Source organism: Triticum urartu, chromosome 3A, assembly GCF_056163025.1.
Source record: "Triticum urartu cultivar PI428250 chromosome 3A, HENAU_Tu73, whole genome shotgun sequence".
NCBI classification, from domain to species: domain Eukaryota; kingdom Viridiplantae; phylum Streptophyta; class Magnoliopsida; order Poales; family Poaceae; genus Triticum; species Triticum urartu.
The window spans coordinates 25,663,822-25,785,106 of NC_141875.1; the positions used below are offsets into that span (position 1 = coordinate 25,663,822).

Consider the following 121,285-nt stretch of genomic DNA (forward strand, 5'->3'; position numbering starts at 1 on the left):
TCATTCTCACAGCTAGTTCTGACTCTTTTCTTCAACATATCATCTCTTCTCTCAATCGTGAGTTCTCCATGACTGATCTTGGTCCTCTTCATCATTTTCTAGGTATTACTGTTTCTCGCGCAAAATCTTCACTTTCTTTCTCAACGATCATACATTTTAGACTTGCTTTCTCGTTCTGGTATGTCTGATTGTCAACCCTCTCGTACTCCGGCCGACATTGGTGCTAAACTGTCGGCTGATGGTGATCCTCTTTCTGATCCCACTTTATATCGTAGCATCACTGGCGCTCTTCAATATGCCACTCTCACTCGTCCTGACATATCTTCAGCAAGCCTGTCTCTTTATGCATGACCCTCGTGCTCCTCATCTGGCTCATGTCTGACGCATTCTCCGCTATTTAAAAGGCACTCTTGATCACGGTCTTCTTCTTAATTCTTCTTGTCCTACAAGCTTGACAGTTTATTCTGATGCGGACTAGGCAGGTTGTCCAGATACTCGATGATCTACATCCGGATGTTGTGTTTATTTGGGTGATAATCTTGTTTCTTGGTGTTTTAAAAGGCAGGTAACAGTTTACAGGTCTTCTGCTGAGGCTGAGTATCGGGCGGTTGCTCATGCTGTGGCCGAGGCGGTATGGCTACGGCAACTTCTCGTTGAACTTCATCGTCCACTTTCGTGTGCTACCATTGTTTACTGTGATAATATCTCTGCAATCTACATGGCTTCCAATCCAGTTCAACATCGTCGCACCAAGCACATTGAGATTGATATTCACTTTGTTCGCGAAAAGGTGGCTCTTGGTGAGGTTCGCGTTCTTCATGTTCCTACAAGTGCCCAATTTGCTGATATTTTTACCAAAGGACTTCCGACTGCATCGTTCACGGACACACGCTCCAGTCTCAACATCGTTTAACCTGACGTTGAGACTGTGGGGGGATATTAGAGTATAAGGCTATTCGTATTGTAATCTATCTCTATTAGTCTAGTCTTGGAGCCCAAGCTTTGTAATCTATATAAACAGCCCTTGAGGCCCCAATCAATACAACAATTATTCTCCAATATCTCAAACTATCACATTCCACTCACCTGCCACTGTGAATCTCAATCTTCTGACGCGAGCATCACATAAAGCATGGCGTTCGCTTGAATAAGCAGCAGTTGAGCACCCACTAAATAAAACCAACAAAACATGGGTCGTTTAGTCCCCGTTTTAGGTGCCTTCTTCCACACAACACAACACCGCAACCACCAGCCACCCACGGATCGGTCGATCTGAGACACCATGGCCACCAGCCAGCCAAGGACTGATCCAATCCCCATTGCCACGAGCACTCCTCTCCGTCATGGCAACATGCTTCGCAATTCTGCACCATGCAACGACCCCGGCGGCCGCAACCGTGGCGACCTGCGCGCCCAAGGCGTACCAGGAAGAACGTCAATACGTCGGGTACCCACTCTGGCCCGGACATGGAAAATTATATCACTCTCACCCAGTTGAAGAAAATATGGAAGTATGCACCTACCCAGGAGTTCACGGCATGTGAGACTGAGACCGTTCACTTTCCTTGGATTAGTTGCACATATCTGAAAAGTCCTCTCGGGAGTGAGCATTTTCCGAGGGAATTGGTAGCTTGATCTGCAGCCACTCATAATTTTGTGCCAGGTCTTCCCTTGCCCCGTCAATTGGTGTAGTCAGGGAATTCGTTGGCAGTGGACGTACACAGGACCACTGCCAAGGACTCCATTGCCCCATATACGTACTACCGTTCAACGTTCATTCTTAGCCACAGTATCCTCTCTTACTTGTATCTCCCTACCATCCATGCTCATCTATTCACTTTGCCCTTTTGCTTGTTGTTGCAACATAATTTATGTCTTATTCTCCGATGCCTCCAGGCTGCTGGTTCTTAGTCTTCGTCTGGGTTTGGTGGCTGCCACTGATGCTTGCTGGGGCTGAGTAGCAGCAAAGGGATGGCTGCTTGGGCTCAGCCAAGAGGTGCGGCAACATGACAATCTCCGACCCATTCTGGCGCAGGGATACCGAGATGGAACCAGCTTGTGGTTTCTCAGATTTCGAGGTCACTTGCTATAACAACACTCCAGTTCTGCGAAGCTTTATGACCTCTGGCTACGGCTTTGCAATGATGAGTATAAATTACGAGCAACGCAGCATGCATGTCGTTGATGTGGGAAAGCTGGAATTGTTGTCCAACAACTGCCTACCGATCTGGAACACATCCGCCAAACTCGGCGTCCATTTCAGGATCGCCTCCGACAACCTGAACCTCATCTTGTACAGGTGCACACAGGCCGCAGCGGCCGCTGTGATACATCGGGACAGAGAGCTGGTGCAGACGAGGATGAGGTGTGGGAACAAAAGCGAGGTGTTTGTTCGTGCAGGAGGCCGTTACAACGAGATGAGCAGCTACGACAGCTACGAGGGTTGTGACGCTGCTGTGATGCCGGTGCTGGGCTCGTCGGGCAAGGCAAACGCGGGCGACTACGAGCAGCTCATCGTCAATGGCTTCCTCCTGACATGGAAGAGCCCTCTTTCTACACCTGCACATGCACGTAAGTTCACCCGTCAAATTACCTTTTAATTAAGTTTGTAGCTAATCTAGGACGAGTAGTGCCTAGTTTGCTTGCATTTCCCTAATTGAACCAAGCAATCAAACATGTTACTCAATTATCATGGTTGAGCTTTTTTACGGTACCTTGGTGCTCCAAAAACATATATATAGGAGTACGAAATGGATCTGACCATCTATACACAAGGGCAACTTAGTCATTTCTGGATCTTACGGCCCTGGCCGCCATCCCCAGCCTGGTGGCTATACGTCCCCACTCCCCAGCCGTCGCCATGGCCGGTGTGGCATCTCCTATCAAGTCGTTGTCCACCAACACGATTGCCTCTTGTCTTAGTGACGTTTTCCATGGCACATAGCCCGCGGCCGCTTGCTCGTGATCTAACGACATTATCTAACGTTCCCATGACCCTACGCTCTGTTTACCCGTCAACTTGCCGTTGTACCGAAGGACGCCGCCTCACTACCGGAAAACGGGCATACGCCGACGGCCAAAGCTATGCCTACGGCTGCCGTCGGCCTAGTTTGAGATATGCCGACAACCCAGTCCTGGCCGTCGGCTTAAACTGGCCGTCGGGTTACATGGACCGATGCCGACGGCCGCCGTCAGCACAGAACGGCCGTCGACCTAGCCGCAGACATGCCGACAGCAGCCGTCGGCATAGATAGGCTGTCGGTATAACTGTGGGCCCGGCGACCCCGCCTGTGACTAGTGGCTAACGCCGTCAAACCTATGCCGACGGTCTGGACGGGCGACCGTCGGCATATCTCCGCATGCCACGTCACCGATCCGCGACGAAGGTATGCCGACGGCAGCCGTCGGCATATCTGCCACGTCACCGATCCGCGGCACAGCGCCCATCAGAACTCTGCCGGCATAGCTATTTTTTTTACATACTTTTTTTCCATATGTTTTAATGCTTTTTTTACATATGTTTTTTGCATATGTTTTTATGCTTTTTAAAAAATATGTGTTCATGCTTTTTTATGTATTATATGAATATGTATGTAGTTTGTAATTTTTACCATAGATTATGAATATATATATATATAATATGGATTTTTTTCGAGCACATTAATAATATGCTGTCATGTTCTTTTGAATATAGGTCCTTAAATTTTATTAAAATAAAAAACAGCTATGCAATAGAAGTTGAGTGGCGGTTGCAAACGCCCGGCACCCGTCTCCGGAGTGTGACCCCCTCACGTCCGCGGTGTGCCCCCCTCACGGACGGCGTTGCTGCCAGCATTTGGAGGGCGGAAACAGCCGCATCGGGTCTATACGGAGGGGACGTTGCTCTCAAGTGTTTCTATGGGATGACCTAGCACAACCGGGTGGTGTTGTGGCATGTTCGAAGAGGCGGCACGCATCTCCGAGGCGTGGCCCCCCTAAAGGACGGCGCCGCCGCCGGCACCTGGAGGGGGAAAACGGACGCATCGGGTCTACACGGAGGGGATGTAGCTGTCGGTTTGGCCCGGATGTTGCTCCCAGGTGTCCCTCTGAGCTGACCTTACACAACCGGGTGGAGAGGTCCACTGTTCAAAGCCCGTCCGTGAAAAGTCAAAGGGCTAGATCTCGTGGTCAACCGCTCCAGGGTTAGGCGGGACGGGGGCCCTGAGGGGGTAGCAATGCCACCAGAGCGTCGCACTGGCCCCTCATACATGCGGGGTGGTGTGGTGGCATGTCCGAAGAGGCGGCACACGTCTCCGGGGTTTGGCCCCCCTCACGGACGGCGCCACCGCCGGCACCTGGAGTGGCGAAACGGACGCGTTGGGTCTACACGGAGGGGATCTTGCTGTGGGTCTGGCCCGGTTGTTGCTCCAAAGTGTTCCTATGGGCTGACCTAACACAACCGGGCGGGGAGGTCCGCTGGTCAAAGCCCGTCCGTGCAAAGTCAAAGGGCTAGATCTCGTGGTCAAACGCTACAAGGTTAGGCGGGACGGGGGCCCTGGGGGGGGGGGGTAGCAATGCCACCGGAGCATCGCACCGGGCCCTCATACATGCGGGGTGGTGTGGTGGCATGTCCGAAGAGGCGGCACGCATCTCCGGGGCGTGGCCCCCCCTCACGGACGGCGATGACACGGTAGTAGACGTTCTGCGGTAACGATGCGCCGTGAATATTATTAAAGACTCGGAGCGCGATAAAATCATGAGTTTTTTTGCACGACGTGGGCACATGTGCTATAGGAACGATGGTATTTTTTCATAATTTTTGGTGATGGAGAAGTATCCAAAAAATTCCCTCTACGCGGATTGCCCTTCACGCGTCTACGGTTGTGGCCGGCAGCCTACGGGGGCTAGCATGCCGCCAAATCTTGCGTAGGCGGCCTCTCACAAGTCTGGAAGTGTTGTGGCGGTTGCAAACGCCCGGCACGCGTGTCCGGGGTGTGCCCCCCCTCACGGACGGCGCCGCCGCCGGCACCTGAAAGGGGAAACGGACGCGTCGGGTCTACACGGAGGGGATCTTGCTGTGGGTCTGGCCTGGTTGTTGCTCCAAAGTGTTCCTATGGGCTGACCTAACACAACCGGGCGGGGAGGTCCGCTGGTCAAAGCCCGTCCGTGCAAAGTCAAATGGCTAGATTCCGTGGTCAAACGCTACAGGGTTAGGCGAGACGGGGGCCCTGGGGGGTAGCAATGCCACCGGAGCGTCGCACCGGGCCCTCATACATGCGGGGTGGTGTGGTGGCATGTCCGAAGAGGCGGCACGCGTCTCCGGGGCGTGGCCTCCCCCTCACGGACGGCGAGTCGGCGGCCATGCGCTCCCAGACCCGCGACCAGGCCACGGCCTCGGCGGATGAAGCTACTCGAGTTCGGCGCCTCCCCTCCCCTCTGTGTGGTTCCAGGAGAGGAGAGGGTCGAGCGGTTAAAAAAACATTAAAATCCATATGAAATAATAATACATAAAAAACATTAAAAATAAAAAATATAACTATAAAAAACATTAAAAAATCTATATGAAATAAAAAACATAAAGAAGGAAAAATATGAACTACTAAAAATATTTAAAAAATGAAAAATATGAACTACTAAAAACATTAAAAAAAATGAAAATATAACTATGCCGACACGTGTCACGGGGATCGGTGACGTGGCATCTATGCCGACGGCAGCCGTCGGCATAGTTTGCCTTATCCCCTCGCGTCGACCCTCATCCACTCAATCTCTCCCACTCCCCGCGACCCCGCCCCCTGCTGCTGTCGCCGCACTCGCCCCCTGCCGCCGCCACACTCGCCCCCTGCCTCGCCCGTGCCCCCTGCCGCCCCACCCGCATCGCCGCCGCCCCATCCCACCGCACCCGCGTCGCCTGCCGCCGCTCCTCCCTCGCTCCAGCCGGCGCCGGCCTCGCTCCAGCCGCCCCCGCTCCAGCCGCCCCCGCCCCTCCCTCCTCGACCCCGGCCCTCCCTGCGCGGACGCCGCCCCGGCCGGCCCACGGCCTAGCCTGGCCGGCCCCCTGCTGGTTCGACCGGCCGGCCCCTCCGGCGACCGCCCCCTGCCGCTCCGGTGGTCGTCCCATGCCCCGACCGGCCGCCCCCTGCTCCGGTGGTCGCCCCCTCATCCGTAGGTAAGATTTTTTTTACCTTTTTTGTGTAGTAATGTTGTAGATGAATGCATATATATGTATAGTAATAGATGATTAGATAGATGGATGTTAGATAGACGAATGAAATGAAAGAGAGTATAAATGTGAAAAAAATTAAGTGCACAATGTGAGATAGATAGATGAGATGAATGGATATTTGTGTAGTTTTACTATGTTTTTAGATACATACTCAATATTATAGATATATGTATTGTGAAGATGAGATGAGAGGGAAGAGTAATTTTTTTGTGAAGATAGATAGACGAAAGTTAAAATTTGGATATGATGAGTGGTTACTTCATCAAGTTGGTCTTGCTAAAACAAGTTTGTGATATGATGTGATGTGTGATGATGCTTTATATGTGATGTGATGACCTAATTTTTTTCATTTGGTGGAATTTAGAGGATTTCTGGTGTTGCCTCCAGTGGAGTGATCATTGACGTTGGAGCTCTTGGTCTTTGATTGTCCCTTCGCTAATCGACTACATCATCTACATCCGAGGGTGAGCTACAAATCCACCACCTCATACGTTCTTTTAATCATGTCACTAGATTAAATTTTCACATCAAGTCGCGTAACCTAGGTCTCCCGTCCGAAAGGGTTGCATTGATAAATATGCATTCAATTGCATATTTATCATCGCAGCTCTTTCGGATTGTCCAGCGCTTTCCACGGACAGCCCGAGGATGTGTAGATTGGGTACGTTGTTCATGCTCTACCCCGTTCCGAGACAGGACCTCAAACTTCCATACAACATAGACGTGATGCACACCGAAAAGAATGTCGCGGAGTCCCTTTTTCACACGATCCTCAACATTCCTGATAAGACAAAGGATAATGTTAATGCTAGAGTTGATCAACAGAATATTTGTGATAGACCATGTCTACACATGCAGCCTCCCACAGGCAGTCAAAAATCTTGGTTCAAGCCAGATGCTGACTTCGTACTTAAAAAGGATCATAAGATGGAGGCATTCAAGTGGCTGAAACACATCGTGAAGTTCACTGATGGTTATGCGTCGAATATAAGTAAGGGGGTCAATCTTTCAACGGGCAGAGTGACCGGACTCAAGAGTCATGACTATCATGTATGGATTGAGCGGATTACGCTGGTGATGGTTTGGGGCTATGTTCCCGAGCGTGTCTGGCGTGTGCTTGCGGAGTTAAGCCATTTCTTCCACACGCTTTGTGCTAAAGAAGTATGTCCTGAGAAGATAAAAGAAATGCATAAGAAGGCGCCGGAGTTGATATGCAAGCTAGAGAAGATCTTACCGCCAGGCTTCTTTACTCCGATGACACATCTCATTTTGCACCTCCCGAACGAGGTATTGTTGGGGGGCCCTGTGCAGAATCGTTGGCAGTACGGCCCTGAGAGACAGAACAAGCATCTGAGACAGAAATGTGGAAACAAAGCTAAGATTGAAGCTTCCATAGCTGAGGCAGTTATCCTAGAGGAGGTGGCAGACCTCAGGACAGCCTACTATCCGGACCATGTTCCCACGTTGCACAATAAGGTGTCTCGATACAATACAGAAGAATCCAAGTATAAACCCAAGTTGCCTCTATTCATCGGGCAAGGTGGTAGGGCTGGATGCTTGAAACCTTATCTCATGCCACGAGATGAGTGGGAGGATGTCATGTTCTATATCTTGCACAACATCAAGGAAGTTGAGGATGAGTGGATGAGGTAATACCTTTGCACCATTCTTTTAGTCAATTCGTTATGTTCACTTTGCCTAGTTCTTATACCGCTGTTCTTATTGTAGTCGATTCGTTGAAGAAGAATGGACGGGAATGCTGCCTCCTACTGAAGCGGAGGCACTTGCTCTTCTCCGAAGGGGTGCTGATGGAAGGAAAAATTTCGTTGCGTGGTTCATGGAGAAAGTAATTTTTCACACTTCCCTATTACCTATTTCAATTAAACTCATGCACCCTATAATTTCAATTAAACTCATGCACCCTATAATTTCAATTAAACTTGTAGGGAAATGATCCGACCGAATCAATGGATGAAGAATTGAGATGGGTTTCCATGGGTTTTGACCCTGTCGTCATGACATGCCAAAAGTATGATGTGAATGGGTATCGCTTCCATACAGAGGAGCACCAGAACAGTCGGCCTGATCCCAAAACCATAAATACTGGAGTCTTCACTGAAGGAGATAATAAAGTAGATTACTACGGAAGGGTAGGAAAAATATACGAGCTTACATTCAAACGTGGCCGCGAACACCTAAGTCTCACTGTGTTCAAATGCCGATGGTTCGACCCCAAAAAGGGTCTGAGACATACGCCTTCTATTGGTTTAGTTGAAGTTAAACCATCAACCGTCTATGCCGGAGCTGATCTCTTTATCGCCGCTACCCAGGCCACACAAGTATATTATCTGCATTACCCATACCAAAAAGAGTACCTAAAGGGTTGGGAAGTTGTGTTCAAGGTGCCGCCGCATGGTAAGCTATCGGACCCGAACGATGATGATTACTACAACATAAACCCCATGACATACGAGGGAGTGTTCTATCAAGAGGAACATGATGACGTGGTCTGAAAAAACGAGGATGATAACTTGGGTTATGTTGACCTGGACCTAAACGACGACGATGCATAGATTGATGGTGAGGCAGTTGTGAATCAAAGAGACATAATTATGCTTGAAAAGTTAAAATGAAGACGCTGACGATGAGGAAGAGCCTCCACCTCCGTCAGACAACGAAGAAGATATGTGTGATAGTGATGATGAGACCGGTCCACGAATAGATTATATTAGTGATGATTCATATGGGTTCTAGAAAATGTAAGTTCTTTTAATGATCATTACAATAGTATGCTTAATGTGCACTTCTGGTATTAATGTTTTTCCTGTATGCTTGTTTAATTGATATCCTTACTAATTGTTTATTCTCTTCTCAATGCAGGTTTGCTAATCATGGGCAAGTCCAGCGGCGCCAGTTTCCTCAGTAAATTCAAAGGACTTACTCGGAGTGGACGAGCCCACAAGGTTCCCTCCCGACTACGCGAGGATGACACCTCACAGGGAGGTGGAGGGGTCGGGGGAGGAGACCCTAGAGGAGGAGGCGGTGGGGGGAGAGCCCCTAGAGGAGGAGGAGGTGGGTGGAGAGGCAGCCGGGGCAAAAAACTCCGGGCCGTGTCCGAAATAGGAGGGTCTTCTTCGATGCCCTCCTATACAGAGGCACCTTCTGAGTCTGAGGAGGAGGAGTATGTTCCTGATGGCGAGGAGGAGGAGGGTGAGGAGGAGGGCGAGGAGGGTGGAGGGGATGTTGATCCCGAGTTGTGGGGTGACTTGCCACCGGGTGCTCCGCAGGGGTGGCTGCGTGGTAATGCCGGACTACCTACACCACCTTCTATCGAGGAGCACAAGTGGCTCATTGAACCTGTGGGGACAGAGTAAGTGCCTCTCAATCATATTTTCAACACATGACAACATTTTCTTATTGTACGCATGGCAATCATTTGATTCTTTTGCAGAAACTGGATCCTTCGCGGAAAGGGCCGTAAACCGAACGGTCTTATCACTGTCCTGTTGAAGGAGTTTTGGCCTGGCCTATTCTGCCCGCGGCCAGACAGGGACCCACAGCTGCGGGTTTTGGCCACAAGCTGGGCCCACTACGAGGCTTGCAGCAACGCGGAGTACGAGACGGCCGCTAAGGCCGTGATCACCAAATTTTGGGTAAGTTCTCTTCTGAATCACTTGTCTTCAGTTTCGTTCATAGTTTATCATTGAATCACTCAACTCATGCCTTGTTTGCTTCTGGTTTATGCATGATTGCAGCAACTCTATAGAGTTCTTGACGAGCACAAGCCCAGAGCCGACGTGGTCTTGCTTGCGGCTGCGAAGAAGAAAGCTCGTCAGTTGCAGTACGAGGTGCGCTGGGTTGCCGTCTCGCAGTACTACCACATCTACCTGCAACAAAAGATGACCAAAACTCAAGCGCAGAGGCAACGACTTACCTTGAACAGGGAGCAGTTCATGATGGTAACTATTACTAACTTATCATTGTTTCAAGCAGTCAACTATATGTTTCGTGCTCACATGTCATGATTCCAAAATTTGCATAGGTTGTTCCTCGTTGGTGCTATGGAAGGCATGACGGATGGGCAAGTTTGGTGGATAGGTGGCTCGGCGACGATGCAGAGTTTGCTACCAAGAGCATCAAGGCCCGGGCTAACCGTGGAAAAGACGGGACACACGGCCAAGGAAACAGGAACAACTGGGGCTTCAAGGCCATGAAGGTATATCTATATGCATGATGCACTTTTGTTCTTCTTTACCATCATGTTCTTATGTATGGCTAACTTCTGTTTGACGTTACAGGAGGACAAGTTGAAGAGGGCGCTCTCAGACATTGAGTCGTGGAAGCTGGCCCGCGAGCGGAGTCATCCCAAGGAGGGCGAGAGCCAGTACTACGGCAAGACCGAGGAGCACCTGGAGTCTTACACTCAGCACTATCAGCAGTTGCATCCGGATGTTCCTGTTCCTGAGGTCGCCCAGTCTCAGATCGACGACACGGCGGTGGTGGCCATCCAGGCGAAGTCACATGGCAGGTATCCGTGTTTCGATGGCTTGATAACTCCTTCGATCTCGTACACATGGCTTCGGTCTACCAACCCGAGCCAGTTAGAGAGTACGAGGCGTTCACAGACTCCCTTAGCCCGCCAGCATGCTGTAAGTACTTCCCCTTTATCTTTTTCTCTCTAGCATTCTCAGTTCATTTTCAGCATTGCTCACTTAGAAACAACCTAAATTATGTAGGCATATAAGGCCTTTGTCGAGCATAGGAATGTCGAGGTGCGAGAGTACTTGCAACGAGTGAAGGCAAATGATGATTACAACCGTCAGATGATGGCGGTTAGTTTTGCCCTCTTAAAACCAAGCTAAATTTTTGCACTTTCATTCCTTCTGACCTTCTAGTTTGCTTGTTTAACTAACATCCAGGCTATGTTGGCGTCTTGGAGTAACCGCACGGATCCACCACAAATGGGACCCCCACCACCACCTGCGGGAGAACCCCCACACGTGCCCATGTTCGATGAATGGGTGGCACTAGGCAGTGATGGTCCGGTTAGTACATTTTCCTAACTACTGGCAAACTAGTTCTCGTTCATTCAACACTATCATATCATATTTACCGTTAGAATCTTTTCTGAAACATGTAGGGGACCGGTGGCTCGACTACTGCTCCGTCGACCCCAGTCACTCCGATCTGGCAGAGTGATGGTGGTCGCGGTGGCGGTTTTGGCGGAGGTGGTCTTGGTGGTGGTGGTTTTGGCGGAGGTGGTCTTGGTGGTGGTTTTGGCGGAGGTGGTCTTGCTTGATGTCGATGATGATTCCGTGCATGTGGCCGTCGTGCCATGCCTTTCATGTTGCTACTTTTATGATGTTTCATGTCTTGCACTACTTTTATGTTCATGAACTTCCGCCGGTGATGATCTTTAGATGATGATGATGAACTTGACTATGTTTAGATGATGATGATGAACTTGAGTATGTTTAGATGATGAACTGTCATATTTCTGCATAATTCCATATTATTCTGTTTTGAAATGCTGTCAAATGAATTGAAAAAGAGAAAACAGGGAAAATAAAAAAAATAAAAAAACTATGCCTACGGCAAAGCCGTCGGCATATATAAGCCGAGGAGTTACCAGGGCTTGCCACGTGGCAGATCTATGCCTACGGCTTTGTCGTAGGCATAGCCCTGATAACGAGGGTTGTTTGACGGTTTTGCCCCTATGACCAAGGTTACTCCATGACCTTTTGAGTAGGTACGCCCACAAACTAATTCTGGAGTGGCCAGTTGACCGGTCTAAATGGACAGCTTATATTAATTTTTGGGGTACTGTAAAAGGGCTCTCAAGGTTTGAGTTACTGTCATGCCACGGTACTTGAAATACCAATTCTTAGAAGTAAAATGTTGAGAGTGAAATATACGACATGAATTAACATACCATGGTGTTGATGTCTGCAGATCAGACTCAGCCCATGGGTCCATCTTTAGTCCATATAGTTGGCAATCACATCGCATCGCACCATCTCATTAGTCAAGACTTGTCCCTTGGGATCTGCTGAACTATTTATTTTGTTTTGAAAAATCATCATCCACGCAATTCCAACGTTAGCCTGTATCCCACCTCCATCTATTTGTCTTTTGATGAAAATTCATCAGAGCGCAATTGATCGCCAGATCTGTCTCCAACCGTTTCGATGTCCCCAACTAGCCTGTTGTTGTTGTTGTTGTTGTTGTTGTTGTTGTTGTTGTTGTTGTTCCAAATTTGCTTCTAAACTCATAATCCTGTTAAACTTGAAAAATAGACAACACCCCGCTGGTTGAGAACCTCATGTACATCTAATGCACCCAAAACGAGCAGTGCCCCACTAGGTTCAAAAAGTATATGGGATTATAACAGTGACAACGCTCGATGCCTCCAGTTTCTTGCTCTAAACATAACAGTGTATTTTATGATGGAAATACGTTCACGATAAGACTGTGGAACACTGCACCAACTAGATATGGATCAAGACATTTGGATGTTGATTCTTTCAAGCGGATATGGAGACATAAATGCGTATAGAGAACCAGTCAAACTCGTTGCCTGACAAATCAGTCAAAGTAGTTGGCTAACACCATCCATAATATCTTCTGCCTTATCTTCATGCTTCAATATTGTTCGTTGCAATTTGAGCCATACGTCCACCAGCCACCCACTTCCACGGATCGACTGATCCAACGGCACGATGGATCGCCCGTTGCTACATGCCCTCCTCTCCGTCCTAGCAACAACGTGCTTCGTGCTGCTGCACCACACAACAACGCCAGCGTCTGAAAGGCATGCACCCACTTGATCTGCAGCCACACATAATTTTGTTCTAGGTCTTCCCTTTGCCCCGTCAATTGGGATACTCGAGTAGTTTTCATGTTAAACGGAAGATGACTGCAAAAGGACTCCATTGCCCCATTCATATATCATTCACTCTTAGCCGCATTATTTCTCTCTCGTATCTCCCCACAGCCCATGCATGATCATCGATCCAGTTTGCAACCCTTCTCTTTGTTGTTGACACAAATTTCAATGCTCATCGTTCGATGGCTAAGGCCTGCTGGTTCTTGGTCTTTGTGGGGGTGTGGTGGCTGCCACTGATACTGCTCGTGGTGGCCGAGGACCAGCAGGGTGGAGACTGCTCGGACGAGAAGTGCGGCAACGTCAGCATCTCCAGTCCGTTCTGGCTCACCGACAGACAGACTGGAAGATCATGCAGTGCTTTTCCCTACCAGGACTTCGATGTCGCTTGTACTAACAACAATTATCCATCTCTACGGAGCTCCCTACCTTTGAACATGGGCTTCAAAATCCTCAACATCTCTTACGAGCAACGCAGCTTGTATGCAGTCGATCTGGGCAAGCTGAACGTGTTGCAAGCCACCGACAAGTGCCATGCGGTGTTCTATAACACCTCAGTCAAATTGAACCAGCCGTTCAGGATCACCCCCGTCAACCTGAACCTCATCCTGTACAACTGCACCGAGGAGGACGGAGCAGCGGCCGCGGCACGTTGGAACATAGAGCTGGTGAAGATGAACGTGAGCTGCATGAACAAGTGGGAGGTGCTTGTCCGCACGGGAGTACATCATGACGCGACCGGGAACTATGCTAGCTACGCTCTGGAGGGCTGTGCCGCCGTCGTGGTGCCGGTGTCGGGCTCGTCGGCGAGGGCTAATGCGAGCGTCTATGAGCAGCTCTTCAACGATGGGTTCCTGTTGGCATGGGATCCCCCGCTTCATCCCTCTATACTTCCACGTAAGTTCACTTGCTAAATCATCTTTTAATTAGTTCGTAGGTGAGCTAGGGCGCCCAGTGCCTAATTTGCTTGGATTTCCCTTATCTAGCAAGGAATCAATTAAATTGTAATATGCTTGTTTTTGTTAGATATTTTACGGATCACCCCTTCTCTTTGCTTTGAAGTGGTTAACTATGCTCAACCACGATTAATTACTGGAACTCATGATTTGCATTACTTTAACAACTTATTATGTCAAGAAAGCTGAAATGCCGATTCTTAAAAGTGAAATGCTGAGAGAGAAATTTCGTACCATGACACTGCTGCGTGCAGAGCACACAATCCTTGGGCCGTCCGTATCGCTACTGTCTGTAGAGCTGCAGAGCAGACTTAGTCCTTGGGTCCATCTTTAGTCCACGGTTGGCCGTCACATCGCATAACACCATCTCATTAGTCAAGGCTTGTCCCATGGGTTCTCCAGACCTAATTATTTTCTTTTGAAAAATCATCCCTCAGCCAGTCAATTCCTTCGGACTCTGGCTGTCCCCCACCTCCATCTATTTGTCATTGCATATATATTGACCACCCAATTCATCACCAGATCTCCAACCTTTCCAGATGTACCCAACCAGCTTGTTGTTGCTCCTGTGGGTATGTTTCGCTTGCATCGCAGACATTAGACCAGGCGTGCAGGCACAAGCAGCCTGCCAACCGGAGCGATGCGGCAACCTGACCGTCTCTTCCCCATTTGGCATCGCCTTGGGATCGGAGGAGAACAGGTGCGCCCAACTTGGGTTCCAGGTCCACTGCTTCGACGGTGTCCCATACCTTGGGTACTACGAGGCTGGGTTCCGGCTCCAGATCCTCGACATCTTCTACAACAACGGTTCCCTGCTCGTCTTCGACGTTCACAAGCTCGGTGACTTCAATCTCTCCGGGGAGAAAGGCTGCCATGTCCCCAAGGCCAACGTGGCCACCAAAATCGGGCCTCCGTTCTCGATAAGCCCCCGGAACCAGAAACTCGTCTTCTACAATTGCACCCGGGCGCCGGCGGCCCAAGCGGGGCTGGTGGACACGGTGTGCCGGAACAACACGTTTGTCCGCACGGGAGGGCGCTATAATGCGTCGGGCGTGATAGACGGCAGCTACGCTTTGGAGGGATGCAACGCTACCGCCGTGCCGGTGCTGGGGGCATCTGGAGAGGCGAACCCCAGCGACTACGAGGAGCTCATCAGTGATGGCTTCCTCCTGACATGGCAGCCGCCAAATTACCACAGTGGTAAGCTTACTCGTCCTTGTCTGTCGTCAAATACATTTTAGTGAAGCAACTAGGCGCCAGGCACTAGAAAAGTGCCCAGGATTAGACGCTTGGACGCAACAGTTCAGCCCACTTAGATGATCGAAATCGCCTGCCTTTGGCGTCTGAGTCCCATATTTCAAACAACCTGGAGCATAGTTGAAGATTTGATTAGAAATGAGAATACGTTTAAGATGACTAGCTAGTGAGATATGGATTCCTAAAAAAAAACAAGTGAGAGATGCCAGACCTGTCACCGTCAGGCATTGTTAGTGGCAAAATGGCACCGTCGACCTATGCAGTGGTCCTTCCAATCTGCCACTACACACAAGAAAATATTTGACCAATCAAGATTTTGAAGTCATCAGAAAGTAAAGACAACGATACTTTGACAGTGGATGAGTGCAGGAATAGTTAGGCCAAGTGAGACCTTCTTGCCTCTCATCTAGTTTGCCCACTGTTATGTAATACTCCGCTACTGCCATGTGCAAGAGCAAGAAGATGGATCCATTCCACTTCTCTGCAGCTGCCATGTTCTACTCAGCCAGGCTTCTGCTTACCCTCCTCTCTGGCACCGCCACTAGCACCCAAAACAGCACGACAGCATCGAGTATCTATAGTGGTAGTGGGTATGGAGAAGTAAATGCGTCGACAGAACCAGTCAAGCTTGTTGGCTAAAACCACTTATACTATGTTCAAATCAGACTTGTTCTCCCTTATCATCGCCCTTCAAAATTATATCTTCAGTCGACAGAACCAGTCAAACTTGTTGGCTAGCACCACTTGTACTATGTTCAAATCAGAGTTGTTCTCCCTTATCATCGCCCTTCAATCAATATTACATCTTCAAATCAGACTGTTGGCATGTATTCAACCTCACTGTTTTCCCTTCTTTGGTCCTTCGTTCAGCATCTCACCTCCATTTATTTATCTTGGTATCATCCACGCAATTTCTCCCTCTTCATATCCCCTCCTCCTACCATGAGTTATGCCAGTTCAGGATTGGTTCACATCTACGCGAAAAACTTATCCTCCTCGCGCCATAGACCATTGTCTCACTGAAATCATTGACCAAAATTCTCCTCGTGTGTTCCCACGTGTCGGGCCATGCTGTTCTTCTTCCTCGTCATCGTCTCCGGAATGCTGGCACCGATGCTCGCGGCGACGGCAGACAGTGGATGCTCGCCGGAGCCATGCGGCAACTTGACCATCTCCTCCCCGTTTGGGATCGTCTCACGTCCTGAGGAGAACAGGTGCGCACACTTCAGTTTCCAGGTCCACTGCAGCACCGACGGCGTCCCGTACCTCGGGTACAACGACCGTGGGTATAGCCTCCAGATCCTCGTAATCTTCTACGGCAACCACTCCCTGCGTGTCTCTGATATCAACAAGCTCAGAGATCTCGATTGTTCAAGCCACAAAGGCTGCCATGTCCCGAGGGCCAACACAGTCACCAAGATCGGGCCTCCATTCTCCATGAGCACCCTCAACCGGAACCTCATCTTCTACAACTGCACCATGGCACCGGTACCGGCGACGGCGGGGCTGGTGGAGACGGCGTGCCGGAATAACACGTTTGTCCGTGTGGGAGGGCAGTACAATGAGACAAGCGGGGTTGACGGCAGCTACGCTTTGGACGGCTGCAGCACCACAGCCATGACGGTGATGAGCTTGTCGGGCGAGGCGCATGCAAGCAACTACGAGCGGCTCATCGGAGATGGCTTCCTCCTGACATGGGATCAGCCCCCTCTCCCGACATTTATTAGAGGTAAGCTCACTGATCCGTCGTGAAATACTTCTCTAGGCAGTTGCTCTCTATAAAGAAATATAAGAGCGTTTAGATCACTCTTACGGAGGGAGTACTAGCTAGGTGCCTAGGATCAATGCTTCGGCGCAGCAATTTTATTCACTAAGATGATCAAAATCGTCTGCCATAGGGTGCAAACCATCACTTTTAAACAAGCTGGAGCATAGTTGAAAACAAGCTGGACTGATAAAAGAATTTGTCAAAAAAAAAGTGTAGATGTGACACCTGCAACAGTCGGTCAATGCCGGTGGAAAATGACAACGATACTTTGACCAAAATGATCACTCAAGATTTTGTATAGTCATCCCAAAGTTCATAACTAAAGGATAACGATACTTTGGATTTTTTTTCAAAACTGTGATGATTTTTATAGCAAATTCGGAATCTATACGTCCTCACACAAGAAAATCAAAACTAGCACCCCGTCGGCCTCCAGTTGGCCGAAGAGGGGCTCTTCGGCCTGCGGTTGACCGAAGTGGGCTCTTCAGCCTCCCGTTGGCGGAAGAGTACCCCAACTGGACTGAAGAGTACTCTTTGGTCTACCGTTGGCCGAAGAGTGCTCTTTGGTCATCCGTAGGCCGAAGAGTACTCTTTAGAGCCCAAGGCCTAGCATAGACAAAAGAGCGCAGCCATGCAGCTTCGGCCTCCTGTTAATGCAAAAAGTTGGGGCCCGAGGACTCTTCGGCCTACGGTTGACCAAAGAGTGCTCTTCGGCCTACGGTAGACCAAAGAGTCCTTTTCAACTCAGTTGGGGCACTCTTCGGCCAACGGGAGGCTGAAGAGCCCACTTCGGTCAACCGCAGGCCGAAGAGCCCCTCTTCGGCCAACTGGAGGCCGACGGGGTGCTACTTTTGATTTTGGTGCGTGAGAACGTATAGATTCTGAATTTGCTATAAAAATCATCACAGTTTTGAAAAAAAATCCCGTGGACTGGTCACTAACTCCCTGGTCAATAACTAAGCCGCGTAAACAAGTCTTCCAACTCCGTGTTACCTTCCAGTCCCCTACTACTACTAGAGTGCAAGAGCAAGAAGATGGATCCATTTCACGTCCATGCTGATGCAACTGCCATGAATCGGCTCAGCCATGCTTCTGCTCGCCCTCAGCCTCCTTTCTAGCACGACCACTAGTGCCAAAAATCTGTCGTCCTGCAAGCCGGCCGTGTGCCCCTTCTGGCTCAACGGCACACACCCGCCAGAGTGCGGCTACAGCGCTTTTCAGGTCAGGTGCGTAGATGGCAGGGCGTACCTCCAGCCGTACCAGATCTTCGACATCTCCTACGAAGACAACTCATTCCGGGTCATCAAGCCCGACATCTCCTACGGCGGCATTTGTGACAGCGAGCTCAACATTAATGCCTCCTCCGACCTCGGCCTCACGCCCTTCCGCATTAGTGCGACCAACCAGGAGCTATTCTTCCTCAACAACTGCACCGAGCTCCGGTCACAGCCGCCACCACCTGCGTGGGCGCCTGTCAACTGCTCGGATGGATTCACCTTGCCGACGTCCAACTCGTTCACATGGCTTGCCGGAGCGTACAAGCCCAACGACCATTGGAGTCCGGTGCCAGGGGGCTGCAGGGTGTCCATGATGCCGGTGCTGGGGTACGAGGGCGCGTCCGGGGCGGACTACGGGCGGCTGATGCAGAGCGGGTTTCTTCTGGAGTACATGGTGGGTGACTGCAAGGCGTGCGAGGAGAGCGGAGGGCTTTGCCTGATTAATACCACCTACGATATCTTCGAGTGCCACCTGCAAAGGCCGCGTGTCTCCGTCCAACATTTGCGGTGAGCTTCACACGTATAATAGCGACAGTGAGTTTGAACATTTGCGGTTTAGTTCAGTTTTGGCAAGATTAGTAAGTTCTTTTTTTTATCTGAAAATAAGTAACTTCTGGTATAGAGGAGATTTACAGGAGAAGTGAACACATCATGCATCTATGCCTGCTAATTACTACACTTCGTATACTAAAATGTAGTAATAACTAGTGCGATCGGTCCAGTTCTGTACCCTAAGTACTCTTCCGTTTTGGTGCACTGTGGATCATGCTGGTACCGCGTTCATTGCAATGTCATTGAAACACATCTCATAATTCACAGTCTATGCAATCTCTTATATTGGCTATCAAATCTACACAGGCCTATAATTAAAGTATATTTTTTGTTAAACCTGTATTTGAGCGACATAGTTGCTAAGTCAAAAGAAAGCCCATGTTCTTTTCTTCACTATCTTGCAATGATTTTTTTTTTGTATACTTCATCAGCAGAATATTGGATATTCATATACGATGCTTATCTCTTTCTTTTGGAAAAGTAACCAATGTAGTACTATTAGGTGACATTGTTTCTCTAATTGTTACATTATATTCCAGGTCGCGAGAGGAGAGGGAAGAAGATTATGGTAATAGGTAGGTAATTTTTTTTTTGCATTTTTTCATATATAACAATTTGAATATAAGTAGTTCACTAATAGTGATTCTTTATGATAAAATAAGAACTTAAACATTTAGAAAAAATTATCATGTCTGTAATCACTGAAAATTGATTCTAAAAGAAAAAACTGAAGAGAAGGTTGTGACTATACTCAGGCACACTGCACCCCCCTATTTGTTGGTTTTTGATCCGTGCATGAACTTTACATTTTTTTTTGTTTCCCTCAAATGAAGCAGCACATTAATTTCAAAGTTTGCAGGTCAACAAAATACTAAAACTACAATGTGTGGAAAAAAACTTTTCGACTTTTTCTTACATCATATATACTACAAATAATATTTCTTAACCGAAAAATCTGATTTCGTATATTTTTTCCGGACCAATAGACTATGAAACTTTTTTCACACATTGTAGTTCCGAATTTTGTTGATCTGCAAAGTCTGAAGTCCATATGTTTTTTCATTTGAGAGAAACTTCCATGTAGTAAGTTAGTTGAGTAGCACACATCAAAGCAGTATTGAAAAGCTCAGATAAGGGGTGCAGTGCGGCTATGTTTAGAAAAAAAACAGTCTCCAATCTGAAACAATCAATCTAAGTTTGTGATTAATAACAAGACTGGTCAATTTTTGACAATTAGGGGCTGTTTGGTTTCTAGCCACATCTTGCCACACTTTGCCACACCCCACCTTAGGCAAATTTGATCAAGTTAGGTGGGTGTTTGGTTCGAGCCACACCTAAGGCAAGAAATTTTTTTATGAGAAGTGAACCCCACGTGTCATACGCATAAAAAGTGTCGCAAGATTCCCTTAGGCAAGCCAAAGTGTGGCTAACAATTTGAGCAACTCAAGTTAGGCAAGTGTGGCAAAAATAATGTTGCTACTTTTGCCACCATGTACTCTTGTGGAAGGAGAAATTTAAACTACTGACTGTCTGGAAATCATAGTATTATAACTTCTGTTTTACAAAAGGAAATAACATCTGCTTCCATCTCAGGTATGACATCAGCAACTGCAGCATTTCTCTTTGCATGTCTTTATGTGCTGATATGGCATAGAAAGGGGAAAAGACCATGGTTTCTCCTTTGCAAGAAGACTAGCAGCAACACTGAAAAGAATTACGAGGCAATGATAGTGTCATATGGATCCCTAGCTCCAACAAGATACACGTACTCAGAGGTATTGAAGATAACGTCTTCTCGCAACAATCAGCTTGGGAAAGGTGGTTATGGTGTGGTTTTCAAAGGAAGACTACATGATGGTCGTCTGGTGGCTGTGAAATTCTTGCATGACTGCAAAGGAAATGGGGACGAGTTTGTGAATGAGGTCATGAGCATTGGCAGGACCTCTCATGTTAATGTTGTTAGTTTATTTGGGTTTTGTTTGGAGGGATCAAAACGAGCTCTTATATATGAGTACATGCCCAACGGTTCCTTGGATCAGTACATTTATTCAGAGCACCCCAAAGAAATTTTAGGATGGGAGAGGCTTTATGCGATAGCAATCGGGATTGCTCGTGGCCTCGAATACTTGCACCATAGCTGTAATACACGTATTGTCCATTTCGATATCAAGCCCCAAAATATCCTTCTAGACAAAGATTTTAGCCCAAAGATTGCTGATTTTGGTCTAGCTAAATTGTGTCATACAAAAGAGAGCAATCTTTCAATGACTGGAGCTAGAGGAACAATTGGATTTATAGCCCCAGAAGTTCACTCTCGAACCTTCGGGGTGGTTTCAACAAAGTCGGATGTTTATAGTTACGGAATGATGCTGCTGGAGATGGTTGGAGGTAGGAGAAACGTAAAATCGATTGTTGCAAAATCCAGCGAAAAGTATTTTCCAGATTGGATTTACGATCACTTTGCACAAGATGATGGACTACAAGCATGTGAAGTGACAAGAGAAATTGAGGAGATTGCGAGAAAGATGACATTCATTGGCTTGTGGTGCATACAAGTGTTACCTATGTATCGCCCTACTATAACCAGAGTTCTAGAAATGTTTGAGAGAAGCTTAGATGATCTGGACATGCCGCCAAAGCAGAACTTCTGTGAACTACTGTAAGATATTTCTCTCATATTTTTGTTAGTTTGTTTCTTTGCAACAACCTGACCTGCATGTTTATCTCTCATTACAGTGAAAGTTCAGCTCACAATATGGATGTACAAAGTTCAAGTTCTACCAGATCTGAGGAGATCAGCCTTGTGAATTCAAAAATCCTACAACAATCGCCAACTCTTTGAGCAGATAGGCCTTGTGAATCAAGACTGTGAGAAGGTGGCTTGTACTAGAGTACATTCAGAAATTGAACAAGCGCAGTGAAATTCGGCATTGTAGTAGACCATATTCCATATATGCATGACCTAGAGTCAAGAGCATCCATGTACCAGCGTCCTAAGTTACCGACCACAGAAGGAATACAATTTATTGTGATGAGTTTTGTGTTCCAACTTCCAACTGCTAAAAGGCATCGGAGGCAGACAGCCACCAAGGCCTTCTTGCCTGTAACTACAGCCCCCAAAATTTCATAATCCGGATGCATACAATGTATATCCATCTAAGCATTGTAACATTATATGCCAATTCATAGCAAACAGATTAATCGTAAAAGCAGAACGCGTATACATACTTGGGAGCTGTTCGGGAAGCCTCCAGCTCCGCCAGATTCAAAGATCCGCAGAGTACCTATTTCCCCGCTCCGTAAATTTAAACTGCTGCTCCGGCTGCTCCGAGAGCGGAGTTACGGAGCGGGAGGGACTCCGAACAAGCCATTGGTCCTCTTCATAGATTGTATCCACTCAATCAAGCCGTGCTTCTCCGTAGTTTGTAGCCATGCTTTTCCTTGACTCGCGCAGAACCCTGCCGGCGACCACCGCCCAACTCCGCCCGCGTATTCCTCTCCCTCCGCTGGCGAGCCGAGGGTTTGCGCCGCTTCTCAGACAACATCGCCTCCGCTGCCCCTCATTCGCCGCTGTAGCCGCCGAGCGGGTCCGTAGCGGTTGGTTGGTGATCTCACCCGTGGTGGCGGACTGGCGGAGGTCCACGCCCCAGGGGACGCCGCGGCGAGAGGCCAGGCTCTTCTCTGCGTGGGCCACGACGGCAGCCGCACGCTGCAGCGTGCGCCGGCAAGGGAGCGAGCGCGGTGGGAGATGGTGCGGGGAATAGGGGCACACACCGGCAAGTCAGCGGCGGCGCAACGTCGATCCACGTCGGAGGTTTTGGGCTACAGCCCTTCTCGAAGATGGCAAGTAGTATTACGACTCAGGAAGCAACCAGGCCCAGTTTGTTCTCGCAAACCAATTCTGCCCTTACGGTCTTACTTTTTCCTTTTCCTCTTTTTTTTAGAAGATCGCTTTATGATTATGTTTCCATTCAAAAAGAATGGCTCCTCCAAGGCTTTGATCCGCAGATGCACACATTCATACTAGAAATGCTACATCGACAGAAAATTATTTAACATTTATGGGAGACCATGACGAGAGATAGAACGACGCGGGTCCACCTCAGGCGACAAGAGGCGATCGACTGGCGATCCCGGGCTACCACTAGGGTTAGGGTTTCTCATCGGAGGTGTTCGGGGTACGGTGGTGATCTGGGCGGCGACGGCGCCTCCCAAAGCACGGATCGACTAGGGTGAGATGGGGGGCTATAGCAGAGAAGGAAGGCGGGCCGCAAGTTGATGTATCACAGCAGAAGACGGCGACCCCGAGATCGACGGCGCAGGGTGCATCTAAGGAAGATGAGACGACGCGGCGATCGAAGGACACGGACTCGCTGGCGTGAGCAGAACGCCAGATGCGACGGCAAGCCTCTCGACCAGACTCGGCAGGATGGTGTTAACGAAGAAGGAAATGTAGGGTTTCCTCTTCCAAGGACTAGTGGAGGAGATCCCGGCCGTGAGGAGGTGGTCTCTGTTCAGAAAAGTGTGCTCGTCAAGACCCATGAACAAGATCGCCCTGGAATGCTATATGAGGAGGGCGTGTGGTTTACACCGAGACGCTCAATTTCGGGATATGGGAAACAATCTATTCCTGGTTCACTTTGAAGGGGAAGGAGACTGGAAGCATGCAAGAAATAACGGACCCTGGCAATCTGATTTTAATGTTCTGATTCTAAATGATTACGATGGTAAGACCAGGCCTTCAGGGATGATTTTCAATACGATAGAAGTCTGGGTCCCTGTAGAGGATTACCACTGGGTAAAAGGACGAAGGAGTTTGGGGAAGCTTTGGGTAATTGGTTGGGCCATGTGGTGAAGGTTGATGTGAAAGATGATAGCTTTGTAAGGGGGAAATATCTGAGATTTCAGGCCAAGATTTCTGTTATGAACCGCTGGTGTGGTGTTTCAGTTGGAACACATCGGAAGATGATGAAGAGGGTACATGGTTCAATTTTTACAATGAGAAGATACCGCATTTTTGCCTGAGATGTGGTAGACTGGTCCATGTCGATGATAAGTGTGACCCGCCATCAGGGGCGGAGCTACAGGGTGGACAGGGTGGGCCGCGGCCCACCCTGGGATTTTGGGCCAGCCTATATACCATAGGGTTACTAGGAGGATGGGCCAAGGAAAAAAGAGCCGAGCAACAGCCTACTGCATACACTGTGCATTCCGTGCCTCTCGACGGTCGACGCCAGCTGATTCCTCTGATCCCCTTTGCTCTACGTGCTTCGATCCGCCGCCAGCCGCCTGCCTCAGTGCCTCCCCGAGTCGTTGCCGCCGCCTCGCAGGCCCCTCCCGCCAGTCCCTGCCGGGCTGCCGGCTACCGGCTGCAACTCCACCGGAAGTGCGACACTACTGCACAACAGCGTCGGCATGGGCGTGCCCAGCCACCCCTGCCAGTGCAAGGAGAGTTCGTCGACAAGGGCGTCTACGTGAAGCTCACCGGCGCCCGGCAGGGTTGATTCGTGCAGCCAAAATCTCTTTGCTTTCGTGCTAAGCTCTGCATTATGAGATCCCCCCGTATTTGTTTGTGTTAGCCACATAGCCTGCTAACTGCCTATTAGGCTCTGTCGTTGTCACCAGTGGGCTATTTGGTGTAGAGCAATCCTTATATACTTTCTACAAATGTTACTGGAGTACCCTACTTGTTACCTTGGTCTTTGTCCGATTTAGTTGGTGCATCTTGTGTTTCTTTAGTATTGACGTGCATGTTGTCATTCTAATCAGCAAACAAATTCACATACATTGAGCTTTGATACGTCAATTTTGCATCATCCTTTTATATCGATATTTATTGCATTATGGGCTATTACATCACTGTATGTCACAATACTTATGACTATTCTCTCTTATTTTACAAGGTTTATATAAGGAGGGAGAATGCCGGCAGCTGGAATTTTGGGCTGGAAAAGGAGCAAATATTAGAGGTCTATTTTGCACAACTCCAAAAGTCCTGAAACTTCACGGCATATTTTAAAATAAATAATAAAAAATCCTCGCCAAAGATGAAGGCCAGGGGGCCCACACCCTGTCCACGAGGGTGGGGGCGCGCCCCCCTACCTCGTGGGCCCCCTGGTGGCTCTCCGATGACCGTCTTCTCCTATATGAAGTCTTTCGTCTAGAAAAAAAATAATAAGCAACCTTTCGGGACGAAACTCCGCCGCCACGAGGCGGAACCTTGGCGGAACCAATCTAGGGCTACGGCAGAGCTGTTCTGCCGGGGATACTTCCCTCCGGGAGGGGGAAATCATCGCCGTCGTCATCACCAACGCTCCTCTCATCGGGAGAGGGCAATCTCCATCAACATCTTCACCAGCACCATCTTATCTCAAAACCCTAGTTCATCTCTTGTATCCAATTCTTATCTCCAAGTCCGGGATTGGTACTAGTAGGTTGCTAGTAGTGTTGATTACTCCTTGTAGTTGATGCTAGTTGGTTTATTTGGTGGAGGATCATATGCTCAGATCCTTTATGCATATTATTACTCCTCTAATTATGAACATGAATATGCTTTGTGAGTAGTTACGTTTGTTCCTGAGGACACGGGAGCAGTCTCGCTATTAGTAGTCATGTGAATTTGGTATTCGTTCGATATTTTGATGAGATGTATGTTGTCTAGCCTCTAATGGTGTTATGTGAACGTCGACTACATAACACTTCACCATTATTTGGGCCTAGAGGAAGGCGTTGGGAAGTAATAAGTAGATGATGGGTTGCTAGAGTGACAGAAGCTTAAACCCTAGTTTATGCGTTGCTTCGTAAGGGGCTGATTTGGATCCATATGTTTCATGCTATGGTTAGGTTTACCTTACTACTTTTGTTGTAGTTGCGGATGCTTGCAATAGAGGTTAATCATAAGTGGGATGCTTGTTCAAGTAAGAACTGCAGCCAAGCACCGGTCCACCCACATATCAAATTATCAAAGTACCGAACGCGAATCATATGAACGTGATGAATACTAGCTTGACGATATTCCCATGTGTCCTCGGGAGCGATTTTCCTATTATAAGAGTTTGTCCAGGCTTGTCCTTTGCTACAAAAAGGATTAGGCCATCTTGCTGCACTTTATTTACTTTTGTTACTTGTTGCTGGTTACAATTTATCCTATCACAAAACTATCCGTTACCACTTATTTCAGTACTTGCAGAGAATACCTTGCTGAAAACTGCTTATCATTTCCTTCTGCTCCTCGTTGGGTTCGACACTTTTACTTATCGAAAGGACTACGATATCCCTATACTTGTGGGTCATCAAGCTTTCTCCAAGATGAATGAAGCTGGTATAATTGATACTTTCATGCCCATGCAATAGCATAGGCCAGAAACATAGTCTTTTTAACTTCTCAGGGTATTTACTATGTAGGCTTCTTTTATGCGAACCTAAGACTTAATTAAGAATTTTAGTATGTTTGTAAGGCTATATTGATCTATTTATGTGTGGTATTGGTAATTGCTTAGAACCTTCATATGTCATGTTTGTTGTCAAAAAAAAGTTTCTTGAGAAGGACCACCCTGATTTCAAATCCTAGCTCCGCCACTGCCTGTCGTCTGATAAGTCAGCTCAATGGGGTGAGTGGATGTGAGCTTCCCTGAGTAGGAATGCATCTTATAAAGGAGGGATGGGAAGTGGAGCTACCAACAGCAACAACAGTGTTGAAAACTCTCGCACTAGCGGGAGTGACCAAGGAAGTTTCATGCATGGTAAGGTTAGGGATCTCCCTACAAAACGAAACTTGGCCTCAGAGTTCTCTCGGTCAAATAAATCCCACACTAGTGAGGGTTACGGGAGGGAGAGGAGAGAAGTACATAGTCCTCCCAAGGATAGGAGAAGAGCTGATGAAGCCAGAGCGAAAGATCTATGGTATGAGCTAGACAGAAAGAGGGAGAATGACTTCCACCAAGAGTGCTTCAACAAGAATAATGATAGGTATGCAGAGAGGGACAAGGAAGCTAGGCATCGCGGAAAAGAGACTGTGAGTAACTTCGAGGCATCAATTGAGAGGGAAGGCAAGAGGAGGGGCGGGTATATTAGGAAACAAAGGAAGGAGGATGGGGTGTGCCGTCCAAAGGAACCACATGATTCTACTAGTCAGAAGTGGAGGAAGCGCATGCTAAAACAATTATGGGTGGCGAAAGGTGATTCATTGATGCGGAGTAGAGTGTTGATGGCAAAACCATCAGATTCACTGGTTTATATGGGGAGCCAAAGATGGAGTTACGGAGAAAATCGTGGTATGCTCCGCGGTACTTGAAAGCACAAGATAAGCTCCCGTGGTTGTGTGCGGGGGATTTTAATGAGGTTCTTACTCAGGAGGAGCAGTGCGGTGGCAACCCAAGATTCTAGAGATTGCCTATCCGACTACGGCTTGGCAGATTTGGGATATACAAGATATTCATTTACATGGCATAATAAGAGAGAGAATGATGAAAACATCCAAGTCAGGCTGGACAGGGTAACGTGCAATAGTAATTGTATGTCCATGTATCCAGCTACAAATGTTGAGAACCTCACTACTGTAGAATCTGATCATATGGCCATTTTGATTCGTGTTATGGTGACGGTTCCTGACGCATGGCCGAGTGTAGCGCGCCTCTTCCAGTTTGAGGCAACGTGGACTAGGCATGAAGGATACGATGTGATGGTAGACCAGGCATGGAGGGAAGCTGAGCTGGCCTTTGGTCCGCTCATGCATGCAGCAAGCTACACCACCCATCGCGCTCTATGCATGCATGGGGCCGCTTGCTACTTCTTGAGCTTGCGTTGGTTTTTCCCTTGAAGAGGAAAGGGTGATGCAGCAAAGTAGAGATAAGTATTTCCTCCAGTTAGAGAACCAAGGTATCAATCCAGTAAGAGAAGAACACACAAATCACCAATAACTGCACAAACAATCAAACACTTGCACCCAACGCGATAAAGGGGTTGTCAATACCTTCACGGTCACTTGCAAAGGTGAGATCTAATAGAGATAGATAAAAATAAACAAAACATAAAGTAAATATTTTTGGGTTTTTTGGTTTATAGATCTAAAAATAAAAGATTGCAGAATAGTAGATCGGAAACTTATATGATGGAAAATAGACCCCCGGGCCATAGGTTTCACTAGAGGTTTCTCTCATGATAGCAAATAATACGGTGGGTGAACAAATTATTGTCGAGCAATTGATAGAAAAGTGCAAAGTTATTATGATATCCAAGGCGATGATTATGTGATATAGGTATCATGTCTGTGTCAAGTAGACCGAATCATGCCTTCATCTACTACTATTACTCCACACATCGACTGACTGCTGCTTGCATCTATAGTATTAAGTTCACGAAGAACAGAGTAACGCCTTAAGTAAGATGACATGAAGTAGAGGAATAAACTCAAGCAATATGATTTAAACCCCATCTTTTTATCCTCGATGGCAACAATATAATACGTGCCTAGCTACCCCTACTTTGCCACTGGGTGAGGACACCGCAAGATTGAACCCAGAGCTAAGCACTCCTCTCATTGCAAGAAAGACCAATCTAGTTGGCCAAACCAAACCAATAGTTCGAAGAGAACTACAAAGATATCAAATCATGCATAAAATAATTCAGAGAAGATTCAAATAATATTCATAGATAAACTGATCATAAATCCACAATTCATCGAATCTCGACAAACACACCGCAAAAGAGGACTACATCAGATAGATCTCCAAGAACATCGAGGAGAACATGGTATTGAGAATCAAAGAGAGAGAAGAAGCCATCTAGCAACTAGCTATGGACCCATAGGTCTGTGGTAAAATACTCACGCTTTATCGGAAGGGCAATAGGATTGATGTAGATGCCCTCCGTGATCGAATCCCCCTCCGGCAGGATGCCGGAAAAGGCCCCAAGATGGGATCTCACGGGAACAGAAGGTTGCGGCGATGGAAAAGTGATTTTGTGGGTACTTCTGGTGGTTTGGTAATATATGTGAATATATAGGAGGAAGATCTAGGCCAGTGGGTCACCAAGGGGCCCAAAAGGTAGGGGGCACGCCTTCCACCTTTGTGGCCGTCTCGTGGCTCTTCTAACTTGCACTCCAAGTCTCCTGGGTGTCTTCTGGTCCAATAAAAATCATCGCGAATGTTTTATTCCATTTGGTATTCTTTTTCTGCGAAGCTCAAAAACTAGGAAAAACAAAAACTGGCACTGGGCTCTAGGTTAATAGGTTAGTCCTAAAATAATATAAAATAGCATATTAATGCATATAAAACATCGAAAACAGGTAATATAATAGCATGGAACAATTAAAAATTATAGATACATTGGAGACTTATCAAGCATCCCCAAGCTTAATTACTGCTCGTCCTCGAGTAGGTAAATGATAAAAACAGAATTTTTTGATGTGGAATGCTACCTAACATATTTATCCATGTAATTTTTTTCTTTATTATGGTATGAATGTTCAGATACATAAGATTCAAAACAAAAGTTTAATATTGACATAATACTTCAAGCATACTAACAAGGCAATTATGTTTTCTCAAAATAACATGGACAAAGAAAGTTTATCCCTACAAAATCATATAGTCTGACTATGCTTCATGTTCATCACACAAAATATTCAAATCATGCACAACCCTGATGACAAGCCAAGAAATTGTTTCATACTTTTGATGTTCTCAAACTTTTTCAACCTTCACGCAATACATGAGCGTGACCCATGAACATAGCACTACAGGTGGAATAGAATATGGTGGTTGTGGAGAAGACAAAAGAAGGAGATAGTCTCACATCAACTAGGCATATCAACGGGTTATGGAGATGCCCATCAATAGATATCAATGTGAGAGTGGGTATGCATCCAACTTGCTTGCTCATGAAAACCTAGGGCAATTTAAGGAAGCCCATCATTGAAATATACAAGCCAAATTTTATAATGAAAAATTCCCACTAGTATATGAAAGTGACTACATAGGAGACTCTATATCATGAAGATCATGGTGCTACTTTGAAGCACAAGTGTGGAAAAAGGATAATAACATTGCCCCTTCTCTCTTTTTCTCTTTTTTTTGTTTGGCTTTTTTGGCCTCTTTTTTTGCTCACATGGGACAATGCTCTAATAATGAAGATCATCACACTTTTATTTACTTACAACTCAAGAATTACAACTCGATACTTAGAACAAAATATGACTCTATATGAATGCCTCCGGCGGTGTACCGGGATGTGTAATGTTTCAAGAGAGACATGTATGAAAGAATTATGAAAGGTGGCTTTGCCACAAATACGATGTCAACTACATGATCATGCAAAACAATATGATAATGATGGTGCGTGTCATAATAAAATGGAACAGTGGAAAGTTGCATGGTAATATATCTCGGGATGACTATGGAAATGCCATAATAGATAGGTATGATGGCTGTTTTGAGGAATGTAATAGGTGGGTGTATAGCACCGGCGAAAGTTGCACGGTCTTGATGGAAGGGTGAGAGTGCGTATAATCTATAGACTCAACATTAGTCATAAAGAACTCACATACTTATTAAAAAATCTATTATTTATCGAAACAAAGTAATACGCGCAAACTCCTAGGGGGATAGATTGGTAGGAAAAGACCGTCGCTCGTCCCCGACCGCCACTCACTGTCGTGGGAACGATTCCGACAGTAAGAGAGGGGTAGGATAAAGGAGCATGATCTATCGAGATGCATATGGGTGACACGGTGGTTTTATCGAGTTCGGGCCTCTCGCGATGGAGATAACAACCCTACGTCTCGTGCTCCGGAGAGGCTTTGTTTTATCTTAGTATGTATATAGAGATTACAATGAGAGGAGAACGGATCCCCGTAGTCCTGAGACTAATGGTCAAAAGAGAGAGAGGTGGAAGCCCAGAGCCCCTTAGTCTAGCGGTGGGGGTGGCTTATATAGAGTGCGCCACCCCCTCACCTCCTATGTTACAAAGTGGGGGCGTTAATGCCATAACTCAGCCTACTACTAAGATGATGCTTCGCGTGCCTTGTCGACTGCTGGTCTGCGCATATCCGAGTGAGTTACACGGCCGAGTGGAATGAGTTCATCGAGTGGAGTGACGTGCTCCGTGTGGTTGATGCCGTCCGAGTGACTTTCAAGTTGCGGTACATCTGGACGGCGATCTGGCCCAGGGGCCCAGTACAAAGTGTACGGTGCCCATGGGTAGGGTCTTTAGGTCAGGCCTGTTACCCTATCCCCAATACATGTCCTCGTCATTAGCCCCCGAATCGGTCGAGGTTGAGCGGGTCAAGTCGAGGTGAATTCTTAGATGAGTCAAGTGCTACGGAGGCACTTATGAACTCCCTTTAGTCACCCGGCGGTCTTATCTCCGCATGTTACCTTGACGGATTCTGGACTGCATGGTGTCCGAGTGAAATGAGCTCAAACGGGTCCGCGGAGGAGCGTTAAACTCACCTTATAGCAATTTTTTTGGAGTGATTTGGAGCTGGTCCTGCATCGAGTAACTGATTACTCGGAATTTCTTCACGCGTGGAACATGTCTTTTTTGTTGTTTGGTCATCACTCGGACCGAGCGGACCATTCCGAGTGGATACCATTCCCGTGGGGACACGCTGAGTTTGGAGCTGGTCCTGCATCGAGTAACTGATTACTCGTAATTTCTTCATGCCTGGAACGTGTCTTTTTTGTTGTTTGGCCGTCACTCAGACCAGGCGGACCGTTCCGAGTGGATACCATTCCAGTGGGGGCACGCTGAGTGCACCCACTGGGTGTAGTCCCCGATACCGTCGTCGACTGCGGGTAGTCGGTGGGAGTCTTAGAGCCTATCTTTTTTGTTGTTGTTCATCACTCGGACTGGTCAGGCCGTACCGAGTGGAGATTACTCCAGTGGGGGCACGCTGAGTGCACCCACTGGGTGTAGTCCCCGAGACCGCCGTCGACTGCGGGCAGTCGGCGGGGGTCTGAGAGAAATAAAAATCTTCTTAGCTGGTACTGATCGAACTTGTTCTTCTCTGACTCTGAGTTCAAGTAATTCTGGATCTTGTTTTGCATCGAGCAAAATGTTTCTTTATGAGTTCTCTTCCAGTGGGGGCACGCTGAGTGCACCCACTGGGTGTAGTCCCCGAGCCTCTGTCGGACTAGATGAGTCGGGCAGAGGGTTCAAGTCTCCTGGTAAACCTCCATGTAGTCGACACGGTAAATATCTTTTAGTCTGAAATTGAGTCAATCAGATGCATCTTCAGGCGCTTGACATGGAAAGTAAGCTCAGCCTGGAGCTGAGTCAGTCGAACTGATCTTCGTGCACTCGGCATGGAATAAATTCAGCCTGGAACTCGGTCAAGCAGCTGAATCTTTTGTGCTCTCGGCATGGTGAATGAATTCGGCTTTGAAATTGCCGACTGTAGAAAAAAGCTGGACACTCCAGGGAGTAATCGTTCAAGTAATACTTCTTATAACCATTAGATTTTGCGTGAAAGGGGTGTTTGTCCGAGTAGACGTGCTTCCCAACTGATCGGGGTATGTTGACTGCAAGGAAAAACTCGGTGGCACTCGTATTTCTCCCGAAGGAGATAGACTAGTGGTCTGACATGGACGTGCCATGAAACCCGAGTGGCGAGGCTAGTGTGTGGGCTGACTATCCTGAGAGACGCCACTCATTATCCTGGGGGAACACTAGCACATTCCATCTCTGAGTCCAAGTTTGTGAGACTGAGGCCTTGGAGCCTAGGATAAGGGCCAAGTGTATCCGTAGAGGACCGCCATTTTCACCCTTTTGCAGTCCTTAAGATGACTTCAAGAAATGATTTGGGCGATCGTCCGAGTGGACAGTAGTACCCTTATAGATGTTCGGCAGAACGAGCATGTATGGTCAGAAAGATATTCCTGATGTGGTCAGTGGGTTGATCGAATGGGTGTAACCCCTGAGGGCAGCATGGCCAACGGCTATGCGTAGCCCCCGAGTGATGCTCGAAAGAGGTAAGCTTGCTACAGAGTGTGATATGAGGTCTGATCATATGAGTAACTTAGTCGTTCCCGTGCTGGGGGTGTAGAGGTAAAGACATGCCCAACTGATGGTGACGCGCGAGGTGGCTAAGGGGCGATGATGTGTACAATCGAGTGACGACGCGCGGGGCGGTCGAGTGGTGAAGACATGCACAACCGAGTGGCGACGCGCGGAGTGGCCGAGTCATGATGTGCGAGGTGGTCGAATGATGAAGACGTGCACAACTGAGTGGCAACGCGCGGGGCGGCCGAGTGGTGAAGATGTGCACAACCGAGTGGCGACGCGCGGGGCGGCCGAGTGGTGAAGATGTGCACAACCGAGTGGCGACGCGCGGGGCGGCCGAGTGAGGATGCGCGAGGTGTCCGAGTGAAGGACTACGTGTCCAGCCAAGTGGCGACACGCGGGGCGGCCGTGTGGCGAAGGCATGCACAACCGAGAGGCGATGCGCGGAGCGGCCAAGTGGTGAAGACGTGTACAACCGAGTGGCGACGTGCGGGACGGCCGAGTGAGGATGCGCGAGATGTCCAAGTGAAGGACCACGTGTCCAGCCAAGTGGTGACGCGCGGGGCGGCCGTGTGGCGAAGGCATGCACAACCGAGAGGCGACGCGCGGAGCGGCCAAGTGGTGAAGACGTGCACAACCAAGTGGCGACGTGCGGGACGGCTGAGTGAGGATGCATGAGGTGGCCGAGTGAAGGATTACGTGTCCAGTCAACGGGTGATGAGCGGGGCGGCCGTGTGGTGAAGGCATGCACAACCGAGAGGCGACGCGCGGAGCGACCAAGCGGTAAAGACGTGCACAACCGAGTGGCGATGTGCGGGACGGCCGAGTGAGGATGCACGAGGTGGCCGAGTGAAAGATTACGTGTCCAGCCAACGGGTGACGCGCGGGGCGGCCGTGTGGTGAAGGCATGCACAACCGAGAGGCGATGCGCGGAGCGACCAAGCGGTGAAGACGTGCGCAACCGAGTGGCGACGCGCGGGACGGCCGAGTGAAGATACGTGAGGTGGCCGAGTGAAGGACTACGTGTCCAGCCAAGTGGATGAAATTGTCTTCGAAGGAGTTAGCCAGATGCTTTCGAAGTTAATGTAGCGACGAGGTTGATGTAGTGTGGTTGCGACGCAACAAGACCGGCGTGACAACTGAGTCTGAGTAGGAATGAAGATGGCGCGCAGAGCGTCTGGGTAATTATAAAACTTGTCAAAGTGGTGGGTCGAATGCACTTGTTGAAGTGAAGGATCTAACTGGTGACGAAGCACTCGACCACTCAGGAGAGTGTCATTCCAAATGAGTTGCAGCCCCCGAGTGTGGCGTAGCTCCCAAGCGTACTACAGGCTTCAACAACGGACATGTCGAAATACGGGAAATATAGTGTTGAATGGATAATTTGTAATTCGAGTCGGACTAGGGTAAGGATGAGGAGAAATTTCCGAGTGATACTCAAAAGAGGCAAACTCGCAAAAAGAGTGACGTGTGAAGTTTAATTATAAAAGGGACTTATCTGTCTCATGCCTGACGAGGTCTATATTATCGATGAAGAGGATTCCACAGAGGGGTTGGCCGGATGTGTTTGAAGCCAACAGAGCGACAAGGTCAGTGTTGTGGTGCGCTAGGACCAGTATGGTGACCGAGTCCGAGCAGCGATGAAGTTGGCGCATAGGGCCGTCGAGTGATCGCGTAACTTGTGTAAAAAATGGCACAAGTCAACAAAATAATTTCTTGAGGAAATTTGATGTGTGCTGAAATGATTTGTGTGAATAACACCCATAGACACCCGCTGGGAGTGCAAAGGGCTTGCTGGTTAACCAGCAAGAGTCTAAAAGAGCGAAGGATTCGTTCGAACTTGTCGAAGCGAGAGATCCTACTGAACTCGTTGGAATACTGGCTAAAATAAAACGGAAGTGTAGTGTTTCGACTGAGTTGCAGCCCTGGAGGACCGATGCAAACTCGAAATGAAGAACGACACATGGTGTTCGTGAATGATGTGTGCGAAAAATGGAAGTTGGACTCGGGAGTCACATAACCAGTACTAAGAAAGTATGTGAAAATAAACAGCCGAGCGTAGAGGTACACTCGATGGCGTGGCCTCCGAGTGAACATGATGTGTGAATTACGGGATACTCAGGAAGACGGAAATAACAGAATGTAAAATGACTTAGCTGTCTGAAGGCGCGCGAGTGGCCGAGTGGTGATGAGGCAACCAACCGAGTGGCGAGCGCGGGGCGGCCGAGTGGTGACGAGGCGATGGTGACAGTCGACCTTCGTCTCGGTGTCCTTGCGGATAGGGATGGAGCGCACATTATACTTGTGATGCAGCTCCTTGAATTAGAGGTTTGTTCTTGTCTCAGTCGGATTTTGGCTACTTAGGCGAGTCCTTGGACTGCAGCTAAGCCTCCGAGTGGGAGGCTTGCTCTCCACTCGGTAGGATTTCAAACACTTAGGCGAGTAATAGACTGCAGCTAAGCCCCCGGGTGAGAGGTTTGCTCTCTACTCGGTAGGATTTTTTTCAAATTTAGGCGAGTACTGGACTGCAGCTAAGCCCCCGAGTGGGAGGATTGCTCTCCACTCGGTAGGATTTTTTTTCAAACTTAGGCGAGTACTGGACTGCAGCTAAGCCCCCGAGTGGGAGGTTTGCTCTCCACTCAGTAAGATTTTTTCAAACTTAGGCGAGTACTGGACTGCAGCTAAGCCCCCGAGTGGGAGATTTGCTCTCCACTCGATAGGATTTTTTCAAACTTAGGCGAGTACTGGACTGCAGCTAAGCCCCCGAGTGGGAGGTTTGCTCTGCACTCGGTAGGATTTTTTTTAAACTTAGGCGAGTACTGGACTGCAGCTAAGCTCCCGAGTGAGAGGTTTGCTCTCCACTCGGTAGGATTTCTTGAACTTAGACGAAACAGATTCGCAGCTAAGTCACCCACTGGGGGATTTTGGCGATGGCGACGCGCGGGGCGGCCGAGTGGTGATGAGGTGACCAACCGATCGCGACACGCGGGGCGGCCGAGTGGTTATGAGGTGACCAACCGATGGCGATGCGCGGGGCGGCCGAGTGGTTATGAGGTGACCAAGCGATGGTGACGCGCGGGGCGGCCGAGTGGTTATGAGGTGACCAACCGAGTGGCGACGCGCGGGGCGGCCGAGTGGTGATGAGGTTACCAACCGATGGTGACGCGCGGGGCGGCCGAGTGGTTATGAGGTGACCAACCGAGTGGCGACGCGCGGGACGGCCGAGTGGTGATGAGGTTACCAACCGAGTGGCGACGCGCGAGGCGGCCGAGTGGTTATGAGGTGACCAACCAATGGTGACGCGCGGGACGGCCGAGTGGTTATGAGGTGACCAACCGATGGCGACGCGCAGGGCGGCGAGTGGTGATGAGGTGACCAACCGGTGGCGACGCGCGGGGCGGCCGAGTGGTGATGAGGTGACCAGCCGATTGCGACGCGCGGGGCGGCCGAGTGGTTATGAGGTGACCAACCGATGGCGACGCGCGGGGCGGCCGAGTGGTTATAAGGTGACCGACCGATGGCGACGCGCGGGGCGGCCGAGTGGTGATGAGGTGACCAACCGATGGCGACGCGCGGGGCAGCCGAGTGGTTATGAGGTGATCAACCGATGGCGACGCGCGGGACGGCCGAGTGGTTATGAGGTGACCAACCGATGGCGACGCGCGGGGCGGCCGAGTGGTGATGAGGTGACCAACCGATGGCGACGCGCGGGGCGGCCGAGTGGTTATGAGGTGACCAACCGATGGCGACGCGCGGGGTGGACGAATGGTGATGAGGTGACCAACCGACGGCGACGCGCGGGGCGGCCGAGTGGTTATGAGGTGACAACCGATGGCGACGCGCGGGGCGGCTCAGTGAAGTAGACTTGTCCCGCGCCCGGTCCGAGCGATGTAGACGCGACCCGCGGAGTGACGATGCGCATGGGGTTCAAGTGATGTAGACGCGACCCGCGGAGTGGCGACGAGCGGGGCGTTCGAGTGATGTGGACGCGTCTCGCAGACTGGTGACGCGCAAGGCATTCGGGTGAAGTAGACGCGTATCGCGGAGTGACGACGCGCGAGGAGTTCGGATGAAGTAGACGCGTCCCGTAGAGCGACGACACGCAGGTGCCCAAGTGAGGTTGACGCGTCCCGCGGAGTGGCGTCACGCAGAGCGTTTGAGTTATCCAACGCTCGGCCGAGTGCATAGAGCAGGACCTGTACGTCATGCATGTCCGAGTGGTGTGTCTCAGCAAGTCCGAGTGAAAAATACGCAGGAGACCTGCAGATACTCAGTTCAACTGGTCCGTGAAACTCGGAGGTCATGGCAAAGTATTAATGTTAATTACGTGAGTTTTGAAAGTGTGGCAACAGTAAATGATATTAGCATGCAATGATGGCTGCATGCTTCGGTTTTGCATGCTACCAATCAAGTCCCCATTTAATGCTGGCTGTACTTACGACATGCATGGGCTGATGCGTTATATACACAGTTAATGGCATGGGAGCCTAACCGATCCAATGGCTGCAATTACGGCGTGTATCGGGTGCTGCGTTATGTACGCAGTTAAGGGCTCAGGAGCGTAACTGATCTCGTGTACATGCAGCCGCGAGGATGGAAGAAAATATTTTGTATGCAGTGATGCGTATGGATTGGTATTAATTAGAGGAGAGAGAGAATACGACCTGGTGCGGACGCCGGAGGAGAGCTCCGCTGCGGCGGAAACGGCCGGTCTGGCCGGAACCGAACGGCAGCCTAGAGGTGGCGATGAGAAGGATGAGCAGCTCCGCAGTCCAGTCGCGGGCCGGCGCATCCAAGGGCGAGGCCGGCGCGAGCGCTGGTGCTTGCGTTTCGCTGCTCGGGGAGCCGGAGTTGTGCACATGTCGGAGTCGTGCTTCGACGCGTGTGGAGCTGGGTCGAGTGCCGTCAGCTGGGCCTTGTTGCCTGAGGAGCCGGGTTGACCGGACCACCGGTCGACATGTTCAACCGGCCCGGGAACCAGGCCGAGCATTTAGCGGCTGCGCGTGTGTGGGCGCTCGGCGACGGCATCGTCGATGAGTACGCGAGATGATGACGGGCGACCGACGACGCTTCATCATCCGGGAGCCGAGTCACCAATCGGAACAAAGGGAGGCATCCTTTTGTATGAGCTCGTGTGCATACAGAAAAAGAACAAAATATAGTTAGATCATTGCAATGTTTGATTGTAAAGAGGATGAGTTGAGATGAGCAACTCTCTGATCCTTTTATTTGTACGAATGGCACGATAACCAGAGCTCTAGCGGCCAATTTCTCGGGTGCTGGTAGTTGATCCGTTGTTGAAGATTGAAGAAAAAACCATATGCACCATGGTTCGATAGACGCCATGCCCCACAGTGGGCGCCAACTGTCGTGGGAACGATTCCGACAGTAAGAGAGGGGTAGGATAAAGGAGCATGATCTATCGAGATGCATATGGGTGACACGGTGGTTTTATCGAGTTCGGGCCTCTCGCGATGGAGATAACAACCCTACGTCTCGTGCTCCGGAGAGGCTTTGTTTTATCTTAGTATGTATTCAGAGATTATAATGAGAGAAGAACGGATCCCCGTAGTCCTGAGACTAATGGTCAAAAGAGAGAGAGGTGGAAGCCCAGAGCCCTTTAGTCTAGCGGTGGGGGTGGCTTATATAGAGTGCGCCACCCCCTCACCTCCTATGTTACAAAGTGGGGGCGTTAATGCCATAACTCAGCCTACTACTAAGATGATGCTTCGCGTGCCTTGTCGACTGCTGGTCTGCGCATATCCGAGTGAGTTACACGGCCGAGTGAAATGAGTTCGTCGAGTGGAGTGACGTGCTCCGTGTGGTTGATGCCGTCCAAGTGACTTTCAAGTTGCGGTATATCTGGACGGCGATCTGGCCCAGGGGCCCAGTACAAAGTGTACGGTGCCCATGGGTAGGGTCTTTAGGTCAGGCATGTTACCCTATCCCTAATACATATCCTCGTCACTCACAAGAAAAACAATTAATAAATAAATCATACTTCAACTTCGTTACATAATGGTTTACCTAAGACGTGCGGCAACCTCACCATCTCTGACCCATTCTGGCTCTCTGACGAGGAGGTGGGAAGATCTTGTGGTTCCATGGATTTTGAGGTCGCTTGCCATAACAATAGTTTTCCAGGTCTACGGAGCTCTATACTCGGAAGCTTCGGCTTTGCAATCATCGATATCTCTTATGAGGAAAACAGTTTGCGCGTGGTTGATCGAGGCCTTCTGGAATTACTGCAAGCTTCCAACAGTTGCCAAGTAACGATATTGAACACCTCCGTCAAAGTGGCCCAACCGTTAAGCATCGACCATGTCGGCCTGAACCTCATCTTGTACAACTGCATGGCGGCTGCGGCGGCGCACCGGGACAGATACCTGGTGCAGACGAGCCTGAGATGTGGGAACGAGAGCAAGATGTTTGTCCGCACGGGAGTGCGTTACGACGCGACCGGGAACTATGGCGGCTACGCTTTGGAGGGCTGCAACGCTGTGGTCACGCCGGTGCTTGGCTCATCGTCGGGCCAGACGAACGCGTCCGACTACAAGCAGCTCATCAACGATGGCTTTCTCTTGACATGGGATCCGCTCCCTCTCGCAGAACCTGTACGTAAGTTCTCACGCCAAAATCAGTCATCTTCCTTCTCTCCTCATCGCCCCTTATTATTTGCTTTCAGGTGTTGAACTAATTATCCATGATTAATTACTGAACTCATGATTTGCATTACTTGAGGAACTTGTTATGTAAAGAAAGCTCAAATGCGGAATCCTGAAACAGAAATTTCATACCATGGCATTGCTGCATACAGAGCACACTATCCTTGGGTCCATGTCGCTGCTGTCTTTACAGCTGCAGAGCACACTCTGCCCACAGTTGGCGGTCACATCGCACCGCACCATCTCATTAGTCAAGACTTATCCAATGGGTTCTGTAGAACTAATTATTTTCTTTTGAAAAATCATCGCTCAGCCAGTCAATTCCTTCGGACTCTGGCTGTCCCCCACTTCCATCTATTTGTGATTTTTTACGCTACATCATACTGCCGAATTTAAGGGGTAGTATTAAGCAGATCCAATGGCTGAATTTAGATTGAGGGCAGCTTGGTAATTTCATATTAGGCTGCCCCGCGACCTCGCCGCCTCCTATTTCACGGTCGTCGCTAGCCCCCACTGCGTCTCCTCGGCTCTGCTCCCGCCCTGGCCCCAAGCTCGTGTTCATCGAGTTTGATGTTCAGGTCTACACACATGCAGCCGTTGCATCCACTCACGATTCAGCAGGAGGAGATGAGTATTCCCAGACGGACGGGCCTCTGTAGCCAGGTGGGGTGAGAACGCCGAGCTGGTCTACTTACACGTCGGCGCTGGCTCGACGTCGTCTTCGTCCACCCGCCTTGCTCGTGCGACGCGGCGCCACCCGACGGCATGGCAGAAATGTGACGGAAAACATCAAGTGCCCATCTTCGATCCTGCCCTCACGGAGCTCTGCTCGCCGCTACCGGCCAGCTTGTAATCACACTGTGAGTTGATGCAATAAAGAAAATCACAGGGACGATATGTGCTTGTGACCATCAACAAACGTCTCGCGTGCGTTTGTGTGTTCTTGTTGCATACGTGCGTGAGGTCATTGTGTATCCGGCCGGCGGCGAGTTTGCGAGCGAGGTTAGCTTTTCTACATCGATGTGACGGGGCACATTCTAGCTTGGAGAACGAATCTAAGGCCGTCAGCTTCCTTTGTCCATAAGCATTGAAGAAACCAAAATGCCCTTAATCAGTAAATATACTACCCAAAACCAGGTGTAGTATTGATTCATTTGGACCCTTCAAATCATAGAAATGAACGGCCCAAATTGACTTGATGTACTGTAAAGGGTCTAATCTATTTCTCATTGCATATATATCAACCACCCAATTCATCACCAAATCTCCAACGTTTCCAGATGTACCCAACCAGTGGCAGAGACAAGCCTAGGGCAACTAGGGCTATAGCCCTAGGCTTAGTACCAAGATCCCCGGTAATTTCTTTCTACAAAGTTCTCAAAATTTCAACAAATTGTCGTCCAAGCTTGCTCACCCCTAGACGTAACTGGCTGCTAGTTTCGCCATTGTACCCAACCAGCTTGTTGCTGCTCCTATCTGTATGTTTGGCTTGCATCGCAGACATTAGTTCAGGCGTGCAAGCACAAGCAGCCTGCCAGCCTGAGCGATGCGGCAACCTGACCGTCTCAACCCCATTTGGCATCGCCTTGGGATCGGAGGAGAACAGGTGCGCCTAACTTGGGTTCCAGGTCCACTGCGTCGACGGTGTCTCATACCTCGGGTACTAAGAGGCTGAGTTCGGGCTCCAGATCCTCGACATCTTCTACAGCAACGGTTCCTTGCTCGTCTGGGACATCCACAAGCTCAAGGACTTCAATCTCTTTGGCGAGACAGGGTGCCATGTCCCGAAGGCCAACACGGCCACCAAAATTGGGCATCCGTTCTCAGTAAGCAACTTGAATCAGAACCCCATCTTCTACAGCTGCACCAGGGCGCCGGCGGCCCGAGCGGGGCTGGTGGACACGTTGTGACGGAACAACACGTTTGTCCACGCGGGAGGGCGTTATAACGCGGGAGGGCGTGATAGACGGCACCTACACTTTGGAAGGATGCAGCGCCAATGCTGTGCCGGTGCTGGGGGCATCTGGAGAGGCGAACCCCAGCGACTACGAGGAGCTCATCAGCGATGGCTTCCTCCTGACATGGCAGCCGCCAAATTACCGTAGTGGTAAGCTCACTCACCCTCGTTAGTCGTCAAATACTTCTCGGGAGCAACTAGGCGACGGGCAGTAGATTAGTTCCAAGGACTGGATGCATCGACGCGACAATTTTGCCCACTGAGATGATCAACATCGCCTGCCGTTGGCGTAGAATCCCCAGTTTCAAACAAGCTGGAGCACAGTATAAGATTTAATTAGAAATGACAATACATTTAAAATGAGATATGGATTCGCCCAACGAAAAGGTGAGAGATGTGAGACTTGTGACCGTCTGTCATTGCTAGTGGCGATATGGCACCGTCTGTGCACCGTCCTGGATTGGGCGGGCACTACCTGCGTCTCTAGCATTAGCCAGTCCTGCCACGGAATTCGCGTGCCTCTGCACTGCAGTTCGCGTGCCTCTGCTAGTCTCAACCAAGCTGGAAACGATTAGTGATAAATGGATTCCTCCAAAGAAGAGAAGTGAGAGATGCCAGACCTGTCACCGTCTGTCATTGCTAGTGGCAAAATGGCACGATCCTTCCGATCTGTGAACTCCACACAAAGATATTTGACCAATGAAGATTTTCAAGTCATGAGAAAGTAAAAGACAATGATACTTTGACCGTGGACGGTTGCGGCAATTGTTAGGCCGCGTGGGACTAGTATTTTTTTGTCTCAAGTCTTCCCTTGCCCCGTCAATTGGGATACTCAGAGAATACGCATGTTAGACGTACTATGACTGGAAAGGACTCCACTACGCCAGTATATACTACTGTATATAGTATCACTCATTCTAAAGCACAGTATTCTCTCTTGTATCGTATTGTATCTCCCCACAAGCCCCCTTCTTTTTTTTGCTGCACCAAATTTCAAGCTTATTCTCTGATGGCTATGGCCTGCTGGCTCTTAGTTTTCGTCTGGGTTTGCTGGTTGCCATTCATGTTCGCCGGGGGTAAGGAGCAGCAAGGGAAAGGCTGCTCGGCGGAGAGGTGTGGAAACCTCACCATCTCCGACCCATTCTGGCTCACTGACCTGGAGACAAGAAGATCGTGTGGTTCCTTGGATTTCGAGCTCAATTGCAATAACAGTATCCCAGTTTTCCGGAGCTTTGGATCCACTGGGGATAAAGTGGCTTCGCAATCAAGGACATCTTGAACGAGGAACGCAGTTTGCGTGTCGTTGAACTGTACAAAGAGGAAGACTTTAACGTCTCCAACGGCTGCAATTTCCTGAGGTGGAACACCTCCCGCAAACTAGGACACCCGTTTAAAGTCAATCCCATCAACTTGAACCTCATCTTCTACAACTGCACGAAGACGGTGGCGTTTGTGGAGGTGAGATGCGTGAACACGAGCAACGCGTTTGTCCGCGCGGGAGTGCGCTACGACATATGACGGGGGGCTATGCCGGCTACGCTTTGGACGGCTGTGATGCTATTGTCGTGCCGGTTCCAGGCTCGTCAGGTGAAGGGAAAGCAAGTAACTACAAGCGTGTCATCAGCGCGATGGCTTCCTCCTGACATGGGATCCACCCCGTGCACGTAAGTTCTTCAGCCGCCAAATCATCTTTTCATGAAGCTCGTAGCTAAGCTACTAGGACGCACAGTGCTAATTAATTTGCTGGATTTGCCGCACAATTGAACAAACCAATCAACCGAGAATAAGGTTTTAGTTGATCGTGTGGTGGATGTTCGCCGTAGCCGGCCAGCCGTGGGGCAACTTGGCTACTAGCTGATACTCCATGGCATCTCCGCATCAGGGAATATATCTTCGCAGCATGGTGGCATGCATATTGGCCTTGCGATAATTAGTGTTGTCCTTCCAATCTTCCATGCATATTGGCCTTCTCGTTCTCTAGGACTGATATTTCTGTGGCTAGATGTGTTCATCGTCTACCCTCTGGCATCGGTTGCACCTGGCATCTCTAGCTTGCAGATCACCGGACATACTGTCGTTTGTTCAACAAGCTGCTACTCATCTAAGGTTCAGGCGCAAATGGAATGTGGCCTTTGCAGCTTGTGCCATCAGTCTTTGGCACGCGAGGAAGGATCGGATCTTTAACTCACGATCACGGACTGAATCTTACATAAGGTTCTATGCAGCAGATTTGCTCCGTCTCTGGTGCTGCAGAGCTACTAGGCAACAGGATAAAGAGGACCTCATGTTTTGGGGCAATCTTCTAGCCACACAGTCCCATAGCTCTGTTCTTGGTGTCCTTTTCTGCTTTTCTGTCTCTGCATCCCACACTTTAGAATGTTGAATGTGTACCAGGACGGAAATTCATTAATTTACCAGTCTGTGCTTTCTGTTCACCGGCCGATTCACGTCTGTACTGTGTACAGACTACAGACACTTACCAGTCAAGTACACCCAACTAACTCAACCATGGTCAACAAGTGCATGCACCAGCCAGCACTGATGGACCTGATCGAGACCGGGCACCGGCGATGGAATTATCGTGTGTGGACGATGGTTGCCAAGTCACAAAGCAGTCAAATGTTCCTGCACACACGACTCGCTCACTGACCCCCGCTCCTCATATACATGTGCAGTTCATGGACTTGTGGCAAAAAATTGTCGACCAAAGTTCTCCGCGATGTTCCCATGGCTTGGGCCTCCATGCCTCTTCCTATCCTTCCTCATCATCTCCACGATGCCGGCGCTGTTGCTCGCGGCAGCCTGCGAACCCGAGCGATGTGGTAACCTGAGCATCTCAGCCCCGTTCGGGGTCGTCTCAGGTTCTGAGGAGAACAGGTGCGCCCAGGCCCAGCTCGGGTTCCAGGTCCACTGCACCGACGGCGTCCCCTACCTTGGGTACTACGAGCCGGAGTACGGGCTTAAGATCCTCGACATCTTCTACAACAACGGTTCCTTGCTAGTCTCCGACGTCCACAAGATCGGAGGCTTCAATCTCTCCGACAAGAAAGGATGCTGTGTCCCGACGGCCAACACCGCCACCAAAGTCGGGCCTCCGTTCTCATTAAGTCCTCTGAATCAGAACCTCGTCTTCTACAACTGCACCAAGGTGCCGGCAGGCCAAGCAGGGCTGGTGGAGACGGTGTGCCGCAACAACACTTTTGTCCGTGCCGGAGGGCGATACAACTGGACCGGCGGGTACACTTTAGAGGGATGCAGCGCCACCGCTGTGCCAGTGCTAGGGGCGTCTCAAGAGGTGAACGCCAGAGACTACGAGGCACTCATCAGTGATGGCTTCCTCTTGACATGGCAGTCGCCGAGTGGCGGTAGTGATAAGCTCGCTCACCCTCATCATTCGTCAAATACTTCTCGGCAGCAACTAGGCGCTGGGTAGTAGATAAGTGCCCAGGATTGGACGCTTCCACGCGACAATTTTGTCCGTTTATATTAGATGATCGAAATCACTTGCCGTTGGCGTAGAGTTCCTAGTTCAAACAAGCTCGAGCATAGTTAAAGATTGATTAGAAATGGCAATATACATTTAAAATGACTAGTGAGATATAGATTCCTCTAACGAAAAGGTGAGAGATGCGAGACCCGTCACCGTCTGCCATTGCTAGTGGTAATATGGCACCATCTGTGCACCATCCTGGATTTGGCAGGAACTGGCATCGGGGACTGCCCCACCTGAGTCTCTAGCAGCAGTCAGTGCCGTACAGCAATGCGACCGTAGAGTACCCGGATAGCATTATGCGGTCGACATGTGCCAGTAATCCTCTAAATTAATCTGCATCATCATTCTAAGATCAAAATTCCAGAACATAGGAATAAAATATTGAAAAATGCAATATTTGTTTTCAATGATAAATCGTACCGATTATATGGAGCTTGGGGTGGGGTACTTGGTCAAGCTTTAGTCCACGGGCACCAATCACATCGCGTCCCACCCCCTGTGGCTGAGAGACTATTGCACCTCATTTTCGTTCCGCTGGACGATTTACTCTTTTGAAAACCCTCTGCTGATGAATAATCAGGCTGTTGATTTAAGCAAGAATTTTTCTCACTTAGATGATGGAAATCGTCTACTTCTAGCCTCAAGTCCCCAGTTTCAACCAAGCTGGAGCATACCTCAAAACTTGATTTGAATGAAATACATTTAAAATGATTAGTGACAAGTGGATTCCTCAAAAGAATAGAAGTGGGAGATGCCAGACCTGTCACCGTCTGTCATTGCTAGTGGAAAAATTGCATGGTCCTTCCGTCCCATTTTTGAAAAGAAGAGAAGTGAGAGATGCCATATTGGACCTCGGCCGTGCGGCATGCTTGCCGTCTCCTAAATGACTCAGCCGCTCTCACTCGGCGGTGCATGAATTTTTGTGAGTTTCGAAAAGTTCAACCATGAAATTTGGTTTGTACTTTATCTATAAAGCGGGGCTATGGCCTGTTTTGATAGAGCTACGGATGTGGAATGCAGTCATGTATATTGATCTTTCCTTGTGCCTATTTGGCTTTAGGGATTAGTGGATTGCACCTCTCGTGCGTTTGTTTTCGAGTGGAAGAACCTTTTATTTAGCAAGCAAGGAAGGGCCTATTGACTGAAGCCCTTCCATCATCACGTAGGAGAACGGAGCTACCTTTTTGAACACTGAAAAGCTTTGTTCTTTGACTTGTACCATGCGATGTACCAGTCGACGCACATTTCTTTTCCAGGGCAATCGATGCACTCGTCATGTTCAAAGCAGATCATGTATAGAAAAGAAAAGAACAAAAACATGTATGGCTCATAATTTTGCCTCGTCAATTAGTGTAGTAGGCTACTTGGCGACGACGACTGCTCATATGGACTCCACTCACTACCACTGAGAGCCCTGTATATAATTCATTCTTAGCCACGATACATATTCTCCCTTCTATCTCCCCATAGCCCATGATCAGTTCATCACCGGTTCAGATACCTCCTTTGTTTGTTGCTGCGACAAATTCCAAGCCTTATGTTCTGATGCCTCCGGGCTGCTGATTTTTGGTCGTCGTCTCGGCCTGCTGGTTGCTACTGATGCTCGTGGCAGCAGCTGAGGAAGAGCAGGTGGAAGGATGCTTTGGCTCGGCGAAGAGATGCGGCAACATGACCATCTCCGATCCATTCTGGCTCACTAACATGGGGGCAGAAAGATCGTGTGGTCCCTCGGATATCGAGGTCACTTGCTTCAACGGCACTACTCCAGCTCTCCAGAGCTCAATACCCTCCGGTCCAGGTTCCGCAATCATCGGCATCTCCTATGAGGAACGTAGCCTGCACGTATTTGATCTAGGCAAGCGGGAATTATTGCACGCCTCCAACAGCTGCCAAGTCCCATTCTGGAACACCTCCATCAAACTCGGCCTCCCGTTCAGGATCGACCCAATCAACGGGAACCTCATCTTGTACTATTGCACGCAGAAGGCCGGAGCAGCGGCCGCCCGTCGGGACAGGGCGCTGGTCAAGCTGAGATGTAGCGACAAGAGAAACACAGGGCACTATACAATGGTTCAGAAAAGTAGGAGGGGTACACTCTCTGGAGGGGTGCATCTCTGCCTTCCTGACAGTGCTTGGGGTATATGGCGAGGCGAACGCGAGCAATTACGCGCGGCTCATCAACCGTGTTGACATGGCAATAACCTTCTATCTTTGGTAAGCTCGCTCATCAAATTGTTTTAAATTCCATCAGACTTATTTGTGGATTGAGAAGAGCGTCTTCAATGGGCAACTTATTACCTCTAAAAAACTGTTATATGCTGTCTGCAAAGCACACTCATTCCACCTCTCATTTGTCAAGACTTGTCCCTTGGGTTCTGTTTAAGTATATGTCTGGTTTAGACATGACGCTCAGCCAGTCAATTCCTCCAGATTCTAGCTGTCTCCCACCTCCATAGTGGTGTCTTTGCATACATCCTCCAGGCAATTCATCTCCTACCTTTCATCAAAGTTACGGATGTCCCCAACCAGCTTGTTGCTGCTTCCTTCATCGGACCCATTACACCAAGTGATTGGGCTCGCCTCGGGGTCGGTGGTGAACAAGAACAAGTGCGCCCAGCTTGGCTAGCATTCATACTCGCACAGTCACCATACCTCATTGGCCAAAGACTTGTCCCTACGGTTGAATTGAACGAGTCAGCTGACAATGATGCCTTGAGGTTACGAGTTACGACAGCTTTATGGCGATAAGAATCCTGTCGGGGAGGAAATATTCAGTCTTCTTCACTTCAATCCCAGGCTTCACCACTCCACACCAAATCCATTATGATCCCGCTCCTCTTTTTGCTTTGAAGTGTTGAACTAATTATCCACGGTAATAGCACAACCACAATCAATTGCAGCTTACTCGTACTCGTGATTTATATTACTCTAAATTTTTATCATATTAAGAAACTTTAAATGCTTCTTACAAGTAAAATGCCGATAGAGAAATATAGGACATGAACGTACCATGGCGCTGCTGTCGGCAAAGCACACTCATTCCACCTCATTGGTCAAGACTCGCACGCAAGAATGCAGCGCGGCGCGTGAACTTTTCAGCGGGACGGTTGGCGACTCGCACACAACGTGATTTGTTTTGCTCCAGCCATCCAGGCGTTGAATGTTTGCAACACCTGGTGTAATTTCTTTTTACTTATATATAGGGCATCTATTGGAGCATTGTTTTTGCACTCTCGTGATGTAAAAAGCAGCACTACAGGAAAAAAATTATAAGCCGAGTGCCCAAAACACTAGGCTTATGCCGTTTTACACTCGGTTTATATATAAGCCGAGTGTTTTTCACGGCTTACAGTACACGGCTTACTAAGGACCGGCTTATCAAAGGTAAGCCGAGAGCCATGGGGAAAACACTCAGTTTATATATAAGCCGAGTACACCTACGTAAGCCGAGGGCCAATAAACACACGGTTTATATATAACGGCAGCCGGACACTAACGGCTGGGCCACGTGTCCATCTCTATAAGCCGAGTGCCAGCGAGCACACGGTTTACATGTAAACCGAGGGTCGAGGAGAGCCGCACGGTTTATATGTAAACCGAGGGCTAAGGCAAGCGCACGGTATAAATGTAAACAGAGGGCCTCCGACCCGGCTTATATTTAGCGGGGTCGTCGGATAATGTCTTATAAGCCGGGTGCCAGGCCCTGGGACACACGGCTTACAGCCCATTAGGGACATATACATGCCCGATAAACCGGGTGCTTGCCGCTGGGACACACGGCTTATAGCGCTAGTAGCATTTTATTTGTGTACGTATGCCACTATATGTTGCAATGGCTTCTGGGAGCACCAACAATATATATACAGCAAAGTTCACAGCAACAATGTACTACAAGTTGACAACCATAACAAACCAACCATGAGTAGTCCACGGATGCATACATATTCAAAGAAGGTTCACAAAAACATGTGTACATATGCAACAAGAGTTCACAAACAAAAGGGCCATGAGTTCAAAGTCCACAAGCGTACATATTCAACAAGGGTTCACCTACAAATGCAACAAGAGTCCACAAATGGAATCATGAGTTCCAAGTTCACACCTAGCATGAGTTCAACCTAAAAGATGCAATCAGCTTCCACCACAGCATGTATGCCCACCATCGCTGACATCCACGATGCAAACCTATAAGTTTCAAATTGAAGCCAAGTAAGAATTTCCAAAGTAAAATTGCAGATCAGTAAGGCACAAGATTTAACAAGCATCAACATATAAATTTCAAACTGAAGCTAAGAAGTATGAATAATATAAGGATCAACATTTGTGGGCTCTACTATCAACAATGCACAAGTTACAAGTTGAGAGGCACAACCAACGACAAGACACAAGCATCAATAGTGCACAAGCATAGACAACTACCTCGAGTGATCATTGTGGTGTGGAGGTTGAAGCACCATGAGCCGCAGTGGGTGTCATTGGGCTTGCTTGGGCAGGTTAGATCCACATACCACAAAGTTATTGGAGCCTTCTCCCGACCGAGGACACTTCAAGCATGAGACGGTAAGATGGTAAGATGCATGATCTTTAAGCATGATGGTAAGATGCATGATTGAAAAGTTGAAGACTTACAAAGCTAAAAGTAGGAAGCGGCGGAATAGGAGGAAGATCCGGCAAAGTAGAACAATGCATATTAGTATTGAACCGAGCAAACATCTCCTGCGGGGCTGCCTGCTGTTTAACCATGAATTCCTGCTGCTGAAACAGGGCTTGCTGCATTTTCATGGCTTGCTCCCGTTGAAGTAGGGCATTGGCCTGAGCCTCCAGCCGCAACCTGGTTTCTTCCTGCCACAACCTGCTTTCTTCCTCTAGGCGAGCCTACAATATGCCATCACAACAAGTTTACCATCATCGCAATGCAAAGAAGAAACCCGAAGGGAGATCAATGAAGCAAAACATACATGGAATTGATGCATCATGTGCAGCCCAGGCTCTGGGCGACGCTCAATAGCAGGACCTGAGCTCGATGTGGTAGCACGGAGGTCGGCAAGTTTTGGAATGTCCTTCTTACGGATGGAACCTTCACCAACATATAACCGTCCATGCTTCTTGCCTTGTCCTGACTTGAGGGAAACCGTAACATCAATGTCCTGTGAGGCTGGATCAGAGTCGGGCCCGTTGCACTCCTTGAACTTCCCACTATATGCATCAATCCTCAATCCAGCCCCTGGGTTGACCCACCCCCCTTCCGGTTTATTTGACTTGCGGGAGAGACATAATCCCGTGAAGGTATTGAGCGGCTCTTCACCCTCACCTCTCTCCCTATTCTGCAATAGAAGCAATAATATCCATAAGGGCACAAGTGGAGAAGTTCATAAACCAAATATATTATTACCTTCTTCTGCACGTAAGCATGGAGGTTGAGGTTGCCTTGAAGGTGTACCGGACCACCCATCAAGGCACGTCGCTCCGAAGCTGCTCTGTATGTGGCCCTCCACTCTGGGTTTATCCACCTGGATATGATTTGCTGGTAGCAAGGAATCTTGTTGTTGCACCACGGGGGAACCGCCTTAAGTATGTCAAATACATCCAACTTAGGAATGAAACTAAGTTGTTTTAATCGAGGCAATCACAAGTAATTAAATGGAAACTACCTTCATGTACATGGAACGGATAGAGGATGGGTCGTCGGCGGGATAGAGGATGGATCTGAGGTTGGGGCGGAGAGGGAGGAGGTGGCGGCGGCGAGGAGCTGAGGGAGAAGGAGTGCGGGTGCGGGTTAGGGTTTGGGTGGTTGGGCTGCGGTTGGGTGAGGGGGTGAGGGCTGCCGTTGGATCCAGAAGCATCCGACAGTGGTTGATGCATGATCCGCGTGATATGCCTATGGACCAATCAGAGCGCACCAACAATTTGAAGATTTTTTGACCATATAAATTGGTCATGATTGATTACATACAAATTTTTCATTTCATTTTTCAATGCTAAAAATGAGTTTTTTTGTAAAAGACCTATCAAATATTTGTTCAAATGATGTCATATTTTGCACAAGTTTGCATCGTAGATTGGCAAACAACATTGACAAAGGGAGTTTTTATTTCTTTTGCATGAAAAACAATTTTCCATTTTTTGAGTGTCCAAAAATAAGTTTTTTTAAGGACTTACCATATATTTGTTGTAAAATTGTACCAAATCAATTTTCTAAAATACTAGGCCATATATAATGCACAATTGATCAAATGGTTAGGTGTCAAAAGTTTCGATGCACCTCTCGTGGAAAAGACAAATTTTCATGATTCAGTAGAAAGCGGGTAAAATTTGTATTGTAGCTGCCTCATAGTTTGCTTTTTATTTTTTCCAAAAATCATTTCTAAGTACAAAACTATCTATTTAATCAGAGAAACATAGAAAGGTTTCCAAGATTCAACCACTAGCTAAGAACGGTCATTCCCGCCGTTTTGACCGTATTTTGAAACGGGCATAAAAAATTCAAAAAAAATCAAAAAATTCGGAAACCTTCCCATTGTGTCATTATATGTGGCCAAGTTCCCAGGAAAAATAATAAACTTGTAATGCGGCAATTATTTTTAAAAAGTGTTCTCAGAAACGAGCTATCACGTGTGGAGATCAATGGCTTTCAAGCCAAATGATCAATCTTATGGCCACATTCATGGCATAGTTTGTTCAAATAATCTCATATTATGCACAAGGGTGCATATTGGAATGGCAAACAATGTTGCCTAAGGAGGTTTTCTTTTTCTTTGGACGAAAGAACCATTTTCCATTTTTCGAGTGCCCAAAAGGAGGGTTTTTTGTGAAGGACCTCCCAAATAATTGTTGCAAAATTGGACCAAATCATTTTTCTAAAATACTAGGACATATATAATGCACAACTGACCAAATGGTTGGGTGAAAAAAGTTTTGATCCACCTCTGGTGAAAAAGACAAATTGTCGTCGATTCAGCTGGAAACGGGTCAAATTTGAACTGTAGCTGCCTCATAGTTTTCTCTTTATTTTTTACAAAAATCATTTCTAGATACATAAGTATCTATTTAATCAAAGAAACACCAAAAAAATTCCAAGATTCAACCACTAGCTAGGAACGGTCATGCCCGCCGTTTTGACCGCATTTTGAAACAGGCATAAAAAATTCAAAAAAAATCAAAAAAATGGAAAACCTTCGCATTGTGTCATTATATGTGACCAAGTTTCCAGGAAAAATAATAAACTTGTAATACGGTAATTATTTTAAAAATGTGTTCTCAGAAATGAGCTATCATGTGTGAAGATTCATGTATTTAAACCCAAACGATCAATTTTATGGCCACATTCATGGCATAGTTTGTTCAAATGATCTCATATTATGCACAAGGGTGCATCTTGGAATTCCAAACAATGTTGCCAAAGGGAGATTTCATTTTCTTTGCATGGAAAATTCATTTTCCATTTTTTGAGTGCCCGAAAGGAGGTTTTTTTGTGAAGCAACTACCAAATAATTGTTGCAAAATTGGACCAAATCATTTTTCTAAAATACTAGGCCATATTTAGTGCACAATTGACAAAATGGTTGGGTGTCAAAAGTTTTGATCCACCTCTGGTGAAAAAGACAAATTCCCGTCGATTCAGTTGGAAGCGGGTCAAATTTGAACTGCAGTTGCCTCATAGTTTGCTATTTATTTTTTCCAAAAATCATTTATAGGTACATAAGGACATATTTAATCATATAAACACCAAAAAAATTCCAAGATTCAACCACTAGCTAGGAACGGTCATTCCCGCCGTTTTGACCGCATTTTGAAACGGGCATAAAAAATTCAAGAAAAATCAAAAAATGGGAAACCTTCGCATTGTGTCATCATATGTGGCCAAGTTCCCATAAAAAATAACAAACTTGTAATACGGTAATTATTTTAAAAAAGTCTTCTCATAAACGAGCTATCATGTGTGGAGATCAATGGCTTTCAAGCCAAATGATCAATCTTATGGCCACATTCATGGCATAGTTTGTTCAAATGATCTCATATTGTGCACAAGAGTGCATATTGTAATGGCAAACAATTTTGTCTAAGGAAGTTTTCATTTTCGTTGGACGAAAAAACCATTTTCCATTTTTCGAGTGCCCGAAAGGAGGTTTTTTTGTGAAGGAACTACCAAATAATTGTTGCAAAATTGAACCAAATCATTTTTATAAAATACTAGGCCATATTTAATGCAAAATTGACAAAATGGTTGGGTGTAAAAATTTTTGATCCACCTCTCGTGAAAAAGACAAATTTCCGCCGATTCAGCTGGAAGCGGGTCAAATTTGAACTGCAGCTGCCTCATAGTTTGCTATTTATTTTTTCCAAAAATCATTTCTAGTTACATAAGGACCTATTTAATCATAAATACATGGTTTGGTGGCGATATGTCGAGGTTTGGGCGGTGGCCGAGGGCCCCAACTCTAGAGCGCGTAAACTCGCATGCCCGTCGCATGGTCACCGCGTGACCGTAATGTTGCCATATGTTCTGGGTGGACTAGGCATGTCTAGTGGGTTGGGCACTCCCCAGGTTGGTGTTAGGAAGAAAATTACAACATAAGATTCTCACGAGGAGACCGATCGATGCTCAAACATGAATTAGCAGCCAAGTGTTTGATTAGCGGTACGGGAAATGTACATGGCCAATGGGCGTGAGTTTTGGCTGAGGATGATCATCTACTAAGGAGAATGTCTTCACAATTTTTTAGCTCAAAAGGAGGATCCTAGGTGGTACTTGCTTTGCAAAGGACCACGCTGGACAAAAATATGAATGTTGAAGCTGGGCTCAAAATAATGAATGGAGTAAGCTGAAATTTTGTGGAGGATGGTTATTTGGGCATAGGTAAGCATTGTAGAAAATTCATACCATTTGGACATGCCAAAGTAGTACTTTCTTCACAATGCTCTTCTATGGACAGAAACTTGGGAAAACTAGTGAGAGAGATTGGATGAATGAAATGAGCTCAAAATTGGTGTAGGTAAGTTACTTAGGTATGGTCATGCGCTGGTAAATTTTCAGATCATTTGGGTAAGCCTAGCTAGTACTTACTTCACAAAGCTTCTCTAGAGGTAGAAACTTTGGAAATTTCCCGAGAAAGATTTACTAGGAAAATTGAGCTGAATATTACCATGTGGCAATGATTTGGGTATGGAAGAGTGCCCGAAAAGTTTGAGGGTAATAGGAGGGGTCTATATAACACTTGCTTTGCAACGAGCCAATTTGGCCATAAAATATAAATTGAACCTGGGCTCACATAGATGATTTGACTGAGCTGCAATTTGGAGGAGGGTGATAATTTGGGCATATGAAGGAACTGTATAAATTTCATGTCATTTAGAGATATAAAAAAGGTACTTCCTTCACAATGCTTCTAGGTGGACAAAAACTTTGGAAATTTCCCGAGGAAGATTTGCTAGGCAATTGGAGCTGAATTTTGTCATGCGGTAATGATTTGGATAGGAAAGAGTGCCCAAAAATTCCGAGGGCAATCAAGAATATATAAATAGCACTTCCTTCATAAAGTGTTGTTGTGAACAGAATAGGAAAATGAATATTGTTGAATTAGTTTTGAACTAGGCAAGGAAGGATTTTTACATATTTGATGAAGATATGCCCTAAAGAATTTATGAGATTTTTTTGGGAATTTTGGGAATGATAGAAATATAGGTTGCTTCACAACCTAGGGCAAAAACTGCCACATGGACATGACACATAGGCAAAACTGATGAGATGGCGCCTAGTCATCACAACCCACCACAATCTACAAGGCTATGACCATCTATATTGGTCATTAACAACTAGAAATAAGGCAGCGGACTAGCACTGTTTGCTTTGTGACCATTTCGTGTAAGGAAATTACGACCTTTCTGACCAAAATGGTCGCAATGGTTTAGGGTTTGGAGCCCCCTGAACAGCTTTTGACCAATTGGTCTAAAATGGTCATAAATTTATGACCAATTCTTCGAGGGTCACTGACAGAAGGTCATAAGTTGACATATTTCTTGTAGTGAATATGGATTGAGGCATTTGGATGTTGACTCTCTTTAGTGGGTATGGAGAAGTAAATGCTTTGACAGAACCAGTCAAAGTAGTTGGCTAACATCATGCATAATATATTCTCCCTTGTTCTTCGCCCTTCAATATTATCTTTTCAAACACACAGAATCAGAGTGTTATCTTTTCCACATCCCTGCAGCTGACATGTTCTGCTCACCGTGCTTTCCAGCACCACCACTAGCTCCCAAAACCCGTCGTATTGAAAGTCGGCGGCATGCAGTGACCTGCACATCACGTACCCCTTCTGGCTCGGTGGCACACACCAGCCAGAGTGCGGGTACCACACCTTCCAGGTCAAGTGCCTAGACAGCAGGGTGTCCATGATGCCGGTATTGGGGTACAAGGGCGCCTCCAGGGCGGACTACCGGCGGTTGATGAAGTGCAAGTTTCTTCTGGAGTACACGGGGGATGATTGCAAGGTGTGCGAGGAGAGTGTAGGGCTTTGTCGGATCAACACCACCTACGATATATTCGAGTGCCACTGCTCCGACCGCATTTCTCCATCCACTAGTGGTGAGCTTCACACGCATAATAGTGGCAGTGAGTTTGACCTGTGCAAAAATGACGCACCAGTTTACTTCTATTTACACTTCAGTTTAGTACAGGGGAGGTTTAAAGGAAAAATGAGAATAGCATGCAAGCGCATGCTGATTACTACACTATGCGGACTAAAATGAACTACAGACTAGTGCAATCCCAACAGAACTCATGCACCGGTCTAGTTCTGTACCCTTAGTACTCTTATTTTTTAAAACAACACCACTTTATTAATTGATAATCCCAGGGAGGCTCATCCAGCCAAACACTACCACTTTATCCGGTCCTGTTCTGTACCCTTAGTTCTTCGGTTTTCGTGCACTGTGGATCATGCAGAAAAAAAATTAACAGAGCACGCACGTTCCTGATAATTGCTATGTGGACTGAGGTGTACCATCCATTGCAATGTCAATGAAAAATGCATACTTCTAATTCTTTTTTTTTTGTGAAAGGCATACTTCTAATTCACAGTGTATGTGATATTTTATATTGGCTATCAAATCCATATAGGCCTTTTTTTGCCAAACCTGTATTCGAGCGACATGGTTACTCATTCAAAAGAAAGTCAATACTCTATTATTCTTGACTACCCTACAGTGTATTTTTTTTAGTATGTTTCATCGGCAGAATATTGAAGAATCATATAGGATACCTGTTTCTTTCTTTTGTAATAACAATTAAGATCATACTACTGGACGACATTTGCAGAATATATTAACAGAGCACACATGTTCCCACTAATTGCATGCAATGCAGAATGATAACGTCCGCTGCAATTTACAATGAAACACATTTTTTTTTGTCAAATCTGTATTGGCTATTAAATCTACACATGCCTATAACTTCTTTATTTGCCAAACCTTGATTTGAGCGACATGGTAGCTCAATCAAAAGAAACTCACATATGTTGTCCATTCTATTGTTCTTCACTGTCTGTCAACAAATTTTTTTGGTGTATCTGATTGGCAGAATATTTAAGATTAATATATGATGCTTGTCTTTTTCTTTTGGACAACCAATGTAGTACTATTCGACAACATTTCTTTTATTCATAAAATGTTATGTTATATTCCAGGTAGCAAGAAGAAAGCGAAGAAGATTATACTAATAGGTATGCTAAATTTTTTTTGCCATCTTTTCATATGTAATGATTTAAATATCAGCAGTTTACTTATAGTGAATTTCTATGACAAAATAGGAACTTCAAAATTTATCATGTCTGTAATCATTGAAAATTGAAATAAAAATCTGAGTCAAGCAACTCCCAGCCTGTGCATATTAGCATGACTTATCAATTTATGCCATTTAGCTTGTTGCTACTGTTGCCACCAAGTACTCTTGCAGAAACAAAAACTTAAACTACTGACGGTTGGAAATAATAGTATTATAACTTCTTGTTTGTAAAAGGAAATAACATCTGCTTCCACCTCAGGTATAACATCAGCAGCTGCAACCTTTCTCTTTGCATGTCTTTATGTGCTGATATGGCACAGAAAAGGGAAAGGACTATGGTTTCTCCTTTGCAAGACTAGCAGCAAAACTGAGAAAAAAATACGAGGCAATGATAGTGTCATATGGATCCCTAGCTCCAAAAAGATACATGTACTCAGAGGTAATGAAAATAACGTCTTCTCGCAGCAATCAGCTTGGAAAAGGTGGTTATGGTGTGGTTTTCAAAGGAAGACTACATGATGATCGTCTAGTGGCTGTGAAATTCTTGCATGACTGCAAAGGAAATGGGGACGAGTTTGTGAATGAGGTTATGAGCATTGGCAGGACCTATCATGTTAATATTGTTAGCTTATTTGGGTTTTGTTTGGAGGGATCAAAACGTGCTCTTATATATGAGTACATGCCCAACGGTTCTTTGGATAAGTACATTTACTCAGAGAACCCCAAAGAAATTTTAGGATGGGAGAGGCTCTACGCGATAGCACTCGGGATTGCTCGTGGCCTCGAATACTTGCACCATAGCTGTAACACACGTATCGTCCATTTTGATATCAAGCCCCAAAATATCCTTCTAGACAAAGATTTTAACCCAAAGATTGCTGATTTTGGTCTAGCTAAATTGTGTCATACAAAGGAGAGCAATCTTTCAATGATTGGAGCTAGAGGAACAATTGGGTTCATCGCTCCAGAAGTTCACTCTCGAACCTTCGGGGTGGTTTCAACAAAGTCAGATGTTTATAGTTATGGAATGATGCTTTTGGAAATGGTTGGAGGCAGGAGAAATGTAAAATCAACTGTTGCAAAATCCAGCGAAAAGTATTTTCCAGACTGGATTTATGACCACTTTGCGCAAGATGATGGATTACAAGCATGTGAAGTCACAGGAGAAACTGAGGAAATCGCAAGAAAGATGACATTAATTGGCTTGTGGTGCGTACACATATTGCCTGCATATCGCCCTGCCATAACCAAAGTTCTAGAAATGTTCGAGAGAAGCTCAGATGACATGGACATGCCACCGAAGCAAAACTTCTCTGGATTGCTGTAAGATATTCTCCCATATGTTTTGTTCCTTTGTTTTTTTGTACAATTATGATAATGTAAATAACTTGACCTACACGCTTATCTCTGATTCCAGTGAAAGTTCAGCTCACAATATGGATGTACAAAGTTCAAGTTCTACCAGATCTGAGGAGATCAGCCTTGTGAATTCAAAAATCGTACAACAATCGCCAACTCTTTGAGCAGATAAGCCTTGTGAATCAAAGAACCTACATTCATTTCCAACACTGTGAGATGGTGGCCCTGTACTAGAGTACATTCAGAAATTGAACAAGCGCAGTGAAATTCGGCATTGTAGTAGAACATATTCCATGTAGAGTCAAGAGCATCCACATGCCAGCGTCCTAATTCTGATAAGTGTTGTGTTCCAACTGCTAAAAGGCATCGGAGGCAGACAACTACCAAGAACTTCTTGACTGTAATTTCCCCCCAAAAACTGAATACACACGATTTGGCTCTACCTCGAGCCCCTAAATTTTCAGAATCCGGATGCATACAATTTATATCAGTCTAAACATTGTGATGTTATATCACAATTCATAACAACCAGATTAAATCGTGGAAGTGGAAGGCGCATACTTACTTGGTCCTCTCCGTAGATTGTATCCACTCAATCAAGCAGAGCCGTGCTTTTCCTTGACGCGCGCACAACCTCGCCGGCGACCACCACCCAACTCCGCGCACATACTACTCTCCCTCCGCTGGCGAGCAGAGGGATTGCTCTGCTGATTGATGTAACCATTAATTAGCAAGTTACTGGGCTGACTATTGTCACCGCTAGCCAGCGGTATAATAGCATTGCTCAGGACCTGTTGCATGCAGGTGTAATATATTGCTTAGATTAATTAGCTGGCGATGTGATCTGTGCGGCCGCCTCAAGATTCCATAAGAACATGCGAAACTTGGTGCTATGCTTACCTTGGACTGCGTAAGTAGATGAAATTTAAATCAGTTCATTAGGGCAACAAATGACCTAACTCCCAGTTTTGGCTTGCTAAGCAAATGTGCGTAGTTAGTTTTTGTTAGAAGGGAGAGAGGGATTTGTTGGAACCGCAGCCCTCTAGCTACCTCTCCTCTCACTCGAACGGAGGTGAAAGAAGAAGAACAGTGGACACAAGATTTTCTGGCCGGCGACGAACGCCGCCACGGGCGCTCAAACGCCCCAATCCTTTCTTCTTTACAGTGGCTACATGGCTTACCCCCGGTTCACGCAAGCAGTACAGAGGCGGGGGATTTATACCCGGTCTAGCACAGACGCACGCACATTACTAACCCCGGCCACCACGCACGCACGCCCACCGGCCACTAACCAGCTAACTACCTGCTGACTCCTACATGCATGCACGTAGGGCTGGACGTACCGAGCGGGCTTTTCGGCCCGCTCATGGCTCGCTTGGGCTTGGCCCGCTCGGTCCTGGCCCGCTAGAGAAAATGGCTGGTCCAGTCTGCCAAATACGGCCCGAAAAATTGCCGGTCCGGTCCGGTCTTTAACCGGATGTCCCCAGCCAGCTTGTCGCTGCTTGGGTATCTCAGCCAAGTGATCAGGTCGGTCTCGGGGTCCAAAGTTCACCGCACCGGCAACGCCCCGTACGGTTGCATTAGGTGAGGTCAAGATCTGATGTGCCCAACCAGTCAAGGATGGCGTGAGGTGAGCAGTCAACTCACGCATATGGCAGGAACCCCGTCGGGTATGAAGTATTCCGTTCATTCCATCCCGGCCGGCACCACAAACCCATTATGATCCCGCTCCTCCTCATCTTCGCTTCCTTCCTCAGGCCGGGCAGCGCGGCGGATCCCCTTGCCTGCTCGCCCAGGGCATGTGGCAACCTGAGCATAGGCTACCCGTTCTGGCTGCACGAGGACGGCCAGCCGCCATGCGGGTCTCCATCCTTCCAGCTCAACTGCAACGGCAGCCAAGCTCTCCTCAGCCGCTCCATGTTCGGGGCCTACCAGGTACTTCAAGTCTTCCCCAAGAACTCCTCCTTCATCGCCGTGGACAACAACCTCCCGCTCGACAACGGCTGCCCCAAATGGTGGTTCAACATCTCGCTCGGTGTCGGGCTGAGTCCGTTCGTCATCAGCAGCAAGAACAGGGAGCTGCTCGTCCTCGACAACTGCAGCAAGCAGGAGACGCCGCCGGGATTCAACCGCACAAGTTGCGCCAATGAGTCCTTCTACCGACTTGGCGGCGAGTATGGCAGCCACCGCAAACTGGCCGGTCTCCCGCCGGCCTGCCGTCTCTCGGTCGTGCCGGTTCTTGGTGTTCCGGACGGCGACAGTTACGTCTCGAGCATGAGACAGGGGTTCCTGCTTGAGTGGACGGTACCGTCAGACGAGTGCCCCAAGTGCGAGGCAAGCGGCGGGCAGTGCAGGTATGCCAACGACGGCACCGGGTTTTCCTGCAGCTGCGACGACGGCCTGCGCCCCGACAAGTGCGGTGAGTCCAGAAAATTAGCTAGCTCTGCTCTCCATTTATATCTGTAAATGTTTATTTACATGCAGCACTCTTGCATAGTTTTAAAACAAGGTCAGCAAATTAACTCTGCACATTGATTCTCATTCCTTTGTCAATTCTTACACCTTTTAACTTGAAAAGCAAACTATGGTATTTGCATGAAAAAATTTCAAGTGCCGAAACAGTGATATTCAGAGGGGTTGCATCACATCGCACCTATCCTTTCGGAAGATCATTCTTCAACCAGTTCAAGTACTCAGGCCAACTCCAACACACGACCCCAAATGGTCCGGCCGCGTCCGTTTAGGGGTAAACGGACACAAAATGCGGCCCAACACGCGGGAGCAAACGGACAAACGTCCATTTTTCATCCACTTTTGATCCATTCCTCGCCCAAATTTGGCCGCGTTTACGTCGAAACGAACATGCACGGACGGGCGGGACGCGCGCCATTGTCCCCCTGGCCCGCCGTCGGGGACACAGCCCTCTTTCTCTTCCATGCCCTCCCTCCGCCCCGCCATTGCTGCGCCACCTCATCGATACCCTATTTTCCCGGCAGCTTTCCTCGCTTTCCTGCCAGGCCGTCCGAACCACAACCACGCCAATGCCAACCAGGTTTGCTGCCTGTGAGGGGAACTCGAGGTGCTCTTTCCGGCCGCGTCTCCACCACGACCGCAACGTGTTCGAAACTTTTCTTACAAGGTACCATGGATGGTGGGAGTATTTATTTCACAACTTCATTTGTTCATTGGATGATTCGTTTTCGGATGACGAAGACCTTGTGGTGGCTGCATTGGTCATCAATGAACACATTGTTGGGCAGCGGCCTCGGTTCAAGAGATCAATCCTGGATCATGCTCCGGCCTTGAATCGCAATAGGGAGAGCGGCCGCGCCCTACTCTATGCCGATTACTTTGAGAACATCGTGCTCTTCAAACCAGTGAACTCACCTTGACAATAGTAGATGTATCGATCCATTTCTATTTAAGACAATTTTGATTGAGTTGTAAAACTATTTGATTGTGTTTTTATTTGGATGTGGAACTATTTGTTTTGTAAAACTATTTGCAATGTTTGATTTATTTGGTTATTTGCATTATTTGGTTATTTGTATAGACACATAGGGCCTTCAGCCGGACGAGATGCGCCCAAGATGCGGCTCGGTGTTGGGCGCACGACCGGCACATCCAGAAAAATGAGCGGGCGCCGCCCATTGTCCTACCCAAACAGACAAAATTCAAACAAAATAGATGTCCATTTGGGGTTATGCGAGTTGGCCTCAAGTCCTCCGGCCCCGGTCTTCCGTCGGACCCCTATCTATTTGTCTCTAAATTCACATGCCTGTTAACTGAACTCACAAAATTGCATAACACGCTGCTAGCTGAAAACCTTTTTGTTGTATTGAACTAGCGAAAAAAATGAAGTACATTTAATAGACTATAAACAAGAAGTGATCCACTTGCTTCAAAAATTATGTGGGACCCCTACACACATCATCTAAAATCGAAGCACCGGTCCAGCGGACCCTTGACGCACACCGCATGTGCATGCTCCAGATGTCGCCGCTGCCGTCTCCCGCGAAAAAGGGGTGATGTCTACATGTAGAAATGTGCAACTGAAGATTAGAGGTTTTTCTTTATGCATGTGCGTTCTTTTTGTTTGTTGCTAATGTTTTTTTTTTGTGTGTGTGCGTGTGTTCGAGTTTGGAACTGTTTTTTCTTCTGGATAAAGTGTGAAGGTTCTACAATGTTAGAATCTAGCTAGATAGCTGACAGTACCACAAAGCAACCAGAACAGTACTCCCTGGGTTCCAAAATAGATGACCCAACTTTATATTAACTTTGTACTAAAGTTAGTACAAAATTGAGTCATTTATTTTGGAACAGAGGGAGTAATAATCAGGCTAAGCATCCTGGTCCCAGTCACATCAGCTCGCGGAGGTCATGGCCATGGACCCCGTCAAAGTTGTTGCACGGAAATTTCCGAGGCCACTGGATTACCAGTCCAATAGGCCAACTGGGAAACTTCGTGGAAGATGATCGCTTGGCCAATTTTTTCCGGTGAAATGTTGCGGCCAATGGTAGTAGTCCGCTCGCTTGCCGTCCACATATATTATGGTTCGTGCTTCGGGCCTTCGACAATGGTATTATCTCTTACATGCAGTCTCTACCTTCCCATAGCCCATGACCACCGAATCCAGCTACCTCGCCTTGTTCTTCACCACAATTCCTCCAAATCATCCGCTCCCATGTCTCTCAGCTGCTGCTGGTTCGTGGTCTTCGTGGGGGTGTGGTGGCTGCCGCTGATGCTCGTGGTGGCCGAGGAACAGCAGGGTGGAGACTGCTCGGCCCAGAAGTGCGGCAACGTCAGCATCATGGATCCATTTTGGCTCACTGACAAAGTTACGGGAAGATCATGCGGTTCTGCAGATTCCTACCCGGACTTCGGTGTCGCTTGTAGCAACAACAGTTATCCCACTCTGCGGAGCTCTATACCCCTCAACAATGGTTTTAGAATCCTAAACATCTCTTACGAGGAACGCAGCTTCCATGCCGTTGATCTCGGCAAGCTGGACGTGTTGAGCGCCACTGACAAGTGTCGTGCAGCGTTCTATAACACCTCAGTCAAGCTGAACCACCGGTTCAAGATTGCCCCCGTCAACCTGAACCTCATCCTCTACAACTGCACGGAGGAGAGTGGAGCAGCGGCGGCGGCACGTCGGAACGGAGAGCTGGCGCAGACGAGAGTGAGCTGCGGGAACGAGTGGGCGGTGCTTGCACGCGCGGGAGTGCCTCACGACGTGACTGGGAAGTACGCCGGCTACGCTTTGGAGGGCTGTGATGCTTCCGTCATTCCAGTGCTGGGCTCGTCGGCAGGGGTGAACGCGAGCGACTATGAGCAACTCTTCAACGATGGCTTCCTCTTGACATGGGATCGTCCGCCTGGTACTGGTAAGCTCACATACCTTACCGTTTTACTCCTTTCCTTACAATGTGCAGTGCAATCAGTTAATGCAACTTATTGATAAGATAGCACCGCGTTGAGTTGAATTTGCATTGAAATCGAGTTACTCATAGTTGATCAAAGGAGAGTTTTTGTTATCCAAAAAGAGAAAGGTTCAAAGTTCAAATAACACGGGTTAGAACTTCAAAATGATCTTGTCTAGCATTTTCCTCACTTTAATGTTTATTGCAAAGAGAAACACCTCTAATTGGCGGCCCAACACTATTGCAAAGAGTAATTAGCTGCCGTAGATGATTTAGAAACAACATATAATGTGACAAAAAAAATTGCACCATAATCATGAAAAAAGACAATAAAACCCGAGGGACCTTCCCACTACTCGAAATATTCCATTGTCGCTAGTGCCATGTTGAGAGAGGGAGAGATATGAGGGTGCTGGGCGAGAACATACCGATACATAGTACCATGGCGTTGTTTTCTGCAAAGCACAATCATCGCACCAAATTGGTCCCTTTGAACTTTTATTTTGGACCATAATCATGAGAAAAAAGGCGAAGAACTTTTATTTTGGTGGCGCATGATTCTTCATAGGAGTTATGCAATAGGACTTTGGGTGGCACATATGATTCTTCGCAAGAGTTATGGAATACTGCACCAACAACAATCTGATGTTGACTCTCCAAAGTGGGTGTGGAAAAGTAATAGCATTGACCGAACCAGTCCAACTATTCATGGCGGCTTGTATGGGAGGAAAATATTCATGGCGGTTGAAATGTAAATTTGTTTACAAAAGAAAAATTTCCAATACATACACACATAATTTTGCAAGATGTGTGTATTTTTTTTCGTGATTGAAAAACATGTGTGGAGGTCTGAACCAAAAAAAAATCAAATGTTTTTTCACCATAAAATTTTGCATGTTGGTAAAACATTCATCAATGGTTGTCTAATTTGTTGTTCCTATTTAGATTTACATTTAACAAGTCCAGAAACTAGAGGTCCGGATATAGGGGCTCTACTTTGCAAGATGAGTGTATTTTTTTTTCTGGCCAAAATCCATAAAGTGGGGAATAGAGGGTGTATTCTATCATTGGATTGCTGACAAAACTCATTGTCATGAAAGGCCCCTTTTGCAGACAAGTCGGCTCCTCTCCTCTCTTCACCTACTACCTCATGCATGAAGCATCCGCGCTTACAAGTTAGACGTAGTGTCATTCTCCATCTTAAAATACAACAAATAATTCACCCGTTCGGCCTCGGATTGGATCCAGTATCATAATGCGCTCTCTCGCCAAGCTACTGCTCATAATACTGTTCCTGCCTCTGCTTGGCGCCCCCGGTTCGCGCGCGCAGTCGCTGGACACGAGCCGCCCGCCGGCAGCGTGCGGCAAGCCGGCAACCTGACCATCACGATCCGTTCTGGCTGCGCGGCCACCACGAACCTAGCTGCGGCTACCCGACCTTCGGCGTCACATGCGACGACCCCACCGGTGCCACGCCACCCAGCCTCGGCGAGTCCTACCCAAGGTTTTGGTTACCAGTTGAAATTTCGAGATTTCCCATGGTTACCGCGTATTTCCATGCCCCTCGGTAAATCCACTTACCAAGCAAAAAATAGCAGTTTTTTGAATTTTTTGAATTTAAACACTCGATTTGTAGTAAAGTACGTAGGATCTAATTAATGACATGAGAGTTGGTTCTGGCGTGTTGGTAGCAACCTAGTTTCTGTTTTGAGAGGTCACTGGTTCAAATGTTCGTTCATTAACTTATTTGAATTCAAAATTCAACTATAAAATTTGGTCGAAATATTCTCGGTATTTATCGGTATTTCTCGGTAACTGTGGTAACTGTGTTTGCCAGTCCCCCTCAGTAAAAGTGCCTAATTCGGTAACCAAAACCATGGTCCTACCTCCGCCTCCTGGACATCAACGACGGCAACTGCTCCGTCGTGGCCTTCCACAGCAGCCTCGCCGCCAACAGCAGCGACCCCTGCCGCGTGACGCGGTTCAACCTGTCCAGCAGCCTCACGCTCTCGCCGTTGGCCGTCAGCGGCGCCAATTGGGAGCTCTTCTTCTCCAACAACTGCTCGCGTGCGCCGCCGTCGCCCGCGGGGGCGCTCTGGCTCAATAATTGCTCGGGTACGTGGTCCGTGCACCTCGGAGGGAGGTACGAGGCTGCAGCGTCGCGGCCAGCGGAGTGCAAGTACTCGGTGGTGCCGGTGCTGCCCGGGGCAAAGCTGACGGCGTGGGCTGACTACGCCGGAATCGTCAGGCGCGGGTTCCTGCTGGAGTGGACGGTGCCCGGGGACTGTGCCGCGTGCAGCGCGACTGGTGGGGGGTGCCGGTACGAGGCCGGCGCGGATGCCTTCGGGTGCCTCTGCCCCGGTGGCAGCATGTACCCGGCGACTGGCGGTGAGTTGCTTGTCATGGTCCATGTACCAGCATGCGGACATTCTTTTACTTCTTTCACTACCGTGCATGCTTAGCAACCTAGTAGAACGAACTGTAGTGATAAATATGATTCGACTGAAAGGATTAGTGTTAACCTTGATTGGATGATATGTTTCTGTTAGTAGAATACACTTACATAGCTGCCAAAATGAGTAGTACTCGGAAGCTGAAGAATAACAATAACCGGATCATGCATCACGGAAGCTGTAGAATATCATTACCCGGATCATGAATCATTGATCACGCATCATTCTGATCCGGTTGGGTCATATTTTTCACCGCGGACGTTTGTGGATTTGAGAAGGTCGACTGTAGATGCTCTACGAGGCTATTTTTACTCCGCTGGCAGAAAAAGAAATGTCCTTTTTCCCGTTAAGTAGGTGAGAATGCGTTCAAACTATCCTATCAAGAAAAACAGATGCGTTCAAACCAAAAACCGGGACCGACGACCATCGTCTGGTCATTGGAAACCGGGACCCGAGCACCCCACTGGCCGGTGAGTGCCGTGGTGATCTCCACTTAAGTCAAACTTCCGTGACAACGAGCAAGTCAAAACAACAGGCAATCTTGCATGCCTGAATGTCCGGTCTCCCGTGTGTGCTTCTTTTCAGCATCTTCTTCTCAATTCTTATCATCATCAGCTGCTGCTCTTCACTGCACGCATCATACGCCCGCCTCACTATCTGCGCCTTCGGTTAGCCTCTTCAATCTTCCATTCCCATGTAACAAGATCGATCGACCGATGCATCCGTTTCGTGTCCCGGCCACCACCACCGCTGTGCTCTGCTCAGCCACAGTACTGCTGACTGCCATGTTCACTACCACCGCCTTAAACACCACTACGCCGACGTTGCCGTCATTCTCCTCCTCCTGCGACCCGGCGACGCGCGGGGTCTGCGCATCGAGTACCCATTCTGGCTCGGCGGCACGCACCAGCGGGAGTGCGGCTACCGCCCCTTCCAGGTCACGTGCGACCGCAACGGCAGCGGCATGGCCTTCCTCGAGAACTCATTGGAAGTAACCGATCCTTGACATCTCCTATCAAAACAACTCATTCCAGGTCTCCAACGTCAAGCTCTCTGACGGCACGTGCAAGGTCGTCGAGCTCAAAGTAAACACCTACTCCGACATCGGCTTCGTGCCCTTCAGCATCAGCCCCCGCCAATCAGGAGCTCTTCTTCCTCTACAACTGCACAGACCTCCGGATGATGCCGCCTAAGTGGGCACCCGTGACTGCGCCAACGGGTCGCTCAACAACCATGGTTTTAAATAGCGCGCTATAGACCAAACACATGAACAAACATTTTAAATAGCATTTACAAGAGGTTCGTTGCTTAGAGGCTTAGCGCGCCGGTGAGTACAAGCCCGACAACAAATGGGGGCCAGTGTCAGCGAACTGCACGGTGTCAATGACACCGGTGCTGGGGTACCCGGGGGCGACTGCGCTGGACTACCGCTGGCTGATGAAGGGCGGGCTTTGTCTCGAGTACATGGCCAGCGACTGCACAGCATGCAGGGAGACTAGTGGGCTTTGCCGCATCAATACAACCTGTGATATCTTTGAGTGCCACTGCCCTGACGGCGTGTCGGACTTCATCATTTGCGGTAAATTCAAGTACCTAACGGCAGTTCAATCTTAGGTTTAAAGAATTTTAAATTTTCGTGTAAAGAATTTTCACTTGGTACTGCATGTATATTCATAAATTTTATTTGATTCAGCTAGTTAACAGGTTTAGTCCATGAGGTTTCGTTGTCTAATTACTAGTTCTCAAGAACAAAGACTAGAACAATGATATCCGTAAATTTCTTTACGAAAAGGTGTGACGACACCCGGGGTGCCCCGACACCCGGTTATCCCGTCCGTTGGCAGTATTCAAGATTCGTGCTAGAGAATTCTGCAATGCAGACGCTTGTACAGTAACAGGGCGATTAGCAGGCTTTCTTTAGGGAGACAGATAGCGACAGGAGGAGAGAGGCATGGCAGGAATAGGCCTGAAAAGGTATTGCGGTCCACGGGCTTGTTTTTCTTGTTCATTGAAGTGACAACACCTGCATGCGCCCAGCGGCATGAGATGATATTCTATTTCCCACACCCTGCATCACTGATGTTCCTTTGTCATCATTGTGAGGTTACTTGGTCCGTTTCTCTCAGTTTAGCGTTTGTTTTTATTTTTATTTCTTGAATATGGACCTTTATAATATAACATAGGTATGCGTGGTAGCACTTGTGTTTGGGAAAAAGCATATTCATGTATCTAAGCACAGAAGATCCTTGGATTCCCAAGGAAGCATGGAGCAACAGAACTTTTTGACTCGGCGTCCATATCCTATTTTCTAACACATCAGCTCTGTCCAAAAGCAAAAGGCCACAGTGCCACTCTTCACACGAGCAGACAGCTAGTCTCTTGCGCTTTCCTGTTTCTTCTTCCTCTACGCCTCTCCCCAAAATCCATCTATCCCCAACAGGCCAACGTAGTGACGCTCAGAAATATTGCAAGATTCAGACGGTGATTCATGTATCTGTACCCGGCCCACATGTTCATGGCACAGGTATAGCTTGCTACACGACGAGGGAGTGCGACCCAGATCAAGTGGCTGTGCGTGCGCCAGGTACATGTTTGATAATGGGCATGGTACATACAGTATGTAATACTAGCACTTCTGCACTTCCATCCTGCTTATTCACTGGTACATTAAGATTCAAAGCGATGTATGATCTTACCAGGAAAGTAATATTGTATATTACTGGTGGGGCCTAGGTAGTACATGTGCCACCGGCGCCAGAATGTACCAGGTATAAGTATGCCTGAATATACCACGTACAAGTATGCCCTAATGTACCATGTACAAGTATGCCCTAATGTATGTGTGGGGTTCGCGGGGGTGCAATTTTAAGCATGGGTATATTTTTTAGAAGTATACATTTTTTAGTGACAAACATTGAAAAAGTTTTCAACGCTTGCAAAAATTTCGTCGTGAAATGACAATTGTAGAAGCTATGGCAAACAAATCATCACTCTAAACTGATATTGGAAATGACATTTTTGGAGCACCGATTTTGTTTTCTTAGCCACTGCCTTTGCAAGAGTTGAAATTTTTTATCAATGTTTCTAACTAAAATTTTCAGAAATTTTGTTTTTCTAATATTTGCTGCTTTTACTGTTCAGCCGAGTGCTAAGAAATTCCATGTCTATTAATGGGGCCTTTCTATTAGATGCATAGCTAAGCCGAAAGTAATCTGTATCCTATCCAAAAAAAATAGAATTAATCTGTACCCGGCACATTACCATCCATGTACCGGGCACATGCACATCCGAGCCATCCGGATAGAAGTAATCTGTATTCTGTACCTCACATGTTACCAAATAATGTACTCCTGTATTGGGCACATGCATGAACCCTGGCATGCACACGGTTGCAAGGCACAAGCCTGCTCGGCCTGCAGCAGAAAGATTCTTGCTCACCTGTTGTTAAAACGGCCACACGCCACGCGCTGTCAAAAATTACGGTCCCAATGAGCAAAAGATGTGGAGTCACATCGATGCATGTGACATGCTGAAAGCCTCAGTGGCGCTCTAGATTTATCACCAAGCACGCCGATGGGTGTATCTCCTTTTCTGATCTCAGGTTGACATGTCAATCCGGATGTAGAAAGGCGCAGTGGATTCTGCCCTACAATGAACAGTGCGAGCAGCTAGGCTTAGTTTTCTTTGTCTCCCGCATACTAGACCTGCTAATACAACTTTGTACAGAGCCTTGGTCTAGATCTCGAGCAGCTGTTTTGTGGACGAACGCTGGTGATAACCGGGTGCCTAGACACCCGGGTGTCGAAAGTCCATTCTCATTTCTTTAAGATTATTTGTCTGCAATTGAAATATAATATTCAATGAAAATCTGATAGAATTGTCTAAATTTTTCGAAACAGTTACAGAATTTATGAAATTTCGGTCATTTCGGCGAGGAGCCAAATGTCTCTCTATTTAAAACTTTAATCTATCAATTAACTCTCGCTTTTGTCTTTGTCAAAATATTGACAAGGTTGACGAAATATCAATCTTCCACACATTTGTTTTTTTCTTCTCCTTTCCCATGTGATTATATAGTTGGCAGTTTACATTGCTCACCAAAATATCTCTTCTTCTTCCTTCTTCCTGGCCACCAATCGTCTGGTACCCAGCTCACCAGGATTCAACGCGGTATGAGGATCCATCTTCGACACTAGCTATACCTGTCCACTAGGGAATTTAGTCTAGTTCAGTGTTCAACCACAGTAGGGATGCTTATTTTTCTCCCCTCCAAAATCCTTTGTATCTGGTAAGGGTTTAGGGCTTACATGGGCAACATGTGTGCGGGGACATCCATATCGTGTATTCTTTGTGGCTCTACGGTGGGTACCTGCACGAGTGTGGCTACCGTACCTTCTAGCTCACCCGTGACAGCACCAACAAGGGCCTTGCTCTGGATGAGATCCTCGTCATCTCCTACCCAGAAAACTCCATCCATGTCACCGACCTCTAGCTCTCCAACAACGTGTGCGACATCTAACTCCACATGGACACCTCTTCTGATATTGGCCTCCGCATCAGCGCTGCCAACAACCAGGAGCTCTTCTTCCTCTACAACTGCGCCTTGCATGTGCGGCCGCCTCCGCTTACATAGGAACCCATGAACCATGCCAGTGGATCGAACACCGGTCGCTCAATAACTCATTTGTGTGGCTTGCTGCGGTGTACAAGCCATGTGACATTTGACGGCCGATTCAGGGAACTGTACGTTGCTGATGATGCCAGTGTTGGGGTATGAGCGGGTGGCTGATGACGTTAGGTTTCTTCTTGAGTGCATGGCCGGTGGCTGCAACGTGGAGATAGAGAATTTGCAAGATCAATATCGCCTATGATATCTTCAAGTGCCACTGCTCCAGGAGCATGTCTTTGTCCATCATCTGCGGTTGGAGTTCACATATATAATAGTGACAGTGAGTTTGATAGGAAAAAAAGATACACTGCTTTAGTTCTGTGGATTAAGTAGTCTTCGATTTTGGCGCACTAAGTTGAGGGGATTTACAAGAAAAATGCACACAACATGCACATACCTACTAGCTGTAAATGGTTTCCTTTTATCTCCTACTAGTATGGCTGTTGTTCTGTCCAATTTACTCTGTTTTTCAGTTAGGGGTGTATGATAGTTGTTTTACGGTGTTTTGTAGCAGCATTTTAAGTTCTTATGTGTAAGTTGCAGCGTCGATTATGGAGCATGGAAAAGGTTTGGCTTGAGGTTGTAATAACTGATTGAACCTATTGGGTCGATCACAAAACTATGTCTTATCAGTTTCATTGAATAGATGAAATTGGGGGCAGAAGCTCCTTCAGGAAATGCATGCGCGTACCTGCTAATTACTACACTATGGATACTAGAATGCCTGACTAGTGTAAACTCAACAGAACGCATGCCGCCGGTCTAGTTCTGTAGCATAAGCAAACGCTACTCAGTTTTTCTACACTGTGGTTCATGCTGCTGGTAAATAGGATATTTGCAGGAAACTTAACAGAGCACTTCCTGCTAATTTCCATGTAGATTGAAATGTACCATCCAATGTATCAGTTTATGTGATCGCTCATATTGGCTACTAACTCTACACAGGCCTACAACTTTTTATTTGCCGATCCTGTATTTGATCGACATAGCTACTCTATCAAAAGGAAGTCAGATATATAGCCCCTGTTCTATTGTTCTTCACTATCTTGTAATGTATTTTTATTTTGTACTTCATGGCCACAATACTGAAGATCCATACACGATGCTATTCATTTTCTTTTGAAAAACAACCAATGCAGTACTGTTGGATAACATTGCTTTTACTCATAAATGTTATATATGTTATATTCCAGGTAGCAAGGGGACTAGCAAGAACATTATTCTAATAGGTATGCTCACACTTTTGCCATTTTCTCATGTGTAATGAATTAAATATTAGTAGTTCACTAGCTGTGATTTCTATGTTGAAATACTACCTTAAAAATCTATCATCTATGTAATAATTGAAAATTTATTCTGGAATTAAAACTTGAAAACAAGCAACTCTCACTTGAGAAATTTAAACTATTGATGGTCTTAGAAATCTGCTTCAATCTCAGCTGTGACATCAGCCGCTGGAGCCTTGCTCTTTACATGTATTTATGTCTTGGTATGGCGCAAAAAATGGAAAAGACTAAGGTTTCTCCTTTGCAAGAAGACTAGCAGCAACACCGAAAAGAATTATGAGGCCATGATAGTATCGTACGGATCCCTAGCTCCAAAAGGATACATGTATTCAGAGGTAATGAAGATAACATCTTCTCGCAACGATCAGCTTGGAAAAGGAGGTTATGGTGTTGTTTTCAAAGGAAGACTGCATGATGGTCGTCTGGTCGCAGTAAAATTCTTGCATGACTGCAAAGGAAATGGGGACGAGTTTGTTAATGAAGTTATGAGCATTGGCAGGACCTCTCATGTTAATGTTGTTAGCTTATATGGGTTTTGTTTGGAGGGGTCAAAGCGAGCTCTTATATATGAGTACATGCCCAACGGTTCCTTGGATAAGTACATTTATTCAGAGCACCCCAAAGAAATTTTAGGATGGGAGAGGCTTTATGGGATAGCTATAGGGATTGCTCGTGGCCTCGAATACTTGCACCATAGCTGTAATACACGTATCATCCATTTCGATATCAAGCCCCAAAATATCCTTCTAGACAAAGATTTTAGCCCAAAGATTGCTGATTTTGGTCTAGCTAAATTGTGTCATACAAAAGAGAGCAAGGTTTCAATGACTGGTACTAGAGGAACAATTGGATTCATCGCCCCAGAAGTCCACTCGCGAACCTTTGGAGTGGTTTCAACAAAATCGGATGTTTATAGTTATGGAATGATGCTTCTAGAAATGGTTGGAGGTAGGAGAAACGTAAAATCAATTGTTGCAAAATCCAGCGAAAATTATTTTCCAGACTGGATTTATGACCACTTTGCACAAGATGATGGATTACAAGCATGTGAAGTCACGAGTGGAATTGAGGAAATCGCAAGAAAGATGACATTAATTGGCTTGTGGTGCGTACAAATATTGCCTGCATATCGCCCTACCATAACCAAAGTTCTAGAAATGTTTGACAGAAGCTCAGATGACATGGACATGCCACCGAAGCAAAACTTCTCTGGATTGCTGTAAGATATTTCTCCCATATATTTGTCCCTTTGTTTGTCAGTGCAATTATGATTATGCAATAACTTGACCTACATGCATATCTCTCATTGCAGTGAAAGTTCAGCTCACAATATGGATGTACAGAGTTCAAGTTCTACCAGATCTGAGGAGATCAGCCTTGTGAATTCAAAAATCCTACAACAATAGCCAACTCTTTGAACAGATAGGTCGTGTGAATCAAAGAACCTACATTCATTTCAACACTGTGAGATGGTGGCCCTGTCGTAGAGTACATTCAGAAATTGAACAAGCACAGCAAAATTTGGCATTGTAGTAGAACATATATAGTACATTTATGCATGACAAGAGTCAAGAGCACCCTCATGACAGCGTCCTAAGTTACAGAGAACAGAAGGAATGAAATGTATTCTGACAAGTTTTGTGTTCCAACTGCTAAAAGGCATCGAGGCAGACGGCTACCGAGGACTTCTTAACTATAAATTTCCCCCAAAAACTGAATACACACGATTAGGCTCTAACTACAGCCCCTAAAATTTCAGAATCCGGATGCATATATCAGTCTAAACATTGTGATGTTATATGCCAATTCAAAGCAAGCAGATTAAATCATGGAAGCGGAAGGCGCATACTTACTTGCTGCTCTCCGTAGATTGTATCCATTCAATCAAGTACCGCCGGGCTTTTCCTCGACGCGCGCAGAACCTCGCCGGCGACCACCGCCCAACTCCGTGCGCGTATTCCTCTCCCTCTGCTGGCGAACCGAGGGTTTGTGCCGCTTCATTTCGAGAAATGCTACATCAACAGAAAATTATTTAACATTTATGGGCTGGTGATGAATTGGCATGTTTGATTCGATTAAGGGGGAGTAAGGGGCCCACCTGGGTGAAATTCAGGGGCGCCTGAAGTTTAAGGTAATGTCGGTAACACTCTGTAAAAGACCCGTGTGGGTAGCATTTCTGCATTCATACATTAAAAGTTGATGCAAGGTAACTGGACGAAAGGTCATCAACGAATAAACTATGTGAGATGGACAAAAATGGTAGAACCATAACAAAGGTATGAAATAAACACCTACGACTACGTCACCTTCTGTCACCCGCCTTCAATGAGATAACATGCTTGTGTGTTTTGTTGTTGCGTCCAGCCTGAGACGACCGAGACATCGATTTTCGACCTTGACGGAGGGGGCAACCAATGAAAGTTGAAACAACGGCACAAGGACGATGCACGTTTATCGCTACCAGGTCTAGCCATAAAAAACCAGATCACGGATTTTTCACCCCTGCCATAGAGTGGTGTGTTCTAGCCACCATATAAGCAACATGTCTCCCGAAAGCGTGTCACCCACTACTGCGCATAGAACTACCATGGTTTTCACTAGAGATAACTGCAAGGCAAACTTGGAACTACTTGCGGCCATGCACCAACTCAAGACCACATCAAAGATCAGACTCAATTGGTAGTCATCCACTTCTTGAGACCAGTCTCCGCACATCTCAGAATACACTTATCCAGATATTGTCATGGGCATGCCATTGATGTGACTACAAATGAGAGCACTTGATCGAGCCTCGCCGCCGCATCACTACTACACGACCACACGTCTCATGGAGCCAACTAGTTGACTTCTTCCCAAGGATGAGTGCCCTCTCCCTCCCACAATAGGAGGAATGGTGCTAACATAAGTTATGGTGGGTCATTTCCAGCCTAAGACCGCTGCCACGTCGTTGGGAAGATTCCAATCACACCACATATTTACCTGTTGCCATCGAAGCTCGAGGCAACCATGCCTTGGGCATTGCCCCCCCCCCCCCTACACCGCACCATAGTGCTCACGTACTGAGTTGAACATGTGATCCAGCATCAAGGTAGCAGTTGCAACCACACCTCCCCACCGGGCCATGCAGCGCTCGCTATCCAGGATCCAAGGCCTCCATCATAGCCCCTACCAGCCCATCGACGACGACAACGAGAAGACACTGGTGACGCACTGGATCACCACCGGAGTCGCTCTATAGTGATGTGGCCGGCCCGTTAGGTGGTGTTCAAATAGGATGTGTCACCAAAAACAATGTTCCCGAAACTCTCTAGTTTTTTATTAAATTCGATCCTGGCAAAGGTGCATAATCACTTACCATCGCCAATCTCAATATGTGATGCAAGCATCACGTAAAGCATGGTACTAGCTGAACAGCCCGAACGCACGAAGTTATTACATATAGGGATCAGATCTCTCTCGAGTACAGACCCGAATTTCACCAAGTAGTTTTCATCTAGTTTCATTGAGTTAACGTTCATTGCCTTGATAATTGTTGTGTGGTGAAACCTATATTAATGTGATGTACTTACTTGAAACAACTAATATAATTATGATTATACCTTCTATTTAAACATCCGCAAAATACAAGAAGAATAATTAAGATAACCTTCATGTTCCTTGCTTTCTTTGCCTATTTTTGTTCCTTGTTTTATTTGCACTTCTATGAAATCCCAAACATAACAAAAATATTAATTTGTTTGCATCTTCGTTTGATTTTCAATGTTTTCTTATGACTTGAGAAAATACCAAAAATATTTTGTTTTTTCTTCTTCTTTTCGTTATTAGTTTCTTGTGATCTTAGAAAACATCAAAAAAATCTCAAATTTCTTTTACGAGCTGTACAATTTTTTTTGGAAAATCACAAAAAACATTTTATATTTTGTTTTCCTTTTGAAAATTAAAAGGCAAAATCCCTTTGGATTTTCTTGCCCTTTTTTTAATGTTTCAAAAAGACCAAAATGGTTTTGCACTGCTAGTTGTTAAGTTTCAATTGAAAACCACAAAAAAAATCATTCATTTTGCGTCTTGATGCACTTTGTGCTTCACAAATGAAAAAAGAACAAAAATGTTTTCCTCTTTTTTCTTTTTTCTTCCTGTTTTGATCTAATGAAAATATATACAAAAAAACTTCTCTTTTGTGTTGTCTTTATTTTGCGGATACTCTAGCACATGGTCTTTGTTGCACTTATTGCTTTTATCATTGAACATTAATTTGAGCAAGCATTGAGCAATAATGATGATGTATTGTGAAGTGACCGGAAAGGCCGGTATGATTATGTTTACGTTGGTTACGTGCATGCTATTATTGAAGCTTTACAACGTCATATTTTAGTTACCATGTGCATACTAACAATTTGATGAATCATGCTTTCCCACGCTAAGTTGTTATCAACTAGAGAATTATACTATAATAACTAAAGGTAGGCCAAGAAGGTGCTCTCCACTCGACAATGTGCAGGACCCCATTAGAGGTGGCGTACAGCTTCAACCCGCTCACCCCTCTTGATCTACTTCCACTACCATTCCAAGAGAGGACACATATGGATGCCAACAAGCGAGCTGCGTACATCAAGAAGCTCCATTAGTCCACCAAGGCCAACATCGAGCACCAAGTTCAAAACCAAGCCGCCAAGGTCAACAGACACTGGCGTCATCCAATTTATCGCACTGCGAATCTTGGGATACCGCACTGGAAGACAACCCAGCAGACGTTTCCCACGCAGAATTACCAAATTTTCTTCCACTATTATTCATGCTTAGCAGCCTAGCACAAAGAGTTGGTGATAAACATGATTAGATTGAAGGGACTAGTGTTAGCGATTGATTTAGTATGCTTTTTGAATTAGTATACACTTATTTAGCAGCCGCAATGTACAATAACATACCCAGTCATGCATCATTTTAACCACCAAAGTCAGCATGTGATTGCCCATACAAAGATGGTTCTTTATATTATATTATATTATATATATATATACACACACACAGAGGGAGCCAATAGAAGACATTCGTTAGTCAAGCAACAGCAAATGCATGCGTTAGTGATGGAATCAGTCGTTGTCTCTGTTACTTGTACAACGAGGAAAACCCCAGTCACACAAACTGACATCATATGAAGGAACATTCTATATATCTTCATCATACGTTAACCCCCACCAATGCCCGACAAATTCCCAGACTGAAACAGTGTTGGTGAAACAATAATAATTAGAACCACACAAGTTGGAGCTAACTTTTGCTCTGTCAACCCTGAAAGAGTTCAAGGCAACACTGATCTCCCAATTCTGTTGATAAGAGGAAGTCCAACATATAGAGAAGAAACCAAACAAACGTACAACACAACCAACATATCTATTGACCAAGAAGATAGCTGGAAAAACATCACATGATACCACACTTCACATGATACCATGATACCACACATATGACACCACTCCTCAAAAGTCAAATTTGTAAAGTTTCAAAAAAAATTGTGAATATTCATAAGATATGATGTCAGTTTGTCCACCATATAAAGAAACTTTTAGGGATTGCCGACACGTAACTTATGAACATTCGCATTATTTTAAAAAAAAATTAAAACTTCCTAATTGAGTTATGAGAAAGGGTATCATCTAAAATGTGATATCACCTACGCCATCCATCATGCATGATGCAACCGGCCATGTTCATGCTCTCGATCATGGCCTCTTTCTTCTCCTCCCAACCCACCAAGCGCACGTCGATTGCCTCTAAATTGAAATAACTGCTAAACTCATAAAATTAGACGACACATTGCCAGTTGAAAACCTGAAGCGCATCTAATAGACCCGGAACAAGCAATGCTCCACTACTTGCTTCAAAAAAATTATGGAACTGTAGTGACAGTGTGGCATTCATAATGAACCAAGCATCCAGTACAATGTCCAGATCGGGCATCTTTTATGACAACTTCTCCTTGCTCTAAACATTTAACAATTAATGGATTAGTTCTGGAAATATGTTTGCCACAAAACCGTGGAACATTGCCAACTAAATATTAATCAAGACATTTGGACGTTGACAAACCACCCTAGGTTTGTTACCGCGTCTTCGCTGGACAATGTTGTACCCGGCTTCTGTTGCAGTTTCATGTTGACTCCCTCTAGTTGGTATGGGAAACAAGAAAACATTGACAGAATCAATCAAAGTCGTTGCCTAATCCCCACAGAAAAAAATTGCTGGCTAACACCGCTTATATATATTATCATCTCCCTTATGTTCGTCCTTCACTCACTTGAGCTTTAGCCATCCTCCTCGTTTACGAAATTTGTCCCCTGAGATAAGGTTGTTGGCATGTATCCGACCTCACTGCTCTCCATCTTGTTCTCGTTGTTCCTCTTCCATTAATGCGCGCATGCCGAGTGTGAGCCAGTGACATGTGGGGAACTCCCCATCAAGTACCCGTTCTGGCTTGGCGGCCCGAGTGATTCATCGAATTCCTCCTGCGGCCACCCGGCCTTCGAGTTACGGTGCACCGGCAACAGCACCTCGGCTTCGTTGAGGGGCTCTGGCATCCGCGTCCACAACATCGACTACGGCACCAGGTCCTTCCTCGTGTCCCACGACAGAGTGACCCACGGCACCAACGCCGTGTGCTGCATCGACTTCAACATGTCGACCATCCTACCTCTTGCCCCGTTTGAGATCAGCCACACCAACCGGGCCCTGTGCTTCCTCTACGGCTGCAACGAGACAGAGCCGCGTGGGCGCGACTATGTGAACGCCACCGGCGTGCCCAGCTGCGCTTGGCCCATCTCCGTATACCTCGGCGGGAGCTACGACCGGAACATGCCACCCGCAATACCCACCGGAAACTTCATGTACACTTACCACCCGGTGCTTGGATCGGAGGCGGCTATCTTGACGGCGGCAAACTATAGTCGACTCCTGAAGAGCGGGTTCGTCCTGGATTGGACAGGCACCGGCGCTGGGGACTGCTCTTCCTGCAGTGCGAGTGGCAGGCAGTGTCGATATAATAACGAGTCTGCCGCCTTCACGTGCCTCTGCTCTGTTGGCAAAATGCACGAGTCGACATGCGCTGGTAAACCTTCAAAATCACAACTGCCTGTAAAACTCAAAATTACACAACACGCTATAAATTGAATACTTGAAGTAATAAGTATATATATATATATATATGTTTGATAAACCAACCCTAAACGAGTAGTGCCCTCAGTTACTAAGCAAAGATCTACAAAAACAATTTACATACGTGCTGACATGGATGGAACGAACCTACATGCATGCACTAGGGCTATTTATAGGTACAATCATTTGTAAATCTTGTGTATGATTATTACACCAAAAGAATGGGTAACGAAAAAAATACTCCGCTTGCCAACTCTTCGAAATCGTAAAATGCCACTACAAAAAGCGGCTTTTGAAATATGTCACTCTGGTGGGTTTTTTATACTTCGAAATATGCCATTATATATGGTCATTAGAGTAAAAGTATCAGTTAATAATACTCATAAATGCAATGTTATATTAATTCCAGGTAGCAAGAGGAAAGGGAAGAAGATTATGCTAATAGGTATGCTAAAACTGTTGCCATCTTTTCATATGTATTGAATATCAGTGGTTTACTAATAGTGATTTTCCATGACAAAATAGTAACTTTAAAATTTATCATGTCTGTTATAATTGAAAGACGATTCTAAAAGTACAATTTGAACAAGCAACTCTCAATTTACAAAACTGAGCAAATTATGATAGCTTGTTGCTACTTTGCCATGATGTAATCTTGCGGAAAGAGAAATTTAAACTACTGATGGTCTTGGAAATCACAATGGCTACTATAACTTCTGGTTTGCAAGAGGAAATAACATCTTCTTTCATCTCAGGTTTGACATCAGCTGCTGCAACCTTGCTCTTTACATGTCTTTATGTGCTGATATGGCATAGAAAGGGGAAAAGACTGAGGTTCATTTGCAAGAAAACTAGCAGTAACACTGAAAAGAATTATGAGGTCATGATAGTATCCCATGGACCCCTAGCTCCAACAAGATACAAGTACTCAGAGGTAATGAAGATAACATCTTCTCGCAACAATCAGCTAGGAGAAGGTGGTTATGGTGTGGTTTTTAAAGGAAGACTGCATGATGGCCGCCTGGTTGCTGTGAAATTCTTGCATGACTGCAAAGAAAATGGGGACGAGTTTGTGAATGAGGTTATGAGCATTGGAAGTACCTCTCGTGTTAATGTTGTTAGCTTATTTGGGTTTTGTTTGGAGGGGTCAAAGCGAGCTCTTATATATGAGTACATGCCCAACGGTTCCTTGGATAAGTACATTTATTCAGAGCACCCCAAAGAAATTTTAGGATGGGAGAGGCTTTATGGGATAGCTATAGGGATTGCTCGTGGCCTCGAATACTTGCACCATAGATGTAATACACGTATCATCCATTTCGATATCAAGCCCCAAAATATCCTTCTAGACAAAGATTTTAGCCCAAAGATTGCTGATTTTGGTCTAGCTAAATTGTGTCATACAAAGGAGAGCAAGCTTTCAATGACGGGAGCTAGAGGAACAATTGGATTCATTGCCCCAGAAGTTTACTCTCGAACCTTTGGGGTGGTTTCAACTAAGTCAGATGTTTATAGTTATGGGATGATGCTGCTAGAGATGGTTGGAGGTAGGAGAAATGTAAAATCAACTGTTACAAATTCTAGTGAAAAATATTTTCCAGATTGGATTTACGGCCACTTTGATCAAGAAGTTGGATTACAAGCATGTAAATTCATGACCGGAATTGAGGAAATCGCGAAAAAGATGATCTTAATCGGCTTGTGGTGCATACAAGTATTACCTGTGCATCGCCCTACTATAATAAATGTTCTAGAAATGTTTGAGAGAAGCTTAGATGATCTGGACATGCCGCCAAAGCAGAATTTCTGTGAATTACTGTAAGATATTACTCCCATGTTGTTCCTCTGTTTTTCTATGCAATTATTATTATGCAATAACTTGACCTACACACTTAACTCGTATTCCAGTGAAAGTTCAGCTCACAACATGAATGTAGAAAGTGCAAGTTCTACCGGATCTATTGAGATAGGACTTGTGAATTCAAAAATTCTAAGTTCGGCTCATAATATGGAAGTTGAAACTGCAAGTTCTACTGGATACGAGGAGATACGCTTTGTGAATTGAAAAACAAGCCTATGACTAGAAATCCACCTCGTCTCTCATTTTATCTCATTAGAAAGAAACTGCCAACTCTTGTGGCAGATAAGTCTGGTGAATCCAAAATTTATATGATGATCAGTGAGAAATTCACAAAACGCACAAAATTTGTTGTTGTATCATAAAATACTAGAGAAGATACCCCGTGAAGTGCCACAGGAATGGCTTGTAATTGTTTCAATGGGCTTTGGTTGTATGCAACATTAGTATTTAAATTAAAAATACAAGAATTGTTAGTAAAATACATATAATTTATTATACTATAGATTATTGTATAAATGTAAATTATTATTTTAATATAAGTAGCACATGTGATACATATTAAGGTGGTTCCTTTCCCACGCATGATGATATATTAAGTTGGCATAGTTGCATATAAAAGAATTTTAGGTAGCTGGGATCAACAATTTAGATATATAGAAATTCATGTATATTGGATAACAGGAGCATATCAGCATCAATAAGTTAGATCACAAAATAATAAAATTTGTTTGGGTATTCGATGAGTGTTGTGTTCCAGCCACTAAAAGGAATGGGGTCTTCAAAGGCCTTTCAAGACTAGAAATTTCCTCGAAAACATTGTACACGCGATTTACAATCTAACTACGGGGCTTAAAATGTCAGAATCCAGACGCTTAAACTGTAACAATTTGAAGATTGTGAGGATACATCTCAATAATTTGTAGCCCAGAAATTTATGGTGGAATCAGAAGATGCATACGTACTTGGTCCTTTGTTCAATGGGTGGTATTCACACAAGCAAATAGAGCCATGCTTTTTCTTCACTAGTAAGTGTGCGGGTGCAATGCACGTCAAACCATGCGAAAAAAGCTTAGTGAGATATTTAAGTGATGAGTACATAGTTCAAACGTGAGCAAGGGTTATGTGGGTGTCAGGTTTGGCAAAATAGTGTTTAAAAAATTGGTTTGGCAAAGCAGGGAGTGATATATCCTAGTCTGTTATAACCGTCAGGAAAAATAAGATACGAATGAAAAAATAATTTCATATTAATAGGTATTTCATTATTGAGATTATACATAATATAGATTACATGAACTATAGAGTTATGAATTCACATTTCATATGATACATTTCCAAAGAATTTAGATATGCATCAAAGGTCGACAAAAACAGACGCTCAGCATGTCAAAAACACAAGTGCTCGTCAGCGTCGCCATGCACTGCAACAAATAATAGTAAAAAAACCAAAGCACCATTCTGATATTTGATTTTGAAACAGTGGAGATAGGTACCTCTTCATTCAAAAGAATATATACAATTTATTGCCTTGATTGATCACCTCAACTTCTTATTTCAACCTCTCTGTTGTAGTGATGATGTTCCTTGTACTTGCCATGTGACTGCTCAATCCTTCTAAAATCCCAACACAATGAAGATAATGAAACCAAAACCTTTGGACAAAAAGACGTAGAGAACAAATATGTACGGTATTCTTATTAACACAACAAAATTTATGAGGTCGGGTTTTAGAAAACATTATGAGATAGAATATCATTTTGGCAACCTTGCTCATATGTTTTAATCAGTACAGAGGTACCTGAAACAGATTGCCTTTCACCACACCTTTTTTCTCCATCAATGTGCTTCTTTGTAAATGAAAGCCTCTGGACAAAACAGCACCCAGATTTGAGAAGCATGGAGGCTACTTTCTGTAGAAAACACAAAACGGGGCAATCTTATTATCACGGTTTCTATTTGGAGTATTCTGGTCAGTTAAAATAACCAATAGAAAAGCATTTGTGGCGTACTACAGTAAGAAAACACTTGGGGGCAAGGTCACAAGCTGGCAGATGACATTCACCGGAGGCAATGGAAAGCTCAAAGATGACCGCTTGCAGGAGGGCTGAATCACAACACTAAAAGACTCCTTAGATGAATTACACATTAGAAGCATTTTTAGATAACAAACAACCCCTGTGATTCTCTAGGAAGTTGGAACAGCAACTTACTAATACCAATTCGGCAACTACAATCAGTTCATCTCTTGAAATATCCTCCCATGTGGTTGGCTCATACTGCCCAACCCTATTTTTAGAAAATGGTGCTAAGTTCTGAAATTAGCCACCACATCTGGAAATGACATCTTATGGACTCTTGGAGTACAATCCAATTTCAAATTAACCAACAACGGCTTAGGAATTGAGTGACCAATAACAATTCATGCAAATTTTTTTATTTCAACATAACAATGACAATGGGAAAGATTTAGTTAAACAACTCTAGAGATTTATTTTTCTGCAAGGAAACTCACCTCTCCAAGAAGCAACCATGTATTCCTTTCCTCCTTGAAGTCCTCGAACTGCAGCCTCCACTTTGCCCATAGAAGGAGCAGCAGCAGCAGTGCCGTCTCAAAGACATTTTTTTAGATACTCGTCTCTAGCATAATCTACAGTTTCACTCCTGCCCACACATAGATTGACATGCTCAACACGCGTTATAGTCTTGCTAATCTACACTTTCTGGCAAACACGCGTTGAATCATTTTTCCAGACACTCGAAGAAAGCACTGAAATTTCCATGATTGAATCACTATCATCTAAGGAGCAGGTACACAAGTAAACCGATGCAATTTACAAAAATCATAATTAATCTTGTCTTGGCGCATCCTTTGCAAACTCAGTAGGACTGAAAATATCGTCCAAAGTCAATAATCTGAATAGGTGACTGGAAAACTTGTATTGGACACGTGTCATCGTCTGATGAGCACTGCAGATTTAAAGAGGTTCTAGAATAATTGTGGCAGTGTCGAGAAGTGCCTAGTGCTCATGAATAGAACCCCAAACATGAAGTATAAATTTCAATAATTTAGCAGATAAATTTAAGACTTAGATGCTCTGAATTTCTTCATTTGTGAGAAAAATGGTATTGCAAGGTAGATCATTTTATTGTACAGTAAGCTCTCGAGAAGCACCTAAATTTCAGTGTACAGTCGAATTGCTAGGAATACCTATAAAAATATAGGCATGGAAATTCTTAGCGCAAAGATTGAAACAACAGAATTGCGTAAACTTACAAGTTTTGCAGATATTTTCTGAAATCGATTATTTTCTATCAGATTATTTGCTAGAACTACTATAGAGTTGGGATAGTTTACATTGATGATCGGTAGAAGTACTTAGTATCTAACAATATTGTTAGTCGAACTGAGACTGCTTACAACCATTTGCGGTGTACTGAAGGATATTTGTCAAGAGCAGCCAATTTGAGGTAAATCAGTGAAAGCACATACCCCAACAAAATTTGAAGCAACCAATTTGATTACATATACGTTGGTCTGATGTGTTGGGCAAAGGCCCTCCACATGGAGGTGTGTTGGCAGCCCAACATCAGCCCACACAAGTCCAACACATATGAACCGTTGATTTGTTCTGCATCCAACGGTTCTGAGTATTTCCCGGTGAAGGGAGCAAGGAGAAAGCCCTAGCCACTCCACCCTTGCTGGTGGTGGCTGCCATTCGTGAGAGTGAGAGTGAGAGCACACAAGAGAAAACACAACCTGAGAGAGAGGAAGAAGAAGAAGCAGAGGTTCTGTCCAGATTTGCTGCATCTGACTAGACAGTGGTCAAGCTAGTGGTTGGAGGCTCAAATGTGCTTGGATCGACCTCAAACTTGGTGAGCTCGTTCCTTACTTTGAGTATTTCGATATAGTTAGCTGGTTTGAGGATTGGGTCAGTGGAGCATCTGATTTGAGAGTGGTTTTGTCAGCTCTAACTGCTGCAGTTTCAGAATAGAGTAGTTTTGGGAGGCGAATAGTTTGGGTAGGAAATTGATGTCCGATTGAGCTGAAATTTGGAGGGGATGTCAAGAAATCATGTGTCTACTTGTCTGCCAAATTTGGTGCTGTTTGGTTCAGCGGTTTAAGAGAAGTTTGCAAAACACTGAAGGGTACAGAAGCTGTGTAAACTCTGCTTTGCTGAAATCTTCCTTCTTGTGGTTGTTGTTGCTGTTGCCGGTTGGCAACGTGGAGAGTGTGTTGTAAATCTCTCTAGAGGTTCTAGAGCAGACTTTGTACTCATCATTCTCATAGTGAAGTTGCGTGGACCGGTCGGTCCACAGCCGTGGTTTTTTACTCCTCAAGTTGAGGAGGTTTTTCCACGCTAAATCCTGTGTCACATGTGCATGTTGTTTGTGTTATTCCACTGCTTACTTGTTGGTTGAAGCTGTCCTCAAAGTTCATCACAAGTGAAGGGGGCTGTGTAGTGTGCATATTTGCCGTGTCGGTGAATTTGTGCAGCGCATTGTTGCTGTCCAGCCCCAACAAAGTGGTATCAGAGCCAGATTTACTTATGCAAATTGCTGAGTTTCTTGTGGTGAAAATGGAGTGAATACCAACAGGATGATATCTTTGAATGGTACAAATTATCAAGCATGGAAGGGCAAGATGGAGGACTTGTTGTATGTGAAAGAATACTGGAAGTCAGTGTTCTCCACTGAGATGCCGGAGGGCATTGAGGAAGGTCAGTGGAAGGTACTTCATCGCCAAGCTTGTGGGTTCATCCGGCAATGGGTCGATGACAATGTTTTGAACCATATCATTGATAAGACACATGCACGCACCTTATGGCAGAAATTGGAAGAGTTGTTTGCCCAGAAAGAAGGTACAAACAAGATGTTCTTGATCAAACAATTGATGTGCTTGAGGTACAAAGAGGGCATTCTAATTGCAGATCATGTGAATACATTCCAAGGCATTATAAATTAGCTTTCTTCAATGGTAATAACATTTGAAGATGAAGTAAGAGCTTTGCTCCTACTAGGCTCATTACCGGACAACTGGGAGACCTTTAAGGTCACGGTTTGCAATTCAGCACCTAATGGAGTTGTCACTTGGAATCTTGTGAAAACCAGGGTACTAAATGAAGAGTCCAGAAAGGTGGCTGAAGCTAGTTCTTCCTCACATTCAGAGGTGTTGGTCACTCAGTCCAGGGGGAGAAGTAAGAGCAGAGGTCCTGGTAAAGGGGCAGAAAGAGGTAGGAGCAAATCAAAAAGTAAGTATGCTGATTATGAGTGCCATCACTGCCATTAGAAGGGCCACATTAAGTGGCAATGTGACAAGTGGAAGAAAGACAAAAAGAAAAAGAAGAAGCAAGATCAGAAGCAAGTTGATAGTGATAGTGACATAGAGGGCAACCAAGTTACTGCAGTAGAAGAGGACGTCATGCTTGTTATGCATGAAAAAAATGAGGGCAGATTTGGTTCCAGTGTTGAGAAGAAGATCACTGTTGTTTCTGATGAAACCGCCAACCTTGTGGATGGTGACAAGATGATTTGGATACCGAACAGCGGTGCTACCATTCATGCTACATCTCGCAGAGAGCTCTTCACTAACTATATATCAGGTGATTTTGGTGTTGTGAAGATGGGGAACAATGATAGAGCAGCCATCATTGGAAAAGGAGATGTGCATTTGAAGACCACAAATGGTACAAGGTTAGTCCTCAAATCTGTGAGGCATGTCGAGGCACTTCGTCTCAATATTATCTCGGTTGGTTTGCTTGATGGAGATGATTACTTGAGCAGTTTTGGAAAAGGGCAGTACAAGATCACCAAAGGCAACATGATTGTTGCAAGAGGTAAAATGGTCTCAGTGTTGTATTATGTTCATACTAAGCTCTTTAGTGCTTCTGTCAATGCACTAGAGAAGGATGATCATTGTGCTCTATGGCACAAGAGACTTGGGCACATGAGTGAGAATGGGATGACAGTGCTAGTGAAGAAAAAATTATGGAAGGGTGTGAAAGGAGTTCACATCAAGAAATGTTCAGATTGTCTAGCAGGGAAGCAACACCGAGTTGCCTTCAAGACTCTACCTCCTCACAAGAAGCCCGAGAAGCTGGACTTGATACATTCCGATGTTTGCAAAATGTCGATAAGATCTTTTGGTGGTGCTAAGTACTTTGTGACTTTTGTTGATGACTTTTCCAGGAAAGTTTGGGCCTTCACTTTGAGGACCAAAGATCAAGTACTAGGTGTATTCAAGCAATTCCAAGCCTCGGTTGAGAGACAAACTGAGAAGAAGATCAAGTGCATTCGCAGATAATGGAGGAGAGTATATTGGGCCATTTGATGCATATTGCAAGCAGCAAGGTATTAGGCATCAATTTACTCCTTCGAAGACACCACAGCTGAATGGTCTTGCTGAGGGGGTGAACAAGACAATTATTGAGAGAGTTAGATGCTTGTTGTCAAGTGCAAAGCTATGCAAACACTTTTGGGGTGAGGCTTTGATGACTGCAGTTTATCTTATTAATCTCTCACCAAGTTATCCTTTGCAGGGAGATGTTCCTAACAGGGTCTGGTGTGACAAGGACGTCTCATATGACCACCTGAAGGTTTTTGGGTGCAAGGCCTTTGTTCATATTCCTCAAGATGAAAGGTCAAAGCTTGATTCGAAGACACGGCAGTGTATCTTTCTTGGCTATGGTGGTGATGAGTTTGGCTACAAGCTGTTTGACCCTATAGCAAGGAAAGTTGTGAGAAGCCGTGATGTTGTGTTTGTTGAAGACCAAACAATTGAGGATATTGTGAAGACAAAGGGGCAGGTTCCTCCTCAGGAGCAGCAAGATATGATTGATTCTGACCCAGTTTCTGCAGCTCCAGCTCCCGTGCAAGTTGAAGTAGATGCAGAACATGTACAAGATGATGTACATGGTGGTGCAGGTGAAGAAGATGCTCCCCAGTAGCAGCAACAAGAGTATGATGCTGAAGTTGATGATCCGGATCAGCGGGAAGCACTAGCACCAGAAAGTCCACTAGCTGCTCCACTCAGAAGATCCAACAGGGGTCGAATTCCTTCCAGCAGGTATCCCTCAGATCAATACATGGTGTTATTATCTGACGGTTCAAAACCTGAATGCTTTGCAGATGCAATAGAAGATGAGCACAAGAAGGAGTGGAAAAATGCTATGCAAGAAGAGATGTATTCCTTGCATAATAATCATACTTATGAGTTGGTGAAGTTGCCCAAGGAAAAGAAAATTTTGAGGAACAAGTGGGTCTACAGAATCAAGCAAGAAGAGCACATATCACATCCAAGGTACAAGGTCAGGCTAGTTGTAAAAGGATTCGGCCAGAGAAAAGGTATTGACTATGATGAGATCTTTTCTCCGGTTGTGAAGATGACATCCATAAGAGTAATCCTTGGCATGGCAGCAAGTCTCAACTTGGAGGTTGAGCAAATGAATGTGAAGACTGCATTCCTTCATGGTAAGTTAAAGGAAGAAATATACATGGAGCAACCTGAGGGGTTTCTTGTGAAAGGCAAAGAAGACTATGTGTGCAAGCTGAAGAAAAGTCTCTATGGCCTGAAACAAGCACCAAGACAATGGTACATAAAGTTTGAAACTTTCATGGGGGAGCAAGGCTACAAGAAGTGTAGCTCAGACCATTGTGTGTTCATTCAGAGGTTCTCAGGTGATGATTTCATCATATTATTGCTCTATGTTGATGATATCCTGATTGTTGGCAAGAATGTCTCTAGGATTGCTAAGTTGAAAAAGGAGTTGAGCAAATGTTTTGCTATGAAAGACTTAGGTCCAACAAAGAACATTCTCGGGATGAGAATTGAGCGAGACAGAAATTGCAAAAAATTGTACTTGTCTTAAGAGAAGTATATTGAGAAGGTACTTCAGAAGTTCAGGATGGAAAATGCTAAAGTTGTGAGTTGTCCACTAGCAGCCCATTTCAAGTTGAGCAGAAAGCAATGTCCTACCACTGATGAGAAGAAAAAGGAAATGCATCATGTTCCTTATGCTTCAGCGGTAGGGAGTTTGATGTATGCTATGGTGTGTACAAGGCCTGACATTGCTCATGCGGTTAGTACTGTGAGCAGATTTATGTCCAATCCAGGAAGACCTCATTGGGAAGCCGTGAAGTGGATTTTGAGATATCTTCGGGGCAGTACAAATCTGAAACTTTGTTTTGGTGGTGGTGAAGCCAAGCTGATTGCTTTTCCAGATTCTGACATGGCTGGAGATGTTGACAGAAGAAAGTCTACTTCAGGTTACTTGGTTACCTATGCAGGGGGAGCGGTGTCATGGCAAATCAGGCTGCAAAAGTGTATGGCACTGAATACAACTGAAACTGAATTCATTGCTGTAACAGAGGCGAGCAAAGAACTATTGTGGCTGAAACGGTTGGCTTGTGAGCTTGGTTTTAAGCAAGACAAGTATGTGTTGTTTTGTGACAACTAAAGTGCTATCCACTTGAGTAAGAATGCAAGTTTTCATTCAAGGTCTAAGCATATATAAGTCCGTTATCATTGGATTCGAGATGTGTTGTATTCCAAGCAAATGCAACTTGAGAAGGTTCACACTGATGACAATAGGGCTGATATGCTGACTAAAATGGTGACAAGAAAGAAGCTTGAAGTATGCCGCCAGCTCGCTGGCATGGCTGCCGGAAGGCAGTGAGACCCTCCATGATGTCGGGAGGGGGAGTTTGTTGGGCTAAGTCCCTCCACATGGAGTTGTGTTGGCAGCCCAACATCAGCCCACACAAGTCCAACACATATGAACCGTTGATCTGTTCTGCATCCAACGGTTGTGAGTATTTCCTGGTGAAGGGAGCAAGGAGAAAACCCTAGCCACTCCACCCCTGCTGGTGGTGGCTGCCATTCGTGAGAGTGAGAGTGAGAGCACACAAGAAAAAACACAACCTGAGAGAGAGGAAGAAGAAGAAGCAGAGATTCTGTCCAGATTTGCTGCATCTGACTAGACAGTGTTCAAGCTAGTGGTTGGAGGCTCAAATGTGCTTGGATCGACTCCAAACTTGGTGAGCTCGTTCCTTACTTTGAGTACTTCGATCTGGTTAGCTGGTTTGAGGATTGGGTCAGCGAAGCATCTAATTTGAGAGTGGTTTTGTCAGCTCTGACTGCTGCAGTTTCAGAACAGAGTAGTTTTGGGAGACGAACAGTTTGGGTAGGCAAATAATGTCCGATTGAGCTGAAATTTGGAGGGGATGTCAAGAACTCATGTTTCTACTTGTCTGCCAAATTTGGTGTTGTTTGGTTTAGCCGTTTAAGAGCAGTTTGCAAAACACTGAAGGGTACAGAAGCTGTGTAAACTCTGCTTTGCTGAAATCTTGCTTCTTGTGGTTGATGTTGTTGTTGCCGGTTGGCAACGTGGAGAGTGTGTTGTAAATCTCTCTAGAGGTTCTAGAGCAGACTTTGTACTCATAATTCTTACAGTGAAGTTGCGTGGACCGGTCGGTACACAGCCGTGGTTTTTTACTCCTCAAGTTGAGGAGGTTTTTTCACGTTAAATCATGTGTCACATGTGCATGTTGTTTGTATTATTCCGCTGCTTACTTGTTGGTTGAAACTGTCTTCAAAGTTCGTCACAAGTGAAGGGGCTGTGTAATGTGCATATTTGCCGTGTCGGTGAATTTGTGCAGCGCATTGTTGCTGTCCAGCCCCAACATGATGATACCTTCAGTGAGAACTTATAAAGAGTCTAGATACATCAATTATAACTGGAACTGAAGATCAATCACACACTTGTTGAAATGGAGCAAAGTGTGATGACTTAGATTGATCGGATTCAGGACATGAGTGAGAATTTGAACTAGGAGGGGAACATACGAGGATCCTACGGGGAGAATGTGGTGTGGCTTGTCTAGGCGGTTGGGCAACCGTGGCAGGTCATTGAACTCGGGAGTCTTGGTGATCAAATCCTTGACAATCTTCTCAGCCTCACATGATACCAGCTAAGGTAGGACCTGTATTATAGCAAGAGGTGTTCAGAAATCAGATCTTGAAAATAATGCTACACTATATGCAGAATCATGTCAAATGATATAGAGGTAGATATGGATCAATCACTGAAGCTGCTTGCTGCGGAGCATGGCCACAAACATCTTGTTGAGTTTCACGGTGTCGAGGTGAGAGTTGGGATACTTCTTGGGGCTTACAACAATACAGATATGGGCAGAGAACATACCAAAACCACTATATCTAACCAAGTTTTTGCTCTAAGGTTAAACCAGTTGGCTGAAAATGACCCATGGGTAAATATGAATATGGCACGTGTATTATTTTGGTATATGGCTGTGTAGAAATGAGTGGTGTGCCAAGATTTTTGTTTCAAATTTTTTGAACTAGCGTACAGTTTTGCTTGGTAAGTTTAGTGTTTTTTGCTGGCTGGGGAACAGTCCGTATGACTTTGTTTCTTTTGTGTGCTTCCCTCTCTTGTCGCTGTCGTTTTGACTATATCATTTTCTTTAATCGGTGCCGCTTTTCATGTGCTTTCTAAAGCCTGCCGTATCTAGAGTCTGATTATGTACTATTTCTTACTCATCCTAATAGAAATGACAGAGCTCCTGACACTTCTTTGAAGAAAAAAAAACATGGGCATGTTACGTGGCTGTTGTTTACTTTATTTATTTCTGGTGCGATTACAACTCTAGAAGTTATATATACGTGTGTATTTGTATGTATAGGGGCATGGAGTATGTGAGCTCGAGCTCCCATGCACCCTTTGCTACAGTAAAATCAATCTTTTTAGAAATAAAAAAAATCTGAAACTTTTTGGCAACAAACATTTATGAATCTTTCACATGCGTGCCAATTTTTGTGATGAAATGACATTTGTGGAGGTCTCGGCAAAATCATGCTCCAAATTTGCTTAGTGCTTAGATAATAGACAATCATGGACACGTATGGTCTTCCTTAAATAAATTGGTATAAAATGTAGTTTCTAGACATAATTTTCCCCCAAGTCTGAATCTGATCTGCAGATTGCTGTAAATATTCATGGATCTCTTCCACTAAGTATCAATTTCTCTCATAATAGGAGTACTACATGATACAACTGATTGTTCAATGCCTATTTGCACTTAATTGATTATACAATTGCTTCATTTAGTTAGTGAAATAACTTCTACCAACATTTTTTTTACTGAAATCGTAACCAGTTTATTTGTTTTACTTGTGCTGCACAATTTTCCCATTTTGCTATTATTTTAAATTGGTAATTATCTGTCAAAATTATGTTCTACCACTTGATGAATCTTCTATCACTCGATGAATCTGTCTATCTTTGACTCTCTATTTAGTTAATTGATTATACAATTGCTTTTTTGGTTAGTGAAAACTTCTACATTTTTTTTACTGAAATCACATGTTGTACCATTTTGTTTGTTTTATTTGTGCTGCCTGTTTTCTCCATTTGGTTATTATTTACAAAATGGTATTTGTTTGTCTAAAATTCATTTTACCATTCGATGAATATGTCTATCTTTGATTCGCTTTTCCGAAGAGGTTTTTGTGTTTGAACTTCTGTTTGTGTTCATTGGACTAATCTATGTTGAATTATTCAGGGATTTTGTTGGGTGGATTGCCAATTGTTTGTTGATGTGTGATCCATGTTTCGCTGTTTAGCGTATCTACAATGCATGTGCTAAGATAAGGCGCTAGGTTCCAATTGCTGGTCGTTTCGTAAAAATCCTGAACGTTCTCGGGATTCTAGCTGGCATGGATGCCAAGCCAGTCGTCGGCTGTCTGGCCTCCTTTTTTTTCATGTGATCCTTTCTAACAAGCGCATCAGATCCTCAACCGACTACGGTAGTGCTCCAGTAGGCAGACTTCTCCATCGGCGCTTCTTCCTTGTTAATTTTTTTATAATGTTCTAAGCACCCAAAAAAGCGCCCCTCTCCCATTGTAAATCCCCTTAGTGGGTGTAGAGATCAGTCGGTTTGCTTCTTACATTGCTACCTTTTGCATGATAACTAATGTGATGCATGATATGACCACGTCTGCATGGATGCATGATATGACCACATGTTCCCATGCACGTAGTTGCGCCCCGCGCTAAAATCATAAGGTGTGGTTGTGTTGAGACTCTCGACACCGCTTCTTCCGAAATTTCTGGAGTGTTTTTTTTCTATATAAATATGGTGACGATAAATGTATATTTTTCAAATTACTTCAATGCATGACTTTCTTTTCCGTGACTACAAACATATGTGCATAAAAGTATTTTTTTGGTCTAAATTCTCACACAAAATAAAAATACCACGACACACATAATGTATTGATGGGGTGCGGCGTGTCGCCGCGCGGGCATAGCTAGTACCTTTATTATTGATGACTGCAACGCCGGGGCTCGTGTGCCGCCCACCGGAGGCACACGTCGGGGCCGCTCCACCACGCTACTTCTCAGGCTCGCTTGCCGACTGCGACGCTGGCTAGGGGGGCTCGTGTGCCGCCCACCAGAGGCGGCCACTGGTGGCTGCTGCGGGTTTGTCCTGGCTTCTGTGATCCCACCCTGCGGCTCGACGATCCAGACGGCGGCGAGATCCTGGCAGCCGGACCACACCCTGCACTTCCCTCCACCTCCTCGTCGTCACCCCGGACATCTTGGCCCGCACCGACCCGTCCCCCATCTCGCCCGCCGCAGCCGCTCCAGCTCGGCGGGGTCGAGCAGGTGCTCCGCGGGCGTCGGCTCCCGCGCTTTCTTCTCCCGCCGTAGCGGCACCTTGAGGCCCTCGTCCCTAAGTTAAAATTTTACCTGCAGAAAAAACTAATTCGAGATTGCAGTTCAGCAATTGAAGAGAAACATAATCTTAAAGATAAATTTAAAGTAACATTATCGCTGAAGCGAACCTTTGATATGAGAGGATCATGAGGGCAGATATGGTGCCCCAGCGGCGATGGCAAGGGGATGCCGCGGGGAATCAGCCAACGGCGGCGTAACTCCTATCCACGCCGACCAACGGCGGCATATTTGGGCTATCCTTGCCAAAGCTTGAGTTTATTTAGACAGCCCAATCGTGCGTCCAACAACAACGTGCTATAGGGGCGGCCCGGCTAGGTCGACGGCCCACCGAACGATCACCTTAATGATGTTTACTATAGTGCGCTCTCTGGCGGGAAATATGCTAGCATTGTGAGAGAAACCATTGTCACTTCTGCGGAGTTCGTGTCCTGTAGTGCAGGCGTTGTAGCTCCCTCAAAAAAAAATAGTGCAGGCGTTGTAGCGATGTTCATTGAATCGTTGTCTTACTATAGCAAGCGTGTTGTAGCGCTGTTCACTGAAACGATATGTTACTGTCGCAATGGCACGCTAGCGGCTAGTTTAAAATTTGCGGACAAATTTGAAAAAACACAAACATTCTTATTGAAAATATCAAGAAATTTTGACGTTTAGAAGATTTTTCGCAGAAAGCAAAAACGTAATTAAAATTTGAATATTTTCTAAAATTGTGAGAAAATTTTCGAATTCCAAACATTTATTGAAAATATGTACAATTTCCGAAAATTTTGAAACAATTATGAAACCCCCAAGAATTTTTGAAAAAAATCATTTATAAGGAAAAACAGGATTTTAGAAAATGAAATAATTTTTGGTAAAAGGGAAAAAATTAACTTCTGAACAAATTTTGTAAAACACAAACTATTTTCAGTATTACAAACTATTTTTAATGATTTTATTTTTCTAAATTTGTGATTAAAAATAGAATGATAATGAAACAAGAAAAAGAAATATATATATATATATATATATATATATATATATATATATATATTAGTGTTACTATTCATCACCCAGGGTGCAGAATAAGTTATTCTTCACCCTAGGTTATTTTACGATCGTATCATAAATAAATTATGTTTGAAATACAAATAGTTACATTCATATTGATTCACTACATAAAATTTGGTATAAGAAAATAAAAAATTAGATTATAAGACCAGAAATATCGCATTTCATGTATGTTTTTATGTTCGTAACTTTAGGTAACATAAAATATTTTTTACGGCGAATATATATTTTCTTACGTTCTCCTTTTATGTATGAAATAAGACAAAATTTACGAAACCTAAAAATATGGTGCATTGACATCAAAATAGAGAGAGGGTGAAAAATAACTATTCTTCACCCAGGGTGACGAATAGTTATTTTTCACCCCCCCTCTATTTTACCATCAATGCACCGTAATTTTACGTTCCGTAAGTTTTGTCATATTTCCGACGCAAAAAGGGACCGTAAGAAAATATATAATCGCCGTAAAAAATATTTTATATTATGTAAAATTACAAACCTAAAAACATAGTCTAAAATACACATAAACTGCAAATTTTCTTGTCTTATAACCTATATTTTTATTTTTTTATGTCAAATTTTACGTAGTGAATCAATAGGAATGTAACTATTTGAATTTGAAACGTAATTTAATTATGAAATGATCATAAGATTACCTCGGGTGAAGAATAACTTATTCTGCACCCTGGATGATGAATAGTAACACTATATATAAAAAACCTCAATAATTGAAAAACACAGTAATAAAAGCAAACAGAAAATACGAGGTTCAAGGACCTTCCAGAAGTTTCCCAAAACAGATAAAACAAGGCAGGAAATGGTTCCTTATTACCGGGAGTGTATTGCATGTAACAACTGAAATGAGTTGGCTCAATATATCAGATGCTCGCTCGTACGTGTGCTAAGGGTCAACTATTTCAAAAGCACACGTTACTCAATTTTTTTTGAAGAAACACGCATCAAATAGAAAACATCAGAAGGAGTTCCTGTCTGCCACTCTTTGCGGCAGATTGTCGAGGCAACGCACAGGCGGCCTCCAGCTGGGCCAGCCCATTGACAAGTCGGCATCTATCTGGACTATAGCCTCGCCAATGGTTTTTCCTGGAGTTATGGGCCCGGCTTGCTTGGCGGCGTTAGCTTGCAGAGAAGCGCAAGCGCTCGCCTTAGATTTGCACCTCAGTGGGATCATTATTTCATGTGATAATAAGGCATAGTGGCAGGAACGATGCTATTGTTTGGGATATCAGGGAAAATCAATAGTTCTTTGAATCATGTGATATCATGTATGAAGGAAGGGGCACGAATAAAGAAGCTCATAGTGTGGTTAAATTCTTTGTTTTGTTAAACCCGGGTCGCCACATGTGGCTAAGATTTCCCCATGACTCTATATGTATTCCTATTAACTTTCCCCTGATTCAGTAGAGTATCCCTTACTGCTCAAAGAAAAGATCTGGACTATAGCAATCGTAGTTCACAAAATTGAAAAACAAAAATCACAAGGATTTAAATTAAAGTTCACAATTTTAAAAGGTTCACGAAATTTGGAAAAAAGTTCACGGATCTTAAAAACAGTTCACAAAATATTGTAAAAAGTTCACAAATTTGATAAAAACGGAAAATTAAAAAACAAATTGATAAAAACGGAAAATTAAAAAACAAAGTAAAAGCAAAAAGCAAAACAAAATCTTAAAATAAAACAAGAAAACCAGCCAAAAGAAGAGTACAAATTATTGGAAAGAGGTTCCCAAAACTCTGGTGAAAACAAAGACATAGATGGCCTGCACATTTACTTACGTAATGCAGTGAAGGGTATGCGCTGGTTAGTGATTGGAACTATATATCCGGTGTTGAAGGCGCGGTATAAATACTGGGATGTGTCGCATGTAGCAACACAGAAGCAGCGTCACCAGAAGGAACCCAAAAACAAAGTAAATAGAAGAAAACCATATAAGTACAACTTGTATGGAAAAATGGTAGGCATCAGGACATATAATATAAAAAATAGTTAATCATGTGTTGAAAAATGGTAGAACATGCATTAAAAAGTATATATGTGTTACAAAACAAAACAAAATGTAAATTGTGAATGAAAAAATTAGACATATACTGAACAAAAAAAAGTAAGGGGATAAAGTGAACCCAAAAACAAAGGAAATGGAAGAAAACCATAGAACAAAGAAAAAAGGAAAAGAAGTTCGACAAAGGATACCTAAAAGCAAAGAAACTGATGCAAAAAAGAATGAAATTTAGAGAAAAATAGGAAAAATATATTTAAATGGGAAAAAATAAAGGAAAATATACAAAAAAGAATAAGAAATAGAAAATAAAAAATAAGACAAACCAAAGAAATCAATAAACACAAAAAAACAAATGAGATCAATAAAACCCAAAAAAATCGAATGAAAAAGAGAAAAGGGCGAAAGAAAAAACCAATAAAACCAGATAAGTCCACCAGTGTAAAGTAATGAAAAATTTACAATACCAATCAAGCGAGCGAACGAATAGCGACTGAGTGGAAAAACACGCTAATAGGCTGGCCATACGTGCTGACTCCATAGGTGAGTCGTTGTTAGATCATAGAGTAGGCGAAATATAGCTCCGGCGCCGAAAACCGGAGGTGCCGCTTATTGCGCACATAGTCGGGATTTGCATATGGAGTTAACCGAGTGTGGGATATGGCCTGCACACATCCGGTTGCTTTATTTTCTTCAGTTTGGTGCTTTTTACTGTTTTCCAAGCTTCATTTTCCTACATTTTAATTTTTTTATTTTTGTTTCTTCTGTTCTTTTAAATGTTCATATTATTCTTATAATGTTCATAAATTTCGAAAAATTTTGAGTATTTCGCTTATCGCACGCATTGTCAGTAATCATTTTTTAAAGATAAACGTTTTACGAAATATGTGGACATTTTTGGCAACAATAACAATGTTTAGAATTTATTTTTAAAAATATGAACATTTGTTAGTTTCTGAATATTTTTCAAAACAGAGAATTTTTTGAATTTTCTGAAAAAATAGTTTTTAATGGGAACAACAATGGAAATTTCGAACAATTTTAATAAGATGAATATTTATTGAAAACACGAACAATTTCTTGGATAAACATTGGTATTTTTCAAAACTGCAAAAAGAATTTGAAATTTCAAATATTTTTTGAGAACGTGATCAAATTTTGGATATTGAACATTTCTCTGTTTTTTAGGGAATAAAGAAATAAAAAGAATTTTAAAAAGAACAGAACATTTAAGGAACATTCCAGAAGGGGTTTCCCAACACCCGATATTTCTAGTGCGCATACTAGATATAATGAACCGACCCATGTCGAATTTGCTCGGCCGCTGCTCCGTGCGAAGGATCATCAATCTAACGCAAATCGAGGAAAACTGGAAATTCCACCGCTTAGTGTTTCCTTCTTTTTTTTGGAAGATAATTTTTAGGTGCTCCTATATGAAAATCCCTGTTTGAGAACTGCCTTTTCCAAAATAAATAAATAAATAAATAGGTGTGTCAAAATATCGACAAACCACACATGGCGGGTCTCCTTGGCCCTGCACATTTCAGTTTTTTTTTTGTTTTTTTGTTTTTTTTACGTTTGGGTTTTATCAGTTTTGGGAGTAGTTGTTCAACACTACTCACTTTTGCCACTAGAATTTTCAGCTACTTAAAAACGTTATCTTTCCGTTAAAAAATGCCACTCAGCACCCTTATCATTTGGTCAACGACCATTGACCAAGGTGAAGTGACCAAAATCTCTACTCTTATAAAAAGCAGAGTTGGTGATCATGGTGTGCCTGCCATCCTCTAATATAGGCCGTCCGATCTATATCTAACGGATAGAAAGTAAACTATGACAATTTACCCACACTCCTCTCCACATTTGCAGATAAGGCCTTCCATCGTTCATCCTTTTTCTCCCACAAGATAAACTACTCATATAAATGCATCTTGATATTTCGTGCAATGCACGAGCATCTTGCTAGTATCCCTAGAACACACATGCCAGTGCTCCCCTATAACATGTGGGTGCTAGTTATTGGAACACAAGAGTTTCTTAAAATAAAAAATAACCACATGCAAGGATTCAAGCACTCGCGAGCGAAAATATTTTTGCTTCTAATTTCACTCTCTGACTCCTGAAAACTAGGACCCATGGGTTACAGTGAGTTCAAGAGGGAATGATGACAAGTGGGGGCCAACGGTATTTTTGTCACATCAGCCCAGTCAATGGCCTTTGACGGGACAATAACAATCCAGAGTGGCATTTTTGAGACATTCTTAGTGAAAGGATGAAATTTTTAAATAGTTCAATCATCTAGTGAAAAAATTGAGGTGTGCAACACAACTAATAAGCAAACAGATAAAACCCCTTACCCTTTGGCCTTCTTCCATTTTTTTCATTTATTTTATCACAATCCAAAATTTTATGTTAATTATTTTGGTCTTCACCAATTTATCCACTTTGTAACAAAATGTATTCATATGCGTATGGATATTTTTCTAAATCTATAATTATATTCTAAATAAAGGTAATTTCTTTAATATATGAATATTTTATTATATACTGCATAAGAACATATATATAGTCACTCCTTCCAAAAATTTAAGGCACGCTTGAGTTTGCATGGTCTTTGATTCATCATTCTGGCCATTAATATATGCCAAGGTATTTGGATTGAACATGTATAAATGGTATTGCCGCATTTGTCTTTGAAACAATTTTATTTCACATGTCTTTATACTAATTTTGTAGACCTATAATAAGTGAAAAGCATAGTCAAAGTTGTGCGATGAAGACCAGAGAAAGTTAAGTGTGCCTTATATTTTGGGAGGGAGGAAGTACAGCTCTAGGTGAATATTCTCCCATTTTCCATATTTTTAAAAAAATAATAAGTTTTAATATATTTAGTATAAAGCGGAAGTAAAAATATTGGAATTAAAATAAAAAAATCAGTTCTTTAATTTGGCATGACATCAGCAGCCCATTTGTACCCACTCTAGAGTTTCAAATAGGAGGATCCCGCTGATAGGCCACTAAGAGGGACAACTACCATAGTGTGTGTTCTCAAGCGGGAGGCATAATGGGCTGGCCACCAGCGCGACAAAACACATAAATTTTAATTTCTTACTGAAATGTGAAAATGGTAAAATTTAGAAGTTTTACAAATAATGTAAAAACTAGTTAATAATCAAATAAAGTTAATGTCAATGTATTTGAAAAAAATCCATTTCATATTTTAAAAAAGGTTTGGCATAGAACTTTTTACTACCTCCATTTTAAAATATATGTCTTGATAGGCTAAACTAGCCTACCAAAATGTCATATGTTTTGGAACGGAGGCATTATATGTTCATGTAATTGTGAAAGGTGTGACATATTTCCCACAAAAAATGGAAGTAAAGAATGAACAAAGAATGGAAAATAATACATGAAAATAAATAACAAAATAAGAAAAAACACACATAAAATAGAACAAGTTACAAAAAAACATGTTACTGAGTTGCGCCACGTTATAACGACATATAGGATGTTCAATGTTTTTTCGTGGATCGAGCCTGAGCAATACGATTCTAGCCCCACCCCCCCCCCCCCCCCCCCCCTATTAGGAAAAGGCCTGGTAGGGGCGCACCTGTTTTGGCTACTAATGGCGTACTACAAGTGCGCCACTAGCATCACGCCATTAGAATTTATACTAATGGCGCACCTGTGGTGCGACATTAGTATCTGGTATACTAATGGCGCACCATGCAGTGCGCCATTAGTATGCCTCCTAGGGGGCCATATTTATCCATGTGCTCTGGCTTACTAATGGCGCACTAGTTGATGATGCGCCACTAGTGTGCTTTTTGCAGTGCGCCACTAGTATGAATATTAGGGATTTTTTTTCTTTTCTGATATTTGCACAGGTTACAAAACAAATTACTACACAGAATATAGAGAGCACAACATATAAACATTAGATTTATCGAATGCAATAGAAGATTAGTCTCCGGATACAATTCATCATATTACTCTCCGAATTTAAAATACCGAACAAAGTTAGAACATTACAAGTCTCGAGACCGCGAGTAGCGAGTTTGTCGAAAGTAATGCTGCATTCGGAGAAATTTGAGAGATGTGTCCTCTCTTATCTCCGTGCTACTGCTACTGCTATGCCTAAACATGACATAAATACCCTATTTAAGATAAAATAACATAAAATAAAATAGACCATGACTCTCCATTATGGAGAATGGAGATCATCATGTCTTCAATTCTTGCGCTTTGCTTCCTTTTGCATCCAAGAACCTCATTACCATTGTCCATACATTTTTTTCCATCATTTGATTTGCATGTCTCCACTTCTTTTAGAAATCTGGTATGGACAGTTGAGATTCGTAGGATGACCTGGCAGTATGTTCAAAACATTAAGGCTACATTTCTGATACATCAAATGAGGCACACAATTCTCTGGGATTATCTGTTGAAAAACATGGTAATAACTTCATAGTTAGCAATGATGTACTAGTTTTAGAAGTATGCAAAAGATGCACGATGTCGTAATAGTAAAAAATCTTACCAAGGTATCTCCATGGTAGTTACTATAGTTCAACACATGCACTAGTGGCACGTATTGACCATAATGTTGAGGAGTTTGATTGTAGATATTGTAATTCTCAATGTCAGTACAAAATCCGACCAGATGATTTTTTTGCCTTGTAAGTTAATTCGGAACCATCGGTGTAGTGGGTTTTGTCTACCATCTCCCGCACATTCTTTGAAGAATGAACATAAGCTGTTAATGGAAATAAGCTGTCAACTATTTTGAAATAAACAATATAAATTAGTTAATAATTAACTATGTTTGAGAAACTCACATAGCGGTAGAACTGGAGGCGTATCAACAAGGACCCAAATGTCCATATTGTCTTGGTCGATGTCAGGATCACCAAGATCCATGGTGACAAGCATACCCTCATCAAAACCATATATCTTGCAAAATGTTTCCCAATTTTTGCAACCAAAATGGGTTACGCTCCCAGAATTATACAGATTTACTTCAAAATCCACATCGTGATGAGTCCTTAGGTGAATTTTCTTTGTTTCAGAATTTTCATGGTCTTCAAAATTCATCCTCTCCAAGACATAGCGTCTTGCATGGCATGGGATAAGCTATACTCGAATTGTAAAAGATGAAAATTACACGTTGAAATAGTTGAAGTCATGCTTAATTATGAAAATAACACTTGTCGTCGTTGTGTACCGTTTCAACTTCGAATGTCTCCTTGAGCTTAATGCTGAAGCGCCGATCATCGTCCAGGTGAGGCCTGTCGCACAGACCTCGATCGTCGTGGCACCAACCGCACTCCCCCGGGGGACTTTCGTCGTCCGATGACGACATTTCCTACGTTCATAATTCAAAACTACATCATCTCTTGCGTTGGGTCCAATAAGATAATCCACAGTGTGGTGTTGGCCTAAAAACATTTCTTTCTTTAAGCCTGCTACATCCATCTCAAGTATTTATGGTCAAGGGTTAGCAGGGCCATCCAAATGGAATATGTGGTATGGGCTTTTTTAGTAGGTCATCCTAACTGACATTAGTAATAACTATGAGTTGATATCACACTTCTATATGTATAACACAAGAGGCAGTTAATCCTACTTAATTAAGTACTAAGATACCCCTGTCCATGCATTAGTCGCAAGTACCCCATATGTCCTATTTTTAGCAAAGTCATGCTAAAATTCACAGAAAATTTCAGCATGACCTTTGCTGAAAATAGGACATTATGGAGTACCCGAAATTGCCGGAACGGAAGTTAATCGACATTCCGACAAACTCAAGGGCCTCTCGGGGTACCTGCAAAATCATCACGACACGATGGTCGGAGACAAAACCCAACAAACTAGCACCACAATGTGCCAAGCAGTACTAAAAACAAAACTTATGGCAGTTTCATCCAATTTGAATCTGATATCCTAGTGAAATTCAGGTAGCATTCTACAAGTTTCAACTACGAGTAGCGTCCTTGGGGCCAACTCTAATCAATTCAACTACGAGTTGCTGATTCGACAACCTACAAACTGATGACAAATTTATCTGCCATGACCACATCCAGGAACAGTTCTATTATAACACAATATTTCAGGAAAACACTCAAAAGAAAACAATTCTTGTAATACATTGTTAACAGGGCATGGATTTTACTCCTACAGTATCAGCATGAGATATATTTAGCGCGTGCACTCGTGAGTATGTCTATGACTTGTGACAATGTGGCAAAGTTGTACAAAAGAACTCAACCCTTTTTAGTCGGTACATAATATGTTCCTACATGATGACCATCTGTCTCAAAACATAAAAAAAACATCTCTTTATTAACGAAAAGCAAAGAACCTTCCAATGAATGTAATTTAATTAATGAGGTTTCACTTGACCAACATGCTCAGTCGTATCTTTGCTCCACAATTTGAAATATATTGCTCATTGGACTTATCTTGAAGAGCTAGCCATGATAAATTCAAATATCAAAATGAATTTAAATTTTCACACTATACCAAGTCTATAGAAGCCATAATAGGATTGTTGTGCGTTGATGCACGATTGTGATTACTTTGTACATATATTTTGAATTTTTTGTAAACATATTATGGCACAGATGTCACGGAGACTACAAGTCTACTAGCATTTAAAATCATGGATGCATCCATGTTTTCCTACAAAAAGATGAGCTTGTATTTATTTTTTCTGAACTTGAAAAGAAGGGGAAGAGGAGAGGGGAGGGGCACCTGCGCAGGTGCCGGGTAGTGACTGACGGCGGCGAGGTTGCACGGGCGACGGACGGCGGCAGCGAGGTTGCACGGGCGACGGACGGCTCGGAGGAATAAGACGTGCTCTGGCGGGCCTCCTCCTCCTGGTGGACGCGGGCCTCCTCCTCCTAGTGCTCCGGCGGCGACTCCGGCGGCGGAGCGGGCGCGGGGGTCGTCGGGTGCGGGGAAGGCGGCGGGGGCGCGGGGGCGGCGGCGTCGCAGTACGGGTTAGCAATGGGGAAGATAGAAAGGGGACTGGGGATTTTAGTGCGGGGGAGGGTTAGCAATGGCGCACCACCTAGCGGTGCGCCATTAGTAATTTTTTGATAGCAATGGCGCACCTCCTGGCGGTGCGCCATTAGTAATCTTTTTTTGGATAGCAATGGCGCATCCCCTAGAGGTGCGCCATTAGTAATCATTTTTTGGATAGCAATGGCACACCCCTTAGCGGTGCGCCATTAGTAATTTTTTTTTCAGGATTTTTTGTTGCCTAGCGGAGGGCCGGCAGCAGCGTCTTGAACCCTAGGTCTCTCTCGGGGGGAGGGAGGGGGTGGGTGGTGCGCTCGGCCGAATCCGTTCGGGGGAACCGAGCGAGGAGACAGGGAAGGGTGCGGGGGGTCGGCGGCGGCGGTGGAGCGGGGGAGGGTGCGGGGGGTCGTCGGTAGCGGTGGAGCGGGGGAGGGTGCGGGGGGTGCTCGGTGGCGAGGGGGATCTGGCGAGGGGGGATAGCGATCGAGATGGAGGGGGATCGAGATCGAGTGTCCTCATGAATGTTCAATATTTATCATCAAATTTTAAAAAATATTCATGAATTCGAAAAGTGCCCATGAATGAAATTTAAAAATATTCATGAGTTCAAAAAATATTAACAAATTCAATACTTTTTGTGAATTAGAAATTCAATATCATAATAAACATAAATAAATATTCATGAGGACACTAGCTAGAACAGAAAAAAATGATAGTAGTGGCCCACGTGGTGAATAGTGCGCCATTGGTATTTTTGGAAGAAAAAAAATATGTTAGTAGTGGCGCACCACGGGAGTGGTGCGCCATTAGTGTCTATCACACTAATGACGCACCAACACATGGTGCGCCACTGCTATATAGTAGTGGCGCACCGCATGTCTGGTGCGTCATTAGTGTCCATATTATTTATAGCCTTTTTCCTAGTAGTGCCCCCGTCCCTTACCTCGCCAAAGCGCACTCTTTGTAAAGGCCACTCTCACTTTCCCAGGTTGCGACAAGTGTCACACTACATATACGTCACTTGTCACAACTATACCTGGCCAAACCTCGGGCCAGGCCTAGCCAAGCCCGAGGCAAAAAACCCAGGCCCGAGCCCAGCCATCGGGCCTGGTTTTTAGGCGTGATCACGGCCCAAACACATAAAAGCCTGATGGCCTCGGGTCGGCCCCCTTCAGGAAATCGCAAAACGACGGGTCTGGGCCTGGGCCGGCCCGGCCACCGGGCTCAAAATCTAGGCCTGAGCCCGGCCTGGGAGCAGCGTCGGGCCGGGCTTCCCATGGCCAGGACTAGTCGCAACCTACTAGTTTTCCCTTTTAGGTAGATTTGTTTATTCAAAATGTTTAATCTCTCAAACAATGCGTCCAAATCTCGAAGCATTTTCATCATTGGATTTCTCGCGCCGACATCTTCAAAATTAGATTCGATGTTGTTATGTTTCAATGAAAAAAATTCACAAAAAAAACTGAATGAAAAAACCCGAACCAGGAGCACTTTTCCTCTTTCCGACAGGCATGGCCATGCCCCTCGCTGAACCAAATCCATGCCTCTCCTGATACAAAAAAAATAGAAAACACTTATTTTTTTTCTCTTTTGCGAGAGGCACCCCCGTGCCTCTCGCGTAAGCAAATCCGTGTCATCATGAGAGGTAAGTCCGTGCATATGGCGGAAGAAAAAAATGTGTTTTTTTTCATTTTCGAGTGCCTCTCACAGAAGCAAATCCGTGCCTCTACGTGAAGTAAATCCATGCCTCTCGTGGTAGGAAAAAAACATGTTTTTTTCCGTTTTGCAGGAGGCATGGCTGTGCATCTCGCGTAAGCAAATCCGTGCCCTGACAAGAAATAAATTCGTGCTTTTCCTAAAAGAAAAAAGCATGTTCTTTTTCCTCTCTGAGAGGCACGGTCGTGCCTCTCTTGCCTCTCGCGAAAGCAAATTTATGCCTCTCATCATAGGGAAAACAGGAAAACACGTTTTTTTTTCGAGAGACACGACCATGCCTCCATGAAAAGTAAATGCATGCCTCTCTTAGGCTTGTGGTCCAAAACCTATGAAAAAACAAAAAAAATATGTTTTTTTGTGTCAATTTTTGTTGAATTTGTTTTTTGGTCCAAAACTTAAGAAAAGACGAAAAGACCAAAAAAAAATCTAAAAGCCAAAAACACATGCAAAAAAAAACCAAAATCAGAAGGGAGTGTCCTGAGCGCGCCAACTGGCCCGTTCTCAACCCATCCCAAGTGACGACGCTTGGGGAGGCTCCCCAAGGAACGATCTTTGATTAGTTGCTCCCTTGGGCTTGGGGGCAAACCTATTTGATGTTCGTGAGCATCAAAACGTTGTGGCTTCGCTGTAGGTCGGCCACCCGATGCCCAGTTTGGGCCAGCCTACAGTCATATGTTGTTTCTTTTCTGTTCCGTTGCTTTTTTTCTTCATTCTTTTTTTATTTATTCTTTATTCTTTTTTCCTTTTCTTTTCTTTTCCTTTTCAATTTTTTACTTTATCTTTATTTTTCATGTATTATAAAAAGTGCAGTGTGTTACAAAAATGTTCATTGCATATTAAGAAAATATTCGCAGTACATTACAAAAGGTTCACCATGCGTTATAAAAGGTTCATTGTAAATTAGAAATTGTTCGACGAATAATAAAAACGTCCACACTGTTTTAAATTTTGTTCAGCATACGTTACACAAATGTTCAGTGTGTATTCAAATATTGTTCAGTGTATATTACAAAATGCTCATTGCTTATGCTGAAATTGTTCAACGCATTTATTAATAGTTTTTAAATGTTCATCATATATTAAAAAAAGTTCACCGTATAATACTAAAAAGTTCATCATGTATTACTAAAATGTCCATCATATGCTCAGAATATGGTCAGTGTGTATTTTGAAATAATGTTCACCACATGTATAATTCTTTTATAGTACATAAAATTATTAAAGAATATTAAAACATAATAAAAAATGATCAAAAACGAACTAAACAGAGTGCTACAGTAAACGTCTTCTACGTCCCACACGAACGCTTACTGCTAGTGTGCTGGTAATCTCACCACCTCTCTAAGAAAATTATCTCAGACAACATGGGTTACAAGTAACCAAATACCATGCCTTCTGTTTTCGCCTAAACAAGCCGTCAACTAAATAGTCTGCCTTTCATTTTGCCGCAGCCAGGCTAGAGGGAATGGGAGCAACCAAAAACGTGCAAATATTGGTTTTTAGCTAGGCCCAACTAAAACGCACATACAATGCAGGCAAAATCCATGCGAGCACCAATGTCAAGTAATTAAACTCTGATGGGCAAGAATATCAATGTCTTCTTAACCATCCAACCACATGCTTGTTCGCCGTTCCAATATATAAACTGGATAAGATAGCACCCTCCGTACAGGTTGGTCGAATGGCGATTGCCCATTTTCCGCTCCAATTTTTTGAAGTCGACTTTGACGAAGGTGCGCACTCACCTACCGTTTGCCAGTCCCAATCTCCCGACGCAAGCATCACGTAAAGCATGCCGTTATTATTATCAGCACCCACGAACTAAAACCAATTAACTCGGTAGTCTCACACACGGAAGCATAGACATTAGACAAGTCCACGAAATAAAGTGACAAACGCGACACCACATTAGGAAACACCAGTCAAATACACACTCCCCGTTTACCTCTTCTCCATCCCCTATCTAGCTACATCCCTATATTACCAACACACCGTACGTTCTTCCACGCAACGAAACACCACGGCCACCACCCACCCACGGGTCGATCGATCGAACGTACGTCGCGATGCATCTACAAGCGCTCTTCTCCGTCCTAGCAGCAACATGCTTGGTGCTGCACCAATTGACGTTGCCGGCGTCGGCGGCCGTGGCGACGTGCGCGCCCAAGGCGTGCGGGAACGTGACGATCCAGTACCCGTTCTGGCTCACGGACGCCGCCCAGCCGGCGCCGTGCGGCCCGTCGGCGTTCCAGGTGGACTGCCGCGGCGGCCGCGCGTCCCTGGCCCGCTCCTTCCGCGGCGGCTACAAGCTCCTCCGCGTCTCCTACGCCGACCGCGCCGTGGTCGTGGCCAACGACAACGTCCAGACGGACGACGCCGGCTGCCCCGTGCCCAAGATCGACGTCTCCGCCAGCCTCAGCCTCGCGCCCTTCTCCGCCAGCACCACCAACCGCCAGCTCCTCTTCCTCTTCAACTGCACGGCCCCCGCGGCGACGGCGGGGTTCGTCGACGTCACGTGCCCCGGGACGGCGGCCGTGGTGCGGCTCGACGCGCGGTACAACACCACTGAGGCGAGGGCCGTGGCCGGCGGGTGTGACTACGCGGTGGTGCCGGTGGCCGGGTCGTTGTCGCCGGGCGCCAGCGCCGGGGTGGAGTACCCGCGGCTGCTCAGGGAAGGGTACCTGCTGCAGTGGAGGGCGTCGGCCGGGGACTGCGGCGCGTGCGGCGCCAGCGGCGGCCAGTGCGGGTACGACTCCGACGCCGAGGCCTTTGCGTGCGTTTGCGCCGACGGATCATCGCGCCCGGCCAGATGCGGTAAGCACACGCCCTCCCGACTTCTATATAGCAAAATAACGTCTAGTTCAACTAAAAAATAGTCTAATTTTATTTTAAATAAGATTTTCTAAAGTTTGTGTCCAGATTTATATAAAAGTTAGTACTAAAGAAAAATATATGTTAGTAAATCTAATCATACTTTGTCCAAGTTTACGACTTCTTTATTACATATTACTAAATGTACTCATAGATGGGTGCTTTTAAATATGAATGCAATGATGTATATTTTATGCAACATAAACTATATTACTAAAATAATTACTAGTGGAAGTATGAATTTAGATAGTCAAACTACACCTCATATTTTCAAACAATGGTAGTATTTATTTTCACAATTACTACTATCTCGATTAGCTTCTCGTCTTGATGAAGAGAAACATGTAGGTAGATCTGCCAAGATTGTAATTCGAGATTAACTTGAAGTAAAAGGTTTAAATTTTGTCTGAACTAGTTTCATTTTGAAGATCATAATTGTCACGAATTGCAAAACCTATGTGGTATTCTCTGAGCTTTAAAGGGTGTTTGATCCGAGTATAACATAGATGCACGCATGAACGCACAGCACCAGAAGTACACGCTCCCACTTTGTGATTTTATAGTTGCAGACACATCTAGATCAATAGTCGACCCAGTTATCACAGATGACTTACTATCAAAGGACCGCGAAAATGATAGCTTTTTTTTAATAAATTCCACGTAATTTGCACAAGTTATGGCAAAAGCTTCATATTTTAAAAATAACCTTTTATTCTATGTTTGAGTCTACATCACATCCAATACTCCACCGTTTAGATATTGCCGGTAGACGCTCTCATCCTACCATTGCCACTTCAACAACCCCGTGGGTCCTACTAGTAGTTAGTCTAATGTCCGTATCTAAAATGTGGAGCTTTTCTCAAACACCAAATTACCGCGGAGTCCTGCCCAGTATAGTTTGTGCATTAACATGGAGTTTCTTGCTCCATTTAGACCCTCTCAGATAAAAATACGGAGTATATTTGTGCTGAGTCAACTTGTCATGTGCTATTGGTAGCTGGCTAAACTTTTAGGACAAGGTTCCTCCGGTTGACCAGCAACAGTAGCCGTGCTACCGAAACGACGTGCTGAACGCCCTTAGCTTAGCTAGCTTGGACTTGGCTCCTGGGTCAGCGCCTGTCATTGTCGATGATCGATCTCATCGTATCTAAAGTTCTAAACACACAAACAGTATTCTGGCCAAACAGCCAATGGGTTCCGTGTTAGGTCCTACCTAAACCCGTACGTATACTTTAGCCGCAAGTAGCCGGGACTCCACGTCCTCCTCCTCGGCAGCTAGCATGTGTCTACATGCTCCGAGCATGCATCGCAAAGTACGTACGTACTTACGTACACAAGGTTCAAGTTAATCAACTCGACAAACGACGTATGCTTCGAATATGAACTCCACGTCCTCCTCCTCGGCAGCTAGCATGTGTCCGGAAAGATGACCGTGATTTGTTTCGAATATTGTGACCGTCGTCGTTTCTTGGTGCATGCCTATGTGTCGTGTGAACTCAAGGACAGCTAATCGATCTAGCTCAGATGGTTAACTTTCTTGTGTTCAAACCTGTTTGTCAGGGTTCGTATAAGACTTGTAAAGTGAGATGGAGAGAGTACCAGACTTAGCATAGTGATCACATTTTGCTACATTTATGATAGATTTTTTCAGAAAATTTTGTGATCAGTCGTTCGTATGGTGTGCGAAAATCCTACACCTACGAAGAAAACCTACGTATGGTTACGAAACCTTTTATTTAATTTAAACAACCCCCCTCCCTCCCTCAATTTTCAGGCGGGTGGGCCCCAGCCTAACCCAAAGACCAATTCTAATTATTCACGTTTGTTATAGTACTAGCTAGTTAAGTCTAGTATTGCTCGTATGGTGTGCCCATCCATATCGCGACGTCTTTGATGACTTCGTCAAATTTGAGATATATTGGTCCAGTCTTTCGAACATGTTAATTGAGATAGTTTATGCGTGTATGTATTCATAAAGATGCAATGTTTTACAGAAAACTAGAGTTTGTCTGCGTGCACCGAGGGTGCATCGTTAAGTACATGCACACGGTAGAACTCAACTAACTCACGCACGTGTCTGGAGTATGAGCGTGACCTGCATGCTTTGAATATTGTGGTCGTTTGGTCATGCATGCCTACGTGTCGTGTGAACACGACGGTAACCAATCAAGCTTAGGCGTTCGATCTACCGTCCGATTTCTTGTCCCGGCCGGTAAGATTTTCCAATCCATTCAACTAGCTAGTCGTCGTTTAACAGTTCTTACCTAATCAGTGACGCAGCTAGGCCTGCCAAATAGTCCGACAAACGCATGTATGTCCTTAGCACAGTACAAATGCATCACTTTCAGATTAATTAGTCTCCCATCGGGACCTACTTCATTGATTAGTCTTGCAAATACTTATATAATTTGGTCACTTGCTTGGTTGATGCCTTGATGACATTGTGCATGCTCATGTATATTGGCTTTTTCCTTGTATGCAGATGGGAAGAAATCCAGCAACAAGGTCATCCTGATAGGTACGTACCTAGCTGCAACTGTGTGTAAGCAAGAAAGCATGTGCTTCAACAACCATCAACCACATCATATTTGTAACATCGGTCTCAGAACTCTTCCAATGTATAGATGGTTAGATGGGGTGCTAAGTGCATGAAGAGCCTTAGCAACTAAACTCTTCAAAGAGCCTTAGCAACTAAACTCTTTAATGTGTATCTCATTTAATTAGTTGTAGACTGTAACTTATGGCGTGTCTAGCATCTAACATAGTTTCTTCTCGGGGTCATCGAACTTCTCTTTTTTCTGAGTATTTAACCAAAAACTACCACAATTCATGGAAACGTGTCAAAAAACTACCACTTTATGATTTTGTGCCAAAAACTACCACTTTTATCATAATCTGTTGCTAAAAACTACCAAGCGTGAAAACTGCTCGCTTTGGCTCGTTTATGATAGTGTGGCCCACGTGTCAGGACGGAAAAAGTCAGCACCGTTAACTTTGCCGTCACCGTAGAAAGAGATCGAGAGACGGCGACGGCCTTCACCGGAGGCGGAGAAGATGAAGTACTACGGCGGTGCGGCCGGATCTGGAGGAGACGGCGCGACCTGCAGGCGGCGCTCCGGCGCGAGCATGACGGCGGGGGGGGGGGGGGGGGGGGGGGGGGTCCGGGGGAGGCGGATTCAGGGCGGCCGTGTTGGAACTCGTGGTCAAGCAGCCGCGTTTGGAGGAGCATGGAGGTCGGTGATGAGGAAGCTGGCGCGGGCGGAGCCGGCGGGCCGGGCGGAGGCCGGGCCAACTCGAAGACGGCCGAGGCGCGGAGCCGGCCGGGCCGGGTTGCGCGGAGGGCGCGGGAGGCCGGCAGCGGAGGACCCAGCGCGGCGCGCAGGGCGGAGCTGGCTGACGGCGCCCGGAACCGGCATGCGGGCGCGTGGCCAGACGGGAGCGGTGCGAGGCAGCACATCAGCTGTCGGAGCGGGGCAGTGCGGGAGGCTGGGCCGGCCGGAGTGGCGGAGTCGGCGACGGGAATGAGCCGGCGCGCGGAGGCGCCTGTACCGGAGCGAGACGGCGGACGAGCGGGCGCTCGGTAGCCAGGGCGGCGCGGACTGGAGCCGACACGGAGCAGAGGCGATGCTCACGGGCCGGGATGCGGGCGCGAGCTGGCCAGCGCCCGAGCCGGTCAACGGAAGGAGCAGCAGGGACGAGCCGGCGCCCGCGGGAGGAGCAGCAGCACTGCCGGGGCAGGCGGAGCCGGTCGTGCGCAGACTTGGCGAAGACGGAGGGCGGAGCTGGACGGAGGAGCGATGGGGCTGGAGCTGACGGGGAGCTGCAGGCCACAACGACCCACGGGGTCGGAGGCGAGCGGCAGCAGTCCTGAGCGGCAGGAGGGTCAGGCGACGGGCGAAGAGGAGCTGCAGCGAGGCAGAGCTGCCCGCAGGGGCGGCGCAACTGGTCTCGCCTCTGGCCCAGGCACGGCAGACTATGGCCGGCTTGCATCTGGCCGGTGTACAGGCGGCGTTAACGGCTGGGAACGGCTGGCCATGTGCACTTCGCCACGCTGGCATCTAAACTGTGGGGTCGGGCAGTCAGATTCGGGTTTAACCCAGTCAAAGCGAGCAATTTTCACACTTGGTAGTTTTTAGCAACAGATTAAGACAAAAGTGGTAGTTTTTGGCACAAAATCATAAAGTGGTAGTTTTTCAACACGTTTCCATGAATTGTGGTAGTTTTTGGTTAAATACTCCTTTTTTCTTAATTACCTTGTCCCGTCAATTTGCCTACTTGACACAGTCTTGACACCAGGAAGGGCCTTATCATATTGTGCTGGGAATTAGTAATAACTTTTGGTTAGTTTGCATAGTACATATTATACTCAAGTTTAATTTTGTCATAATTTCAGCATCAGTGTCCGCCACAGCTTGCTTGATCCTGCTGGTGTGCCTCGTCATGGCCTTGAAATTTCATCGACAAATCCGCAGCATGAGTTTTGTATCCAACATCATGGACAAAAACATCAAAGCTGACAATGCAAACGTTGAGAAGCTGCTCAAGAAGTACGGCTCCCTGGCTCCCCGGAGGTACAGGTACTCGGAGCTTAAGAAGATAACCAGCAATTTCAAGCACAAGCTCGGCGAAGGCGGCTACGGCGCAGTGTTCCTGGGCACTCTGGGTGATCGGCGGGCGGTCGCTGTCAAGTTCCTGCACCACTCCAGGCCCAACGGCGAGGATTTCCTCAACGAGGTGATCAGCATCGGCCGGACGTCCCATGTCAACATCGTCACCTTGCTTGGGTTCTGCCTCGAGGGCTCCAAGCGTGCCCTCGTCTATGAGCACATGCCCAACGGCTCCCTCGACAAGTACATCTACTCGTCACCGTCGTCCAAGCCGGAGTCCCCGGTGACAAGACTCGAGTGGGAGACGCTTCAGGAGATCGCGACGGGGGTGGCACGGGGGCTGGAGTACCTGCACGAAGGGTGCAACACGCGCATCATCCACTTCGACGTGAAGCCGCACAACGTGCTGCTGGATGAAGGGTTCCGGCCCAAGGTGGCCGACTTCGGCATGGCCAAGCTGTGCGACCCCACGGAGAGCATCCTGTCCATGGCCGACGCCAGGGGCACCGTGGGGTTCATCGCGCCGGAGGTCTTCTCCCGGGGGTTCGGGGTCGTGTCCGCCAAGTCCGACGTCTACAGCTACGGGATGCTGCTGCTGGAGATGGTCGGGGGCCGGAGCAACGTCAAGGCCTACGCCGCCGCCAAGGAAACCGACATGTTCTTCCCGCTCTGGATCTACGATCACCTGCTCGGCGACGGCGGCGTGCTGGTCGCGCGACAGGACGGTGGAGGCGACGCCGAGGAGGAGACCATCGCGAGGAAAATGGCGTTGGTCGGGCTGTGGTGCATACAGACCGTTCCGGCGAACCGGCCGTCGATGGCCAAGGTGCTCGAGATGCTGGAGAGGAGCATCGACGAGCTGGCCATGCCGCCGAGGCCGTACCACCCTTCTTCTCCTTCCAATTCTCCTTCTCTGTCGCACTCACTGCCGTCGAGCTATCCATCTTCTGCATCGGGCTACACTCAAGGGTACGCATCTCAGTCGTAGCAAAGTCCCTACTTTTATAAGACGTTTTAGACAGCTGAAATTGAACTGTTTGGGCAGTTGTCTTAAATGTCTAAACTGTCTTACAAAAATAAATGGAGAGAATAGTACTTATTATAAAAAAAAAGTTTCACTTCATGCTCTCTAGATACTCCCTCCTTTCCGGTTTATAAGACTCAATTCAAAAATCTCACCAACCAAGGTAGATGATGAGTGGTGGAATATTTTTTATAGTTTGCAAAAGCACCCAATTAATGCTCTTGTTTTCCTTAAAAAATTATGTTTACGGATGCATTAATTGCAATGCATGCATGCATAAAGTGCATGTATTGGTCAGTTTTCTCTTAATACTTGCATGCAATGATTTAATGCAACTTGAAGTCTGAACATGTGATGGGGAATAACCAAATTAAGCCTTATAAAATGGAAAAACTAAAATTTTGAGATAAGCCCTATAAACCGGAAAGGAGGGAGTACTTAATTTCAAACAGAGCAAAAGTGTGTTTAGCAATGAAAATCGTCAATACTACTGTATTAGGATGTTTGATCACTTATGAAATTTGATGAACTATAATATATGTTTCTTTCGACCAGATCAAGATCGTTTACAACAGAGAGCACAAAATAACTAAAAGTCTGTTGTACAGTCAGCAGAAAAAGAAGCAGGGATGTCCCGTGAGCAAAGTCAACGTTAGACGTTCGTAACCATTCTTGAGTTGTAGCCAAGAAGTTCTTAATTTGCATGCATGGAGGGGCGATGGACAACAGCAATACTACCCAGCGATGTCCGCATCTCCGTGCGTATTGCTACATATATAGATCCAATTATTATTGAAGCCCGAAGGAATATGTGATTTGTCCTTTAAATAGTTAATACCCCATATGTGAGAAATACATAGACAACTTAATCGTACTTAATGGTGGTGTACCAATTATAATCAACTAAATTATGAGAGATTTGTGTTTTTTCACCTTCTATATCATCATGTGGCTAAGGCCATGCACAAAAGGGCACATGTTTCATTAGCAAGCTCCTCGTGATGTCTGGTGCATCGTTTTTTTAGTACATTGTAGAGCATTTTTTATGAGGTTTGGGATTATCCTCATTACCCGTACTTAATCCAATAATCATGACTCAAGACCCTAATATGTCCACGTCCTTTATTTTCACATGGCATCACATTTGTGTTGCCGACGGTGGCCTCAGTGCCCACACAACGAAAACGCATTTTGAATGTGGCCAGTCATCTGGCCTCTCTCTCTCTCTCTCTTGGAATAAGATGAGAAATATGTTGTTTTTCCCCATGAAGATTTTCAGAGGTGTGCATCCATGGTTATCGATGTTTTCTTTCCTCTTAATCTGGTTTTAATGGGTGTTTATTTGCAATTGGGATTGCCGCCAGTACGAATGAAATACGCGGGAGTTTTTCTTTTGTGGTGCTCCCTGGCACTTAGTTAGGGTTTATAACTTGGCACGGACTTGGGCTGATATTTGCTTGCGTGGACCATCAACATTGCAGTATGCCTGAAGATATATGTCCAAGCTTTGGATTCTAAAAATACATATGTAGAAGCTTTTGCATACGGATAGGTACCTACTGATGGAGTTCTTTTTTCAGTTTAACAGAAAACAGTTTTTTTCTAACAGAAAAAACCGAATGTTAATTGGTTTTCAGATTTGGAAACTGAAAGAAGAACCTGAAAAAACCAAAGAAAATGCTTGATTTTTTCAGTTTTTGGTTTACGGTTTGGTTTTGCACAATATCACCACACGTGAGGCAGTTCCGCATATGCCTGCAATGAAAATAAAATAAAGTCGCAACCAGATGAAAATAAAAGAAAGACGCAACCAGATGAAAAGAAAAAGACGCAACCATTAGTCGTCACATGCAGACACCAGTAACACAAGTGTGACATGCCCTGAAATTCTAGTATCATAAGTACAGACTTGGGGGAGCTTTGCCGGAGACGGGACATGCATTTGACCGGCACAAACCTCCACGTGGTCCTCCTTTCTTCACATGCATGGCCCTCCTCTACTCTCTCTTCGTCCAACTGGATTAATTTGTGAATAGTATTGGATGATTCTCTCCCACATAATGTTCACGGATCACATCATAGTCCTCTCTTCACATGCATGGCCCCCTCTACTCTCTTAGTCAGTGTTGGACATGCCCTTACTTGTCATACAGTGAATGAATATACATACAAACAGACCCTGCCACTTTTAAGTCATGAGGTGTATTTTGAGCGATATGTTGATGAGTTCCACCATGCAGATCATTAGAATGAAAGAGTTGTAAGAGTCGGAGGCTAGGTTGGAAGCAACATCCATCTTAGAGCTAGGCTCCATAAATGGATCTCCACATTGATAGATCCTGGCGAGTGCAGAGGGGTATCCTAACATGCAATTAAAGCTGATCTCGCCCCAGTATTAGCCTCCGAATTATGGGACCTTATTGTATTATTGGACATCCAAATCTAAGTTAGGATAATATTTGATATAAATTACAAATCAGAAGTATTATCCGAGATTTATTTGTTCGAGACAAACCAGTATTCACCAAATTTGTATCTTGAAATTCAGTTTTTCCGGCCAATGTCAACCATGCTTGATGATCTTATAAAAGTTTTATAAGGTTCGCTAGGAAACGGCTTGTGGCGAACGTTTGTCAGATATGATTTACGGATACATGCATTGCATTGATACGTGCCCCCCCCCCTCTCTCACGCACACACGCATCCTCACGAGTCGCGACTCTCCCGAGTCCTCTCGCACCCACCATCTATCTGTAGGTAGACGTCACACACATATATGCTCTTCACACCCTACTGTCTGAACTTAAAAAAAAGACGTCACACACCTTTTTTTTAACTCACACGTCACACACTAATACTACTACTCTTGTGGCGAATGTTTTTTGGACGTAGTACATTGTACTATCACGAAGAGAAGCGGTGCACACACGCACTGTGTAACGTTGAATTATGTTCTATAAAGATTTATTGCAAATAGTCATGCTAATACACCCCATGATATGGCATTGTTATTGTTTTAGCAAACCTGCACTGATATTAGCTTAGTTACTTAACATCACAGTTTCCTTTATGGGAGCCTTGGAGTAGTATATGCACATTGTGCACCTGCACCTCTTGCCAACAATATCAGCCTCCAAATTGCATTCCTTGTCCTCAGGGCACGTAAGTATTCGGTGACAATCTTCCTGACAACCACCAATCAAATACCCACCAAACTTCTTCAGGTATTTGACCGTACAAGTTGGTTCCGTATCAGCATCTGCAAAATATTACCAACAAGAAGAAATACAAATCATGAAAAGAACAATTTTGTTGATTGGGTTGATGCAACATTCTTGGAGGAACTGATTAAACGTACTTGATGCTAGCACGAGAAAGGCGAGTGTTAGGAGTAGCGCCAAAGCTGCAATCTTCATCCTAACTTGTATGTGGCGTTGATAGGAAAGCGATACTACTTGTGAGCCTTGAGGAAGAGAAATTGAGAGGGCAATCCTTTTTATAGTAGGTTTGATATTAATGCTCATTATTGCAATACAAAAATAGCACGAAAGCAGAGGCTGGATAAGTTTTGTTGTAATAAAAGCAATTAAGTGGACTTTATGATAAGATATTTACTCACGCTTTCTAGCAGGGCAAGGAAATGAAATTATGAGATTGCATCTTTCACCAGACGTTTTCACATGAAAAAGATAAATAAAATAAGAGCATACAATGTATGGCTTTTCCAAGGGGTGATTGGCGATGAAGAAAGTCGCTCCTCGTGCTCACCCAATTTCCCACTCCATGAAACGAGGCACAATATTTCAGGAACGACCCAAGTCTCTTGGTTGAAGAAAAAGGAGAAACATCAAAAAACTGATGAAGGAAAAATACACCAGAAGGAATAAAAAATATCTTTTCTAGTACAAAGAGACATTAATTAAGATCACCACGAGCAGCATCAAGAAGAAGGGGAAGCAGTGTTCGACGAGAAAGAACTTCCTTGACGAAATGAGGCGGCGGTGGTTCCCTGAAGATGGAATAAGGTCCTCTCCACCTAGCCTCGTCCCGACGGTGTGTACCATGATCAGTGGGCGTGTAGAGGTGTGTCTCCGGTGGATCTGTCTTTGGTGAATTTGCTTGATTCTGGTCGTAGTTCATCTACATTCTTTTATTTTCATGTTGGATCCTTTCGATCTACGCTACTCTTCATTGGCGGCGGTTGCTGTTCTGCTGTGATGGTCCTATGAGGTCTTACCATGACAACTTCTCAACTGTCTACTATATTAAATTTACCCGGCTCTGGCGAGGGAGGGGCAGTGACGGCGGCGCGCCTTCGGCAAGCTTCAGTGCTTGTAGTCGTCGCTAGGTGGTCGACGGATATCGATGCAATTTTTTATCATTTTTAGTGTTTGTTGTATTGCGATGATTGAAAATGAATAGAATGGAAGTTTTCTCACAAAAAATAAGAACTTCCCCGACACGGACAACGAGGCTGCACCCCCACCGAGGGAGTGAATTGCAAAAAACATCGACACTGAAGGCTAGGGTTATAGAAACCACACTTCTATGGAATTATACCAAAAATCACCACTTCAGTGGCTTTGGCCATTTTGAGCGCAACTATGACATGTGGGCTTGCATGTGGGTCCAGCTAGACAGGGTGACATGCCAAAAATGAAGCCTATTACATCCAGATAAAATTTTGTTTTGCAAAAAGACCCCTGAAAAAAGCAATTGGGTCCTTGGCACTGAAAAGAAAAGCAATTGGGACATCCGTCCCCACCAGTCCGGTGGGATTGCTCCGGTGCGCGGTCGGACCTGCCGCTGCTTGCGTCCGTGCTGCGACTGCTCGCGTATGCCGCCGCCTGCTCGCGCCCGTGCTGCGCCTGCTAGCGTCTGCCACTGCCTGCTCGTGTCCTTGGCCGCATGCTCGCGCCCATGCGTTGCCGCTGCCATGCGTCCGCTTGCTCCAATGCTCATCCGTCTATAGTGGGCAGCAACCGTAGGCGCACAGAGGAGATCCTCTACCCCATGCGTGTCTCGCCCTGGACCTGCCCGAGCAGCGCTGCTGACAAGCGGGGGCCGAGGTCGAGCCGCCATCGCGCTGTGCACAAGCCGACAAGTTTGCCCGGGGAGCAAGCCTCCCAATCACGAGCACGAACACCCAATGCCACACCCTGCGTCTGAGCCGCCCATACCATCTCCGGCCACCACGCCACAAGTGCCCACATAGCTTCGGTCTCTCCGGGGGTGAAGTTTGTTTCTTTTCGGAGGTGGCGTGGGGGTAGAGTTCAAGCGCGTCGGATCCTCCACCTTTATCTTCATTTTATTTGAAAAGATGACTCCTCTTAGGCTTCTTTACACTTTAGTCTTTGCTATTCTGTTTATTTTGCGATTCGTTAGGTCGTGCCACGTCACCCTATTCAACGGGTCTCACCTTTCATAAACAAGCTTAAATCGACCGAATCTGGCTACTAGTGTTATTTGCAAAAAATAGCCTCATAATTAGTTATTTTGGCACAGTTCCGTAGAAGTATGGTTTCTAGAAAAGTGAGATGTCATAATTGTGGCTTCACTGATGGCTGCAAAGCTGGCTGCGAGGAAGAACTAAAGCTAAGGGCACTCATTGGCGAGGCAAATTTGAGCAATTTGACCTGTGAACGAAATCAAATCACAGAATAAACTGCCCGTGAAACTATTTCACGTGACTGACCTTTTTGTGTGACGCCCGACATGAAAGCGCCACACTACATTGTGCAACACCTCACAGATAGGCGCTACACGCCTGGCCAGCGTTGCACCCCAGACTGCCTAAAAATTGCTAAGTCATTGTCAGAGCATAAGAGATAGGCGCTGCACTGTATGGTGTGCCGCCTAGCTCTCAGGCGCTGCACTACAAAATGAAGCAACCACTAGTGCAACGCCTAGAAACTAGGCGCTACACTGTATAGTGTGGCGCCTAGCTCTCAGGCGCTACACACTGACTTAGTAATTTTCGGATCACACGGGTGCGACGCTGGCCAGGCGTGTAGCGCCTATTTGTGAGGCGTTGCACAGTGTAGTGTGGCGCCTTCGTATCGGGCGTCACACAAAAAGGTCAGCCGCGTGAAATAGTTTCACAGGCAGTTCATTCTGTGATTTGATTTCGTCCATAGGTTAAATTTGTCAATTTCTCATTGGCGAGGAAAGTGATGATGGAAACATGATGTTGATGAGAACGATCCAAAGCCTAAGTGTACTGATGCTAGAGACATGAAAGTTCTAACACCAGGCAAAGACGTGGCGCCGAAACTCCACGACAAAATGCATGATGATGCAGTTACGCTAATAGAAGACGAAGACATGACGTTAGAAGACCACAACACGAGGCGGACCGGTGTAATCGCGTTCGAAAATCATAGCACACAGCCAGCTGAGTCGCTCGAGCAAGACGAGCGCAGCGAATTAACCTGTGGTTAAGTTGGTTAGGTGGACAGTGGTATCCCCAACCCATCAGGGTTCAAATCCTGGTGCTCGCATTATTCCTGGATTTATTTCAGGATTTCCGGTGATACGCTTTCAATGGAAGGAGACGTTCTCGTCGACGACGAGGCGCCTACGATGACTTCGTAAATCTCAAGATGATATGCCGGCTCAGTCTCTTGGAGGTGCTCATACGGGTAGGGTGTGCGTATGTGCGTTCATAAAAGTCAATGTATGCGTGTATATATGAGCGCTTGTGTCTGTACTGATGCTCAAAATAAAAGCAAGACGAGCGCAACACGACTGCAAAGCGCTCCAGTCAAGCAAGGAGTGCGTTTTTGTGTTAACATGCATGTATATGTGTTGTATTGATGTATATATACTGAACCCGCTGTATTATATATAGTTGTTATACCTTCCCTAGATCTTAGGATCGCTAACCACTCTCCCGTTGTGGCCTGCGTGCCTCTTCTCACGGGAGACGTTGAGGCTCTCTCTCTATATTGTATGATTTTGTTCTTTGTTTCTATACTTATCAAAGTTTATGTTTCTTTCGAGTTAGTTGTGAGAGGACTTCGTAAGTTTCCATTCAAAAAAGAGATCAAATAATATTTTGAATCGATGACATAATAAATGAAAATACAAGATTTTGAATAGGGCTTGCCCACGTGACACTGTAGAAAAAGATGAAGGGAAAGGAAAGGTGAGGAGAATAAAATGATGCAAGGGGGAGTTTTGAAAAACATAATAAGATTGCCTAGGAAGAAATAAGAGGGAGAGAATCAA

General features: G+C 45.5%; 11 protein-coding genes and 4 pseudogenes across 13 annotated transcripts; 14 read left to right on the forward strand and 1 right to left on the reverse strand.

The window, feature by feature from the left end:
* Positions 1–1,747: 1,747 nt before the first annotated feature.
* LOC125528059 (uncharacterized) lies at positions 1,748–3,050 on the forward strand (annotated as a pseudogene).
* Positions 3,051–9,868: 6,818 nt separating this feature from the next.
* LOC125526901 (uncharacterized) lies at positions 9,869–11,655 on the forward strand. Its single transcript, XM_087546127.1, has 6 exons — positions 9,869–10,164; positions 10,248–10,421; positions 10,504–10,854; positions 10,942–11,037; positions 11,125–11,250; positions 11,346–11,655. The coding sequence occupies exons 1-6, from the start codon at positions 10,105–10,107 to the stop codon at positions 11,502–11,504; spliced, it is 966 nt and encodes a 321-aa protein (XP_087402253.1). The 5' UTR covers positions 9,869–10,104; the 3' UTR covers positions 11,505–11,655.
* Positions 11,656–13,235: 1,580 nt separating this feature from the next.
* On the forward strand, positions 13,236–21,954 carry LOC125528058 (LEAF RUST 10 DISEASE-RESISTANCE LOCUS RECEPTOR-LIKE PROTEIN KINASE-like 2.4). Of its 2 annotated transcripts, none has more exons than XM_048692574.2 (4): positions 13,236–13,985; positions 19,438–19,473; positions 20,492–21,557; positions 21,635–21,954. In XM_048692574.2, exons 1-4 carry the CDS (start codon positions 13,274–13,276, stop codon positions 21,738–21,740), a joined length of 1,920 nt encoding a protein of 639 aa, XP_048548531.1. In that variant the 5' UTR covers positions 13,236–13,273; the 3' UTR covers positions 21,741–21,954. The 2 variants fall into 2 exon arrangements, with proteins under 2 accessions (XP_048548531.1, XP_048548532.1); XM_048692575.2 differs by lacking the exon at positions 13,236–13,985 and adding an exon at positions 14,235–15,244.
* A 15,444-nt stretch (positions 21,955–37,398) lies between these two features.
* On the forward strand, positions 37,399–39,816 carry LOC147978083 (uncharacterized). The gene is made up of 3 exons (XM_087514640.1): positions 37,399–37,436; positions 37,545–37,803; positions 38,932–39,816. The coding sequence occupies exons 1-3, from the start codon at positions 37,399–37,401 to the stop codon at positions 39,589–39,591; spliced, it is 957 nt and encodes a 318-aa protein (XP_087370766.1). The 3' UTR covers positions 39,592–39,816.
* A 1,028-nt stretch (positions 39,817–40,844) lies between these two features.
* LOC147978084 (uncharacterized) lies at positions 40,845–41,694 on the forward strand (annotated as a pseudogene).
* An 804-nt stretch (positions 41,695–42,498) lies between these two features.
* Positions 42,499–43,351, forward strand: LOC147978085 (uncharacterized; annotated as a pseudogene).
* Positions 43,352–44,167: 816 nt separating this feature from the next.
* LOC147978086 (uncharacterized) lies at positions 44,168–45,110 on the forward strand. The gene has a single exon (XM_087546132.1). The coding sequence runs from the start codon at positions 44,241–44,243 to the stop codon at positions 44,952–44,954; it is 714 nt and encodes a 237-aa protein (XP_087402258.1). The 5' UTR covers positions 44,168–44,240; the 3' UTR covers positions 44,955–45,110.
* A 1,503-nt stretch (positions 45,111–46,613) lies between these two features.
* On the forward strand, positions 46,614–47,232 carry LOC147978087 (uncharacterized). Its single transcript, XM_087514642.1, has 2 exons — positions 46,614–47,049; positions 47,144–47,232. Exons 1-2 carry the CDS (start codon positions 46,614–46,616, stop codon positions 47,230–47,232), a joined length of 525 nt encoding a protein of 174 aa, XP_087370768.1.
* Positions 47,233–48,958: 1,726 nt separating this feature from the next.
* Positions 48,959–50,678, reverse strand: LOC147978088 (uncharacterized). 2 transcript variants are annotated; one of them, XM_087546130.1, is made up of 6 exons: positions 50,666–50,678; positions 50,455–50,580; positions 49,973–50,338; positions 49,644–49,889; positions 49,434–49,558; positions 48,959–49,199 (listed from the first exon to the last, which is right to left on the reverse strand). In XM_087546130.1, exons 1-5 carry the CDS (start codon positions 50,675–50,677, stop codon positions 49,487–49,489), a joined length of 822 nt encoding a protein of 273 aa, XP_087402256.1. In that variant the 5' UTR covers position 50,678; the 3' UTR covers positions 48,959–49,199; positions 49,434–49,486. The 2 variants fall into 2 exon arrangements, with proteins under 2 accessions (XP_087402256.1, XP_087402255.1); XM_087546129.1 differs by having other exon boundaries at positions 50,407–50,580.
* A 6,394-nt stretch (positions 50,679–57,072) lies between these two features.
* On the forward strand, positions 57,073–58,567 carry LOC125531210 (LEAF RUST 10 DISEASE-RESISTANCE LOCUS RECEPTOR-LIKE PROTEIN KINASE-like 2.4). The gene is made up of 2 exons (XM_048695618.2): positions 57,073–58,119; positions 58,214–58,567. The coding sequence occupies exons 1-2, from the start codon at positions 57,185–57,187 to the stop codon at positions 58,317–58,319; spliced, it is 1,041 nt and encodes a 346-aa protein (XP_048551575.2). The 5' UTR covers positions 57,073–57,184; the 3' UTR covers positions 58,320–58,567.
* Positions 58,568–59,794: 1,227 nt separating this feature from the next.
* Positions 59,795–61,682, forward strand: LOC147978089 (LEAF RUST 10 DISEASE-RESISTANCE LOCUS RECEPTOR-LIKE PROTEIN KINASE-like 1.2). Its single transcript, XM_087546131.1, has 2 exons — positions 59,795–60,574; positions 61,152–61,682. Exons 1-2 carry the CDS (start codon positions 59,875–59,877, stop codon positions 61,220–61,222), a joined length of 771 nt encoding a protein of 256 aa, XP_087402257.1. The 5' UTR covers positions 59,795–59,874; the 3' UTR covers positions 61,223–61,682.
* A 152-nt stretch (positions 61,683–61,834) lies between these two features.
* LOC125542467 (LEAF RUST 10 DISEASE-RESISTANCE LOCUS RECEPTOR-LIKE PROTEIN KINASE-like 2.1) lies at positions 61,835–74,032 on the forward strand. Its single transcript, XM_048705513.2, has 4 exons — positions 61,835–63,543; positions 71,895–71,930; positions 72,141–73,206; positions 73,300–74,032. Exons 1-4 carry the CDS (start codon positions 62,628–62,630, stop codon positions 73,391–73,393), a joined length of 2,112 nt encoding a protein of 703 aa, XP_048561470.2. The 5' UTR covers positions 61,835–62,627; the 3' UTR covers positions 73,394–74,032.
* Positions 65,977–67,522, forward strand: LOC147978090 (uncharacterized; annotated as a pseudogene).
* A 4,369-nt stretch (positions 74,033–78,401) lies between the features above and the next one.
* On the forward strand, positions 78,402–81,201 carry LOC125546528 (LEAF RUST 10 DISEASE-RESISTANCE LOCUS RECEPTOR-LIKE PROTEIN KINASE-like 2.3; the record flags this gene model as incomplete). The annotated part of the gene is made up of 4 exons (XM_087514643.1): positions 78,402–79,089; positions 79,546–79,581; positions 79,892–80,954; positions 81,045–81,201. Coding segments are annotated over 4 exons (1,944 nt in total), but the record flags the coding sequence as incomplete, so codon positions are not given.
* A 26,253-nt stretch (positions 81,202–107,454) lies between these two features.
* LOC125542470 (LEAF RUST 10 DISEASE-RESISTANCE LOCUS RECEPTOR-LIKE PROTEIN KINASE-like 2.1) lies at positions 107,455–114,994 on the forward strand. The gene is made up of 4 exons (XM_048705515.2): positions 107,455–108,367; positions 110,907–110,942; positions 112,818–114,000; positions 114,611–114,994. Exons 1-4 carry the CDS (start codon positions 107,620–107,622, stop codon positions 114,642–114,644), a joined length of 2,001 nt encoding a protein of 666 aa, XP_048561472.1. The 5' UTR covers positions 107,455–107,619; the 3' UTR covers positions 114,645–114,994.
* The last annotated feature ends 6,291 nt before the right edge of the window (positions 114,995–121,285 follow it).

Excerpts from the sequence above, each read along its gene's own strand:
- LOC125542467 (XM_048705513.2), top strand. The coding sequence starts at position 62,628 with ATGATCGCTTGGCCAATTTTTTCCGGTGAAATGTTGCGGCCAATGGTA. Across the intron at positions 71,931-72,140 it reads CAAGAACATTATTCTAATAG|CTGTGACATCAGCCGCTGGA; the intron begins GTATGCTCACAC and ends CTTCAATCTCAG. Across the intron at positions 73,207-73,299 it reads CAAAACTTCTCTGGATTGCT|TGAAAGTTCAGCTCACAATA; the intron begins GTAAGATATTTC and ends CTCTCATTGCAG.
- LOC125542470 (XM_048705515.2), top strand. The coding sequence starts at position 107,620 with ATGCATCTACAAGCGCTCTTCTCCGTCCTAGCAGCAACATGCTTGGTG. Across the intron at positions 108,368-110,906 it reads ATCGCGCCCGGCCAGATGCG|ATGGGAAGAAATCCAGCAAC; the intron begins GTAAGCACACGC and ends CCTTGTATGCAG. Across the intron at positions 114,001-114,610 it reads GCATCGGGCTACACTCAAGG|ATCAAGATCGTTTACAACAG; the intron begins GTACGCATCTCA and ends TCTTTCGACCAG.
- LOC147978086 (XM_087546132.1), top strand. The coding sequence starts at position 44,241 with ATGTTCCCATGGCTTGGGCCTCCATGCCTCTTCCTATCCTTCCTCATC.
- LOC147978089 (XM_087546131.1), top strand. The coding sequence starts at position 59,875 with ATGATCCCGCTCCTCCTCATCTTCGCTTCCTTCCTCAGGCCGGGCAGC. Across the intron at positions 60,575-61,151 it reads CCTGCGCCCCGACAAGTGCG|CTTTCCTCGCTTTCCTGCCA; the intron begins GTGAGTCCAGAA and ends TTTTCCCGGCAG.
- LOC125531210 (XM_048695618.2), top strand. The coding sequence starts at position 57,185 with ATGATAGTGTCATATGGATCCCTAGCTCCAAAAAGATACATGTACTCA. Across the intron at positions 58,120-58,213 it reads CAAAACTTCTCTGGATTGCT|TGAAAGTTCAGCTCACAATA; the intron begins GTAAGATATTCT and ends CTCTGATTCCAG.
- LOC125526901 (XM_087546127.1), top strand. The coding sequence starts at position 10,105 with ATGACCAAAACTCAAGCGCAGAGGCAACGACTTACCTTGAACAGGGAG. Across the intron at positions 10,165-10,247 it reads ACAGGGAGCAGTTCATGATG|GTTGTTCCTCGTTGGTGCTA; the intron begins GTAACTATTACT and ends AAATTTGCATAG. Across the intron at positions 11,251-11,345 it reads CACTAGGCAGTGATGGTCCG|GGGACCGGTGGCTCGACTAC; the intron begins GTTAGTACATTT and ends TGAAACATGTAG.
- LOC147978083 (XM_087514640.1), top strand. The coding sequence starts at position 37,399 with ATGGCTGCAATTACGGCGTGTATCGGGTGCTGCGTTAT. Across the intron at positions 37,437-37,544 it reads TGTATCGGGTGCTGCGTTAT|AGGAGAGAGAGAATACGACC; the intron begins GTACGCAGTTAA and ends GGTATTAATTAG. Across the intron at positions 37,804-38,931 it reads GTGGAGCTGGGTCGAGTGCC|ACGTGCGGCAACCTCACCAT; the intron begins GTCAGCTGGGCC and ends GGTTTACCTAAG.
- LOC147978088 (XM_087546129.1), bottom strand. Across the intron at positions 50,339-50,406 it reads ATGCTTACGTGCAGAAGAAG|AATAGGGAGAGAGGTGAGGG; the intron begins GTAATAATATAT and ends CTTCTATTGCAG. Across the intron at positions 49,559-49,643 it reads CGCTTCCTACTTTTAGCTTT|TGTCCTCGGTCGGGAGAAGG; the intron begins GTAAGTCTTCAA and ends TCATGCTTGAAG.
- LOC125528058 (XM_048692574.2), top strand. The coding sequence starts at position 13,274 with ATGGCTAAGGCCTGCTGGTTCTTGGTCTTTGTGGGGGTGTGGTGGCTG. Across the intron at positions 13,986-19,437 it reads TCATCCCTCTATACTTCCAC|GTCGCGAGAGGAGAGGGAAG; the intron begins GTAAGTTCACTT and ends ATTATATTCCAG. Across the intron at positions 21,558-21,634 it reads CAGAACTTCTGTGAACTACT|TGAAAGTTCAGCTCACAATA; the intron begins GTAAGATATTTC and ends CTCTCATTACAG.
- LOC147978087 (XM_087514642.1), top strand. The coding sequence starts at position 46,614 with ATGCTCGTGGCAGCAGCTGAGGAAGAGCAGGTGGAAGGATGCTTTGGC. Across the intron at positions 47,050-47,143 it reads GGCGCTGGTCAAGCTGAGAT|TGCTTGGGGTATATGGCGAG; the intron begins GTAGCGACAAGA and ends CCTTCCTGACAG.